General features: G+C 43.3%; 1 protein-coding gene across 2 annotated transcripts; it reads right to left on the reverse strand.

Moving 5' to 3' along the window:
• Positions 1-5,506: 5,506 nt before the first annotated feature.
• On the reverse strand, positions 5,507-118,030 carry LOC143813143 (uncharacterized). Of its 2 annotated transcripts, none has more exons than XM_077293363.1 (7): positions 117,735-117,941; positions 65,355-66,283; positions 31,643-31,697; positions 30,413-30,518; positions 18,325-18,467; positions 9,398-9,631; positions 5,507-7,840 (listed from the first exon to the last, which is right to left on the reverse strand). In XM_077293363.1, exons 1-7 carry the CDS (start codon positions 117,936-117,938, stop codon positions 7,166-7,168), a joined length of 2,346 nt encoding a protein of 781 aa, XP_077149478.1. In that variant the 5' UTR covers positions 117,939-117,941; the 3' UTR covers positions 5,507-7,165. The 2 variants fall into 2 exon arrangements, with proteins under 2 accessions (XP_077149478.1, XP_077149479.1); XM_077293364.1 differs by lacking the exon at positions 117,735-117,941 and adding an exon at positions 117,950-118,030 and having other exon boundaries at positions 6,527-7,840.
• Positions 118,031-144,179: the final 26,149 nt, after the last annotated feature.

The raw sequence follows: 144,179 nt of genomic DNA on the forward strand, positions 1-144,179 counted from the left end.
GAAAAAAAATGTGTTTGCAAGATGACAAATTTCATTTCTCCTGTTCTGTGTTACTTACTTGTTTCACACTGGTAACTCCCCCTTCATGTACAATAATCTCTGGGGGCAGAGTTATCTCCAGGCACCATTCGCCCCGGAGCCTGGAAGAGGTCATTTATATAAAGTGATAAAAGAGGAGTTCGCATCAACAACACATCTGATATGAGACACACAGGTATCATTCTAATCAGAAATCTGTAACTTTTATATGCTCATATTAATAGTTTAGATAGGTCAAATGTGGTGACAGATTCAGTTTTAAGTGCATATGTGTCTACAGTCTTATGTGATAGCTGTTATTTTACACATGGGGATTTCAATTCTGTGTTTAATGAAGAATGACTACTATTAGAAGGTCACTCACTGAATTCAAAGATGTGCAAGATTAGCAGCTATTTTATACATTGCAAGAAAAATTGTCCATCGCCTCAGCTTTTGTATTACTGCATTCCAAGAGCAATAATTTTTTTTCATCAACATAAATGCATAAGAACATTAACTAACTAGTATCAGTGACAAATATATGGCAGATGACTGTAATGGGTATGAGAACTTAAGGTTTGAAATCCTCATGATTTTCATAAGTTCTAAATGCAGTCAATCAGAAATCTTAAATGTTTACCTCCAATGGATGTAAAAACAAAAAAAAACTATTATAGACACAAATGTTTCATAAAATAGATCTCTGCTAACTTTACTAAGCTGAGATTTTGGGTGTCCAGGTCATGACCAAGATATGGGTTTTTTATCCACCGTAGATTTAAAAGAAAAAAAAAAAATTGAATTTAATCATAGTAGGCAGAGATTTTGAAATACTTCAGAAATTACTGTATATAGTATTTTCCAAAACCTCATAACTTGAGCAAGCTTATTAGATTGGAAATGGAATACTGGGCTCTGTAGTTAGAGACATACATGCAGTCAGGCATGCAGAACAGTGAGGCGAAGGCATCAGACAAAATGTAGACCATTCCCTCCCCATTTGTCCTCCTGCACACAGGGTCCCTGTACTAGGTATGTCAAGTCAGCACCCCTTATCCACTGTAATTTATCCAGGGGCAGACATACTATTGGTGCAACTGGTGCACAGAGGCCCGAGAGGTAAAGGGGCCCATTTTATCCTCCAAAGCAGGTGGAATTGGACATTGAAATGAGCTATATTGGACTGCCTCTGAGTTTATCTATAGTTACATTACATAATATACGATCTAAGCAGTCAGCAATAAAACAGAAAAAAAACATGACTGTCTACTTCAATATGCCTTTGATTTCATAGGGAGGGTAAAATACTTCCCCATCAAAATCTACAAAAATTAACTCTTGAGTTGTACAGAACTGAACTACAACACATGTGGCTTGTACAGAACCCAAATAAACACCCCACTCGTGTATGAGACCTTTAGTAAAAATATCAGACACAGGGACACTACTGTGGCTAGTCTTTGGTATTCCACAAATACCTTACAGGACGCTGCACCAGAAAAAAAACAAAACAGACAATTCTTGAAATGTAAACGGCTCCACAATTAGCTGCAAATTTTCCATCTGGATTTTCGGGTGAAATAAAGTAACAGCAAAATGGATAAGATTTGAACAAACCACATCTACATGCTGATGGTATTACCACACCAAAATCAGATTGTTAAATCCGTAAGTATGTACATTTCTGATGTGGACGGAGCACGGATTTTGTTGGGAATTTTCACCACTTAGTTCAATGCAGGAATCATGATTAACAACAATTATTGTGGATTAATCTATAGACAAGCACCAAGTCCTTTAAATTCCCAATGAAAACACCATTCTCGCTTCTTCTGGCATTTTGTTGGTATCCTTGACAGTTGCCCTGCCCATTCACATCATTGCTGGAGGCCTGGTTACACAGCGGTTGTGTGAATTTACTGCAATCATTTTTTTTTCAGCACATTCTTGAAGTATAAGGCTATGTGTACACATTACAGATTTCCTACATAACTGCAGCGTTTTTTTCCGCGCAGAAACGCTGCAGATCTGCAAGTGATTTACAGTACAATGTAAATCAATGGCAAAAAAAAATGCTGTGCTAATGGTGTGGAAAAATCTGCACTGAAAACGCAGCAGATTCAAAAAAGGAGCATGTCACTTTTGTGCAGTACTGCAGAGTTTTTACACCCACTCCATAATAGAAACCTGCAGGGGTAAAAAAAAACGTATGAAATCTTCACAAAATCCGCAGCAAAAATCCACAAAATCTGCAAGAAAAACACATCAAATCTGCACCTGCGTTTTCTGCCAGGAGATGCAGATTTTGTGCAGAAAATTCTGCACCCAAATCTGCAACATGTGCACATATACTAAATGGTTTCCAAATTAGGCTAAGTACATTATGATTTTTGTGGTACTAAACACAAGAACACTCCATGCATTTTTACACGACTATTTGTGGTAACATGTTATGATCAAACACAATCAAATTAGTATGGTAATCTCAGCTAGTCAGTCACCTTGGACCAGGGCCGGCTGCAGGTTATTGTGAGCCCCGGGCAAAATCGTCTCAGTGGGTCCCTTTAACACATACCATGATTCATGATGCACAGATACGGCAGAGAAATATAGGTAAAAGTACAATGCCAAAAATTTCACTCAGTTCTTACATTCCACGAGTGATATCTATTGAACATTCCATAACTGCTCAAAAACTGGCAAATACAGCGTACATTGTATGCGCTGGGGGAATCAAAAGTCTGCAGTCGCACAGAGTGACTGCAGACTTCATTTTAGACAGGACAGTATAGTCCTTGAAACAGTATTATGGGCACCACATGGTTCTCCATACACTATAATAGGCCCCATACAGTATAATCGTTCCCATATAGTGCTCCATACAGTATAATGAGCCCCATATATTGCTCCTTTTATATAAAGAAAGAAAAAATCCAATACTCTCCGCTGCTTCCTTCTCCGGTCTTGGCTGCATCTTCTCTGACTCTCTGCACAGGGGGAGCGTTGTAGTGATGTCACGCCCTCTGCACCGAGACATCAGAGAGAGTCCGAAGACGCTGAGAAGATGGGAGTTAATGGAGACTATTTGAAACAGTTTGAGGTGCGGGTCCCAATGCCAGTGCTGGCATTAGGCCCCTCAATGGGCCCCATAGTGCTCCAGTGTCCTCAAAGACATGTGGCCCCCCATCTGTCCAGGGCCTTGACACTTGATGTGCCGGGTGGTGACACTGGCCCTGACTTCAACCCCTGAACCAAATATATTAATAATCTAGAATATAAGTTTATCTAGGTCACAGGGTTTGCATTTTTTTTTTTACTAGTGCTTTAAAAGCTGGTTAGTAAAATGATATTTGCTTAAAGTTTCATGGGTAAGTAACCATACAATTCCTTTATTCATTAAATGTGTTTATATTGCAAATCATTCTCTGGCTACATAGATATTAAAATCAAAACATACAAGATTCCTACACATACCAATAGCTCGGAAAATCAACATAGTAAATAGATTTACATCACATGGCTACTACCATCTGGTCAAGAGCTGTTCACAATCATGAAGAGATGATCATTCGTGTACAAACTATGATTGCCCACCTAACATACCTCATAATACTATCTTCTGGAGGAACATTTCTCCTCTGGAAACCTAGCTAGGGAGTTGCAGACAGAACAAGGGTTGATTTCTATAATCTTTTTTAGTTTATTTCTAATAAGAACTAATTATCATAGATTAGTTGTTTTTAATTCACCATAAAATATCTGGTATGATTGAATAAGAGTGAAAATGGGTAATCTGGGACTTTAACATTGATAGACTCACTGGCCAACAGTGAAAATGTTTCTGAAATGAAAATAGCTGGTTTGTAATAATTTTAGCATCCTAAAAACGAATATGTTACTTAAAAATCATTATTAGCTCTTGTTGCTGAGATACAGGTCATTTAAGATTATTATGCAGGAAAATAGGGAAATTTTGAATTTTCAACAAATGTGTATTGGTAAACCTGATTACAGACCTGTTGAACCAATGTCAGCCATTTTATAAATTGTGTCTGCATAGTTTGTACTAATTGAAGTCTCTTTCTCTTGTTGCAGTAATTTTGTGGAGAGAATTTACACTTTGAAAATGCCTCGTAAATGTGCAAATATTGTTAACAATTTTTGTTACGTGTGTGGTTATGTGACATTTGCCAACCAAAGAAGACCAATTACTCCACTTGTGAAGACTGCTTACCATCATTACTTTGCTTATACGTGGCACTTAAATACGTGGCACTTATACGTGGCACTTAAATACGTGGCACTTATATACGTGGCATTTTGAGACCTATAATTTTTCCACATTTTGGTCCACAGAGTCATGTGAGGTCTTGTTTTTTGCGGGACGAGTTGACGTTTTTATTGGTAACATTTTCGGACACGTGACCATTTTTTATCACTTTTTATTCCGATTTTTGTGAGGCAGAATAACCAAAAACCAGCTATTCATGAATTTCTTTATACCGTTCTGCGTTTGGTAAAATTGATAAAGCAGTTTTATTCGTCGGGTCAGTACGATTACAGCGATACCTCATTTATATCATTTTTTAATGTTTTGGCGCTTTTATACGATAAAAACTATTTTATAGAAAAAATAATTATTTTGGCATCGCTTTATTCTGAGGACTATAACTTTTTTATTTTTTTGCTGATGATGCTGTATGGCGGCTTGTTTTTTGCGGGACAAGATGACGTTTTCAGCGGTACCATGGTTATTTATATCCATCTTTTTGATCGCGTGTTATTCCACTTTTTGTTCGGCGGTATGGTAATAAAGCGTTGTTTTTTGCCTCGTTTTTTTTTTTTTTTTCTTACGGTGTTTACTGAAGGGGTTAACTAGTGGGACAGTTTTATAGGTTGGGTCGTTACGGACGCGGCGATACTAAATATGTGTACTGTACTGTGCAATTTATACTCTTGTAATGAATTCTTCTCGCTACCTACAGCACATACTTCCATGGCGTGTATCTAAAAAACGAGAGCTAATTAAACAATTCTGTGGGTATATTTGAGTTTCTCGACCCAAAATTAGTAATATTTGCCTATTTTCATCAAAGAAACATAAAAAAAGTTGTTTTTTGTTGGCCTGTGTAAGAGTGAAAATGGGTAATCTGGGACTTTAACATTGATAGACTATTCTTACTACATTGATTGGCATCCGACTCAGTCATCAGCGCTCTTAATTGTTCACCAGATACAACTCGGTACTCTCAGTTATAAGTATTCCTGGTATTACAATTCTCTACACTCTTCTTGACTTGAAGAAGGTGAAGCTGAAGCGTAATATCAAGCATACCACTACTATGTATGGAAGGGTTTTTGGCAGCCCCTTTAAACAGCTGATTGAGGAATGGGGGTTCAGTCGGCATTACCTGGATAGGTTTTTAATATGAATCGCCTAGAACATCAATTTTAAATTTTATGATGACCTCTTAAAACAAATTTTCAATCACCATTAAATGTCCATAGATTATAGAAATATATAAAGAAAGTGAAACTCAGGAAATCAATAAATTTACTGTTAAGTGGTTATAAAGTGTTCACTTTTTGATTGAAGGGTCCTTTCAGGATTAGTAGACTATCACGTCCCATTGTGAGGACCACCATAATATAATCCTTGTCGGAGCCTAACAGCAACTATTTAATTCCCCTGCAGCGCCACCACAGTGAAAATTGATTAATTACACGATTTTCATTGTAATCAAAGGGTTGTCCATGTAATAAATAGATTTGCTGGGTTGTCCATAGACCCTTCCTAGCATCTCTCCACTCCACAGTATAACTGTATAGGTACAAATACCACAGCAGAGGTACTGCAATGTGATTTTTCTTTGTAGCAGTCATGCTTCCTTCAAGAACACATGGTTACCAATTTCTTACACCAGCGCCATCATGTGTATATATAATCCAATGTACCAGCACTGCGAGCTTACAAAACAATGCAAATATACAACAAAGGTCATCAGTCAATGCATCTGCCAGTAAGGCCATGTTTACACATTCAGGCTTGTATAGAGAATTAAGTGCGGCTGCTGTCTGTCTCTTAACCAACTCTGTCATTGTTTATCAGGGAATGCCAGTGAATAAAGTATTTGATACCTTGATAAAATGCTGTTTCTTTATCGTCTGACTTGTGAACTTAGCCAAATGAATGGTGTCATTACTTTTGTCCTGTAAGTCCTCGTGTGTACATCATTACAAAAAATGAATGTGATTAAATGCATAAAAGTTAGGCCTGGACAGCTAAATATCTCAGAGCCTCCACAGCCTGCCCCTAAGATTGTGATTATACATTAAAGATGTCCAAATAGTGTGTAGAAGATGACAATATGCAAGTGAACTGGGAAAGGGACTAGTCCTCTAGGGAAGGTGCCTTGAAAAATGAAGGTTTGATGGCCTCTGTAGTTTGTAAAAAATACTTTCTTTGTGCGTTACAGCTTGTGCGAAAAGAAAACAGTAAAAAGTTGTGCGTAGAGTACACTCTATACTTGGTTGGTTTGTACAAATTGGTCACTCAGATCCCCTGGAAAAAATGAATATAAAGCCATTAAAGTAGTTCCCAAAGTCTGACCTTATGCAAAGATTAGGCCAGTTTCACACTCTCCGTGGTTGTGGTCATGTTTAAGGACCATGCTTGGATCAGAAGACTCAACTTGACCCCTGCATCTTGTCACTTTTACTCACTGCCCTATATATGCCTATGAGGCAGTTAGCTCAAGTCAGGAGACTCGGGAGTAAGTCCACGACGTGTGAAAGCGGCCATAGGGAGGAGAGAACAGGTACATTCTCTATTTCTTGCAGATTTGTTTCTGTCCAGTGACTGATCTGTGTCACACTTAAAGAACACAATCGTGTAAAGTAATACCAGGATCCTAAGATTGTGAAATGCACACTGGAATTATTATACCAATGATGTGTGGCAGACATTACAGAAAATGGTAACTATAATGATGATGTCAATAGTCTTTCATTAAAACGTTTGACAACTTTCTTGGCCAGTTTACAAAAAAAACAACAATTGATAGCTGGATCACCATGAAACTACATCAGATGGAAATATATAAAGGCCACCAGTCTATTACAAGTATAATGTCACCAAGTGCAGTCATTCTGTAACCAAAGCTATTGGTGGGGACTGGAAATCTGTGCTTTCTGTACAGTCAGGCCTACCCACAGTGGTAGTACAGTGAGGCTTGAGACTTGCGTTCTTTTGTATGCATTGATAAATGGAAACATCTGAAGACTTCATCCAAGGACTTAAATGATTGCAAGACCTTTTGGATGAAAGGGAGCAGTTATCTTTACAACTTATATAAGAACTGTGTAATTCGCACTCTGTGGGGGAGCTCAGCTGGTCATCAAATACCAAGGGCTGTTGATCATCTGCTTCTTCACAGATCACAAAAACAGCATTTGGCTTTTCAAAGTCCTTTGAGAGCTCTTTGGCTCGCACGCCATTGGTTGATGGTACTTTGAGTGCCTTTGGATACTCTGTGCCAGGCTTTTGGCACAGATTGTGGTTCTCCTTTGCAAAAGTAGATGTTTGGTCAGAACGGACAGAGTCAGAGGAATCCGTTAGCAATCCAAAACATGGACGTGCCCTCCTGAGGTTTCCTGATGGGAGGTGCCTGTGGAGGTGTGCGGAGTGTGTAAGGGGATAAGATGCATTGCTGTCTGAGGATTCTGAATACAAGCGGATACAATTTTCCCCAATCTGTGCTGCAGATCCCACTCTCCTGGGAATCTTGGGGCTTAGTGTCTTCACAGGTGCAGCGCAACCCTAGAAAGGCAAAACGGGGTCTGTTACTACCATTATATATGTAAAAATTAAAACTGGTAACCAATGTTTATAATGACAGTCTTTGTGCAGCAGTGCAGAAATATTAATTTTTAAAGTCAGTTATTTTCTGCTATTGGTAACACCATTGTTTGCTTTTGTGTACTAGAAAAGTTTCTACTTTTGTTAGAGCTTTTTATAGCTACACAATAAGTGGACTGACACAATACAATAGACAGATTAAATCATACTCACCCAGCCCCATTCCTGTACTGCCTACCTCTTGCTGTCAGTCGTCAACCCCTTTGACCTGCTCACTGCTCAGCCCAATAACCTCTTTGGGTACTTTGATCATTCTGTTCACCTTTCAGTTGTAAGTTTAAGGTCTGTAAAAATAAGGTCTCGTTGACCAGCTAGGAGACCAACAACAGTGCAGTTTTATGTGGCCAACTTCTGTTGCAATATTCTTACTTGGACTGTGAAACATTGATGTGTGAAACATTGATGTGTGAAACGAGCTTGAGTATGAACTGCAACAGGGCTCCTGACCCAAACGTAATAGTTTCATATATGAGGCTTTTTCTGATTCAGGCATGGATCGTTAATTACTACTCTCTTGTCTAACCCTCAGACTGTTAGTTGAACCTGAACGTTAACTGATTAAATCCTACTCCAATTTAGCAATTTTGATTCTGGTTAAGTCCTTCTGGTTTTGACCCTGGCCTTCATTGATGAACCAAATCACAGTGAAACCCGGAAGCAAGCATTCAATTCCTCAGCAGTACCCCCACAGGAGAAATGAAGGAAGTATTACAAGGCACCTATCAAAAGTAAGATGCCAATGTAAAGTATGCCATACTCATGAGAGATATCTGAAAACCATTTGTAGATCGAGTTAAATTATCTGATGTCTGTGGAGGTCATTTTATATGTAAATTGCCTCTTCAGAGAGAAAGCGGGTTTGAACTCTACATAGCGCCACCTGTTGGAAGTAGCGATCCTACAAGTCACAATCAACCAGTCTTGTTGTAATATGACTTTTAGGATAAAAGCCAAATCAGAATCTCAATTTGCAAACATGGTGTTTCGTTCTATTGGCCCTCATCAGTGCAAAGTACAAGATCTGATTTGGCTAGGTGAGAGGCTCTGGACTGAGGTCTAAGGGGTAAGGCTTCTCCTTGTGGAGAGTGACATACCAGCTCTGGCTTGTCAAGGCAAGGAGGCCTATTCACCGGGCAATGCTCCTCTGGGAAATTTTAGATGCAAACTGCCTCTTCAGAGAGAAAGAGGACTTGGAGTCTATATAGTGCAACTTGTTGGAAGTAGCGATCCTACAAGTCACAATCAACCCTTTATCGAGTCATACACCAGAGTACAGCTGATTTCAGTAGCATCTGCACATTATTGAGATGTTTTTCAAAGCAAAAAAAGGCTCTCTATGGATTTTTTCCACCTCATCTATTGAAGCAGTGACCCCTCATTTATGTAAAAATCAACTAATAGACTATTTGGCAAAGGATTTTCTAGATTAGACAACAAGAAGAAAAAAAATGTACTCACGCGGTCCAGTAATTTTGTGAAGGAACCACTAGAGGTACGACTGCGCCATTTCATCTGTAGTTGAGGCAGTAGGCTGTTAAAAGTGCGAACGCTCCATGCTCTTTGCCTGGCGGCACCTATTTCTTCACCTTCATTTCCTTTGTCCTCGACAGTTAGATCCACATTTGTGTAATCCGATGTGAGCCAGTCGGATACGGAGGCAGGGCTGGTTACACTTCTCTTTAGGTTTCCTACCTATCATGAGATGCCATAATAAAATCAAAACATTAATGCAGCAGTGATGTGGCTCCCTGCTCAGCCAAAATCACCATGTGCCTTGGCTGCCCGTCATAGGCTGCAGGAAAAGTACAGCAGCTCTCTACACTTTGGAAGAAAGAAAAAAACAAACAAGCAGCGCACATGGAACAACATAGCTCGATTACGCCTACAGTAATTCTGCTTGAAAGACAGAAAGCACATTTGTGAACCTTCTAGAAGGTATAGTTTAGCATAAAATTGTAATTCCCTAATGTATTGCATAAATAACAATTTCCTAATAGATACAGTTCTATGAAAACGTTTGGGCACCCCTATTAATCTTAAGCTTAATGTTTTATAAAAATTGTTTTTTTTTGCAACAGCTATTTCAGTTTCATATATCTAATAACTGTTGGACACAGTAATGTTTCTGCCTTGAAATGAGGTTTATTGTACTAACAGAAAATGTGCAACCTGCATTCAAACAAAATTTGACAGGTGCATAAGTATGGGCATCTCACCAGAAAAGTGACATTAATATTTAGTAGATCCTCCTTTTGCAAATATAACAGCCTCTAGTCGCTTCCTGTAGCTTTTAATGAGTTCCTGGATCCTGGATGAAGGTATTTTTGACCATTCCTCTTTACAAAACAATTCCAGTTCAGTTAAGTTTGATGGTCGCCGAGCATGGACAGCCCTCTTCAAATGATCCCACAGATGTTCAATGATATTCAGGTCTGGGGACTGGGAAGGCCATTCCAGAACAGTGTAATTGTTCCTCTGCATGAATGCCTGAGTAGATTTGGAGCGGTGTTTTGGATCATTGTCTTGCTGAAAGATCCATCCCCTGCGTAACTTCAACTTTGTCACTGATTCATGAACATTATTGTCAAGAATCTGCTGATACTGAGGAATCCATGCGTCCCTCAACTTTAACAAGATTCCCAGTGCCGGCATTGGCCACACAGCCCCAGAGCATGATGGAACCTCCACCAAATTTTACTGTGGGTAGCAAGTGTTTTTCTTGGAATGCTGTGTTTTTTTGCCGCCATGCATAACGCCTTTTTGAATGACCAAAGAACTGAATCTTGGTTTCATCAGTCCACAGGACCTTCTTCCAAAAAGAAATTGGCTTCACCAAATGTGCTTTTGCATACCTCAGCCGACTCTGTTTGTGGCGTGCTTGCAGAAACGGCTTCTTTCGCATCACTCTCCCATACAGCTTCTCCTTGTGCAAAGTGCGTTGTATAGTTGACCGATGCACAGTGACACCATCTGCAGCAAGTTGATGCTGCAGCTCTCTGGAGGTGGTCTGAGGATTGTCCTTGACTGATCTCACCATTCTTCTTCTCTGCCTTTCTGACGTTTTTCTTGGCCTGCCACTTCTGGCCTTAACAAGAACTGTACCTATGTTCTTCCATTTCCTTACTATGTTCCTCACAGTGGAAATTGACAGGTTAAAACTCTGAGACAGCTTTTTGTATCCTTCCCCTGAACAACTATGTTGAATAATCTTTGTTTTCAGATCATTTGACAGTTGTTTTGAGGAGCCAATGATGCCACTCTTCAGAGGAGATTCAAACAGGAGAACAACTTGCAAGTGGCCACTTTAAGTAGTTTTTCTCATGATTACATACACCTGGCTATGAAGTTCAAAGCTCAATGAGGTTACAAAACCAAAAAAAGTGCTTTAGTAAGTCAGTAATAAGTAGGTAGGAGTATTTAAAACAAGAAAATGATAAGGGTGCCCATACTTATGTACCTGTCAAATTTTGTTTGAATGCAGATTGCACATTTTCTGTTAGTACAATAAACCTCATTTTAAGGCAGAAACATTACTGTGTCCAACAGTTATTAGATATATGAAACTGAAATAGCTGTTGCAAAAAAAAACAATTTTTATACAACATTAAGCTTAAGATTAATAGGGGTGCCCAAACTTTTTCATATAACTGTATTATTGGGACGATTCCCATTAGCCACTGACTGATTACAGGATTCCATAAACAGCAGTCGGCAATCTACTGTCATAGCTACAAGGAACGAGCAGTGAATCTGAAATCACATACAATTTTTCAGGTCAGTTACTGCATCCTTAGAGGACTTGTCATCAGGTCAAAAGTGGCCAGCTTCACCATTTCCTTCCCAAACTATAATTTTTATCTTTTTGTAAATTCCACCATACAGTTCCATATGGGCCTTGCCTTTTTATTTAGTGCAAATATTTACCGTAATGGTCTTTACCAAAGGGCCTGGCTCAAAGTCCCATATCTCAAACTGCATTTCATAAAAAAAGACAAAAAACAAACAATACCTAGGGGGTCTGTGGGAATAAAAAGGGCAAAACTTTGCTACTTTTGACCTGGTGACAAGTCCTCATTAAGTTAAGGGCAGGCCGATAACTCCATATTATAAAATTACTGTTTAAAAGGGAACCTGTCAAGTCCCCTAACGTGGTTAATCTACAGGTCAATAGAGTTACAATGCTGGCAGTCACCTTTCTGAAAGTGTGCCTAGCGGGAGGAAATTATTCTTTACCACTCTTAGGAGCCACCAGCTTATAGTTATAGGGGTATGCATGGAGTGATTATTATAGTCATGGGTCACAGCACATATCTCTGTATCGTGTGAAGCGGTTGTAAGCACGCCCCGGGCCTTTGATCAACGACTTTCTCTGTAGCATATCTGTGCACAGCAAGATGTCAATCAATGTGCTGGGGCTAACTTGCAGTCATTACTCACTATATACAGTCCGGTTCATCATTATTGGCACCCTTTAATTTTTTGCATAGACTGTACAATATCTTCAGAAAGAAATGGAAATATACCAAAGCTATATCCTCAGGATGTTTTAATTAGTGGTCCAAAGTAGTACAACAATAAAACATTGGTTTTTCAACTTACATGTTTCGGACTTGCGGTGGATACCGCGTCACCTCTCCCATCCTCCAGTCTGCTACAGGAGCGATCGGATTGTTCAGCCCTCTACCTTCAAGATCCTCCTTGTGTCATTTACAGCGCTCGATCGGCCAGTGTTAGCCTTCTAATCCAAACAGCTAATTCTGTTTACCTCCAGTACCTGATGCAATTTCTATATAAAGGGTGAATAGCTCACACCCCCTGGCTCTAAACTATAGAGCACACTGATGAAGGTCTTCAGAGACCGAAACGTTTGTAAATATAAATACTGTATGTATTAAACACCCCCCTTTTGCATCAGACTTCCTGGAGTGTGCTGAGTATATATTCTATATCACAGCTTAAGGTCTGGGCACCTATTCTCATGCACCTCCACCCTAGGCTGTGCTGAACATTTACTTTACTGCACCTTTAATCTCTGGGCCTGTGGATCAGGAGACCGTACCCCTTGAAATTTTGTTGGAGCCTAATCATCAGGAGCAACTTTCTTTCTTGCTAATTTCTTCTCCTCATTTTCCTGTGATTTTAGGCATTCCTTGGTTGCGTTCTCAGAACCCAATTATCAACTGGGAGACAAAGAAGATTATCTTCCCAACAAGGAGCAACTCAGCGTTAACAGAAGCTGTCCCTGAGTCCACGACTACGGAACCACATGTACAGGTATTTTCTTTACCTCCAGCTTATAAAGAGTTCTCTGACATCTGTGACAAGAAGAATGCAGATCAGCTTCCTCCACACAGGCATTATGACTGTCCCATTGAGCTGCTTCCCAGGGCAGCCATTCCTTTTGGTAATGTATACCCTTTGGCGGCACCTGAGCTTCAAGCCTTAAAGGAGTATATTGATGAAAATCTGGCCAAAGGCTTCATACGTCCTTCTTCACCAGCAGGGGCACCTATATTTTTTGTAAAGAAGAAGGATGGGTCCCTGAGACCCTGTGTGGACTATCGAGAGCTCAATAAGGTAACCGTACGGAATCGTTACCCTTTGCCTCTGATTCCCGAATTACTGGAAAGAGTCCGCCATGCTAGGGTGTTCTCTAAACTGGATCTTCGTGGGGCTTATAGTTTGGTGCGTATTCGTCCAGAGGATGAGTGGAAGACTGCATTCCGATGCCGGTATGGACACTTTGAATCTCTTGTGATGCCCTTCGGGCTTTGTAACGCCCCTGCAACATTTCAACACCTTGCTAATGACATTTTCAGAGATTTGTTGGACCATTTTGTAGTGATCTATTTGGACGATATACTAATCTTTTCTGACTCTCTACAGGAACATGAAGAACATGTCAAAACTGTTTTAAGACGTCTGAAAGAGAACCATCTATATATCAAGCCGGAGAAATGCGAGTTCCATCGTTCTGAGATACAGTTCTTAGGTTATATCATCTCTCCCCAGGGGCTGAACATGGAATCTGGTAAGATTCAGGCTATCCTTGACTGGCCGGTACCCAAGAACGTTAAGGCGGTCCAATGTTTTATTGGTTTTGCAAATTTCTACAGATGCTTCATTCGAAATTTTTCTGATATTGTCCGTCCCATTACTTCCTTGACAAAGAAGGAAAAGCCCTTTAAGTGGTCATCACAGGCTCAAGAAGCTTTTGATCGGCTTAAGATCTGTTTCACATCAGCACCACTGTTGATACACCCAGATCCAACACAACCTTTCATTGTGGAAGTGGACGCTTCTGATAATGCTTTGGGGGCTATTCTCTCCCAAAGAACTGGAGAGAAGGGTCTGCTACATCCTTGTGCTTTCTTTTCCCGTAGACTAACCTCAGCAGAGAAGAATTACGATGTGGGAGACAAGGAATTGCTGGCTATTATTGCGACTTTCAAAAATGGAGGCATCATCTGCAAGGAGCTGCACAACAGATCATAGTACTAACTGACCATCGCAATTTAGAGTTCCTTAGATCCGCTAGATGTCTTTCTCCTCGTCAGGCTCGTTGGAACTTATTTTTAAATCAATTTTTGTTATCTCGTACCGTCCAGGTTCTCTTAATGGGAAGGCTGATGCTTTATCCCGAATCCATGCTGCGGATTCCGTACCTGGAGCCCCGTCCAAGACCATTCTATCTGATGCCAATTTCATCGGAGTTATCCACGATCAGGACTTGTGGAAGGAGTGCAGGGAGGCCTATGAAGGTGATGTATTTCTGGCCAACCCACCTGTGGATATTAATCTTGTCTTTAAGGGTGGCATGTGGTTCAGAGATCGACGTATCTACGTCCCGGAGGTCGTCCGTCTGCAGATCCTCAAGTTGGTACATGACTCCAAGTTGGCTGGTCACAGGAGGGTACAGAAGACACAAGAGTTCCTGAGCCGATTCTTCTGGTGGCCAACTTGCCTGAAGGATTGAAGGATACCAAGGACTATGTTCTCTCTTGCGAGGTATGTGCCCGTTACAAGACTCCTCATGTGACACCTACGGGTCTTCTACAACCATTACCGGTTCCGTCCCGCCCTTGGGGGTCTATATCAATGGACTTTATTGTGGAGCTGCCTACATCAGGGGGCATGAATACAATCATGGTGGTAGTTGATCGCCTGACTAAAGCTGCTCATTTTGTTCCGTGCACCGGCCTCCCCTCAGCTAAAGATACAGTGAACTTGGTTATACAGAATGTCTTTCGGTTGCACGGGGTTCCGGATGAGATCATCTCTGACCGTGGAGTACAGTTCACTTCAAGATTCTGGAAGGGGTTTTGCTCTGCACTCAATATTAATGTCTGTCTCTCTTCTGCTTACCATCCCCAGACAAATGGTCAGACTGAGCGTACCAACCAGACGATGGAACAATATCTAAGATGCTATGTCAGCCATCTCCAGGATGATTGGTTGGAATTGTTGCCGTTAGCCGAATTTTCATATAATAATTCTCAGAGCGCCTCCACTAAATTTACACCTTTCTTTGCCAATCTGGGTTATCATCCGTGTATTTTACCTAGGTCTCCAATTAATTCTCCGGTTCCGGCAGTTGAGGAAAGGCTGACTGCGATGAGACAAAATCTGGAGGTTCTGAAGGAATCCCTGACCACAGCTCAAGAACGTTATAAGAGATCGGCTGATAGATTCCGTAAACTTGCACCCATGTTCAAGGTAGGAGATTCCGTGTGGTTAGCAACTAAGAATCTGAAGTTAAACGTTCCTTCACAAAAACTTGGACAGAAATTCATTGGCCCTTTCAAGATCAACGGTATTGTGAGCTCTGTGGCCTGCCGGCTGAAGCTGCCTAGGACAATGAAGGTACACCCAGTTTTTCATGTATCTTTACTAAAGCCTGTATTCTCCTAATACCTTCCAGCGACGTGTTGTGCCACCTCCGCAGCCTGTGGTGATTGATGGGCAAGAACAAGTTGTGGTGGAGGAAATTATTGATTCCAGGATTCGCAGGAATCGGCTCCAACATCTGATAAGATGGCAGGGATATCCCCCTGAGGAAGACTCTTGGGAACCTGTGGAAAACATCAATGCCCAACAGAAGATTTCTCGTTTTCATCAGAGATTCCCTGAGAAACCAGGTCCAGGATCGTCCTGAGGCCGCTTCTAAGGAGGGAGTAATGTCAGGACTCTGAACATTTTTTATTACCTTTTGTGCATTACTGCCCTCTTCCAAGATGGCATCTTTGATCTCATGTGCACTGTGTCTTCTTGCTATAAAACTCCACCCCAGCCTTCAGTCTGTGCTTGAGTATTCTGCCTTGCATCCAGCTCCTGACCTCTGATTACTCCCTGGCTATACACCTGCTCCTGTGAACCTGTGTGGTGATCCTGCTACTCTGCTCTGAGTTCCTGCTGCATACACAAGTTTCCAGTAATCCTCCTTCATCTGCTGCTCATGTTTACTTCATCTGCATTTGCTGGACATGTAAGCTCCTGCTGCTTTGCAATAACCTGAGACTATTAACCAGGCCTCCCTGGTTGAGCTAAGATATGATTTGAACTGCCTATAAGCATATCTATCTGTGTCTGGACTAAGACAAGGATTTATTCGTGTCAAGTATCCTCAAGAATAACTGTGCTTCATAGACTTTCTGCTTGATTGCATTTTTCTCTGAAGACTGCTAAGCTGCGTTTATTATTTGCACCAAGTGTTGTGGACTTGAGTTTCTCTCTGCACCTGTTTGAATCACCGTGTGATAATATAGACTTTACCACTTATAAAACTGTGTCCTGTAGTTGTCTTGTTCCACGCAAAGAGTCTCCTGAGTTATCCCCTATAATTATTACACCCCACAGCCTTATGGATCGTCCACCATGCTTAACTGTTGGCAGGGTGTTCTTTTTCTTATAAGCTTTATTGCACCGTCAGTAAACAAACTGTTGCTTTGTATTGCCAAGAAGCCCTATTTTTGTTTAATCTGTCCACAGAACAATTTCCCTCAAAGATTGTCAAGGTGCTCTTCAACAAAGATCAGTTATTCCTTTTTATGTCTTTTCTTAAGCAATGGTTTCTTCCTTGGCCTTCACCCATAAAACTTTACTTGGTTTAGTGTGCGGCATATGGTACTTGTTGAAACCATGAACCCAGACTGTTCCAGGTTGGCCTTCAGGTCTTTGAATGTTTGAGGTGGTGTTTTATCCACAATTCGCACCAACTTTCAAAGACCTCTCGTGTCAAGTTTCTTCTTTCCACCATGTCCAGGGAGGTTCTTGACTGTTCCATGTTTGGCAAACGTCTTAACATTGCGTCCTGTTGAAACTGGGGTACCATTGTCTTTGGATATGGCTTTATACCCTTTGGAAGTCTTGTGTTTGCTAATAATAGCAGTTCTGATGTTCTCAGACAGCTCCTTTGTCTTCACCCTTGTGACAAAGGAATATGGCTTTTTAAAACACTGAAGTCATCATTCATTGGCTAATTCATGTCACATGGCACAGAATTAATCGCAGGTGAATCTCATTTGTGATTTAACACAGGCAAGTCAAAATGTGTTTCCATACTAATTTAAATGTAAAAGGTGTCAAAACCAATCTCAGAGCAAGCTTTAGGTTTTTCTATTTTTCCCCTACCAGTGTTTTTTGTTTTATATTATCATTTGATCTTTTGTATTTAACACGAGTGCTCTATACAACAAAAACGGTTTCACTTGATTCATTTTTTTCAGGGGAATTTCCACATTATGTATTTAAACTTCATGGATGCCAATAACTATGAGCAGGATTGTATTTAGCAGTGACTGTAGCCGGAGTGTGCATGCCTTCATGACAAAGCTGGTGACTCCCAGGTGGAACAAAGTTTATTTTCTTCTAGCAGCTGTGTTTTCAGTCAGGTAGCTATTAATCTATATCAGCAGGTGAATAGCATTTAGTACCATGACAGGTTCCCTTTAAAGTGAAGTCTGGTTAATTGTCGAAACATTATTCACAGGCAGTTAAAGGTATTCAGAGCAGAAAATTAAAGGATTGTCCATTCAGAAGAGTGCAAAATTTATGAACTTCTACAAGAAGAATGGTACGTGCGACCTACTCACAAGCAGCTTATCCTGAATAGTGGTAAGCAGCGTGGGAGCAATTGTACTTTTTCAGGATTTCAGTGAAAGCATCTTATCAGTTTAAATATAGTAATGTTCTCTTTTTTTTTTATTTTACTAAATAAAAAACAAGTTACATGTATTTTAATTAGGATTGTGGGCACATGTCATACCAGCAGATACTTCAGTGAATTCATTCAAAACAGAAGATATACTTTCATGCGCTTTCTTTCATTTTTCCAAGCTTTATGGAGACTATTTCTATATCATCTATATAGAAAAGTATATACTAACCTGTAAATGTGAAGAGTTTAAGGCAAGACCGTTTGTGTGATTTCCTGGTGAGATAATGAAAACCTCATCACTGTTTGTGTCGGTCACTGTGATCATACATAAGGAAGGATCATCCTGTTGTGACTGCTGAGAAACATCTGCAACTGTATCAGAGAACGGGCAAAAAAAAAAATGATTATATGCCTCAGGAGTCCTGCACATTGGTGTTGTTAAATGATGCAATCATGGAAGCAAATAAATAACCAACACACTCCACAAAAAGGTCATTCTTTAATCCTGATTTGCTTGGGCAACCATACTATAGAAATACAATAGATCAGCAGAGAGAAACACTTTCTGGTGTTGCTCTGAATTAAGAAATTGCAGAATCAAGTCAAAGAAAACAGTGGGCTATTCTTTTTAATGTCCTCTATTCTGGGCTGACATTAAAGAGGAAATGTTATCATACCTTGTCTAAGCAGTGGGCAATGGTTGCTCATGCAATTGTCTCCCAGCGAGAAACTTTTTAAAGCCCTGATTGTTTAATACTAAGGGTCCATTTACACAGACTTACCTACAGTACGATAGGACAGCCAATTGGTAAACTTTTACCCATCTATGGTTGTTTGAATGCCTGTTTACACAGGTAGACCACAGTAAACAATGCTATACTAGATCGCTCAGTGCACATGTGCTGCCGAGAACAATGATAGCTTAAATCTGGTTTACACAGGACGATATAATGCCGAGAACGATGATCTTTTAAACTTCACAAAATAGTTCAGCCAATGAAGTGATTTTCTCATTCATTGGGTCATTAGCAGCCTGTTTACAAGGCATGACTATCTTGCAGTGTAAATGTCCCTTAAGGCTCCAATTCATTAAGGTGCCAGACTTAATGAGTGGCGTGCAGGAATAAAAAGCGCCAAATTAATTAAGAGGTGCATACGCCTAAGAGTGGCATGTGCTTTGCCATAAATATTACTCTAGTCATTGACTGGAATAACATTTCTGGTTTAACAAATGCCACCTCTATTGACTGATTTGATGGGCACGTGTCGCTACACCTCATACTCACACCATCACCTCCCATTTTGGCAGAGCTGTCCAAAACTGGAATAAAAAGACCAAGTCACAAAATTGTTGCACAATAATGACTTTTCAAAGTGTTTTATGCCAATTTTCTCACAATTTTTTTTTATTAATCAGAGCCATGGGTATGTGCATACAACATCTTTTTCAGCTGGATTCCACTCCAAGAACTGCCTGAAAAAGTTCTTAAAAAATTAAAAGAACATTTGCATTTCTAATGTAAAAACACATTGCTGTTCATATGTTCATTAGCATCTTTTAATCTCTTCAGGTTTCCAAGACACCAAGTGGTTAAAATAAGCAAGCAGACCATTTTCCAGGCATTTTCTGCTTAGAAGACACTCTACTGTATACTTTATAAAGGAACTCAAAAGGGAAGGCTCGAAAAGCACCTGGAATATGCCCTGGTGTCATCTTGAGCATTTTGCTTAAAGGGAACCTGTCACCCCCAAAATCGAAGGTGAGCTAAGCCCATCGGCATCAGGTGCTTATCTACAGCATTCTGTAATGTATCCTGAAAGATGAGAAAGAGAGGTTAGATTATACTCACCCAGGGGCGTTCCCACAGCGGTCTGGTCCAGCGACTCCCATCTTCTTACGATGACGTCCTCTTGTCCTCACGCTGCGGCTCCGGCGCAGGTGTACTTTGTCTGCCCTGTGGAGGGCAGAGCAAAGTACTGCAGTGCGCAGGCGCCGGGAAAGGTCAGAGAGGCCCAGCACCTGCGCACTGCAGTACTTTGCTCTGCCCTCAACAGGGTAGACAAAGTACCTCTGTGCCGGAGCCGCAGCGTGAAGACAAGAAGAGGACGTCATCGTAAGAAGATGGGAGGCCCCGGACCGGACCGCGACACCCATCGGATCGGACCGCCCACCCAGGTGAGTATAATCTAACCTTTTTTTCTCATCTTTCAGGATACATCGGGGGCTTATCTACAGCATTCCAGAATGCTGTAGATAAGTCCCTGATGCCGGTGGGCTTAGCTCACCTTCGATTTTGGGGGTGACAGGTTCCCTTTAAAAAAAAACAAAAAAAAACCCACACTAACAGTTTCTTCATTATTCAATGAAGTTTAAAAAAAATATAAAAAAAAAATAAAAGGAAAGTATCAATAAACCCCCCACAAAAACGATGGGAGAAAGCTCCAAGAAACCGCCAGTAGCCAAAAATGTTGAAAAGGCGTTACAGAAGAGTCTTCAGGAAAAAAAGATTCTGGCGTCAATCTTGAAAAACTTGGTGAGTAAATGCCTGAAGTAGTAGTGTGTACATACCCAAAGATGAATTATATAATATACAATATGGTGAAAGGTAATTGAATATCCAATGTAATTATGGTTTTCAGGTGTTTCATCTACATCGATTTGAAACAGGTGAATAAAATCCAGAGCACAGCCGTCTAATCTCCACAGTTATACATTGGTAATAGGACAGGTTATAATGAAGAACTCAGCGACTTACAATATGGCACAGTCATAGGATGCCAAAAGTCAGTTTGTAACATTTCTGATTTGCTTGATCTGTCTCGTCAATTGTAAATGCATTTATTGTGAATCAGTGACAATGGATCACAAAGCGGTGGACCACACAAACTCACACAGCAGAGAAACCAAGTGCAGAAGCACATAAAAGTCATCCTCTACTGCATCACTTAGGCTACTTTCACACTAGCGTTGTTTGCTGTCCGTCGCAATGTGCCGTTTTGGAGAAAAAAACGCATCCTGCAAAGTTGCCCGCAGGATGCGTTTTTTCTCCATAGACTTGCATTAGCGACGGATTGCCACACGTCGCATCCGTCGTGCGATGGATGCGTCATGTTTTGGCGGACCGTCGGCACAAAAAAGTTCCATGTAACTTTTTTTGTGCGTCGTGTCCACCACTTCCGAATGCGCGGCCAAAACTCCGCCCCCTCATCCCCGGGACTCACAGTGGGGCAGCAGATGCGTCGTAAGACTGCATCTGCTGCCCCCATTGTGCTACATTAACACACTTTCCGTCGGTACGTCGGGCCGACGGCCCGTACCGACGGACTAGTGTGAAAGTAGCCTTACAATAGGAGTTAAAGACTGTTAGAGTCATTAGCACAAGGACTGTATTAGTAGCTTTTTGAAATGGAATTGGGTTTAGCAGCAGCACACAGACCTGAGATCATCATGTGCAATGTCAAGCATTGGCTGGGTTGATGTAAGGCATGCCACCTCTAGAGCAGTGGAAATGTGCTTTCTTGAGACCGGAATCTTCTAAAAAGAGGCAGATGAAAAAAATCTGAAATTGGAGGATGTCCAGAGAATGTGAACTACTGGAATGCATAGTGTTAATGTTGAATATGGCAATTATTGTATGTGGTTGTATATGATGAGGAGGAAATGTGGGTGAAGGTTCATGAGGACTGGGCTTCAGCGCCAATGAAAAAGTTTAAAATATACCGTAAACTTTACTGTGCAATTCAAAACATAGCGAGAAAAAAAAAAAACGGTTAAGGACCATAAGCTTATGCGTTTCAAGTCAGCAATAGGGATGATCGAATATCTTCGGATAACTCCTTATCCGAAAAGCTATAGCGCTTGCCAAATAGCTGCATCGATAACCTGGATACCTGGCGCGCTCCCGATAATCAGCTGTTCGGCGATACAGCTGCATGTGTCTCGGCTGTGTGACAGTCACAACATACAGGCTCTCCTTACATGTGTTGTGACAGTCACACAGCTGCGACACAGGCAGCTGCTGCACCGAACGGCTGATTATCGGGAGCGCTCCAGGTATGCGGGTTCCCAATGCAGCTATACGGTAAGTGCTATAGCTTTTCGGATAAGGAGTTATCCGAAGCTATTTGATTATCTCTAGTTAGCAACTATTATTTCAAACTTATGTTTTAACATTTTTTTCATTGGTGCTGAAGCCCACTCCGCATGGACCTTCTCTCCCATTTCTACACTCTCCACCACATCCTAACCAAAAAGGTCTACCAGGGTTCCTATGCAAATTCGGATGTTTTCACACTAAATTGTTATCGCTGGAAGGTGAGCTGATTAACATTTTTTTCTACGTCTCTACATAGTGGAGGAAATGTGTTTGGTGTAGTGTCCTAAAAAAATCCCTGACCTAAATCCCAAACTGAAGAATGTGAGCCAGACCTTCTCATCCAACTCATTGCCTGACCTCAGAAATGATCTTTTGGCTGAAAGGTCACAAATTCCAAAAGACATTCTTGAAGGAAAAGCTTCAAATAGTGGAGTCAGTTATATCCACATAACGGTGCAGAACTTCATATTGACCACATGGATTTGGAACAGGATTATTAAATTACACATTTATTAGTTTGCACACTTTTGGCCATATACAGATAGAACTTTTGTATAAGATGAATATGGAAAAGAATAGGATATCTGGGAAGTGAGGCTCATATAGCGTCTGTCATGAGCTGGATTGGTTGGCTGTACATCAGTTGTTGAACAGCTTTACACTAGGGTATATTCACGTGATTTTTTTTTTTATGTGGATTTTGAAGTGGAGCAATATCAAAATCCAAATTAAAAAAATACTTTGGCATTTATTCTGAAGCAGATCCACTTTAAAACCTATGTCAACAAACAACATGCAAACGTATCCTATAATTTATCTACTCCCACAACCAGGAATGGAATTCCGCCTGTCCCTGTGGCGAAGACGGCAGGGAAAGTGAGCACTGCTTATTGGAGTTGAGGATTAAAATGTAATTTTTATTGTCTATGGGGGAAGGGTGGGCTACAGTGTGAAGAGCAGGTTAAGTATGACATTCATTGTAGACTGTGGAAAAAGTGAGGATAGGAGAAAGTTTGGAGGGCAGGGATGGGATTAGGCTGGTTCTCAGCAGTTTCTTTGCTGGATTCAGTTAAATTTAAATCTTTGAGAAACAAATATGGAACATATTACCAGAACTACCAGGTGTAGCAGAGCACCACTTGGCTCCCTGACCCTGCTGCAGCATAATCACTGCCTGCGGCAGTTTCCATGAACTGAGCCATTATTACTGTCTGGGGCACTATGGATGGGTATAGCACTATCTGTTTTGTGTAGAGGTGGGGAAAGTAAGAAGAGCGTCTCGATAAGCAGTGAGTCAAAGATTACATTTTGCAGAGAAGAGTCAAGAATGAAATATGTGATCATAGTGATGTGTGTCGGAGGAATAATAAAAAAATAAGGAAAATCAATGACAACAATCAGAGGACGTCACCAATAAGTCACTGATTTTATATGTACCGTACATTATACACACATATAAGGTGTATAGAATGCCTGTGTATAACTGCTATCTACAGCTATATGGTCAATGTAAAAATATTTTTTAGTATTTATAATAAAGGAGGGTCCCCACCATAACATATACCTTCAGGACATAATAAGAGAATCACCGACATGAGAACAAAGGAATCACCCACCTAAAATACATGTGGAGTCTTATCCCCCCTGAATTAACTTATTGCCCACAAGCTACAATAAGCTACATAAAGGAACATAGTAAAGCACCCATACTGATCAGAATTATCACAGCCAGGCATTCATAGAACAAGGAGCTCCATACTCATGTGTATCAATCAAATGTGCGGCTCCCCAAGTATAATGAAGATGTCTCATTAATACATAGTACATTAATCTGTACTCAAAGGGGTATTACTTACCGGTAGTTTTACATAGCACTGCACATGACATGGTAATGTGCCTTTAATTTTATTTTAGTGAGTGAGGAAGGGGGATGTAAATGGGCGATGTCTTAAGAAAAAGGTGTGGCTGCCTGCACCACATTGTTGGATCTACCTAACCTGAGCTAGGGCGGCAGAAATAGGTCTGCAAAAAAATGGTATGTAAAAAGGGGCATGGTTTCCTTCACAAACTGTGAACCTGTCAAGTTTGCCAACTTAATTTTTTATTTTTTTCTGGACAGGTTATAAAAAAAAAATACAGACAGGCAATATTTTTTATAGACACATTGTAAAAGCATAATTAATCATTATGAATGATTATAACTGACCCATCGCTACAGCCTTCTGATATAAAGACATCAGCTGCATTCACTGTAAACTGGAAAATAATTATCATTACATTCAAAATAATCTGTATTTAAGATTCTTCAGCTTCAAAAAAAAAAAAAAAAAAAAATCACAGACACCCCGAATATTTTTTACCGACAGAGTAAAAGTAAAAGCACCTTATTTTTAGAGATTGCCCAGGAATTTCTGGATGGTTGGCAACCCAGGAACCTGTTAAAAATTGTAGTCCCTGTTCTACCCACAACTATGTGTTATTGGCACTAGTTGAACTTCTGTATAAGCAAAACTACAGAAATGTCATAGGTATTTCCCTCTTAATTAGCTTCCCTCTTAACAAACTCTCCCGTCTCCAATCTGTCCTGAATGCTGCTGCCAGGATTATATTCCTTACCAACCGTTACACCGATGCCTCTACGCTATGCCAGTCATTATACTGGTTACCCATCCACTCAAGAATCCAGTTCAAAACTATTACCCTCATCCACAAAGCACTCCATGGCTCAGCACCACCCTACATCTCCTCCCTGGTCTCAGTCTACCACCCTACCCGTGCTCTCCGTTCTGCTAATGACCTGAGGTTAACATCCTCAATAATCAGAACCTCCCACTCCCGCCTCCAAGACTTTTCACGTGCTTCGCCAATTCTTTGCCACGAGTACTAAGAGAACTAAGTAAAGTAATAGATAAACCATTATTTCTTATTTTTAGGGACTCTATAGCGACGGGGTCTGTTCCGCAGGACTGGCGCATAGCAAATGTGGTGCCAATATTCAAAAAGGTGAACCTGGAAATTATAGGCCAGTAAGTCTAACCTCTACTGTTGGTAATTTGAAGGGTTTCTGAAGGATGTTATTCTGGATTATCTCAATGAGAATAACTGTTTAACTCCATATCAGCATGGGTTTATGAGAAATCGCTCCTGTCAAACCAATCTAATCAGTTTTTATGAAGAGGTAAGCTATAGGCTGGACCACGGTGAGTTATTGGACGTGGTATATCTCGATTTTTCCAAAGCGTTTGATACCGTGCTGCACAAGAGGTTGGTACACAAAATGAGAATGCTTGGTCTGGGGGAAAATGTGTGTAAATGGGTTAGTAACTGGCTTAGTGATAGAAAGCAGAGGGTGGTTATAAATGGTATAGTCTCTAACTGGGTCGCTGTGACCAGTGGGGTACCGCAGGGGTCGGTATTGGGACCTGTTCTCTTCAACATATTCATTAATGATCTGGTAGAAGGTTTACACAGTAAAATATTAATATTTGCAGATGATACAAAACTATGTAAAGCAGTTAATACAAGAGAAGATAGTATTCTGCTACAGATGGATCTGGATAAGTTGGAAACTTGGGCTGAAAGGTGGCAGATGAGGTTTAACAATGATAAATGTAAGGTTATACACATGGGAAGAAGGAATCAATATCACCATTACACACTGAACGGGAAACCACTGGGTAAATCTGACAGGGAGAAGGACTTGGGGATCCTAGTTAATGATAAACTTACCTGGAGCAGCCAGTGCTAGGCAGCAGCTGCCAAGGCAAACAGGATCATGGGGTGCATTAAAAGAGGTCTGGATACACATGATGAGAGCATTATACTGCCTCTGTACAAATCCCTAGTTAGACCGCACATGGAGTACTGTGTCCAGTTTTGGGCACCGGTGCTCAAGAAGGATATAATGGAACTAGAGAGTACAAAGGAGGGCAACAAAATTAATAAAGGGGATGGGAGAACTACAATACCCAGATAGATTAGCGAAATTAGGATTATTTAGTCTAGAAAAAAGACGACTGAAGGGCAATCTAATAACCATGTATAAGTATATAAGGGGACAATACAAATATCTCGCTGAGGATCTGTTTATACCAAGGAAGGTGACGGGCACAAGGGGGCATTCTTTGCATCTGGAGGAGAGAAGGTTTTTCCACCAACATAGAAGAGGATTCTTTACTGTTAGGGCAGTGAGAATCTGGAATTGCTTGCCTGAGGAGGTGGTGATGGTGAACTCAGTCGAGGGGTTCAAGAGAGGCCTGGATGTCTTCCTGGAGCAGAACAATATTGTATCATACAATTATTAGGTTCTGTAGAAGGACGTAGATCTGGGGATTTATTATGATGGAATATAGGCTGAACTGGATGGACAAATGTCTTTTTTCGGCCTTACTAACTATGTTACTATGTTTGGAATGCACTACCCAGGTTAATAAGATTAATCCCCAATCCCCACAGTTTTAAGCGTGCCCTAAAAACATATTTGTTCAGATTGGCCTACCGCCTTAACACATTAACCTAACTATCCTTGTGTGGCCCATTAAAAAAAAAAAAAACAAAAAAAAAAACACAAACCTTAATCAGGTTCTTCACATCATGTTCTCATATATTTCATGCAGTTAATAGCCCTCTGTGTCTGTATTGCTACATACTTAGGCTGTTAACTGGTTCATGCAGCTTTACATGAACACCTGAGCCTTACACTATGGCTGGTCCAAGCAACGAAAGCAATTGTTACCATCCACCTCTCGTGTCTCCCTTTTTCCTATAGATTGTAAGCTTGCGAGCAGGGCCCTCACTCCTACTGGTATCTATTTTGAACTGTGATTTCTGTTATGCTGTAATGTCTATTGTAAAGCGCTGCGGAATATGTTGGCGCTATAGAAATAAAATTATTATTATTTAAATTTTCCCATTTTGGTTTTGATGCTAGTATGGTTTCTTGTTATTCGAACTCAAATATAGTAAAAAAAAAAAAAAAAAAGTAGGCCATCTTATACGCCAAGGGCCAAATACAACAAGACCAGCGTTGTTCAGGCCAGTCTTGATGAAGGGGCGTTCTGGAGACAGAAGCTACTGATTCATGAGGAGGCGCACACCTCATAGATTGTAAGCTTGCGAGCAGGGCCCTCACTCCCCTTGGTAGCTGTTGATTTATGTGATTATTGTTATTCTGTAATGTCTTTTATTGTCTGTACAATTCCCTTTAAAATGTAAAATGCTGTGGAATATGTCGGTGCTATCAAAATAAAAATTATTCTCATTAACACCTTTTAATGAATCAGGCCTTAATTATTCCTTTGCACCATTTTACCAAACGAATATATGTAGCGCCCCCACCGCCGCAGGGCCGAGGGGTACCCGGTACCGGGCCTCTGAGTCTCTGCTCTGGGGTTGTCACGGCGGCTAGGCCCCGGTCCGTGACCCTGCCGTGGGGCGCACAGGGGATTACTAGGAGTGGATGATGGTAGTGGTGGTGCGGTGCAGTAAATAACGAGGACACCAGATTGCAGTCTCTTTACCTCTTTACTGAAGATCTCTGAGTCCACAGTCCAAAATACGGTTCACCAGGCTGCGCAAGTCCGGCCGGTCCGATGGCACCTCCAGAGTTCTCTTCACAGGTGGAAATCTGTGCCTTCCTTCTAGCGCTATGTGTTGCGGTCCTTCCCTGCTGTGCTTACGGAAAGTCCCCACAACCGTTGTGTCTGTTTCTTAAGTTCCCTCACAACTCGATTAAATGATGTTCTTCTAATCCTCCGTCCCTCCCTGTTGTTCTGGTCGGGACGGCACCCGTATGACAGGTAGGCTCGGAGCTCTTCCGGGACCCTAGAGTCGCCCCTCTCCACAAGTTGCCCCCCAAGACTGCATAGGTGATTTAAGTTAGACAGCCCGCCTTAGACTGACTGTCCTGCCGCTGTTTAGAGTATTGCTTGAAGCTGAATGTTATAATACTCCCTCGGCGTTCCGGCCACCGGTAGTGCGCCTCAGTAGGGTGTTGCTCCGGTCTTACAGCACGACCCCTACTGGTATTCTCCTTTTGCTTGATCTCGTTTCTCACTCAGCACAATCTATCTCGCTTCTAGTCCTTCCTTGGGCACCGCCGCTACCCGGAGCAGGCGCGGTCCCGTTACGTTCGTTCAAGTTGCCAAGCCTCTGTCAGGATCCCACCCCTGACAGAGACCCTACTGTATCTTCCCCCACAACACCCTCTGCCACAAGGTGTTGCCTGGTTCCAACCCAGTCAGCTTTCTGATCTAACTTCCTGCCTGACCCCCAGTTTACCCACTATGGTGGGGAGTGGCCTAATGAATAGAACCCTTAGCTCCCCCCGGAGGCCCAGCTGTGAAATGTATTGGTGTCTGTGATACCTGGTCAGATGAACTCCTTCAGTGCCGTCAGACGCACCATAGCTCCCCATAGTGGCGGAGCCACAGTACTGCAACGACCAGGACTCTGGGGCGCTGCATATATAGTAGTTATCTTCTTTTCTAAAAATTTGAGTAACTTTAGAAGTACTATTTTTTTCTTACGTTATACTGATTCTAAATTACAATTCATGCTCCATTCTAATTTATAACTTTATTCACAATTCTGCACATCTAAGATTTCCTGGCTCAGGTTTTCTGGTATGTGTAATGTATCTTGGCACTAATCTGATGCAAGAAAAACTATTAAAATACAGGTATGAGAGATTTTTGCAAGATACAGATGTCTACCATCTAGGAGATGAAAGGTTCCAAAATCAAACAGCAGAATTCTGAATGTTGTTCTGGACTATAATACATGCTTATTGAGCCATGGAAGCGCTAGTAGGTGCGAAACGGCCGTCGTCAAGCTTCTGCTCACTCCCGTACTCACTCCCCTGGCCAACATGCTTTTTTATCACAAAGAGCGGAATTTCTACAAAAGACCAGTGAGTGCTGTCTGTTTTTCTTTGTAGGATTTAATACATGCTTATAATCCAAGATTAGTCAATGTATGTAGTCAATTTTACTGTTTTCAGATGAGGTCTCCAAAGACAGGACCCCCAGGAGCAGGGGAATAACTATAATAGATGCAGGGGTTGCAATCGAACCCAGACCCTGTAGCCTAAGGGGCCCAAAAGGCACCTTTGCCCCATATGAAAAATGACTATTGCTACTAAAGGCCTGCAATAAATGGTGGCCCTGATGGAGATTTTGCATTGGGGCCCTTGAGATTCAAGTTACACCACTGCCCAGAAGCAAAAGGACACTAAAGAAATTAAACACAAAAACACTTTTTTATATTTGTCAACTATAGAGAAAAGCTGACTGTCTTCAGTCTCCTTTTTCCTGTACTCATCTCTATTTCTGTGATCAGTGCAGGAAAAGGAAGCTGAATTGTAATCAGCCTGAGACAATTTGACCTGGATCAGATTCCTAAAACAGCAGGACATCCTTGGAGTGTAAGTAACCCCTTCGCTGCCCTAAAACACCAGGGCAATTTCAATTAACCTCATTATCACCAAGACATTACAGTTTTAACAATTATTGGCAATATTGTGTGTGCACCATTTGAACCTATCATCTGCAGATTATATAGCAATATAATTTGGACACTAAATGACTATTGTGTTGTCACTATATGACAGTACTATTTAAATGTTGTAAGTTGGAATTTTTTTGGCAATGCATAATGGCTTTACAATATATAGTATTATTTGATTTATGATCTAAACACTGGATACTAAGTGCATAAAGATGTTTACATACAATATATATTATCTAAGGTTTAAAGGGGTTGTCCACTACTAGGACAATCCCTTTGCATTCCCCACTCTTGGCCTTGATAAAATAAAAAAGCTCATACTCCAGTCATGTGCTGGCGCCGTTACTGCAGTGTCGGCACTCGCGGTCCCAGGGCTCTCTTGTGGCTGTATGACATGTGGTTCCCGGCGCCAAATCAGCGCTGGCGTCACTGTCTCTGCCTGAAGAAGAAGTCAGGTCACCTGCAGCTCTGACTTCCTCTTCATGTTCAATGCGTCCAAAGGTGGGGTCAGTGACGCCGCTGATTGGGCGCCAGGGTCATGTGTCATACAGCCGCACGAGCCACGGATCCGCAGACACCGCAGGAACGGATCCGGCACGGGAGGGGAAAACAGTTGGGTTTTTTTTCGGAATTAAGAATGGGATATGAGAAGGGGTTGTCCTAGTAGTGCACAACGCCTTTAATATTTAGTAATAGAAAAAAAAAACCTCTTACCTTTATCAATCTGACTGCCATTTTCAAACTCCCTGCTTTGTAAATCTTCATCTGATACCACCAACTGAAGCTCATTGACTTCCAGAGCCGTATTTGGAATTCCATTCTGATTAAAAACAAAGCAGAATATCAGAGTATTTACACGAGCAGAGTTTGAGCAACATGAAGGTACAAACGTATTTTAAGTAGTTTTCCACTAAATCGATACGATGCTATTGTAGAGACTAAAAGAGGTGACAGTCACAACCGGGCATTTTAGTCCTCAAGGGCCCAACGTGACATAAAATATGGTATGTGGACAATGAAGTTGCATAATTAAATATATTGATATTTGCACAGCAAAGTAACCAGGCTATACAGGCTTCTCTTACTAGAACATGTTTCAATGTATCATATATACACAGCATGGTGTAATCATATATGGTGAAATATCCTACATTTACAATCACAAATGCTTTAAAGGGAATCTGTTAGCAGAATGAACCCTCTTAAATACAGGGGAAAACCAACGTCATTTTGATTTAATTAATTTATAGCGCAGGCGGTAGATATTGAATACTCCCATCAGCCGCCGCCTGCTCTCACTTATCAGTTGAATACAAAGATAAATATTCTCCCCTGATCGCAGCACAAGAAGGGGAGAATGAGGAGAGCCATCTTCAGCACCCAGCGCCAGGGAACAGTGCTAACTGTACCGCTGCTTCCCAGGCGCCGATACATGTGATATTGATGCAGCACATGGTTGCCACAAGTATTATACACAAGGACACTAATATCTCCGATACTGGTTTATATCAGAATGTGTGAAAGCACCCTAAAGCCGAGTTGAACCTTGTCACAGTACAAGCACATTGTCAGCTGTCTTCCACAGTGCTGGCGGCTCTGCGGGACTGTCCCTCTGGATCCAGGACAGTTGGGAGCTATGGTAATAAGAGCAAAGTGTCAGTCATTACATATCACACTGGTAACACCACCTTATATGTATAATAAGTACAGGAGGCAGATTGTCAGGAAGATCTGGGCTCATAGCTCACTTGCATATAGGAAAAATATGGATTTCTGTGGAATAAGACAACAGATCGCAGATATTAAGGTATAATTGTATTCAGCTTCCCATGATGGCTTAGGAGGGTTGATCTACTAACAGATTCATTTTAAGACATTATATGAAGTAACACTTATTCTCCTCCTGTAAATTGGTATACATGCATGTTTCAAGATCATACTTACCACAGGTGTGGGTATCTGGTTGTCATGTTGTTCTCTTTTGTGACATATCTTCTGCCTGAATAGCCCAACATAGAAGTGAAATTAGTTTGTCATATGTAAAGAGTTTTATTATTTTAATCTATTTTTCTCCACTATGTAAAATAGGTATCAGTTAAATTGACAGTTGAAAATTCTGTGGCATAATGTATAGAAAAATTTGGACACCCCTTTGACTAAGATTTTTTTTTAAGAAATAAAAATAAACAGAATTTAATACAACCTCAGAGGGTAAAGTGAAAATTACATTTCAGCAAGTTTCAGTGCATTATTACTGTTAATGATTAACAAAAATCATGGGAAAAAAAACTAATTTAGCACAAACAAAAGTTTAGTTATCTTGTAGGTCAGTCCTTAAAGGGGTAATCTAAAGTTTGGAACTTGTCACCTATCCCTTGGATAGGGACTAACTTTCCGATCGTAGAGGTCCAGCGGCTAGGACCCCCACCGATCCTGAAGACTGTGGCTCTAAAGCGCCCCACGTAAATGAGGTGGTGGTCAATCATGCACACTGCTGCTCCCATTCATTTTTATGGAATACCAGACCAGTGCTGTGATCAGCCGTATCTGTCAACACCATTAGGAAAGAATGGATGTGTGCATGATCGACCACCATTCCATTCACACAGGAATCTTTAGTTCTCAGTATGGGTGGTGGGCCCAGTGGTCGGACCTTCAGTAATCTGGAAGTTATTCCCATTGATAGAAATTACTATTACTTCCAAACGTGAGGCAACAAAGCATGACTTATCCCTTGTTGGTGTTAGCGCTGTCACTCTGCTGCTCCCCAATGGTGCCTTGCCATAGTTAAGCTACATTTTAGAATTTGGATAATTGACTTGAATCATCCAACCTTTACTTCAGTTTCTTAACCGACACTGTCAAACTGGTATCTTTGTTTCAGAATTTGTTCCTAATTTGCAGGCCTCATTGCTGTATATCGGGTCTTTTTTTATCAAAAGTGTATAAAAGAAAAGTTATCTTTGCTGCCCATAGCAACCAGAGCACAGCTTTATTCTCTTTAACCCCAGTGGTTTGCACGTTAATGACCGGGCCAATTTTTACAATTCTGACCACTGTCCATCAGGTTATGACTCTGGAATGCTTCAACGGATCCTGGTGATTCTGACATTGTTTTCTCATGACATATTATACTTCATTACAGTGGTAAAATTTCTTTGATATGACTTGCGCTTATTTGTGAAAAAACATGAAATTTGGCGAAAATTTTGAAAATTTAGCAATTTTCCAACTTTGAATTTTCATTCCCTTAAATCACAGAGATATGTCACACAAAATACTTAATAAGTAACATTTCCCACATGTCTACTTTACATCAGCACAATTTTGGAACCAACATTTTTTATTGTTATGGAGTTATAAGGGTTAAAAGTTGACCAGCAATTTCTCATTTTTACAACACCATTTTTTTTTTTTTTTTTTTAGAGACCACATCACATTTGAAGTCACTTTGAGGGGTCTATATGATAGAAAATACCCAAAAGTGACACCATTCTAAAAACTGCACATCTCAAGGTGCTCAAAACCACATGCAAGAAGTTTATTAACCCTTCATGTGCTTCACAGGAATTTTTGGAATGTTTAAAAAAAAAAAAAATGAACATTTTACTTTTTTTCACAAAAAAAATTTAATTCAGATCCAATTTGTCTTATTTTACCAAGGGAATCAAGAAACATTGAACCCCAAACATTGTTGTACAATTTGTCCTGATTACGCCGATACCCCATATGTGAGGGTAAACCACTGTTTGGGTGCATGGCAGAGTTTGGAAGGGAAGGAGTGCCGTTTGACTTTTCAGTGCAAAATTGGCTGGAATAGAGATTGGACGCCATGTCGCGTTTGAAGAGCCCCTGATAATAATAATAATAATCTTTATTTTTATATAGCGCTAACATATTCCGCAGCGCTTTACAGGTTGCACACACATTATCGTCACTGTCTCCGTTGGGGCTCACAATCTAAATTCCCTATCAGTAGGTCTTTGGAATGTGGGAGGAAACTGGAGTACCCGGAGGAACCCCACGCAAACACGGAGAGAACATACAAATTCTTTGCAGATGTTGTCCTTAGTGGGGCTTGAACCCAGGACTCCAGCGCTGCAAGGCTGCTGTGCTATCCACTGCGCCACCGTGCTACCCCATGATGTGCCTGAACAGTGGAAACCCCCCCACAAGTGACACCATTTTGTAACGTAGACCTCCCTAAGGAACTTATCTAGATGTGTGGTGACCACTTTGAACCCCCAGGAGAAATTGGACACCAAAAGTTGTTGTGCAATTTTTCCTGAGTACGCCAATACCCCATATGTGATGGGGGGGAACCACCTTTTGGGTGCATGGCAGAGCTTGGAAGGGAAGAAGCGCAGTTCCGGAATGCAGACTTTGATGGAATGGTCTGCAGTCATCACGTTGCGTTTGCAGAGCCCCTACCTAAACAGTAGAACGCCCCACATGTGACCCCATAATGGAAGCTAGACCCCCACAAGGAACTTATCTAGATGTGTTGTGAGAATTTTGAACCCCCAAGGTGTTTCACTAAAGATTATAACGCAGAGCCATGCAAATAAAAATTCATTTTTTCCTCACAAAAATGATTTTTTAGCCCCCAAATTTTTATTTTCCCAAGGCTAACAGGAGAAATTGGACCGCAAAAGTTGTTTTCCAATTTGTCCTGAATACGCTGATACCCCATATGTGGGGTAAACCACTATTTGGGTGCATGGCGTTTGGAGAGCCCCTAATGTGCTAAACAGTAGAAACTCCCCAATTCTAACTCCAACACACCCCTAAACCTAATCCCAACCCTAACCATAACCACACCCCTAACCCTAATCCCAACCCTAAACCACAACCCTAACCCCAAGACACCCCTAACCCTAATCCCAACCCTAACCATAACCACACCCCTAACCCTAACCCCAACCCTAAACCACAACCCTAAACCACAACCCTAAACCACAACCCTAACCCCAACACACCCCTAACCCTAATCCCAACCATAAACGTAATCCAAACCATAACCCCAACTCTAGCCCTAACCCCAACTCTAGCCCCAACCCTAACCCTAACTTTAGCCCCAACCCTAACCCTAATGGGAAAATGGAAGTAAATACTTTTATTATTTTATTATTTTTCCCTAAAATAGGGGTTGGTAAAGGGGAGGTTTGATTTACTACTTATAGCGGGTTTTTATAGCGGTTTTTATGTTTGGCAGGTGTCACACGCTATAAATCGCTTTTTACTGCAAACCATTTTTTGCAAAACCACATTTTGAGAGCTATAATTTTTCCATATTTTGGCCCACAGAGTCATGTGAGGTCTTGTTTTTTACGGGACGAGTTGACGTTTTTATTGGTACCATTTTTGGGCTCATGACATTTTTTGATCACTTTTCATCATGATTTTTTGGAGGCAGAATGAACAAAAACCAGCAATTCATGAATTTCTTTTGGGTGGGGCGTTTATACCATTTCACGTGTGGTAAAATTGATAAAGCAGTTTTATACGATTACAGCAATACCTCATTTATATCTTTTTAGGTTTTGGTGCTTTTATACAATAAAAACTGTGTTATATAAAAAATAATTGTTTTTGCATCGCTTTATTCTGAGAGCTATAACTTTTTTATTTTTTTGCTGATGATGCTATTTGGTGGCTCGTTTGTTGCAGGACAAGATGATGTTTTCAGCAGTACCATGTTTATTTATATCGTCTTTTCGATTGCGTGTTATTCCACTTTTTGTTTGGCGGTATGATAAAGCCTTGTTTTTTACTTATTTTTTTTTATTTTTTTACGGTGTTCACTGAAGGGGTTAACTAGTGGGATAGCTTTATAGGTCAGGTTGTTACGGACGCGGCTATACTAAATATGTGTCTTAAAGTCAAATCGCTGATCTGACACTTTGCACAGCACTGTGTCAGATCAGCGATCTGACAGGCAGTGTAGAAGGCTTCTCAGCTGGCCGCGCTCCCCCCGTGAGCACGGCTGATTGCGTATGACTTACTAACCAGTCGATGGTCATATGGGTCCAGGTCACCTCGACGGGATAGTATGTCTGATGTCAGAAAGGGCTTAAACTAATAAAAAAAAGCACTGCAATGACTAGTTCCTATGGGCATCAAAGATAAATCTGCCCAATTATTTCCAGAGGCTATGATTGTAACTCAGCACAACAGCATAACAAGACCAGTCCTATCCTGCAACTGAACTAGTCACGCGATTAATGCTGCCGAATCACGGGCATCATGAACTAGCGATAGGCTTGATTATTACAAATATGCATGTTTCACTCAAACAGTGTGTCAGTTCAGATATAACACACTGAGTGAGTAGCTAAGAATGAGATGATGAAGAGGGATAACCACAGGGGGTGCGGGACTAGTGATGGGGGCAGGTTCCTCCCAGGGGGTGGGGAATAGTCACAAGTGGCGGGTCCCTCCCAGATTCTCCCAACTAGCTTAGCTGGACTGATATGCATCTCGCTGTACACATGGTTTGGGCATCTAGCAAGTTCCATTACGTGAAAGCCCATCATCACCCTTGACCTATTTGTTACAGTAAATACTTAAATATGCATAGCCAGAGATTAAAGTGGCCCTGCTCAACCCATAGCTGGCTATTCCCAGAGTCATTGCCTGAGATTGACAGATCTCTCCCTTGCGTGTACAAATGTAGCTCTCAGAATATAGCAAAGCAAAAACAATATTTTTTCTATAAAATGGTTTTCATTGTGTAGAAGCGACAAAAACATAAAACAAATTATATAAATTTGGTATCGCTATAATCATACTGACCCAAATACTAAAACTGCCTTATCACTTTTACCACACAGTGAACGACAAAAAAATTAATTAATAATTTATAATTCTGTGAGTTGCTAATTTTTGTTCGATCTGCCTCCTAAACAATGGAATAGAAAGCAATTCAAAAAATGTCATGTGCCCAAAAATGGTACCAATACAAACATCAACCCCTCCCACAAAAAAACAAGCCCTCATATGATTGTTTGCAGAAATATGGAAAACAAAGGGGTTTTTTAGTGTGTGAAAGTGGCCTAACATAAAAAAAAGATACATCCGGTATCGCTGTAATCACACCAACCCGAAGAGTAAAGTCATATAAAATAAATAAAACCAAAAGGTCGCAGCAAGGCTATGTGCGCACGTTCCGGATTTTTTGCGTTTTTTTCGGCGTTTTTCTGCTGCAAAAACACTTACATTAAGCATCCCATCAATTTAATGCATTCCGCAATTTTTGTGCCCATACTGCATTTTTTTCTGCTAAAAAAACGCATCGCAGAAAAAAACGCAGCATGTTCATTAATTTTGTGGATTTTTCATGGATTTGCTGCTATATAATTGGGATTTGCTGCTATATAATTGCATTCGGAACCTCCGGAAAAATCCACCAAAAAAACGCATTAAAAATTTCCTGCTAAAGTAGTCCAGATTTGCTCAGGAAAATTCTGCAAACTTTCCTGAACGTGTACACATAGCCTAAGGCTTGGCTCACATTTATCCTGCAATCTACGTTGAGCACATTTATCCTGCAATCTACGTTCAGAACTTACACCGGAGTTTCCGTGCTAAATCTCTAAAATACGAGATTCAAATGGAACCTTCAGCAAAAGATTCTTTATAATGAGGCAGATGGAGACATTGTGGACTAGTCTTTTTAGGCATGCATAAAAGCGCCGTCTGCCAGAGTTTTGCACACTTCTTAAAAGCCGGGTAGTGTTGAATCGAAGTCACACAGAACTCAGTAACTCTTCTGCCTCATTAGTGAATGGATCCCTCGGGGTGTTTCATCCCAATCACATATTTTGTAGATTTAAGGATCATACTCACATGCGAAAAACTGGGATGAGTCTCGCACATCAACACCTGGCACTGCACCCGGCACTCAGGAGCGGAGCGTGAGGCTGCATGTATTGCTACGTGCAGTGCAGTGTCGGGTATTGACGTGCGAGACTCATCTGAGTTTCTCACATGTGAGTATGAGCCCTCAGATGGAAACCCCCGATGAGGCAGTTTCCATCTTCGCTTACATATGGCTGTAATCACCAGCGGGGGAGGGGTTTTTTACCTACCAGATTGACTCCTGCCAGAACTTATGATCGCAAGCTGTGAATGTGGTCACTCCCTCTCCCTCCTTCACCTGCATTGTGATTCAGAGAGCTTCCTTTACTTTATCAGCATAATGAATGTTTTATATTGAATGTTCCAAGAATTTGATATACTTCAGCTCAGGAGTCTTTTCATTTTACAAATCCAGAAAATCACATTGTATATGTTAAATTATATAAATTTATTTGCATTTTGCAGTGAGAAATAACATAGTAACAGTTTTTAAGGTTGAAGGAAGACTTTAAGTCCATCTAGTTCAACCCATATCCTAACCTTACATGCCCTAACATGTTGATCCAGAGGAAGGCCAAAAAAAAAACCATGTGGCAAACAGTAAGCTCCACATTGGGGGAAAAAAAATTCCTTCCCGACTCCACACACAGCAATCAGACTAGTTCCCTGGATCAACGCCCTCTCAAGGAATCTAATATGTATAACCTGTAACATTATACTTTTCAAGAAAGGCATCCAGTCCCCTCTTTACAACATCATACGGCAGAGAGTTCCATAGTCTCACTGCTCTTACAGTAAAGAAACCGCATCTGTTATTATGATTAAACCTTCTTTCCTCCTGACGTAGAGGATGCCCCCTTGTCCCTGTCTCAGGCCTACGAGTATAAAGATCATTAGAAAGGTCTTTGTACTGTCCCCTCTTGTATTTATACATTGTAATAAAATCACCCCTTAGCCTTCGTTTTTCCAAACTAAATAAATAACCCCGAGTGTAGTAACCTGTCTTGGTATTGCAGACACCCCAGTCCTCTAATAACCTTGGTCGCTCTTCTCTGCACCCGGTGTAGTTCAGCTATGTCTTTCTTATACCCCGGAGACCAGAACTGTACACAGTATTCTAAGTGTGGTCGCATTAGTGAATTGTATAGAGGTAAAATTATGTTCTCCTCATGAGCATCCATGACTCTTAATGCATCCCATTATTTTATTTGCCTTTGTAGCAGCTGCCTGACACTGGCCACTAAATGTGAGTTTGTCGTCCACCTATACACCCAGGTCTTTTTCAGTGACAGTTTTGCCCAGTGTTTTACAATTAAGCACATAATTATACATCTTATTACTTCTACCCAAGTGCATGACCTTACATTTAACCCCTTTAAAACTCATTGGCCATTTATCAGCCCAAACTACTAGTTTACATAAATCCTCCTGTAATCTAAAATTGTCCACCTCTGTATCGATTACTCTGCAGAGTTTAGTGTCATCTGCAAAAATTGAAATACTACTCTGTATGCCTCCTACAAGGTCATTAATATGTTAAAAACAAGCGGGCCTAATACTGACCCCGTGGTACCCCACTGTTAATTGTGACGCAGTCCAAGTGTGCTCCATTAAAGGGAATCTGGAATTTTTTTTTACCACTTAGATACAACGTAACCTAGTCATGTTTGGTGTCTATGAACTCGTAATGACCTGGAGAATCAAAATGGCCGGTCAGTTTTAGCATTTAGTGAACCTAGCAAACAAGCCAAACAAAAAGTGTGGGATTGCACTTTTTTTGCAATTTCACCGCACTTGGAATTTTTTTCCCGTTTTCTAGTACACGACATGCTAAAACCAATGATGTCGTTGAAAAGTCCAACTTGTCCCGCAAAAAAAAAGCCGTCACACGGCAATATTGATGGTAAAATAAAAAAAGTTATGGCTCTGGGAAGGAGGGGAGCGAAAAACAAGAACGCAAAAACAGAAAAGGGCAAGGTCGTAAAGGGGTTAAGGACCACAGAGAAAGAAAAATTTGGGAATTCAAACTGATAAAGATGTTCAATTCTTTGACACTAGGACTAAATTTAACACCTGGATTTACGAGTCACTACATGGATACAATTCACCGGACTCCAGACAACTTAGGCTACTTTCACACTAGCGTCGTACGACACACGTCGTAATGCGTCGTTTTGGAGAAAAAACGCATCCTGCAAAATTGCTTGCAGGATGCGTTTTTTCTCCATAGACTTGCATTAGCAACGCATTGCGACGCAGTGCCACACGTTGCATCCGTCGTGTTGCGTCGGTCAGTCGGCACAAAAAAAGTTACATGTAACGTTTTTTGGTGCGTCATGTCCGCCTTTTCCGAAAGTGCATGCGCGGCCAGAACTCCGCCCCCTCCTCCCCGGACATCACAATGGGGCAGCAATGCGTTGAAAAACTGCTTCTGCTGCCCCCGTTGGTTTTTTTTTGCACAGTATGCGACGTGCGTCGTACGACGCTAGTGTGAAAGTAGCCTAAGGCCTCTTTCACACTTCAGTCTTTTGGCGCCAGTTTGAATCCGCCATTTTCTTTAAATAGCGGATCCGCCATGTTTATTTTGGCGGATCCACTATTTTCCCATAGACTTGCATTAGCGATGGATTGTGGCGGATGGTCATCCGTTCCATCCGCCATGTGACGGATCCATCGAGATTTGGCGGACGTCGTCTAGACATAGACGGACATTGTAATGTTTTTTGTCTGCGCCGAAATGGCGGTTCGCGGCGGATCCGTCACATCCACCATTTCCTAGAATGGCCGCCTATGGGCGACAGATCCGTCGCGATCCGTCATTTGGCGGATCCGTCGCCCCAATCCGCTTTTTTAATTGAGCATGCTCCAAAAAGTAGATACTTTGCCCAGACAACCCCAAAACTATATAAACAGGACACGTGGGCTTCATTCCTCAATGTGCCATCAAGCAGAGAGAGAACACAGTGCCAGCCAGCAAGACAGACCCTGCCAGCAGCCAGCAAGACAGACCCTGCCAGCAGCCAGCAAGGCAGACCCTGCCAGCAGCCAGCAAGGCAGACCCTGCCAGCAGCCAGCAAGGCAGACCCTGCCAGCAGCCAGCAAGACAGACCCTGCCAGCAGCCAGCAAGACAGACCCTGCCAGCAGCCAGCAAGACAGACCCTGCCAGCAGCCAGCAAGACAGACCCTGCCAGCAGCCAGCAAGACAGACCCTGCCAGCAGCCAGCAAGACAGACCCTGCCAGCAGCCAGCAAGACAGACCCTGCCAGCAGCCAGCAAGACAGACCCTGCCAGCAGCCAAAAAGACCCTGCCAGAGACTGCCATGTGAGTACTGCCATCCAGCATGAGTTCTGCCAGTGTGTGTGTGTGTGTGTGTGTGTGTGTGTGTGTGTGTGTGCCCGCCCTGCATATTTTTATTTTTCATACTGTGCTGGTATTTTGAATGGCCGTGCTGTGACATGTGTGTGGTGTGTGTGTATAAATGCCGTGTGATGTGTGCCCCCGCCCGCCTTGCATATTTTTATTTTTCATACTGTGCTGGTATTTTGAACGGCTGTTTTGTGACATGTGTGAGTGTGTGTGTATAAATGCCGTGTGATGTGTGTGTCCTGCATTTTTGTTATTTTTCATACTGTACTGGTATTTAAAATAAAGAGCAGTGTAGCTCCTACTTTCCAAAAAAAAATAAATAAATAAATAAAAATATAGTAATAAAAATTCCACAAAACTGTCCGTAGTCTGATTTCAAGACAAACTTACCAGCATGCGCATGGCGCATATCAAGTTTGAAGTAGTTTTGGTGTTGCTTTCAAGGAATTTTAGGGGTTATTTTGTGGGGGAAACAGGAGGTGGAGGGTTTGGCAGCTTGCGCATCAAGCATATCAAGTTTGAAGGTCAACACTTTTTTTTTTTTTTTGGTGTGGTAATTTTTTGTAGGGGGGGAATCAAAATGTAAGTTGGCATACCAATACATAATCATTCTAATTAAAACTGTTTTTAAATTGGAAGATTTTAGAGGGACCAAGCAAGGGACCCAAGACAGACGCAGGCAGGCCCCCCAAGTTTGGAAAACAGATGTAAGTATAAAGTCCCGAAAGCTGCATCTATCCTTTTGTATAGTAGCTTAGAACTCTCTTTATACTTGCAGATTCTAGGGACCAAGAGGGACCCAAGACAGACGCAGGCAGGCCCCCCAAGTTTAAAACAGGGACCATAATGTCTTCTTCTGGGAGCCCCCCATCACATCGTCAGCCACCTGAGGTGTTTATTTTTTTCTTCATAAATTTTTTTTGGTACAACTATGGTAACATATGTTTTTGAACCCTATATGTATTTATTCTGTTTTCACAGGAAGCTGAAGCAGAGGGGCTTCCAGAAGGAGACGGGCAGGGTGGAGAAATGCAAGGAGCGGGAGCGCATAGTGTAAGTTTTGCAGACAGATCCTCACATACAACACACTACACCCAACACAAACATTCAGCACAGCACACACAATACATATGCCTCCATCCAAGCACATAATTTATTTTTTTATTAGTCTTCACAATCCGGGGCTCGCCCTAGAGTTCCTTGAAGCACCTCCCATAGTCGTCGGAATGCTAATTGCGGCGGTCACCGAAGAGCAAGTTCCTTTTTGGCTTGGTGTTTAGTAAATTTTAAAATTTATGTGGTATAATCTTTACCTTTTTAATTTTTTTTTTTGTTTAAAGGCTTCACAGCGTGCTCCCGAACAGGCTGAGGAAGAGGAGGGGATAGATGTGGACACCCTCATCCAAGAGGTCCAAAATCTGGAGCCGCTGTGGAACATGGCGGACCACCGCCATGCTGACCAGTTCATCACCCGACGGCTTTGGGAGGAAGTGTGCGGTGCTGTTCTGGAGAACTGGGAGGAACTTGACGCTGGGGCCCAGGATCTAGCGCGTAAGTATTCACAGTTCATTAACTTATGTTAGCATGATTTAATGTGTTGTATAGTAATCAATTTTTGCTGTATCTTTCCAGGTAACAGGGTTATCGTGCGGTGGCGGTCACTCAGGGATCACTTCAAGAGGGAGTTTAACAAGGAGATGCAGGCCCCGAGTGGATCTAGAGGACGCAGGAGCAGGTACAAATATGCCAGAGCCCTGTCTTTCCTCCGGTCGACGCTGCTGAGCAGAAGGTAAATATTCAACACCACATGTTTTCAGTCAAACTGTTAAAATGTTTAACCTTCAATTTTTTTGGGCAGCAAGGGCAATTGTAATATCAAGATACTAATTTTTTTATTTTTTCTTCTTTAACAACACTGTCTGCAGCACTCGGGAGCCTGCATCAGAGTTGCACCCCTCTGGAGCGATCTCACAGGAGTCCCCCACCGGGGACCACGTCGAAAGACCCGACCCCTCTGTATCTGTACCTTCCCTTTTGTGTGATCCCTCGGCCCCATCCACCAGCGCTGGAGCAGCAGGGCGGACTTGGTCACATGAAGCTGCAGGTGATGTAGAGTTCCCTTTACCCCACCCCTCTGACACTGCCGCAACATCTAGAACACCTTTGGGGTCAGGACGGCAGCGCCAGAGAGGTCAGTAAAGGAGCTATACGCCTGAGTTTTTGCATCTGAATGCAGCCTTCCAGAATGCCATCAAGCTTTTGGGTGAGCAAACATCTGCTGGGTACAATATGATTAACAAAAGCATACTTGAACTCAGCAGTCGTCTGGATAGGATACATTCAGATGCAAACCAGTCACCAAGACACTGTTTTTTCAGTTGGTCCTCAGGCACATGGGAAATTTAACTCCTGACCTGCAGATGCATGTGATGCAAGGCTGCCACACTGCTCTAGCGCAGGCGATGTCCCAAGCCCCTCCACCTACCCTTCATGTTTCAACACCTTTCCCCCCTCAAGCTGCCGTCTATCCTCCCGTCCATCCTCCTCCCGTCCATCCTCCTTCTACTTCTTCACCATTCCTTCCTTCCCCCCTCAGTATTTCCCAGTACCTACCTTCCCCTTTCCATTCTTCCCCTTTAAATTCACCATTCCCAATCCCACCAACACCTTCACCATACCTCCCACAGTCCACATCTGTACCTCAACTCCCTGCTCAACCTCATGTTTTCACCACCCATTCCACTTCTGATACTCCCAGTGATGTCCTGTCCCCCACTATCGACGTGGTCCGCCCTGTCAGCCCCTCCGCTGCTACCTTCACCCAAACTTATGAGAACCTGTAATAAACGTGTAATAAATAAAACTTTTTTTGGTTTAAAAACAATTTTATTGGCTTTCCTTTTTTTTTTTTTCTGTATAAAAACCACCAAGCTTATGGTAAAAGTAATAGTAGAAAATGTGTAAAGGGGTACCGGTACAAAACATACAATACTGCGAGGTAAAAGTCCAAAGGTTTTGTTACAAAGCCAAAAACATGGTATATTTACAAGTGTGAAAAAAAAATTTTTTACACTATTTCGTACTGCCAGTCAACTGATCCTTGAGGTGACATGAAGTAGTCTGCAAAATTGTCCCGCATTCTGGAGACTGCAACTGGACTGCGAAAACTTGTGTTGTGGTAATCCCGCAAAGTGGTTTCTGACACATTTTCCTCGGGGAAAACGTGTTCTTTGGATAATACAAAATTGTGAAGTACCACACAAGCCTCCACCACATCATCAACAGTGTCAGTCTGCAGTTTAATTGCAGTTAGCAGGACTCTCCATTTAGCAGTTAATATGCCAAAGGCACATTCAATAACTCTTCGTGCTCTGGTTAACCGATAATTAAAAATTTTCTTCCTCTGGGTCAGTCCACTACTTCCATATGGTTTTATCAAGTGTGGTGAAAGCTTGAAGGCGTAATCTCCAACGCACGCAAATGGCAATGGTGTACCGGTGGTTCCAGGGAGAGGTCTAGGCGGTGGAAAGTCAAATGTCTCTCCATACAAACGACGCCCCATTGGTGAAGTTTTAAAAATCTGGAAGTCATTTGCACGTCCATACGCACCGATATCCACAGCGATAAATTTGCAGTGTGCGTCGGCTATGGCCATCAATACAATGGAAAAATACTTTTTGTAATTGTAAAATTCAGAGCCATAAGGTTTGACAATCCTTATATGCTTCCCATCGACTGCTCCCACACAATTTGGGAACTGGCATATTTCTTCAAAATTGTGGGCAATCTCCAGCCACCTCTCCTGTGATGGCTCTGGAATGTCTTCCGCCTGTAAGCAATCCCACAATGCCCGGCAGGTCTCTCTGATGATCCCTGATATTGTGGATATCCCAAGCCTGTACTGGAAATGTAGGGATGAAAACGATTCTCCAGTTGCAAGGAATCTGTTAACAAAAGGAAAAGACAATTAATAAAAACTTAAAAAAACAACATTATAGTTCTAAGTCTGATGAATGAGAATCATTAAAAAAAAGAATAACTTACCGAATAGTCACCATCAGACGCTCTGCTGGTGATCTGGAGAAGCGCATCTGGGTGTCTCTTCTCCGTATTGATTCTCCAACATGGCCCAACAAAACTTCAAAATTTTCCGCTTTCATGCGCACATAGCTGAAGAATTTTTCAGGATTTTCCCTCAATTCAATATACAGTGTGGAATAAACGCCACGGGTCATGCGTTGGGCTGTGATAGGATGGATCCACAGCCTTCTCTTCCGCCGCTGCCGCAGGATGCGCAGTCTTTCTTCCTCCTTGTCCCGAATGATGACTGCCAACCGATTAGCCTCAAAAGTAAAATCCGCACATATCTTCACAATATTCGCCAGTACTCCTTCCATCTTTCTCTACAAGGCACTTTCTCTACAACCTTTCAAAGATGTGGTGTAAATACACTGTATATATAGTTTCCTAGTAGTTTCCAGTAGCCAGTCATATTTCCCTGTACTTTGTATAGCCAATCACATTGAGATCCTCGGTTTTTAAAAAAACGGATCCGTCAAAAAACGGTTCCAACGGGTGTAAAAAATGGTCGCAACGGTTCTAACGGATCCGTTTTTTTGACGCATCAGTGTAACTGATCCGTCAAAAAAACGGATCCGTTAGAACCGTTTTCTAAACAATTTTGACGGATCCGTCACGATGTCGGAGCTGACTCACGCCAAACAACTGAAGTGTGAAAGAAGCCTAAAGGTACCTTCACACTAAACGATATCGCTAGCGATCCGTGACGTTGCAGCGTCCTGGCTAGCGATATCGTTTAGTTTGACACGCAGCAGCGATCAGGATCCTGCTGTGATATCGCTGGTCGTTGAACAAAGTTCAGAACTTTATTTGGTCGTCAGACCGGCGTGTATCGTCGTGTTTGACACCAAAAGCAACGATACCAGCGATGTTTTACGCTGGTAACCAGGGTAAACATCGGGTTACTAAGCGCAGGGCCGCGCTTAGTAACCCGATATTTACCCTGGTTACCATTGTAAAATGTAAAAAAACAAACCGTACATACTCACCTTCGCGTCCCCCGGCGTCTGCTTCCCACACTGACTGAGCGCCGTAAAGTGAAAGTGAAAGTACAGCACAGCGGTGACGTCACCGCTCTGCTGTTAGGGCCGGCGATCAGTCAGTGCAGGAAGCGGACGCCGGGGGACGCGAATGTAAGTATGTACTGTTTGTTTTTTTTACATTTTACGCTGGTAACCAGGGTAAACATCGGGTTACTAAGCGCGCCCCTGCGCTTAGTAACCCGATGTTTACCCTGGTTACCCGGGGACCTCGGCATCGTTGGTCGCTGGAGAGCCGTCTGTGTGACAGCTCTCCAGCGATCAAACAGCGACGCTGCAGCGATCGGCATCGTTGTCTGTATCGCTGCAGCGTCGCTTAGTGTGAAGGTACCTTAAGAACATAATTCCCACTGCCTCTCCATTTGTAAGAACATGCCTAATTTGATTTCCTTGGCTTATCTTTAGGAGGCATCACCCCTCCCACCTAATGAACAAATGTCCTACTGTAGTATCCCTTAAATGTTGTGCCTTTTTCTTATTAATCTATTTGTAATCTCGCCTAAAGAAGGAGCCTCTGTGCTCTGAAAGATTGCAAACATATATAATTTTCTGGTTAGCCAATAAAGGTATCACTTCGAGAATACTTTTGTCATCATTGTTCAGAAAAGTACTCACTTCGATTTTTCTGGCTAACACGGTACCACAATATAATTATGTTATTGTACATCATGAATATTTGCACCAAAACAAATAACCTCGATGCCAAAGAAAACTGATTAAGATCTCCTTTTATGTGCATTAACGAAACGCTTTGCCCCTCCAGAGTTATTGCTCTTGATATTAGAGATCTGCTCTACTATCCTTTTCTATAGCTGAGGTTACAGTCATGACCATGGATACAATAACTGATGTGACTTGACGCACAATTGATAAAAGAGTTGTTCCCTGTGAAGAATGAAAGGTGTGTTTTTTGTTGTCAGCATAGCAACATATATTACACCTGCTGCTGGCAAACTGAAAAAACTGACAGAAACGATGTAGAGGGCTAAGGGTAAGTTCACACAGGACTTTTTTGCTGCGGATTTTTGCTGCAGTTTTTTATGCTAATGTTCAGCTGCTTATAGGTGCGTTTTTTGTTGCGTATTTGGTGCGGTTTTTTTTCTCTTTTTCCAGGATAATGTCCTTGGATTTTCAGCAGCAAAAACGCAGCAAATGATACCTGCGTTTTTGCGGCGTTTTTTTCAACACCTATTCAAGTTAATGGGTGAAAAAACGCAGCAAAAACGCTGAAAGAAGTGACATGCTCTATGTAAAAAAAAACGCAGCAAAGCACAAAATACTGATCAAACAAAAAACCAATGTGTGTGCATGAGATTTCTGAAATCTCATAGGCTTTGCTGGTACTGTAAAAAGCAGCTGAAAATTAGCATAAAAAAGCGCAGCAAAAATACGCAGCAAAAAAGTCCTGTGTGAACTTACCCTTAAAGTTAACCTGACACCAGGTTTGGCCGATAAGAGATACGGCTATCACCTTTCAGGGCCGATATACAGCATTCTATAATGAGAAATGTAAAGCCATACGCATGCCATACGGATGCATAGATACGAGGAAATCGCTTCATCGCATTGCAAACAGATTACACGTGGATGACCATACGAAGAACACTTGTGCGACTCTCAGCAGGGAGATTGATGATTTTTCATACGTTAAGTGTGACGCCGGCCTTATAAAAGACTTGTGTCCACAGACTCAGTCAGACTAACTTCTACAACATGGGCAAGACCAAAGAGCTTTATAAGGATGCCAGGGACAAGATCATAGACCTGCACAAAGCTAGAATGGGCTACAAAACCATAAGACGCTGAGTGAGAAGGAGACAACTGTTGATGCAATAGTAAGAAAATGAAAGAAATACAAAATTACTGTCATTCAACATCGATCTGGGGCACCATGCACAATTTCACCTCGTGGGGTATCCTTGATCATGAGGAAAGTGAGAAATCAGCCCAAAAAAAAAACAACAACACGAAGGGAACTTGTTAATGATCTCAAGGCAGCTGGGACCACAGTCAAGAAGAAACCATTGGTAACACATTATAACATAAAGGTTTAAAATCCTGCAGTGTTCGCAAGGTCCCCCTGCTCAAGAAGGCACATGTGCAGGCCAGTCTGAAGTTTGCCAATGAACATCTGGATGATTCTGTGAAAGATTGGGAGATGGTGCTGCGGTCAGATGAGACAAAAATTGAAGTCTTTGGCATTAACTCAACTCGCAGTGTTTGGAGGAAAAGAAATGCTGCCTATGACCCAAAAAACACTGTCCCCACTGTGAAGCATGGGTGTGGAAACATTAGGTTTTGGGGTGTTTCTCTGCTAAGGGCACAGGACTACTTCACCACATCAATAGAATGGATGGAGCCATGTACCGTAAAATCCTGGAGTGACAACCTCCTTCCCTCCGCCAGGACATTAAAAATGGGTCATGGCTGGGTCTTCCAGCAAGACAATAACCCAAACCATACAGCCAAGGCAACAAAGGAGTGGCTCAAAAAGAAGCACATTAGAGTCATGGAGTGGCCTCGCCAGTCTCCAGACCTTAATCCCATAGAAAACTTATGGAGAGAGTTGAAGCTCTGAGTTGCCAAGTATTACAGCACAATCGTAGGCTTGGCATCAGAGTTTCAGGCCATCTGATTGCCTGAAACACTGAGAAATGCTGTAATTGGCTGTCCGTAGTTCAGAACTGAACAGCCAATCACAGTGATCATCGTCAAGGAGGTCGGAGCCAGCCCCTGGGATGAAGACTCTGATGTGATCTGCTGTGCTTTGTGGTGCCACAGACTTTTTAAATCCTGTGCCACCACTGTTAGTGTTGCTACTGCTGGTAAACAAAGAAGAAAGCGTTCCTGATCCCTCCTTGATCCGTTCCCGATCTTTCCTAATCTACCCTATTCCCCCTCTCCATCATTTTCCCTCCTTTCTCACCACTCCTCCCCCTTCTGCCACCAAGCGCTGATCAGTACTCGATTGCCTGATTTTTGACAGGTTTTTCGTGTGTCCTGCAGCCACCGAGCAATGACGCAAATCACTAATACGCAATTTGTGTTTGCAGTGCTCCACACTTTTTTCCCACGTATCCCCCCCCCCTTTGCACCACTCCCGTCTGTGCATCCTGCAGCCGCCAACTATTGATCAGTGGCGTAAATCACTGGTCCGCACTCGTGCCAGCTGTTTTTCAGGTCTTTTTGTCCCCAATTCCCCCCCATCAGACGCACACCACTGATTGGCGCCAGCGCTCAGTTTTGGCAAAGACTTTTTCCCTTTTTTGTTTTGTTTTTTTAAAATAATTGAGTAAAAAATAATTTAGATTAGTTGATAGGAATAGATTGGGGACGGTAAAAATATACCGCAGTAATAGTCATCTATTACAATATTTTTTTACTGAAATTAGTTAGGGTCAGTAAAAAAAAAAAAAAAAAATTATATTAGACAATAAAAATATACTGTAGTAATTGTCATCTACTATTCTATTTTTACTGAATTGAGTTAGTGTTCGTGTCAAAGAGGAAAAAATCACATCCATCGAGTGCTGATCACTGACTGTCTGCGAAAAAAAGAATAAAAAAAATAGATGAATTGATGGGATTAAAATGGGGACAGTAAACACATACCGTAGTAATTGTCATCTACTACAGTATTTTTTACTTAATTGGGTTAGTGTGAGCATGGAAAAAGAATCACATCCGTGTGTCTAAGTACAGCCTATGAGCGCTGATCACTGAAGCACATCAGTGATCAACCTCTGGTTGTTTGTCTTATTTAGAATAGGAAAAAAAAAATCAAGTTTAGACCAAAACATGCACACCTGAATAAAATTTGGTACACACCGCATACATGAAAAAAAGTCGTCCTGCTCGTCCCAAACCCGGTATTCAGGAGACATACAGTGCCTTGCGAAAGTATTCGGCACTCTGGAACTTTTCAACCTTTTCCCACATATCATGCTTTAAACAAAGATACCAAATATACATTTTTGGTGAAGAATCAACAACAAGTGGAACACAATTGTGAAGTTGAACGAAGATTTATTGGTTATTTTGTGGAAATTCAAAAACTGAAAAGTGGGGCGTGCAATATTATTCGGCCCCTTTAACTTAATACTTTGTTGCACCACCTTTTGCTGCGATTACAGCTGCAAGTCGCTTGGGGTATGTCTATCAGTTTTGTACATCGAGAGACTGAAATTCTTGCCCATTCTTCCTTGGCAAACAGCTTGAGCTCAGTGAGGTTTGATGGAGATCGTTTGTGAACAGCAGTTTTCAGCTCTTTCCACAGATTCTCGATTGGATTGAGGTCTGGACTTTGACTTGGCCATTCTAACACCTGGATCTGTTTATTTGTGAACCATTCCACGGTAGATTTTGCTTTATGCTTGGGTTCATTGTCTTGTTGGAAGACAAATCTCCGTCCCAGTCTCAGGTCTTTTGCAGACTCCAACAGGTTTTCTACAAGAATGTATTAGGCTCCATCCATCTTCCCATCAATTATAACCAGCTTCCCTGCCCCTGCTGAAGAAAAACAGGCCTAAACCATGATGCTGCCACCAACATGTTTGACAGTGGGGATGGTGTGTTCAGGGTGATGAGCTGTGTTGCCTTTATGTCAAACATATCTTTTGGCATTGTTGCCAAAAAGTTCGATTTTGGTTTCATCTGACCAGAGCACCTTCTTACACATGTTTGGTGTCTCCCAGGTGCCTTGTTGCAAACTTTAAACAACACTTTTTATGGATATCTTTGAGAAATGGCTTTCTTCTTGCCACTCTTCCATAAAGGACAGATTTGTGCAGTGTACGACTGATTGTTGTGCTATGGACAGACTGTCCCACCTCAGGTGTAGATCTCTGCAGTTCGTCCAGAGTGATCATGGGCCTCTTGGCTGCATCTCTGATCAGTCTTCTCCTTGTTTGAGATGAAAGTTTAGAGGGACGGCCAGGTCTTGGTAGACTTGCAGTGGTATGATACTCCTTCCATTTCAATATGATCGCTTAAGTCACGTCGCCGCCACCTCCGCTTCCCGAGCCCTGCCATACTTACCTTTCATCAGAATCCCGGAACGCTCCCGCAGCTGCTGTTCCCCGCCTGGCACCACCTCCTCCTCAGCGCTCGCATCCGGCTTCTGCTTCACTTTGGGTGCGCACACGCACTGGGTTCAGCGCTGCGCGCGCACACTTCTGGGCTTGGTCCTGATCTCTTGCCTGCCCTCTCTATCTCCCTGTAGGACTCCAACCCGGAAGTACTGCACTGCCCTTATTCGGCAGCCTCTTCCTCTTGGCCGTGCCTGATGCTCATTTGTGATCCCCAAGTGAATCTGGCTCCACGTCTCTCCTGCGTTCCTCCCTGCCTTGTTTGCAGCTCACTTCCCATTGCTATATCCTTTATCTAATGCTTGTCCTCTCCTTTGTTCCAGTATCCTTGCCTGCCTGCCGGTGTTCTCCATCCTGTCCGTGTTTTAGTGTCCTTGCCTGCCTGTGTCCTCCGCCTTGTCCATGTCCCTGTCTCCAGCCTGTCTGTCCTTGTACTCCGTCCAGTCCCTGCTCCCGCGTCTTGCCTTCCTGCTCATCTTCTCCGTCCTGTCCGTATTCCCACGCTTTCCCTGTTTCTGTCTCCTCGTCAGTCCTTACTAATCCCTATTAGTTGCCCTTCTTTTCCGTAATTCCTTACCAGCTGCCATGGTGATAGTCTCCCTCAGGTCTGCCCCTAACGCTCCCTGTATAGGGGGTGGTTCACTTGGTCAGCTCGCCCGCAGGAGGTTCGTTGTCACGGTCCAGTGGGTCCACCTTATAGTCTCCACAGTTATAGCCTCACAGCTTGCACAGTGCTCCTTGGGATGTTTAAAGTTTTGGAAATCATTTTGTATCCAAATCCATCTTTAAATTTCTCCACAACAGTATCATGGACCTGCCTGTTGTGTTCCTTGGTCTTCATGATGCTCTCTGTGCTTCAAACAGAACCCTGAGACTATCACAGAGCAGGTGCATTTATCCGAAGACTTGATTACACACAAGTGGATTATATTTATCATCATTAGGCATTTAGGCCAACATTGGATCATTCAGAGATCCACAATGAACTTCTAGATTGAGTTTGCTGCACTGAAAGTAAAGGGGCCGAATAATATTGCACGCCCCACTTTTCAGTTTTTGAATTTACACAAAACTTTAAAATAACCAATAAATTTCGTTCAACTTCACAATTGTGTTCCACTTGTTGATTCTTCACCCAAAATTTACATTTAGTATATTTATGTTTGAAGCATGATATGTGGGAAAAGGTTGAAAAGTTCCAGGGGGCCGAATACTTTCGCAAGGCACTGTACATATGATTGTCTTGCCTTCAACACTGACAATGAGGGAGAGGCTACCACCTGGCGCAATCAGGAAACAAATTTGACACAACCGACCTCACAGAAATTGACTTTTTCAAAGTATTCTTCTTTGAGGATTTTGTAAACCTCATACAACCTCAGACAAATTTGTATTTTTTAGCACAAAACCGCTCTCCATTTTCTACCTGGACTCCTGTAGACATAGTAGAAATAATGACGTTTTTGGGGCCTGCAACTTCACATGGGGTTAGTGAAGAAGCCAGAGCTCTGGTAATATTAAAGTGTTGATGTTTTATACAAAACTCCACTGTTCTAAATGGCCATGACATGTAAAAATTTTGACACCATCTACAAATGTTTGCATTACAGTGATAATGCACTGTGCCCTCCCAGAGATGACCCCAACTTTGACCATCTTTTCAAGTTCAGCCAGTCATTGAGCACTTCAGCATTATGTTTGACCCAAAGGGACATTTGCGTGGATTAGTCCCTAATATATTTCAAGGGGAGGCTCAAATTCTGTCAGTACCTGCCTAATAAGAGGGCCTGGTACATAATTAAGCTGTACAAACTGTGTGAGAGTACCACAGAGTACAGCCACAAGCTTAGGGTTTATGTAGGGAAAGACTCCAGGATTGAATCCCCTGAATGCCCCCCTGCCCTCAGTACGCCATACTTTCAGTTCCAGGAGGTAGTAATCAAGGCCCTAATCTTTGAAGACCAGTAAGGAGCAGGCCCCAGTATTTCCAGAACTGAAGGTGCTCGTAGCGTACCAGGGAAAGGTTGCAAAAGAGGCGCCGAGTGTGTAACAGAAGGAAGATACGCAAGGACACAACTTATCAATGTGACACCTGCCTCTATAAACTTGGTTTGTGCATAAAATAATGCTTTATTACACATCCATTGACTACTAAATTAATTTATGACGTACACAACACAACGGACTTATGCCAACACTACATAACTCACGTATGCCAACCTGATGCACTGCAGACCATTTACGTATGCCACTACATTATACATTTCACACACCAGGACACAATAGATCAATTCTAAGGCTAGGGTCACATTGCATTAGGGCAGTCCGTTTAGCGCATAGCGCTACGGACTGCGCTAACGCAATGTTCCAAAAGGGATCGCGTTAGCCGATCCCGCTAGCACAGATCCCTGATCTGCGCTAGCGAGGAACGGACCGCGAACGCTGCAAGCAGCGTTCGCGGGCCGTCACTCAAATGACGGCACATCGCTAGCGCACGCCCAATGTGGCAATGGCGGCGTTAACGGACTACGTTACACCGCGTTATGCCGCGGTGTAACGTAGTCCGTTAAACGCGGTCACATAACGCAATGTGACCCTAGCCTAATATAGGGCTACTTGTCAGAGGTTCCACTATTTAGGAACATCAGGGTCTCTTCAAACGTGACATGACGCCCGCAGACCATTACATCAAAGTCTGCATTGCAAATCACTTCTTCCCTTCTGAGCCTTGCCGTGAACCGCAACAGTGGTTTTCCTCCACATATGGGGTATCAGCATACTGAGGAGAAATTGCACAACAGATTTTGGGGACAATTTTCTCCAGTCACCCTTGTGAAGAAAAAAAAAAAATGGGGCTTAAAGATCATTTTTGTGGAAAAAAAAAATAGAATTTTTATTTTCACGGCTCTACGTTATAAACTTATGTGCAGCACCTGAGGGTTCAAGGTGCTCACCATACAGTCAGATAAGTTCCATGAGGGGGTCTAGTTTTCAAAATTGGGTCATTTATTGGGGATTTCCACATCAGGGGCTCTCCAAACATGACATGGCATATGCTCCAAATTACAACCAATTCTGAGTTCAAAAAGTCGAAAAGTGCTCCCTCCCTTCTGAGCCCTGCCATGCGCCACAGTGGTTTTCCTCCATATTTGGGGTATGGGCATGTAAAGAAAAAATTGCACTACAAATTTTGAGATGCAATTTTTCCTGTTATCCTTATAAAAATAAAAAGTGGATCTAAAGTAAAATTTTAAAGAAAAAAGTCACTTTTTCCTTCCATATTGCTCCAGTTCCTGTGAAGCACCTGAAGGGGAAAATGGGAAAAGATATTGCAGAAAAAAAAAAAAAAAAAGTGCAACTCTGCTATGGCTATAAAAAAGAAACTTGTGAACATGATTATCCTGTTCAGTAAAATTACAGTAATTCCAAACTTTTATAGTAGGGTTTTTCTTGGTTTTTTTTTCTTTTAGGTACTAAAATAAAAAAATGTGTGTTATTTTCCAAGATCTGTAAAATTTTAATGTTTTGATAAATGAACCCTTTCAATAGTTGCACATACTAACGTCATTAACATAAAATCACCACATTATACAAAACCTTTCATAAAAACACCAACATGTCCAATTTTTCATTGACTCGCAAAGGACCTTGTGCATATTATCCATCTGGCTTCTCTCCAGAAGAAATTCTCACATGATCTGCTGTGAACTCACTGAGCTGAACTGCGGTGACCTAATCACTGACTTTTTCCCACAGTGAGGATGTCACTGAAGTTCAGCCCGGCTGGAACAAAGCCCAGCCCAGCCGTAACCACGATGATGTCACCGTTGGTCAATGATGCTGCGCTCGCAGCAGCTCATTCACCAGTGGCTCTCAACCTGGACAGTCGCATCTTGGCACAGTCCAGGTTGAAAACTATTTATTCCCCAGACATGGATTACGGTGTGGGACAGAATGAGAGACAGGTGAGATATTTTTTTTTATTTTTGCTTTATTACAGGAGACGAGGGATTCAGTGGAATTAGGCATTAGGTGAGTATAACTGTTTGTAATTTTTAACTAAAAAAATGGAAAAGTGTATTTTATTTCAAATAAAGGACGTTATACTTGCTGTGTCTCTATTTACCATGTAACTATAGGATTAGTAAGGCTCTCCATTACTAAGCTGTGGTCTTGATGTCACCAGACAATACAAAAGGTGACATCAACTCCACCAATATGAACCCCAGTTTCCACCACTATAGTGCAAGTGGGAAGAGCTGGGCAAAGTGCCAGAATTAGCATAGATGAATTGATGTGCCTTTTCTGGGTGTCTATGGGCTGCTATTTTTAGGCTGGGGGGGGGCAACATCCATTGCCCCTTACCAGCCTGAGAATAACAGCCCCCAGCTGTCAGCTTTAGCAAGACTGCTTGTCAAAAATGGGGGGGACCCGATGCCTTTTATTAAAAAAAAAAAATTAAAAAAAAAAACACAGCGTGGGGACCCCTCTATTCTTGATAACCAGCCTTGCTAACACTGACAACTGAGGGTTGCAGCCCCCAGCTGTGAGTTTTGCCTGGCTGGTTATCAAAAATACAGGGGAACTCACGCCGGATTTTTTATTTATTTATTGCACAGTTGGCGGGTGAGGAATACTTTCATCAGCCACTGCCTGCACTAACTGTTATTAGCGGCAGCAGGTGTAGTCTGATGGGGGTAATAGTTCACTCAGCCGCCACCTGCTGTCGCTTTTATCAGTTGAGTATAACTCATCATTCTCCCCTGCTCGTGCTCACCGCTGGCAGAGCTGGGGAGAATAATCAGAGTTGTCTTCACCACCCAGCACTGATGAACAGCGCTTACTATGTCGCTGCTTCCCTAGTGCTCGTGCGTGTGGTACTGATGCGGCACACTGGTGGCACATGGTTGCCACACATGTGCCACAAGTATTACACACACGGACACCTCCGGTACAGTTTTTTCCATAATTTGGCTTTTATCCCAAGTCATGTAACCAGGCTCGTTAAAGGGTCGACATTGACTTATAGGATTGCTACTTCCTATAGCTGGCACTAGAGTTCTAGTCCTCTTCCTCTCTGAAGAGACAATTTGCATATTTCCCAGAGGAGCATTGCGGCTTTAAGTCTCCTCATCTCAGCATGTTTAACATGTCACTCTGCGCAAGGAGAAACATTACTTCTTGGATCCTTAAAGTTTGAAATTTATTTTTAAATCTTAAAGTTGGATCCTGCGATGGGGGTAAATAGTTTTTTTTTTTGTTTGTTTGTTTTTTTAAATCAGACAACTGTCTATTGGCCTCTTGGATGTAATAATCCCTTGCTAAAAGAATCATGTTTCCGCCCTTATCCAGCTCTCGTATGACCACATCTTTCCATTATTTTATTTTTTCTAAAGTCTTACATTCCTCTTTATTCAAATTAGCTGACAGTGTTGAATTACGTCTATGAAATTACCCTGGGCAATAGGCGGCATATAGGTGAACTCACCCCTGCTAAAAGGAGTATTGTTAGTCCTACTTGCTTGAGTAATGGTGCTTGCGGAACCTTCATTAGACTAATCAAAAAAGCCGCATTTTCCACAACTGCATTCATCCCCAAATTGTCCCTGTTCCCCACCTGGAAACTCAATGTGCACGGTACATCCGCCTGCGAAGTACTCAACTCTGTACTTAGAGGCCTGAAATGATTTATTTAAATGTAGAAAATTACATCCATGAAGTGAATCATTCAGACCCCGAGATGCTGCGGGTGGCAGAGTGGTTAGAAAAAGTAAATTTTTCCCATACAAGGGGTAATCATCACCAACTCCTATTAAGGAGAGAAGCCAGATGGATAATGCGCACAAGGACATGAGGTCCGTTGGGATTCAATGAAAAATTGGACAGGTCAGTATTTTTATGAAGGGTTTTGTATAATGTAGCGATTTTATGTTAATGATCCGATGTTAGTATGTGCTGCTTTTGAAAGGGTTAACATTATGCAGGTGTCAGGGAAGTATACTTATTTGAGGTGGAGCCCTTGACTTCCTTTCAGCCAGGACCCATTGAAGAGCAGTGAAGCCTGAAACAGCCTTCCTCCACATAGTCATATTTGGAGCCTGCTGCTATGTTTTAACCTCTTCTAATAAGGGAGATCACGGTTGTATGGATGTTTATCCTGGAATGTAGCAGACAAGGCAAACATGGTGATGGAATCTGAGTATTTTTAAATTGATATTTATTTTAACAGGGGTAAAAGGGAGGGCAATTCAAACCTACATGCAAAAGTTGTGTGTATATATCTACAGTAGGTACGGAAAGTATTCAGACCCCTTTAAATTTTTCACTGTTTCATTGCAGCCATTTGGTAAATTCATTTTTTTTCACATTAATGTACACTCTGCACCCCATCTTGACTGAAAAAAAATTAGTAATTTTTGCAAATTAAAGAAAAAACGAAATATCACATGGTCATAAGTTATTCCGACCCTTTGCTCTGACACTCAAATTTAAGTCACATGCTGTCCATTTCCTTGTGATGCTCCTTCAGATGGTTCAATTTCTTCATTGGAGTCCAGCTGGGTTTAATTAAACCGATAGGACTTGATTTGGAAAGGCGCACACCTGTCTATATTAAGACCTCACAGCTCACAGTGAATGTCAGACCAGGTTACAACAGAATTTCTGCAGTACTCAAGGTTCCTAAGAGCACTGTGGCCTCCATAATCCATAAATAGAAGATGTTTGGGACCACCAGAAGTCTTCCTAGACCTGGCCGTCCAGCCAAACTGAGCAATCGTGGGAGAAGAGCCTTGGTAATAGAGGTAAAGAAGAACCCCAAGATCACTGTGGCTGAGCTCCAGAGATGCAGTAGGGAGATGGGAGAAAGTTCCACAAAGTCAACTATCACTGCAACCTTCTACCAGTCGGGCCTTTATGGCAGAGTGGCCCGCCCGACGGAAGCCTCTCCTCAGTGCAAGACATATGAAAGCCCGCATAGAGTTTGCTAAAAAACACATAAAGGACTCCCACCCTATGATAGATAAAGATTATCTGGTCTGATGAGATGAAAATAGACCTTTTTGATAATTCTAAGCGGTATGTCTGGAGAAAACCAAGCACTTCTCATCACCTGCCCAATACAATCCCAACAGTGAAACATGGTGGAGGCAGCATCATGCTATGGGGGGTGTTTTTCAGCTGCAGGGACAGGATGACTGGTTGTCATTGAAGAATGCGGCCAAGTACAGAGATATTCTGGATGAAAACCTCTTCCAGAGTGCTCTGGACCTCAGACTTGGCCGAAGGTTCATCTTCCAACAAGACAATGACCCTAAGCACAGAGCTAAAATAACAAAGGAGTGTCTTCAGAACAACTCTGTGGCCATTTTTGACTGGCCCAGCCAGAGCCCTGACCTAAACCCAATTGAGCATCTCTGGAGAGACCTGAAAATGGCTGTCCACCAACATCCACCATCCAACCTGACGGGACTGGAGAGGATCTCCAAGGAAGAATGGCAGAGGATCCCCAAATCCATGTGTGAAAAAAATGTTGCATCATTACTAAGACGACTCATGGCTGTACTAGCTCAAAAGGGTGCTTCTACTCAATACTGAGCAAAGGGTTTGAATACTTATGACCATATTTTAGTTATTCTTTAATAAATTTGCAAAAATGTTACATTTCTGTTTTTTCTCATCAAGATGGGGTGCAGAGTGTACATTAATGTGAAAAAATTACCTTTTTTTTAATTTACCAAATGGCTGCAATGAAACAAAGTGAAACATGTAAAAGGGGTCTGAATACTTTCCGCACCCACTGTAATTGCTGAAGTGGCAGTAAATATCCACACCTATTTGTGGGGTACTAATACAGAGCACCAGTGTATTTTTCCAACTGTATTACCTGATGAATCTATTGCCATTTACTAGTATGATTTCTGTATGAGCTTCGTTCCATATTATAAATTATCCATATTAACTTTATGCAGTTAATAGCCTCTGTGTCTGTACTGCTACATACTTAGGCAGTTAACTGGTTCATGCAGCTTTACATGGACACCCGAGCCTTACACTATGGCTGGTCTGAATAACTAAAGCAATTGTTACCATCCACCTCTCGTGTCTCCCCTTTTCCTCATAGTTTGTAAGCGTGTGATCAGGGCCCTCATTCCTCCTGGTATCTATTTTGAACTGTGATTTCTGTTATGCTGTAATGTCTATTGTCTGTACAAGTCCCCTCTATAATTTGTAAAGCGCTGCGGAATATGTTGGCGCTATATAAATAAAAATTATTATTATTATAAATGTGTATGCACGTTAATTTTGTTGGTGACAGGCTTTCTTTAAGCAAGCTAAAAATTTCACCCTACGAACAAATGTTTTGCTTCTGCATCTGATAATTGACAGCCTGTTTAGGTAGACCAATAATCAGCTTCAGTGTAAATGCAATAATTGGCTTCAGTGTAAATGCACCTTAAAGAGTAAACGTTTGAGAGATTATTTCATGTGTTTTAGGGTAATTAATTCTGAGCAGATCTGTGGGGGATCATCATTCTGAGTCCCCCACCAGTCGCTCAAAAGACCTTCGTAACGTGCAGCTGATGAGACCGGAGAGCACACAGAGCAGAACTGATGCAGTATAACGTCATAGTCCTTTCTCCTGAGCCGTACACTTCTAAGAGGTTTTTTGAGCAATTGATGGGGTCTTAGCACACATTGCTGCACCAACTGGCTCAGAATTAATGGACATAAAGCACAGAAAATATTTCACAAAAGCTAAAGGGGTGGTCCAAAGGCAAAGTAATTTTCATTCTTATATCCCCATCTATTTAGTGCCATAATATAAACTATATTTTAATATACTTGCATTAAAAATTCACTATCCATCCGTAACTACACTAATTGGTTTTCTATTTTTTTCCCTACTTCCCTTTTAATGATGCTTCATTTTATAATCCCAGTGCATGCAGAGATACTCAAACGAAGAGTTATCAGGGGGCAGAAGCTGCAATCACTGTCGCAGCCCCTACCCCTCCCTGAAACAACGTTGTTATCAGTGACGTTCATTTCAGGGGCTTAAGCTAGTTCTTGCGCGTTGAGACAATGACAGTGCACCTCTGCTGCCAGCTCAGATCAAAGATAATGAGCCGGCAACAGAGCAGTGTCACAATACCTGGCGTGCAGATATCAGTGACTTCACTTGCAGGGGCAGTGCTGGTGTCTGCAGGCTGGGTACTCTGACACCGCACTTTTGCAAGCTCATTATCACTGATCTGAGCCAGCAACAGAGGCACAATGTCATTGTGCACATCACACAGCGCGCAGGGACTAGCTCAGCCCCCGAAATCAGCGTCACTTATGAGACTTCATTTCAGGCAGGGGGACAGGCTGTGGCAGTGACCACAGCCTCTACCCCCTGATGATGCTTTGTTTGAGTATCCGCGCACGCACTGGGATACTCAAATGAAGCATCAGCAAAATGGAAGAATAAAAATGAAAGAAAAGCAGTTAGATAGAATGGATTTTAATACAAGTATATTTGAAAATAGTTTAAATTATACCACTAAATATATAAGGATTTAGAATGAAAATTACTTTGCCTTCAGACGACCCCTGTAGGTTACTCTTTATACGTTTACTAGTGCTTCAGCCTGCAACTAATCAGTACTGTATGATCCATAGTTTGATGATGGTTTGCAAAGACAACTCCAATCAACTCCTTGCCATTGTTAAGGACATATTGGAAGTTTCAGTTTCATTTGATACAAGTGTATAACTGGGGGCTAACCTGACATTGCAAAGGATCGCTGTACTAATCTTGGTGCTGTATTTATCTACTGATGGTAGTTCTGATGCTGTTTTTCTGTGTTGATGATTGTTTTGTTGATGTAGTCACGTACTGACTGTGATTCTGGTGATGTATCCATGTGCTGACAGTGGTTCTGGTGATGTACTGATGTGCTGATAATGCTTCTGGTAATGTAGTTGTGTATTGATGGTGGTTCTGGTGAATTATCAATGTAGAGGTTATACTAGCGGGGCTTACAATACAGCTGTCTAAATTAGACCATATCTGTCAGCTGCACAAGAGTTTATCTAATGCCCCATACATTATAGACAACTGTCTGATCATTCGGCCGGCAGCTATCTCGTCCCAACTCTCTCAAATATGTGTGCTCCCTTTGCCAAGCGCTTCTGTATTCTCTATAAGAGATCCACGCTACCAGACACCTCTGGGAGCTTATAATTCAGAGAACATAAGCATCTTTTAGCCTAAATCAGACATGGATCCTTATCTTTCCAGACATCATCAGTCAGGAGCAACCATACACAGACTGTCAGCGGAACCTGTCCATATTGGAGGATTTGTGCACACAAATGTTATTTAGACTTCCGCAAATTTAATACGTATTTAGGCATTAGACTTGATGACAAGCCAGCGTCTTTTGGGCTAAAGCTACTTTTTTTTGCTTCTTTTTAGTCATCTTTTTTTAAATCTTTTGGGGACCGCTTTTTAATTTAATTGTATTAAATAAACTAGTGAGCAGCTCCAAGTTCAAGTTTAAGCCGCCTGAGGAATAGTTGGGTCACTTTGTTCAACCACTTAACATCTTTGGAAGCCTGAAGCAGTTAAAAGAAGGTCAAATGAATTAACATATGCTTAAGTAATTTTTACACTGCAGCGCATAAATTCAGTCTTTAGAGTTTAGTGCTTTTTTAGGTGGGTCCGCCTGCAAAAGATGTTGTGTGCACATGCTCTTAGCATGACTTACCAGTAGTGGACGTGAAAACTTAAAGTGCCTAGGGCAGCATGAATACAAAATATGGCCCTGGACATGGGTGCCAGGATATTACATAAAAACATCAGTACAGACAGAGCATCACATGAAGCGCCTACTGTGGGCACATTATACAAACTTGCTTTGTAATCACTCTTTGAAATTACCTTACTGCAGGTTGAGCCAAGTGTAAGTTATTATTATTACGTTGGGGGAGGGGGAGGGGGTGTTATTTTTGACACTAGTGTTTCATTGAAACAAGCTTCAAAAAGGCAAGCTGGTGGACGTCTGTTTAAGGAGACCAACCATATTCCCCATTCCTTAAAATGAGGTGAATTAAAAACAAACTACTCAATATTTCAAGTTTTTCCCTGTTTATTAACCACTTGTTCAATATAAAAACCACACAAGTTGCTGTTTTGCTTTTTGTTTTTTTTAAGAAATCTGTTAGGTCTAAGGGTACAATCGGCCACTGATAACAGGCTGATCAACCGATGAATGAGCAAAACACTTAAAAGCCATGGTTCTCAGCATAATCTCGTCCTGTCTAAACAGGGCATGTGCTGCCGAGAAAAATGACGGTGTTCACATTATGGGCTGGGACTGGGGTTCAGCAAAGTACGAATTCATACACCCCTGCAATTAATAGGTTTATATCAGGTTTAGCAGACTTTGTGCTGTACATTTCACTTCACATAGCTTTAACCAAGTGATTTTCCGAATGGTCAATATGATACAAGAGCAATGCAAACTAATGGATAAAACACATTCTATTACGTAATAATAGAAATTCATGCGTGGAATAGTGTTGGTCCTGCATGGTGTTGGCAGCTACTGCCTGGAAAGAATAAAAGGCGGCATTATTTCACACTGACCAAATAGGGAGAGAATTCCTGGCTAACAAACAAATGACCCTTTCAAACCTAGCACACAATAAACAGGGGGTACAGTGCAGGACATCCTAGTGGCAGATACATGAGCCAGTAATGACAGCCATTGGCAACATGCACTGTGCCCGTTTCATGGCCCACATACACCCTGTGGATTGCGAAGAAACGAAGACGGCCAAGTACAATACACACTGTAGATTGAAGGGCATATGGCCTAATGAAAATTCTTTTATCAATGTCATAAAACCATAAGGTGCTACATAATCTCAGTCTTTGAATTTGGCTAATTATTAAAATTGCAATAAGGCAAACATTACAAATAAGAAAAAAGAAATACATGAGTGAAAAGGATCAATAATACACACCATCTAGTTCAGGAGTACTATAAGGCCTCCTTCACATGTCCGTATTTCCAGTACGTGTATCATCCGTTTTTTTTGTTTTTTTTCCCCAAGGATCCTACAAGATTCCATTATAAAAAAAAAAATCCAACAGGATGACCTAGATCAATTACACTACCAGGGGCATACAAAAATAACCACGAAACATGCGTTGGGTGGAGGGAAGCCCTGCCAGACCCCGCAAAAACATGCTGGACCTTACATTTGGATTCCCACCTCAATAGGTAAACATATTATAATTTGCTTTCATACTTGATAAAGAATTCTTGGCAGGATCTTTAGGTTGATATTTACAATACTGTATATATACTTGGGCACTTGTACCCTTTCTTTTTCATGCCAATGTCTTAAAAGGAGACTATTGAGTACAATAAATCAAGTCTGGGATTTTTTACTATATGGTGTATAAGCCTATTAATATCCAAATTTTATATTGTCCAGCATAGTCCACATGGACATTCATGTCAACACAATACATATGCGGTTTTCTCTGGCAGTTCTTCCTTTACATAAGAGGCATCTTGTTAATTTTTCTAATTGCGTTTATGTGTTTTAAGAATGTTTTAATAATATAATTTTTAAACGAGCACATTTTTCGTAAGTGGTTATTTTTGTATGCCCCTGCTAGTGTAATTGATCTAGGTCATACTGTTGGATTTTTTGACGCTTTCATGTAACCACAATTTCTTGGACTTTGATAATCTAAGGTTCTATTATAACCAATGGGGCTGCTTACATGTTTTTGTTTTTTTTAATGGGCAGCATGGATGATACAATACAATACAAGACTATGGTTCTATAAAAACAAGTAAAACACATGGATGGCATCAGTGTGTTGCCCATGTGCAGTCTCTTATTTAACATTGCAACATATAGGAGATGCTTTGTAATGTCTTTCTTTATTTATAAACACTGATGACACACTGATGGTTAAAAAAGGACACACCAATAACGGATGACAATGGTACACGTTTTATACGGACGTGTGAAGAGGCCTAACACAGTTAACTTTAGGCCTTACAAAATAGTCAAACTATTATTGGCAACAAATGTCTTGATTTTTTAAAATGCATTTTTGTGAGCTTATCATCTATTCTCCAAATGTTCTGGAGTATGACATTAGACCTCATCATTTTTCACCGTCATGGAGTGCTCACTGTTGGCCTATAATGTGTAGCCAACTTGGACAAGGTTCATTGTCCAGTGATTGGGTCACGTAGTTGGAATAAATGGGGGAATGTTAATAGGACTGACTATTGACACACAAAAGGGTATAATTTCATCCAGCTTTCTGATTTAACAGACAGGCAGCTGCTCAATTCCTTCAATTACCCAATTAGATGAATGGCCAATTTGTAAATGGACACTGTTGTGTGGGACAATCTAAAAAATAGAGCATCAGCGTGCCAACTTGAGCGCCCGGTGCCAGTGTACAATACTTTTTCGAGTGCTGCATGTACATTTTTGAGGGAGATTACTTGTGTACATGTGACATCTCATCATCTTTTATTTTTCTTTCACAGTATCTGAACAAAAATACTATGAAAAATGAGGTGCACAGTAAAAGACTACACTTGTATGTGTGACATTATGGTTCTGTACAAATTAGATCTTGTAGAGAGCTGAAATACAATTAAATGGGGGTTTCTACTACTGGATAAACTCTTAATAATGGCCACAAGATTCTGCACATAAAAAAAAGAAAAGAAAAGAAGACCATCCTTACTTTCTGACTGGAGCAGCGCCACAAATTTCAGTCCTGTGTCTGAGCAGAACAAGCAATGTTCATCCCCTCAAACATGTGAAAGCAGCTGCTGATTGGCTGCAGCAGTCATGACTCTGAGTTATTGTTTATATCTATAGATTGGTAGAGACCAAGTCTAGAGATGGAGTATAGATTTTATAACTTTATGCAGATCATTGCGGCCATTATTAAGGGCTTATGAAGAGGACTCTTAAGTTAATGAATCCTTAATTAATACAGACTAACATTTATGCCTTACAGTAGTACATTGTTATATCATAAATATTAGTTGTTACACGGTAGTCAGTTAATGGTTAGAGTAAAGGCAATACATGACTTACTAGTATTAATATCTACTCATGGGTTTCATATAAAAAAATATATATACAATTTTAAGTTGTAAGAACAGTATAGAAAGACTCTTACCTATATGTCAAGCAAAGTACCAGCAGAAGGATCAAAGCAAATGTGATGGAAACAGCAATCACAGCCAACAGCACTACACCTTCCCTGCCCCGTCTTTCCTGAACACCCATAGTGGTCATCAAAGACTGGTTATGGTAAGATAAGAGGATTGCAAAGCCACGGCCACGGTTAGTGGTTGTAATAAGCTCCAAAATCACTTCGATCATCTCATCAGGAGACCCAAAGGCAAGACTTTTATTTATGGGAGAAATGGATCCACAAAATCGAGAAGAGTAAGTGACCAGGTCAGTGATATAGAGGACATCAAGCGGACACATTTCCAGCACTGGAGGTGGTGTAGTGAAGGGGTCCATTCCAATGCTTATTGATGGCGCACCTTCACTCACCTGTTCAAAGGGAACTGTTTCTATTCTATTAGTGACTGCTTCTAGAAGATGCATAGATTTGTTGATTTCTTCAGTCCGGCTTTCATAATTTGTGTCTGCAGAAATTGTGCTCGACATTTTACTGATAAGGTTTGGATCTTGTAAGTCTGTCAATGGTTTATATCCTCCATCACTCTTGGACCAGGTTTCTGTGAACACCTGGCTGCTGGACTGACTTTTATAGCCCACCTTTTGTTCCGTTAGCCCAATTTCCAAGTCATTTGATAAATCATTTTCTGTAGAAGAGTTTTTTCTCTCTCTCTTGTGCTCAGCGCTAGATATGAATTTGGGAAATTCAGAACTGGAATAGCTAGTTGCAGATTCCTCATTGACAGAACTATCAAATACATCAAAATCCAGAATTTCCAGCCCAACAGCAGAACCCGCAGGAACAAAGATCTGCCACAGACAGTGAGAGCTAGGGAGGTAGTTGTTGGGAAATCCTGGAGATAAAATAAGATCTCTGTCTGCCGGGTTTAGTACAGCTCCACAATCAAAATACACCTATAAGAAAAATAATGTAAAAATCACAAGTAAAAATATTGAGAAGTCACATAATATGTTTTGTACAATTGATAATGTCTTTAAACCAAGCAAATTATTAAAGATGGACTGTGAAGTAAACAAGTCCTATTTCACCTTGTCACGTTTCTAGGAATGCTCGTTCCCAACTCACATTAGGTCGCCAAACACCTGACAAAGGTTCAGCCCTTTTTAACTGCTGATATAGTGTTTGCCATTACTACCTCTTGTTGTAGGACATCTCTCAATGACTAACTGTATTGAACCATTTCCAATGTAACTTCTGGAATCTACTTTCCGCCACAAGTAACAAAAGTCCATTGGTCCTTCATAAGGTCCTTGGAAGGAATAAATCATGAGCCATTACTTTGTACTGACCACATAAGTATTTATACATATAAATGAGATCACCTCTGAGACATTTTTTTTCTCAGCTATACAAGCCCAATTTTTCTAACCTCTCACTGTAAGAGAGACCTTCCATTTGACGTAATAATCTAGTTACCTGTCTTTGAACTGACTTACTTCACAATATCCTTCTAAAAATATAGAGCCCCAAACTGGATCGACGTTCTAGAAGTGGCCTTAGAAAGTGATTTATAGAGGGGCAATAAATCATTCGAGTCTCTTTTTATACACTCTTAAGTCTTATTCTCTATTGCAGCTGCTGCTTGATATAGAGTACTGCTGCTTAGCTTAGTTGAAACCAAGATAGCCAAGTCCTAGTCCTGTTGTGTAGTCACAAGTATATTTCCATCTAATGTATATGCAATAATATGATCACTCCATCCTAGGTGCATTACATAACATTTAGCAACATTAGGCTTCAATCATCTGCCAAGTGTTTGCTCATTCAGACATCTTATCTATATCATTTCTAAACACAAAATAAAATCTTCAGATATCACATATGCTGTGTAAACCGTACATGTGCAACATGATATTTTATGTACACAGAATGATTATTAAAACGCTTTTTAACGATCGTTCCGTGCGCATTTATTTGTGATCGTACAGTCTAAACAAACCATTAAAAGGAACCTGTCACCAGGTTAGGCAGATACGAGTTACAGCCACCGCCTTTCTGGGCTGATATATAGCATTCAATAATGCTGTATATCTGCCCTGACCTGTAAGAGAAGAAATATAACTTATTATGCTCACCTGCGGGGTCCAGTCCGAGGGGTGTCAGTGTGTTGCTCTCATTAGTCCGGCGCCTCCCATCTTCTTGTGATGCCGTTCTCCTTCTTGGTTCATGTGGATGACGTGTCCCTGCATCATCCATACAGTCTGCATGACATCGTGCTCCTGCGCAGATGTAGTTTTCTGCCCTGCTGAGGGCAGAGCAAAGTACTGCAGTGCACAGGCGCTGGCACCCTCTGACCTTTCCTGATGCCTGCGCACTGCAGTACTTTGCTCTGCCCTCAACAGGGCAGATATGTATGCCTGCTCAAGAGCGTGATGCCGAGCAGACCGTGTGGATTATGCAGGGGCGGTGGCATCACAAGAAGATGGGAAGCGCCGGAACAGAGAAACACCCCTCGGACCAGACTGCCCCCACAGGTGAGTACAATAAAAGTTAGTTTTCAGTTGTTCCCGGTCAGTTCGGGGGCAGATATTCAGCATTATAGAATGCTGCTATCAGCCCTGAGAGGCCGTGGCTGCATGTCATTTCGGCCTAACCTGGTGACAGGTTCCCTTTAAACAACTGGGTCGTTTGGCAGCAGTGTTCAACACATGTAGAACCGTTAATGGAATCTCTTCTAAAACAATTAATTTACTGACACCATTTAAGTTTTTACTCATGTTTAATGATAATTTTAAATTTTTTCTGTGATTTGTGCACAATAACGTTATGGTTTATTACAGAAGCCATGATCCTGTGACCGATCTCCAAGGGATCTAAATGGTACCAGCATCAGATAACATGCTAATATTGTACAGTGATGTACTAAATGCATTGCTAGCTGCATATTTACATTTATGTGAATTAATATTTTTAGTTGTTAAAAAAAACATTTTGTGTTCCAAGAAGCCTAATTATTGGTATGATAAGGAGGTAGGGGAGAGGGGGAAGGCTGGAGCTGTTGAATGAATCTGTTGCTGTAATTAGAAACCAATGGGTGCCATACCTGCTGGTGATGGCCGCTGACAGAGGAAAAAAAAAAATGAGGATAGTTTCTGGCGCAACCAACTGGATAAAAACTAAAACCATAAAAGGTAACAACCTAAAAGGTGTTGAGGTTTTTATCTTTTACGGACTTTTAACCCTTGTTTTTTTTCTCTCTTACTTGCACAATAGCGATTGAAAGTCTGATGTTACTGTTTTCCTACATTACATTTGTTAAGATCTTTTACATGTAACGCTAATGCTTGCATCCCTGCATGTTCCCTCTCCCTCCTCCCGGCAGGGATGCAGACATGCTCACTGCCTGGGCCGCTCAACGGTGTCTGTGTTCCCTGTACAGCTTACTTATACCCTGGCCTGAGCACGTGGTGCAGGTCTCCCGACAGCGCACTCCCCAATTCTTAAAAAGGGCAGCGCGTGCACTGTGAATCTGCATCCAGCCAATATCTGGGAGGCATCTACTATTTAAGGCACACTGCCTTTTAGCGTGGTGCCTGTAAAACGCCCTCTTTAGTGTTAAATTGAGTTTATTCCTGTTAGTTAGTTGTCAGGTCCCTTAACCTATTCTGTTAGTATCTGAACCTATTCTGTTAGTATCTGAACCTGTTGTTGAACCCACTTAGTCCGAACCAGATATCCGTGTTACCTGAATCTGAAGACGCTCCGGTAGAACGGGATCCAGGATCCGCACTGTGAACCTGCATCAGTATCCAATCCGGCCATGGACTGCGAGTCCGTGTCTGCAATTCTGACCCTTGTGGTCAGCTGTCGCAGTATGGGGGACTGCCTTTCGAGTGGTACCAAGCGGTCACCTGCAGCCTAAAGCTATCTCCATCAGGAGCTCTAGCGAAAACCAGGTGGCCGCTTAGCCACGTCCTTCCAAGGGTAAGCCCTGAACGTGGCACAGTGGGTCCACGAACCACAAGCATGACGTTACACATGATCCTTTTTTGAAAAAACTCTAGTTTAAGAGATTTTAAAAAAACAGAGCGGTCAAAATGAACATATACACAAATCACATTGCATTGTAGTTTCCATCCAGCATTAAACTAAAATACTGAATGGAAAACTATGTAGGAACTGATTCCATTATTCGCAATAGAATTGTTCGCATTTGTCCAGCTCATCACTTGTTGTGAAAAGAAAAATGTCCCATGCTTTCTACTTGCTCTCCTGATTTTTTTTGTATGCGTTTTGTGTAAAGAGGTTGGTTGTCCAGCAGCCCAGCCGATTAACTGTTCTCAGTGTTGTCCGTAAGTCCTCAGCTACAGAGTTGCTCCTTCTACTGATCGAGGCAGTGTACTGCACATCCACCCATATTCATTTGACTAGGAGGCGGGTGTGCAGTACCAGGTCGCCACCACTATCAGACAGAGCTGCGCTGTGTTCAGCTGTCCAAATCAGAGAAGTTGACGTTAGCACCTGTTCTAAAATGTACTTTTTTTTTTTTCTTAAAGGATCTTGGAGTGGATGTATTAGCCTTTTCCATTCCACATATAGACAGTATTCGTTCTGTAGTCATATAAATCTTGCTGAAATTTGGACAAAGTTATATGTGTAATGTCACGCAAGGTTAGACTTCAGTTTTTGGTCCATTGTTTGGAATTCTAACAAACATGAAACTTGTAAAGAATCCTGAGGGGGGGTTATTTAGGTCTATTTTGATTTCTGACAGCATTACTTCCTTATGTTTTATTATAAAGCTGCATCAATTTAATTTAACACTGACAAGATGAATTAATGATCCTACAAGATCTTTTCAATGTGACCTAAAAAAATTGCTGAATGATGGCCTGTCATTAGGCATTATCAAAATCAAAAGGATTATTATTATTCATACATTGAGCAACTTGTAGTGCCCATTTTTCATTCCCTACCCAACTTCATAAAAAACAATTTCAGCCACCTACCGTAATCGTGGTAGGAATTGACTCTTTAAATGAGAATCTGTGTGAATAGTTCAATTTCATTTTGCAGCCCCTTATTCCTCCAATTATATACAGCTCATCTGGAAGAAGACTAAGCATGTATTACAGTCTCTTGAACCAATTGATTGGAAGGAACGAAATTCATGGATTTCATGTGACGTGCAATTATTTTAATCTTGTATCCAGCATTATTAGGGGCTACAGGCGAATTTAAAATTTTTGCCCAGATACTTACCATATTCTGTGGATTTACAAAATATCAGAATTTGCATCTAGCAAAATAAATACTGAAAGTATACTTAAAGTATACTTTCGGTGCATACTGCTGCATAAGATAGACATTGCTGTGAATCCACAGGAGTTTACATGCTGAGACACTTCAAGGAGGAACAAGCCACCTGCACAGCTATGCAACGTTTCAGAGGTAAACTTCCCATTTTTAAAACAGAAGTTTACCCCCGAAAAATCGCACAGGTGTGCAAACATCCCATTCCACCTGCAGGGTCTCAGCAAGTAGGAGTTTCTCCTGTGGATTCACAGCAATGTCTATCTAAGGTAGCAGTATGAACAGAGGGTGAACGATTTTTTTTTTTTTACTTTTACATATTTTTTTTTTTTTACATCATATACATCATCAGACAATATATTTCTATTGAAGAAAACATTTCTGCAATCGAATATTGGCTTAAATTATTGTTCGGATCTGATATTGCATTGCTGACTATACCCGTGTGTTTTTCAAGCGTGTGTATTCCTGTATTTTTTGTACTTTATATTTCATAGTCTAACGTTAAACGTGACAGGACAGGGTGTGTCTTCAATGTACAGGAAGGTATAAATTAAACATTTTTTAAATTTCATGGACTACAAATAATGACCGCAGTGTCTGAAACGCGTCTGTCCCTGTCAAGTTTTTCTCTCTATAATGATCCAGTTATTGGTTTCAATGTATTGGTGAAGAAACAAGTGTTCTATTTGCATCAGTTGTTGGGCAAAACAAGAGCAAATAACAGTCCAGGGGTGAATCGCAACGCTTCCTGCAATGTTTTGTTCAACCGCCGAATCAGTACTTGAAAATCAGTACTGAAAACGGAGCCGGATCTATTATATGTGAACCCAGGTTAAGAAAGTATTTAAGATTGATAATATTCTGTATCATTCAAACAAGTATAGCAGCCAAGTACAAGCCTTCACCTTTTGTCGAAGCTTCTACTATTGCATTTGAGTGGACCAACAGGAACCTTGGGAAGGGAGGCAGTAGTAGCCATAATTTACTAGGCACATGGAGGCCTTATGTCCCGAAAACACCATTAGGTAACAGGAACAATCAAAGGGGAGTAGCAGAGTTAAAAATCCCATGACCCCTTTGCTGTTTCATTGTTTTATTCAGATTTGATTATGTTCAGCTTACCAACCCCACAGACCTGAATATACTGCACATTGTGCCACTTGTCTTCATACATATCAGAATAGTCAACCACACGCCTGACAAAGGCTCTGAACAAATGTGATAGTCTAATACAATTTTTTATTTTTTTTTAAAGTTTTCTTGCACAATCATCAACATCAGAGCATTAATGTGGAAGTGAAGATGTGGCCATTTATTTTAAGAAGATTCTTCTTTTATCTAATAATAAAACTTTAGCTGGCAAAAATGTAGAAAAAAAAAATCCAACTGCTTTCAAAAGGCATCTGGTTAATATGTACAATATGAAGAATGCATTTAGAAAGATATACTAGTATCTGCAAATGAACAATTGGCTCTAGTACAAAGAAATTCTGAAAGATCCTAACATGTTACCAGAGATAATTCTGTTCCTACTGAGCTGTAACAAACCTAAACATGCAATGTGCAAAACACAAGCCAATGTGAGCATCTACCTACTACCGTGGCATGTAAATGTTTGAACACCCCTGGTCACCCCCTGTTATTGTGAACAGCTAAGCTGAAGATGAAATGATCTCTAAAAGGCCTAAAAGTTAAAGATAGTAGTAAAGACTGAAAAAGTTCACCTCAAGCTCCTGGGATAAAATTTCCAAACTTCTTTATCCGAAAAAAAATAAAATTCCATTGAGGATTCCAGGACAATGCCAACAAAGAAAGTCACTATAAGGTATGCACACCAGCCGCAGATAGATATAGATATAGAGAATATATATATACTTTATTGGTAACAAAGATTAAGAACAATTAAAAACAATACAAAACAACACTCCACCACATGAGCCCGACTCTGTGTAATGTATAGCAATAAACGAAATACACACCTACACAATCAAATGAATAACAAAACAGAGAAAGATAAACCTAAAATGAAATATAGGCATATAATACTAGAGCACCCACCAGCAGGTAAAGAGTACACAGCACCAGGTGGGGGCTCATGTGGTGGAGTGTTGTTTTGTATTGTTTTTAATCTTTGTTACCAATAAAGTTTCCTATATCTATCTCTCTTAGGCTGGTGTGCATACCTTATGGTGACTCTCTTTGTTTCTTTGTTGGCATGCTCCGTTACATGTTCACTTGGTATGCACCCCCACTGACCTTATAGAGTTATTTGAATTTGCTGTGCGCCAGATTGTTTTACTATTCATTGGATTCCAGGACAAAAAACATCAGACTGATGAAAGAGCGACGCGTTTCGATCAGCACAGTGAGCTTTGACAAAGCTGAAGCTGAGAGGAACACACAGATGGGTCAGTTAAAATCACAGACAACTCTGCAGTGAGATCAGGAGAGCAGAGAGCGTCCATTACACATCACACTAGTAATTACCCTTCATGTAAAATAAGCCATCTTCCAGGCAGCTTCCTCCCCAGAGCCTGGAAGAGGTTATTTATATAAAGTGATAATTGTTGATTTCTCAACAACAAAGCATCTGAGACATACATGCATCACAATGGCCTTCACAGTCCCCTGATCTGATCATCATTGAAAATCTGTGGCTAGACCTCAAAATAGCAGCGCATGCAAGATGACCAAGGAATCTCACAGAACTGGAAGAATTTCCCAAGGAAGAACAGATGAAAATCCTGCAAACAAGAATTTAAATACTCTTGGCTGGCTACAAAAAAAGTTTACAAGCAGTGATACTTTCTAAAGAAGGTGCTACTAGGTATTAACCATGCAGAGTGCTCACACTTTTGCATGGGCCCATTTTCCTTTTTGTACTTTTTAAAATGTAAAAGATGAAAATATATATTTGTTTAACTAAAATACAAAGGAAATGTGTCATCTTTAACTTTAGGCCTTTTAGAGATCATTTCATTTTCAACTTGCTTTACTGTTCACAATGACAGGAATTTTGACCAGGGGTGTACAAAGTTTTACATGCCACTGTAAATAAATAGGGTAATCTTGAATGGCACTCTTCAAAATAAACTATTAAAGGGAACCGGTCATGTAAAAAAAACTCCGCTATTAACCTGCAGATATGGGGTTAATCTTCAGGTTAATAGCGTTCTGAAGCTTTCTGGTGCCTAAACTGAGAGCCCTGTTGCCGGGAGGAAATTATCTTTTTACCTCCTGACAGCCTCAGACTTTCAGTCATATTGGTCGGCCGCTGCAGCTTCACTCGCAGCTCAGTGTATAGTGAGCGCCGGCTTTAACCGTGCCACTGCACTGATGGACCGCCTTCTCTAATGCTGAGGCAGCTATCAAGACAGTGCCAGGGGCATGGTCGCAGCTGCCACTCACTATGCACCGAGTGGCAATTGAAAGCCCAAGGGTGCCGTGAGCAATAAGGTAACCTCACGAGCGGGATTTTTGGGCTAATACATGAACGTGAAAGGTTCCCTTTAAGAAAAAAGAGGGCACAGTTCTTTTTGCAGTGTAAAGTAACCTAAACATTTTTTTTGTGCTCTTTATCTAGAGGCACTGTCAAAGAGGACTATCACATTTTTTATATTAGGCTCTTACCAACCTGATCTCCTCTGTGCATCTAATGAACCCTACCACAGTCATCTGTTATTACTGTAGGACGGCACCAGCACATTTTCTTTCCACTAAAGGGGAATGGTATATTACAAGGTAAAGTACCTGAGGTTTGGTTATCACAATCTCTACTCATCAATTACCGAAAGCAAACCCCCATGAAGCAGCAGCAAGGAGCATGGAGGAACACATAACAGAACAAGGTGGTGAATTGAGAACAAAATAACAGCTCTATCTAAAGAGTTTGAGTCATGCTTGTGACCCACCTTTAGAAACCAGAACAGAAAGACAGATCCCACAGAGGGCTGCCGTCCATGTACCTCATCAGGACCATTGATCTTAATGGCTGCCATGTCATACTACTATAGTTTCCATGCAGTCTGGCTGTTGGCAGCTTCAACTGGTGAGATGGAAGATGCTGGGATTAGAACCTATGATTTCAGGCTAAAAATAGAATTATTCTTACCGATAATTCGGTTTCTAGGAGCCTTCCACGACAGCCCAGGAGGTTGTCTCCATACCCCTAATGGGGGACAGGAAGCACAAGAGGTTAAAAACCCCTCCCACCTCCCATGAACCAGTGACTTACAACTGAACCCATAGCACCGGTTACCTTTTAGGTTCTCAGAAAAAATATATCCAAGAACGTCGGGAGGGAATTAACGCTGTCGTGGAAGGCTCCTAGAAACCGAACGAACGGTAAGAATAATTCTATTTTCTCTAGTTGCCTTCCACGACAGCCCAGGAGGAATGCCAACCAATTCTGTATTTAGGGAGGGAACACAGCCTGAAGAACTTTCCAGCCAAAGACTAGATCCCGGTTGGACCAGAAGTCCAATCTATAATGCTTAGTAAAAGTGTGTAGAGAAGACCATGTCGCAGCCCTGCAAATCTGCTCTGTGGAAGCACCAGCCCTTTCAGCCCAAGAGACGGAAGTAGATCTGGTGGAATGAGCCTTTAGGCCCGCAGGAACTGCGATATTCTGAGCTAGATACGCTTCAGTTATGGCCTTTTTTATCCAGTTGGCAATGGTATTCTTCGCTACTTTTTTGCCTTTGTTTCGGCCAGATAAATGAACAAAGATTTTGGTCAATTCTGAAGGATTTAGTTTGTTCCAAATAGTGTAATACTATACGACGTACATCAAGGTATGGAATTTATGCTCTTCCGGATTTGTAGGATTGTGACAGAACGATGGGAGGACTATGTCCTGTGATCGCTGAAACTCTGACACCACCTTTGGAAGAAAACATGGATCAGGTCGGAACACAATGGAATCGTCCCTTATGCTAAGATAAGGTTCTCTAATTGAGAGGGCTTGTATTTCCCCCCACTCGTCTTGCAGTAGATATGGCAACTAAGAAGGCAGCTTTGCAGGACAGGAGCTGTGAGGAACAAGAAGATAATGGCTCAAAAGGAGGAGCCGTAAGGCCCTTTAGGACTATGTTTAAGTCCCACGATGGTACAAAGATTTGTTGTTTTGGACAATGTCTTGATGCTGAGACCATAAACCTTTTTATCCATCGATGACCTGCAAGGTCTTGGTCAAAGACAGAACTCAAGGCTGATACTTGAACTTTTAATGTACTCGGCTTTAACCCCAACTCCAACCCTTTTTGTAGAAAGTCTAATATTTGTGAGATATTAGGGTGGAAAGGGTCAGGATTATGAGGATGACACCACGAGGAGAACCTTTTCCAAATTTTGTAATATATAGCGTTGGTGACAGGTTTTCTGGACTTTTGTAAAGTAGAAATCACCGATTCTGAAAGACCTTTAGCTCTTAATACCTGGGCTTCAATAGCCAGGCTGCTAGTTTGAATTTCTGGGGATTCGGATGATAAAAGGGACCCTGGAGGAGAAGATCCTCTGATGCTTGTAGAAAAACTGGACCATCCACTTGTAATTCTCTGATGAGGTGGCACCAGCTCCTCTTCGGCCATGCCGGAGGTACCAGGATAGTCGGGACTTGATCGTCTCGGATCTTCCAAAGGGTCTTTGCAAGCAACGGTATTGGAGGAAATACGTATGCTAGCCGAAATCTCCATGTATGAGCAAAGGCGTCTACTCCCTGAGACTTGTCTTTGGGGTCTAGAGAGATGTAGTTTTCAACCTGTGCATTTTGACTTGATGCTAAGAGATCTATGTCGGGAAGGCCCCATCTGTTCGTCAACATCCTGAAAACGTCCGTCTTCAGGCTCCATTCTCCTGGTTGTAAATCGTGATGACTTAGGAGATCTGCTTGAACATTTACTGACCCTTTGAGATGTATTGCTGATAGTGAGAGGAGATGTTTCTCTGCCCAGCAAAAAATTCTGCTTGATACTATCAAGTAGTTGAACTTCAGACTCCCCTGATGTTTGAGATGCGCTACAGTCGTTATATTGTCAGAGTACACTCTGACATGTTGACCTACAATTAGACTGTTGGCGGCTAGAAGGGCCTTCTCCACTGCCATTAATTCTCTGAGGTTGGAAGAACTGGAGCTTTCTTTCAGATTCCAGTGACCCTGGAATGGGACCTGCGACACAACCGCACCCCAGCCTTTTTGACTGGCATCTGTTGGTACTGTCACCAGAGGATTTTGTGTCCAGTCCACACCCCTGAGAAGGTTTGTTTGGATTACCCACCAGGTTAACGAGGCTTTTACCTTCCTCTTCTGTTCAGGAAGTTTGGATTTCCATTCCAGTTTTCCAGGATGTGTGCCTGAAGAACTCTGGAATGGGCCTGAGCCCACTGGACTGATTGTATGCAGGCCGTCATCGACCCCAGAAGAGACATTGCTGTCCGCAGAGTAGGGGACCTTTGTTTTTTGAAGTCTAGGACTTTGGATATCAAGTTCTTCCGGTGCTCTTCTGGTAGAAAGGATTTTTGATTTTCTGAGTCCAATAGGACCCCCAAAAATTATCACTTTTGATGGTAATAGATGAGACTTCTTTAGATTGGGTATCCAACCCAAAAGTCGTAGGATGTTCAGAGTTCTGGCAATCCTCTGATTGAGAATTTCGGCGGAAGGACCGAAGGTCGTCCAAGTAAGGTACTATGGCGACGTCTTGATCTCTGATATGAGATACAGCTTCCGCCATGACTCTGGAGAAAACCCTTGGGGCCGAGGAGATCCCAAAGGGGAGAACATTGTACTGAAAATGTAGAATCTTGTGATTCAACTGAACCGCAAATCTCAGATACCTCCTGTGACAAGGATGTATCGGGATATGAAAATAGGCATCCTTGAGATCTATTGTTGCCATATATGAATGAGGAGCTATCAGAGGGATGGCTGATTTTACTGACTCCATTTTGAATTTGCGGTAAGTGATGTATTGGTTGAGAGCTTTTAAATTTATTATGATCCGGGCTTGTCCGGAAGGCTTTTTTACCATAAATATATGGGAATAATGCCCTTTTCCCTGCTTGTTTACCAGGACCATTGAAATGGCTCTCGAGGTCATCAGATCTTGTAATCCTGACATCATTAATTTTTGAGTCTCCCGAGATGATGGGGAGGTGACTCTTAGGATCCTGGGAGGAGGCGCCTCGAACTCTATAAGAAGACCCTGCTGGATAACATTTATGACCCAAGGGCTGTTGGAGATATTCTGCCAACTGTGTACGAAGTTCGAAAGCCTCCCCCCCACCGGATCGGAGTCATTGCTTTTCTTGCTGTGGTTGCTGGGGAATAAAGATATTTTTGGGTTTCCCCTTGGCATAACTCCTTCTACCGGATTTTCCTTTACCCTTAACCTGGGAGGGCTGGGACTGGGAAGCCTGAAAAAAACGCTTCCTGGGAGGTCTCTGTTCAGGAAGAGTCTTTTTCCTGTCCGTGGCTTTTTCCAGGATGTCATCTAATGAGGTCCCGAACACATAGTCACCCTTAAAGGGAATGGAACACAACTTTATTTTTGAAGTGACATCTCCATTCCACATCTTTAGCCAGAGAGCTCTTCTGGCCAAATTTGTCTGGACTAAAGATCTGGCGGCTACACGGATGGATTCCAGGGAGGCGTCTGCAAGAAATCCAGTTGCTCCATGTAAAATAGGCAAGGAGTCCAACACCTCATCTCTCGGAGTACCCTGAGAGATGTGGTTTTCTAATTCCTCCATCCAGCGGGAGAGAGACCGGGCTACACAGGTGGATGCAATATTGAACCTGAGGGCCGAGGTGGATGTTTCCCAGGATTTTTTGAGTAGGCTTTCAATCTTCCTATCTAAGGGATCCATTAACTGGGAGGAGTCTTCGAACGGCAGGGCAGTCTTTTTTGCCACTCTAGCCACCTGAACATCTATTTTTGGAATGTTCCATTTAATTGAATTCTCATCCAGAGGAAACCCGTGTTAAAAGTCTGACGGGGTGGTTAGCCGTTTCTCAGGAAGTTCCCACTCATTATTGATCATATTAATGATACTTTTGTGTACGGGAAACCCAGGCTGTTTATCAGTATGTATGCCGAATAACTCATCCTGTATAGACTGAGGAACGGGTTCCTCCTTTAGACCCATAGTATTCCTCACCGCAGACACCAATTCCTCAATATATTCAGAGGAAAAAAGGTATTTTCTAATCTCAGCAGTTTTATGCGGTAGGACATCTTCCCATTTAACTGAGGATGACGCATAAGAGCCATCAGATTCGGAGTCAGAATATTCCTGGATCTTTCTTTTCTTGGGAAGCGATGGACCAGGTGAGGGTGGTGGTGGCGGTGGAGGGGGTGCAAGCGTGGCTAAAGAGGCCTGAACCTCCTGTCTAACCATGGAATGTATGTATCTCTTCAATTAGTGAAGGATGTTCAGTCCGGATTATTTTGTCCGTACAGGGTTGGCACAATTTTTTCTCCCATTTTAAGGGCAGTTTTCCATTACAAGTAGCACATTTGCGCTTAGTAGTAGCTTTATGGCCAGGCTTGTCTCCCTGAAATGAGAGAGGAAGCAGTATGAGAAGGTACACTAAAATCTACCTTTAAATGGGACCCGTCCCTGCCACACTTACTGGGGCATGGGCAGCGCTGGGCTCTGCAGCTGCAGGGCAAGACGTATCCATGCTGAGCAGGCTTACCTGAGACGTCTTCTGCAGCTTATATTGAAAATAATGCTGCCTCAGCGCTTGGCAATTAGCCGCCCCTCCCCCTCCGCAGTCCCAGGCAGGCGTGCGAGGATGCAGCGTGCCTCACACGCCGTTCGGAGGTCCAGTAACCTGACCATAGTAACGCTCCTACACAGGAGCACCGACCCGGAAGTGAAGTGCCATGTGACTTCCAGGTCACCGAACAGCGTGCACAGGAGGGGGAGACGCCGGAGAGCTCAGAGAGGCCTCCGGGAGGGGATCACCGGTCCGCTTTACCCCCGCAAGGGGACGCAGGAGGACCGGGAATGCGGTCCCAGAATCCGGAGGAGACGGGAGCACAACGGAGGAGGAAGCCCTAGGGGCCCGACCACCAGTGCCCGGCACAAGAATAAGGTACACTGCCAGAGCTGGCCGCGCAGCGCACCAGGAACCTCTCCATGCCCAATGGGGAACAGGAAAGACACTGGTTAATGGGAGGTGGGAGGGGTTTTTAACCTCTTGTGCTTCCTGTCCCCCATTAGGCTATGGAGACAACCTCCTGGGCTGTCGTGGAAGGCAACTAGAGAAAGTGGTTATGTCTTATGAGATCCCACCTTTATAGAATTTAAGACATACCTGGTCTAGTTTGCCATCAGCCTCTCCACTGAACATTAAGCACACTAGGTCCAGGAGGACCAAACTTTTGGCCATCTTGTAAAGTGTGATACCCCGGAATATGAAATGCTGACAGATCAATAAACATTTTCTTAATTGCAATTAAGGAGTGATCTCTTGTATTTCAGAGTGTGACATAACCCCTATCAATTGTTGGAGGCCCCAAGTGATCAGACTTCCATTTATTAATATACTTTAATTGTGCATGATAGAAAAAATTGTCTTATATAAATGGGGCATTTGTAATAGCCCTCTATATTACCATATAGTTATAGGTTGATAAGTTGGTTCAGTGGTTAGCAAGGTTTTTTTTGCAGCTCTTAGGTCTTGGGTTCATATACTACCAAGGACATCTGCAAGTGAATTTTTAAGTTCACCCTATGTTGGCCGTGAGTTTCCTCTTCTCCTGTTTCCTTGCAAATTCCAAAACCATACTGATAGGGAATTTAGATTGTGAGCACCAATAGGGATAGTGAAGATAATGTCTGTAAAGTTCTGCACAATATGAAGGCACTATGTAAACAAAGCAAAAAAAATAAAAAATAAGCACGTGACCGATAATAGTAAAAAGCCCCCCATTATAGGGTCCAATCACCGATGCCACATTTGAACTCCCAGAAATCATTAGAGGCCGTGTGATAGCCTTTTATAATTTGTAAGCACATGTAAAATCAATAAAAGTGACACAAAAACAATTTTATATAAAATTTCTAAATATTATTATGTGGAATTGTGTTTACTAATGATTTTTAATACAAAACGCAACACGGAAATCATAAAATAGGTTTAAACTAATATTATTTCATGCATTACTTTAAAGATCCACATGATAGCAATATAACAAAGACGTTTGTGTGTGCAAACATCATACACTGTATTATATAATATACTGGATAACTACTGGTAATATTGTTTATCTCAGTACAGCCTATTTATATAGTGAAATAACCTAAATTCAACACAGATGTCCCAGTCTGGACAAAGTATGGACTGTGCATGCCAATTTGTGCAACAGAGCGCTCTTGTATTCTATTACATCAAAAGATATTGGACTCGGGGAGGGTGCAATGAGAGTGAAATCAAGAGAACTGTCTCCCTATTTACTCCTACGGAGGTCTTATTTCACAATTTCTGTGTTTTGCCTCTGAAGGGTTTTGTCAAAAAGCCACTGTTTATCTCTAGAGAAATGTTCTGCAATAGTTATTATAGTTCTTATGCTTCACTCAGGAAGAGTCATCAAGCTTTCTCCAGCAGTTTTCGTTTGGCCACTAGCATTTTCCTGAATGTGCTCCGCTAACCCTAATGTGTAGGATTCCCAGTGGCACAACTTATTGGAACCGGTCTGTATTGCATATTTCACTAATTACTTGCAAGTTGCGTTTGTTTAGTAATTAGACAACATTCTTTACTAATTGCATACTAAATGTACGCATTTTTTAGGCAAAAAAGTTATTTAAAAAAAAGGGTTTATGGAATTCCCTGTCCCAATTCCACAGAGGTGGTAGGAACAGTAAATTAGGACTTGGTGTTTTTCAGAAGCTGTGCATTTTAGGAGGTATACTGCACCAGTTTTTTTTTTTTTTTTTTTTCATTTATTGCATTATCTGTGGCATAAATGCACTTTATTGATATGTACGAATGTCAATACATTATGCACAACACTACATTTCATACAATTTTGCCTAAAAAAACACACACAAAAATACAGTAAAAATCAAGATGCGGCAGATTTATAAGGAAAGCGAGCAAACATTCCGTTCAACCATCTGACAGCAATTGAAAATATTAATCTTTGTGAACCATACACATTTTTTATATTTCTATAGCAACAGCATATTCCACAGAACTTTATAATTCATAGGGAACTTGTTTATTATGCATACTTATAGAGCTCCATTAATTTCAAAGCGCTTTACAGACACCATCGCTATCTCTAAAGGAAGTCCCTATCAGTAGGTCTTTGGAGTGGAGGAAACCCACACAAACACGTAGACAACATACAAACTTATTACAGTTGTTGTCCTTGGTGTGATTTGAACCCAGGACCACAGCACTGCAAGGCTACTGTGCTCGCTGATGTGACAAACCCCAGGACGTTAGGATGTTCCTTTCAGGATCCATGCCGACAGATGAAGTCTCTCTAGGTCATGGTGAAGAACTGGACTGATAAATCAGATCTTTCTCAGGGAAAGTAAGACCGATTCCTCTAAGGCCATGATTTTAAGTAGAGGGAACCAACTTCTTTTTGGCCAAAAGGAAACTATCTTCCAGAATCTTCCAGATAACCATTGGTATTAAGTCCACTGGAGAAAAGGCGTATGACAAAGTCCTGCTCCAAACCTGGTTTAAAACATTGATGCCTTTGGAGTTGTCCATGGGCTTCAGGGAGTCGAACGTTCCAACCTTTGAATTCTTCCTGGTTGTGAACAGGTCTATTTGAGTAAATCCCCAGCGCTGACCCAACTGATGGAATACCTCCCCATTTAACTTCTACTTGGTAGACCAGATCTTCTGCCTGCTTAGGTAGTCCGCCAACCTGTTCAGAGATCCTTCCACATGAATTGCAGAAATTGATTAAACTATTCTTTCTGCCCAGGAAAAGACTCTGGAGGCCATCTCCTGAAAAGTAGGATGTCTTTGGCCTCGCTGGTAGCGTAGAAAAGATTCATCTGTCATGTTGTCTGTCATAATCTTTGTGTGTCCATTTTCCCGCAAAGGTCGGTTCCGTCTTAGAGCTTCCCATATCGCTTAAAGCTCCCTGTAAGTTGAAAACTGGGACTGGATCTCTGGAGGCCAAATCTCCTGGAATATTTTTCCCTCCAGATGGGCTCCACATTTCTCTCTGCTTGTGTCTGTGGTAACAGTCACGCAGGGATAAGAAATCCATGGAATACCCAACCAGAGATTTTTGGGGATTGTTCACCAAACCAGAGATTTCGTTACCGCTAGGGATAATTACATTTCTGTCAAGGGTTATTTGCCGCCTGTCCCAAGAGGACAGAATAGCCCTCTGCAGATCCCTGGAATTAAATTGGCACCATCAGACACAGGTGATGCAAGATGTTGAAATACCTAGGATCTTCATTGACATTCTGACCGAACAGAGGTTTCTTAAAAACAGCTTAATACTGTTTCATATTGTTCTCCGTTTTCTTGCAGGTAAATAGGAAGTTCTTAGGCCGGTTTTAGGCTACGTTCACATTTGCGGTCAGCGCCGCAGCGTCGGGCGCCGCAGCGTCGCCGCATGCGTCATGCGCCCCTATATTTAACATGGGGGCGCATGGACATGCGTTGTGCTGCGTTTTGCGCCGCATGGCCGCAAGCGTTGGACGCAAGAAACGCATCAAGTTGCATTTTTTTTGCGTCCAACTTTCGGCCAAAAAGGACGCATGCGGCGCAAAACGCAGCGTTTTAGCGTGCGTTTTGCCGCGTTTTTGTTTGCGTTGTGCGCTGCGGCGCCGACGCTGCGGCGCACAACGCAAATGTGAACGTAGCCTTAGACTTGCATTTGGCTTGTCTGCGTATGGCTGCATACTTCCTCCCTTAAGCTCCGCTTACTCTCCGCTTACTTCCGCCTGTGTACCTATCTTTAACATTGGCTATTCAGGGACATGCGTTGTATGAGGATGTGTCCGCATGCGGTGTCGACTTACCTGCCGACTGCACGCAAATGCAAAAAGTTGCAAGAAGTCATCCAGGAAGGGAGACCATAACTATGCCCATTTTTCTTAGATAGGCTACTATCTCTGCGATTGATTTCGTAAAGACCCAGGGGACTGAGGCCAAACAAATGGAAAAACACTGAAACTGGAAGTGGTCGTTCCGGTTCTGAAGTTTTACCATAAACCTTAGAAATTTCTGACAGCAGGGGTGTACCGGTACATTGTAAAATGCGCTTTTTAGGTCTAATGTGCACATAACCGCATTGTTTATTAGGGGGATCATTTTTTTCATAGACACCATCCTGAATCTTTTGAATTTTATCCAGTAATTTAAAGCCTTTAGGTATTATAGAGCGTGCTTCGCCTGAGGGTTTGCCGATAGTGAAGAGGCTAGAGCAGCGAATGCGACCTTCCTCTACCTGGAGGACTGGTACTATCACTTCTGATTTTACTAGTTATTTATGCCTGACCACATAAGTGAACTAGCTCTTAGAGGGTGAGGATTTATTACAAATCTTTCAGGCAGTGGCCGTGTAAACTCTATTATATATCTCTACAAAATGGTCTTTAATGTCCATTGGTCCTGGGTTAAGTCCTGCCAGTTCCCTGCAAACTGCCTGATCTGCCCCCTAGATAACTAGCATAAATGTCTCCCAGGGCCTGAACTGGAGCGGAAAAGGGGTGCTCTACCTCTACCCCCTTTGGGGTAGTTCCACCAACCAGAATTCCCTTTCCCCTTACAGTTCTGTCTCTGGGAACGACGGGATCTTTGAATGGGAAATTTCCTGGCTCTATCTTCAGAAAACTCCATCTTTTTATCTGAGGAATTCTCTAAGATCTCGTCTAAGACTGTCCCAAATAATCTCAAGTGGGAAAAGGGAATGGAGCAAAATATGTTTTTGGATGGATTGTCTCCTGACCATGTCTTCTTCCAAATGGCTCGGCAGGCTGGATAAGAAATTATCCTAGCCTTGAATGTGATAGATTCTGTAGATGCATCCGTCATAAACCCTGTTGCTAATTTCATTAACAGGAGGGATGTCAAGATGTCCACAGTAGATGTCTTGTTGCTTAAGTGGTCCTCCTGCTACCCGATCCACAAGAACATGGATCTGGCCACTGAGGTAGCGGCTATGTTTGTTTTCATTATCGCTGCTGATGTCTCCCAAAAGGCTTGAAGAGTCTTCAAACGGAATTGACGTCTTCTTAGCCCCTTTAGCTACCAGTACATCTATTTTCAGGATTTCTTCCCAAATTTGAATGTCCTCAGGCTCGAAGTGTAACCGAACCCTGAAATCACAGGGTATGACCAGCTGTTTATCCACATCCCATTCTTCCAGGATCATTGGACAGATATGATTATTTACTGGAAACACCATATGCTTTTGAGATCTCAGACCCCCAAACATTTCATCTTGGATTGACTATGGCTTCTGAACTTCCTCCACCTGCATAGTATTCCTGATGACACAAAGGAGCCCGTCAGTATCAAAGGAGAAGAGAGATCTTTTACCCTCTTCTGGGAGTTCTGAGATCATCTCTCCCTCTTCCTCCTGATCCGATCTTAGGGATCGTGGCTCCTCTTTTGAGATTAACACCGTCTCCCATCTTGGTCTTTTAGCCCGTGGACCTGGTTGGGAAGTCGGTGGAGGAGCGAAGCTAGAGATCGAGGCCTGAACCTCATTTCTGATAGGAACGTTGGCTGTTTATCCCCAACAATCTTAGTGGCACAGCCTTCCAAAAGCTTTGGCAATTTTATGCTGCAGATGGGGGATCTTTTGGATTTCCCTGTGGCCTTACCAGTCCTTTTGGGACAGGAACTGATGTAGCAGGGGTTCCCCTGTCTTAAAATTTGCAACAAGAAAAAGACACTCTACGGACCCTGCACAGATAGTGAGACAACACATCCCTTACAATTACCATGCGGTCCTAAATGTCTGCTCTGCCTGCTACTTTCATCCTTGTATAGATGTGTCTACTGTGTGGCCCCCCAGACAAAGTCAATGCTTTCATTACCTTCATGATGACCTGCGTTCCACCGTGGAACACACGCTATAGCTGGAAGAGCGTTGTCGGTCCATCTCAGTGACGTCACCGGATGTGCGCCTGTCCATCATGCCATGCGGTCTGCCCGGTAGAGTCAGCACACGCCAGTGAGCGCTGGATTAGAGAGTCGCCCATCAGAGGGAAGCGGCTTGTGAACCAGGAGTTCCTCCTGCTCCACTGGTTTGTGGCTTTGAGTGGTGATGGCCGCAGACCTCTTGACAGGGGGAAGGAGAGGACAAACCACCCGATCACCCCGATCAGGTAATCATTCTCCTGAAGTTTCTTCTTCCGATGTCTCCTTTCATGTCTGTCCTTACAGGGGCAGAAAAAAAAAAATATTGAGGGATGTGGGTAAGAGGGGTCTTTTAACATCGTGTATTTCCTGTACATGAAAGGATGAGGACGACAACCTCCATGTTGCTGTCTGGAGGGACGTCCTGGAAATGGGAGTTTTTCCCCCAAGAGTGGGCGGTGGGACTGTGGAAGGTTCGAGGGGTGGAGGCAGAGCTGGGGTGTAGCTTGGGCAGAGTCTCAAGGAGGCCTGAAAATGTTGCCAGTATGGGGCCCCCGAAATTCCTGGTGGCAACCCTGTATGTGCATATGTATTCACCCTTTTGCTATTAAGCCCCTAAAATGCAATCTAAGTGTCACATGGTCCATCAATATTTACAAAGGCCACAAAGACTGCAACACCATTAACCCTTTAGTGACAGAAAATACCAAAAAGTTACACTATTCTAAAAACCAAACTTCTCAAAACCACATTCAAAAAGGTTATTAACCCTTCATGTGCTTCACTGGAATTAATGGAATGTGGAAAGAAAAAAAAAAAAACATTTTAGCCCCAAATTTATTTACTTTCATAAGGGTAACAGGAGAAAATTAACACCAAAATTTCTTGTGCAATTTATGTAATCTGGAACCTCTTCCAGAATTTATTATACACAGCCGAGGTAACTGGCTTTCTACTTGAATTGTAGTAATAACCTGGTTAGATAGCCCCCGAGCCCTTAGGATTATCCTCTCAGGATCCAAGCCGACAGATGGATTCTTTCCAGGTTGTGGTGAAAGACTGGGCCCTGTTGAATTAAGTCTTTTCTCTGGGAAAGTAGAACAGGATCTTCCAAGGCCATAGCCTTTAGTAGAGGAAACTAACTTCTTTTTGGCCAAAACAGAGCAATTAGAAGCACCTTCGCCCGATCCTCCTGAATCTTCATGAGAACCCTTGGGATAAGTGCTACAGGGGAAAGGCATATGACAGTGTGTCGCTCAATCTCTGGCTCAATGCGTAGACCCCTTCTGGATTGTCTGTGGGACTCAGGGAGTAAAACTCTGGTGTCCTTTGAGTTCTCTCTTGCTGCAAATAGGTCTACCTGATGTATACCCCAAAGCTAGCATAACTGCTGGAATGCTTCCTCATACAGTTCCCACTCTATGTCAGATCTTCTGTCTGCTCAAATAATCCGCCACAATGTTCTGGGATCTTTCCAGATGAAACGCCAAGACCAAAAGGACTGTGCTCTCTGCCCAGGAAAAGCCTTTTGATGACAGATCTTGAAGGGCACGGTGTCTCGGGTCTCCATGGTGGCGCAAGTAGGATACAGTCATCACGATGTCTGACATGATCTTGACGTGTTGTCCCTTTAACAATGATCAATTTCATCTTGGGGCCTCCCATATGGCATAGAGCTCCCTGTAGTTTGACAATTGGGACTGGATCTCCAATGGCCACTTGCCCTGAACCTTCCTCCCTTCCAGATGCGCTTCCCATCCTTCCTTGATGGCGTCCATAGTGAGCACTACAGAAGGGGAACTAATCCACGGAATGCCCAACTGAAGATTTCCTGGAATAGTCCACCAGAGTAGCGACTTCCTTACTGCAAGGGATAAGCACCTTCCGCTGTCGAGCGATATCTGGCGCCGGTCCCAGATGGATAGAATTGCCCTCTGAAATACACCTTAGGTGAAACCGGGCCCACTAGACACAGCGAATGCAAGCTGTTAGCAGACCTAGTATCTTCATCAAAGCCCGACTCCCCAGGAGCAGCTGGACCCTGAGCCTGACCCAAAGAGGGAGAGCCTCTACCTTTCCCCCCTTTTTGGTAATTCCAGTCTATTGGATTTCCCTTGGCCTCTGTAGTCAGACTGCCTTCCGGGATGGCCTAGGCCTCCGAAATAACTTAATTCTCCTAGACCTATCCTCAGGGAACCCCTTCTTTCTATCTGATGCTTTCTCTAAGATTTCATCAAAAGCCAGCCCAAACACTCTCACCCCCAACAAGGTCTTCATCCAGATGTCCCTGCGTGCCACAATAGATAAATTACTGTTTCTGGCCGTGAACCTGACTCTGCCATAAACGCCGTGGTCGACTTCATCAAAGGAAGGGAAGCTATGATGTCTTCCCTAGGAGTCTTTTCACTCAAATGCTCCTCCAAGTTGTCCGATCCACAAAAACATGGACCTAGCAACTAATGGGGCGGCTATATTAATCTTTATTAATGCCACTGATGCTTCCCAGGCCCTCTTCAGCAGATAATCCACCTTTCTGTCCATCGGGTCACCATTTGAGGACACCTCAAGCTTGAATAGACGATTTCTTAGCTACCTTGGCCACAGGTACGTCAATCTTGGGGATCTCTTCCCATATCTTAATGTCCTCAGGCTCAAAGGACAAACGAATCTTGAATTCCCGGGGTATCCCATTTCTCCAGGATCATAGCCCAGATATGGTTATTTACCAGGAACACCCGTTGTTTTTGGTATCTGAGACCTAAACATCTCATCCTGGACTGACTGCGATTTTGAGGCTCCTCCACCTGCATCGTGCTTCTGACCACTCAAATGAGCTGATCGGTGTCATCAGAGGCAAAAAGATATCTCTTGCCCCGTCTGAAATCTCCGTAACTATCTGCCCTTCCTCGTCCTGATCTGATCTCAGGAACTGGAGCTCCTCCTCTATGCTTAACTCCTTCTCCCATCGTGGTCTCTTAGCCCTTGGACCTGGAGCGGTAGACTGTGGAGGGGTGAGGCTAGATATAGAGGCCTGGACCGCCTCTCGGATCATGGACCGCATCTCAGAAAGAAGGGACGGCTGCTCTTCCCTCACAATTTGTGGTGGTGCAGCCTTCACACAGTAATTTTCCATAACTTTGCACTACACACAGGGCATCGCTTGGACTTTATAGAGGACTTGCCAGACACATACCAAAACCGGAAGCCAGTTGCGTCCGTGACATCACCGGATGTGCATCAGTTGCTCATACCGCAAGTCTGCCAGGGAGAGGCTGCTCACTGCCGGCCAGTGCTGGAACAGAGAGCCCTCCATCGGAGGGAAGCGGCTCAACCCAGGAAGTCTCTCCAAGATCTAAATCTCCGAACTCGGCTTCAGGAAAATGGCCACCGCGATCTCCATCTGCGCACGCACGGCCTCCCGCGGCCATTTTCCTGAAGCCCCGGGAAGCAGAGCGCTCCATCTGCGCACGCGAGGCCTCAGGAAGATGGCCGCCACCACCGATAACAGGATTCACCCGGCTCTGCTGCTTACCGGGCTGCTGCATCACCTCACCGGGGAAAGGGACCCCGCTCACTGCGCCTCCTCATCCCCGCACCTCTGCCGCCACACCTCTGCCGCCGCACCTCTGCCGCCACGGTAAGCCTGCATTGCGACTATTAGACGCACGCCACATTTCCCCCCTTTTTTTGGGGGGAAAAAGTGCGTCTTGTAGTCTGAAAAATACGGTACTTATTGTAGTCTATGGAACCAACTCGTCGCCTTAGGAAAGTAGGCCAGATCTGGTTTAAAGATCACCCTATCATCTTTTATCTGAGTAAATGGTATGGAAAGGGTCTGAATATCACCAACTCCTGGCTAAAGTTAATGCCAACAGGGCTGTTTTGAAGGAAAGAATCTTGAGTGTTGCTGACTGTGTGTTCAAACGGTTTGTCAGTTAAGGCTGTCAGGGCCAAATTTAAATCATATGGTACCAAATTTACTTTTGATATGGGTCTAGAGTTTTAAAGAATCTTGATACTTGGAGTAAATATTAAATGCAGATAAGCAGTCTATAGGAAACTTCAGAGGAAAATGCAATCACGCAGATAGTCTATGAAGCACAATTATTCTTGAGGATACTTGACATGAATAAGTCCTTGCTTAGTCCAAAACACAGATAGATATGCTTATAAGGCAGTTCAAATAATATCTTAGCTCAACCAGGGAGGCCTGGGTAATAGTCTCAGGTTCCTGCAGAGCAGAAACAGCTTACATGTCCAGCAAATGCAGATGGAAGTAAACACGAACAGCAGATAAAGGAGGATTACTGGAACTGGTGTATGCAGCAGAGCAGAGTAGAAGGATAACCCCGCAGGTTCACAGGAGCAGGTATATAGCCAGGGAGTCACCAGAGGTCAGGAGCTGGATGCAAGGCAGAATACTCTAGCACAGACTGAAGGCTGGGGTGGAGTTTTATAGCAAGAAGACAGTGCACATGAGACCAAAGACGCCATCTTGGAAAAGGGCAGTAATGCACAAAAGGTAATAAAAAATGTTCAGAGTCCTGACATTACTTCCTCCTTAGAAGCGGCCTTAGGACGATCCTGGACCTGGTTTCTCAGGGAATCTCTGATGAAAACGAGAAATCTTCTGTTGGGCATTGAGGTTTTCCACAGGTTCCCAAGAGTGTTCCTCAGGGGGATATCCCTGCCATCTTATCAGATATTGGAGCCGATTCCTGCGAATCCTGGAATCCACAATTTCCTCCAACACAAATTGTTCTTGCCCATCAATCACCACAGGCTGCGGAGGTGGCACAACACGTCCCTGGAAGGTATTAGGAGATACAGGCTTTAGTAAAGATACATGAAAAACTGGGTGTACCTTCATAGTCCTAGGCAGCTTCAGCCGGCAGGCCACAGAGCTCACAATACCATTGATCTTGAAAGGGCCAATGAATTTCTGTCCAAGTTTTTGTGAAGGAACGTTTAACTTCAGATTCTTAGTTGATAACCACACGGAATCTCCTACCTTGAACATGGGTGCAGGTTTACGGAATCTATCAGCCGATCTCTTATAACGTTCTTGAGCTGTGGTCAGGGATTCCTTCAGAACCTCCAGATTTTGCCTCATTGCAGTCAGCCTTTCCTCCACTGCCGGAACCGGAGAATTAATTGGAGACCTAGGTAAGATACATGGATGATAACCCAGATTGGCAAAGAAAGGTGTAAATTTAGTGGAGGCGCTCTGAGAATTGTTATATGAAAATTCGGCTAACGGCAGCAACTCCAACCAATCATCCTGGAGATGGCTGACATAACATCTTAGATATTGTTCCAGCGTCCGGTTGGTACGCTCAGTCTGACCATTTGTCTGGGGATGGTAAGCGGAAGAGAGACAGACATTAATATTGAGTGCAGAGCAAAACCCCTTCCAGAATCTTGAAGTGAACTGCACTCCACGGTCAGAGATGATCTCATCCGGAACCCCATGCAACTGAAAGACATTCTGTATAACCAAGTTCACTGTATCTGTAGCTGAGGGGAGGCCGGTGCACGGAACAAAATGAGCAGCTTTAGTCAGGCGATCAACTACCACCATGATTGTATTCATGCCCCCTGATGTAGGCAGCTCCACAATAAAGTCCATTGATATAGACCCCCAAGGGCGGGATGGAACAGGTAATGGTTGTAGAAGACCCGTAGGTGCCACATGAGGAGTCTTGTAACGAGCACATACCTCGCAAGAGAGAACATAGTCCTTGGTATCCTTCAGGCAAGTTGGCCACCAGAAGAATCGGCTCAGGAACTCCTGTGTCTTCCTTACCCCCCTGTGACCAGCCAACTTGGAGTCATGTACCAACTTGAGGATCTGCAGACGGACGACCTCAGAGACGTAGATACGTCAATCTCTGAACCACATGCCACCCTTAAAGACAAGATTAATATCCACAGGTGGGTTGGCCAGAAATACATCACCGTCATAGGCCTCCCTGCACTCCTTCCACAAGTCCTGATCGTGGATAACTCTGATAAAATTGGCATCAGATAGAATGGTCTTGGATGGGACTCCAGGTACGGAGTCCGCAGCATGGATTCGGGATAAAGCATCAGCCTTCCCATTACGAGAACCTGGACGGTACGAGATAAAGTTAAATTGATTTAAAAATAAGTTCCAACGAGCCTGACGAGGAGAAAGACATCTAGTGGATCTAAGAAACTCTAAATTGCGATGGTCAGTTAGCACTATGATCTGTTGTGCAGCTCCTTGCAGATGATGCCTCCATTCTTTGAAAGCTGCAATAATAGCCAGCAATTCCTTGTCTCCTACGTCGTAATAATTCTCTACTGAGGTTAGTCTACGGGAAAAGAAAGCACAAGGATGTAGCAAACCCTTCTCTCCAGTTCTTTGGGAGAGAATAGCCCCCAAAGCATTATCAGAAGCGTCCACCTCCACAATGAAAGAAAGTGTTGGATCTGGGTGTATCAACAGCGGTGCTGATGTGAAACAGATCTTAAGCCGATCAAAAGCTTCTTGAGCCTGTGATGACCACTTAAAGGGCTTTTCCTTCTTTGTCAAGGAAGTAATGGGACGGACAATATCAGAAAAATTTCGAATGAAGCGTCTGTAGAAATTTGCAAAACCAATTAAACGTTGGACCTCCTTAACGTTCTTGGGTATAGCTGCCCCAGGAAGCAACTCAATGGGAAAGTCATAATGCCTGTGTGGAGGAAGCTGATCTGCATTCTTCTTGTCACAGATGTCAGTGAACTCTTTATATGCTGGAGGTAAAGAAAATACCTGTACATGTGGTTCCGTAGCCGTGGACTCAGGGACAGCTTCTGTTAAAGCGGAGTTGCTCCTTGTTGGAAAGATAATCTCCTTGGTCTCCCAGTTGATACTTGGGTTCTGAGAACGCAACCAAGGAATGCCTAAAATCACAGGAAGAGGAGAAGAAATTTGCAAGAAAGAAAGTTGCTCCTGATGATTAGGCTCCAACAAAATTTCAAGGGGTACGGTCTCCTGATCCACAGGCCCAGAGGTTAAAGGTGACCCATCCACTGTTTCCATGGTAATTGGAGAGGCTCTTTGCTGAATTTCAATACCATGTTCCTTGGCACATGCGATATCCATGAAATTGCCACCTGCGCCAGAGTCAATCATAGCTGCACTGGAAATCCACTGTCCTGAACACAGGATCTTAATAGGGAGAGAACAGTGAGTTCTTTTCCTTAAGCTCCTTGGGGGGTGAAGTCATAGAAAGTGAATGGAATACAGCATTTAAAAGCAGGCTACATTCAGAGATGTCAGATTCATCATCACAGTTGTCATACTCCACTACCGCTGCTAGCACCTTGTTAGGCCATCTGGGACACTTAGGACAATTGATCAGAAAGTGGTCAGACTGGCCGCAGTAGAAACATAGACTTTCACGAAGGCGATGCTCCCGGCGCTCATTGATCTTGCGCCTCTGAACGGAATCAATTTGCATGGGCACCTCCTCCACCTCCCGAGATGTTTTACCTGCAGGCTCTTTGGAACGAAGGGAAAAGTTAGAAATACGAATATATGCAGCAAACTTCTCCTGCCTACGCTCAGTAAGGCGAATGTCAATGCGCACACAATGCTGTATAAATGTCTCTAGCTCTTGTGGTGACTCAGAGCGAGCTAGTTCATCTTTTACAATAGTAGACAGACCCCTTTTAAAAATAGGCAATTGTGCATAACTGTCCCAATTGGTATGTACTGCTAATCTGCTGAATTCAGTAGCATACTCAATAGCAGAACGTTTTGCCTGGCGTAAAGACAAGAAAGCAGATTCAGCGGTTGCACGGCGATTAGGATCAAACATTAATGCGATAGCGGCCAAGAAATCATCCAAGTTATTTAACCGTGGGTCACGAGACTCAATCATCGGATACGCCCAGGCGAGCGCTCGTGCGGTCAGCAGCATTATTACACACAATACTTTGGATCTATCATTAGGAAAACGGTCAGCATGCACATCAAAATATAGCATACATTGATTCACAAAGCCACGAAATTTGTCGCGATCACCATTAAATCTGAATGGGGGCAACTTAGGTGGGCTAGCTGGTGGCGATTGCCCAGAGGGAAAGGTCGCTTGTGCAGCTATTTGCGTGCTTATTTCCTGAAAAGCCCGTCCATACTGGGACCCTATGGCAGCAAGTTTGTTTTCCTGGGCTGCCATGCGGGTGCTGAAGTCCTGCAAAGTCTGTCCAAACAATTGTTGATTGTGTTCAAAGCTTCCAAACTTCTTTTGCAGACATTCCACATCTTTCTGCAGTGATCTAATTATCGAAAACACCTGCTCTAGTCTGCTTTCTGCAGTCATTGTTCCAGCAGTCTCCTTTTTTTTTAGGCTAGAGTATACTGTAATAATTATAGGGGATAACTCAGGAGACTCTTTGCATGGAACAAGACAACTACAGGACACAGTTTTATAAGTGGTAAAAGTCTATATTATCACACGGTGATTCAAACAGGTGCAGAGAGAAACTCAAGTCCACAACACTTGGAGACTACACTTCGGAGGAAAATGCAATCATGCAGAAAGTCTATGAAGCACAATTAATCTTGAAGAAACTTGACACGAATAAGTCCTTGCTTAGTCCAAAACACAGATAGATATGCTTATAAGGCAGTTCAAATAATATCTTAGCTCAACCAGGGAGGCCTGGGTAATAGTCTCAGGTTCTTGCAGAGCAGAAACAGCTTACATGTCCAGCAAATCCAGATGGAAGTAAACACGAGCAGCAGATGAAGGAGGATCACTGGAACTGGTGTATGCAGCAGGAACTCAGAGCAGAGTAGCAGGCTAACCCCACAGGTTCACAGGAGCAGGTATAAAGCCAGGGAGTCACCAAAGGTCAGGAGCTGGATGCAAGGCAGAATACTCTAGCACAGACTGAAGGCTGGGGTGGAGTTTTATAGCAGGAAGACACAGTGCACATGAGACCAAAGACGCCATCTTGGAAAAGGGCAGTAATGCACAAAAGGTAATAAAAAGTGTTCAGAGTCCTGACAGGTTTAAGGGGAAACATGTTAATGTTTTGGAGTGGCCTAGTCAAAGCCCAGATCTTAATTCAGCTGAGAATCTGTGGTCAGACTTGAAGATTGCTGTTCACCAAAGGAAACCATCTAACTTGAAGGAGATGGAGCAGTTTTGCCTTGAGGAATGGGCAAAAATCTCAGTGGCAAGATGTGGTAAGCTCATACAGACTTATCAAAGCGACTAGCAGCTGCAATTGCTGCAAAAGGAGAATCTACAAAGTACTGAATTTAGGGGGGTGAATAGTTCTGCATACTGAAATTTTCAGTTAATTTGTCCTATTTGTTGTTTGCGTCACAATAAAAAGAAAACCAAATGTTCACAGTTGTAGACACGGTCTTTACAATAACCAATGTAAACCCTCAAAAAAATACATTGAAATTCCAAGTTGTGTAGCAAAACAAGAAAAATGTCAAGGGGGATGAATACTTTTGATAGCCACTGTAATTTCATTTATAATCTCATTATGAGTGACAAGGTCCACTTCATGTAAACGGTTTTGTTAATAAACGAAATATGCAATTTTGGGGAGAGAAAACCCAGAATGAGTTGCAACCCATTAAAGTAACGGTTTGGTGTGGTCTACATAGAGAAATAGTTATTGATCCTTATGTCTTTGAGGAGGAAGAGGCACAAAATGCTTGTAAAACTAATTTGTGGACGGCAGATAATTTTCTGAAACTTGGAATACAATTGGCCTTCACGCTCACCTGACCTTAAAGAAATAATCCGCCCCATGAATGAAACCGGAACGCTACCAAATGGAATAAAGTTCATTTTTTCTTGGCAGTGAGGGTTTAAGTGTCGGCACCAAGCAGATTCAGAACGCTATTAATCTGCAGATAAATCCATATAATCTGAAGCCATGATAATGTCTGTAAAGCGCTGCGGAATATGATAGCGCTATGTAAGTAATGCATTATAAATAAAAGGCAGAGATATGTTTTAAGCATAAAATTATAATGGATTAAAGGGATTTTCTCCACAGACACCAAGCACACCTGGACCACTGCTGGAGAAAACGCATTTGCAGCATGTGCCAGTGTTGCTTTACACATAGTTGTACTGTGTGTAGAGGGTGCAGCTTTATCAAAGGCATTTTCCAGTATTTTGCCATGTTACTTTTGTTATGATGGGTGAATAAAGGCAAGCACTCATTTATTTGTGGAGTGCTACCACTCTCTCAAGGTCTAAAAATGCTATTTACCTAATAATTAGATGTCTTTGCAAAATTGAGAACAAATATTTATTCTTGGCATGCAACTAGGGAATTCACAATTTAGATCTATGAGGGCATCAGTGTAAATAAAGGTAAATGGTCAGCTTGGAAATTCAGTCCAATCTCTGGGCAAATAAAATTTAATTCTTTGTGATCCAAGCCAATTTGACTGATTACAATTATCACGAATCGGGGGTGACCTTTGGCCAGCACACGGCTATCACATGTGCAGGAGGGCTTATCTTCGTTATCCCACCGCTGCCACCAACATGTCATGGTTCACACCGTGCTGCCAACACTACGTCACGGATCCCAGCAGTATGTCAAGGATCCCGGGGAGGATATCTTTATCATCCCCGCTACTCACACCAATTTTTCCCTGGTTTCCTTCTGAAGGGGATTTATCTATATCCCACTTCCAGTTTGGAACGTGCATCTCTCTGGCGCCCCCTTACCCTCAGGTCAGACTAGGTACTGCACCTAGGGTAGTCGCCAGAAAGGCTGCCTGCAATGTACTGGCTATTGGGCACACTGCGAGGGCAATATAACTACTCCCACACAGGCAGGAAAAATAATTATCAACGCTGCCGTCGCTGCTAAGATTCCCAATCGCACAGAACAAAGAACGCTGCCACCAGCTCCGATTAACGGATCCAAAGGCAATCCAAGTCAGTAGCACAATTCACTTCAGAGGATGCACAGTCGCATAGAGCAGAAGATACAAGCTAGCAATTAAATATTTTACTCCATGAAAAATTAGGCAGTGTTTACAAAGTATAAAAAGATATTAGAAAGGAGACAATTCATATATACATTACAGATTACAAAATAAAATAGGATTAACGTTGAAAAGAGGTTACAGGTTATGTCATGGTATCATCTTGGCTGGCCTGTGGCTTAGGAGGATAAATACATCCAGATGCATGGAACAGCTTTGCCAAGCTGGTGTTAGATCGCTTCCCGGGCCAAGACTGCCCCCACCTCAGCAGGGGTAAGAGTTATGCCCTCTCCTTGTGACATCACTAAATGGACTGAGTAATGATATGCACTGATCTGCTATTTACATTTTCCAAAGTCTCAGACAAAGAAATTCCTGAGTGAGAGTAGAGGGACAATGAGTGGCTTTACAGGATTGGTCGTCTGCAGTTTAAAGCTACACCCTGCCCACACATTGGTATCAGGTTGCCCAGTCTCTGCCATAGGCTTTGTCCTTTGATGGTCGAATGCAGAGGGGGAGAAAGGGGGGGGGGTCGCAGCTGCATTGTGTGTGTGTGGAAAGCCATGTCCTTCTGAAACTAAACTCACAATATAATATGTCATTATCGTGACAACAATGTCCAACAATGTGGGTCTCCTAACCCGAATTCAACAGCCCCACATATAGATATGAAGCAGTTAATTTTAGGTAATGAGGCCGGTGGCCAGTCCAGAGATAGCAGTGTTGACTTGTGACCATGAATATCGGAGCAGGCATAAGGCCCATGAGTTTGAGTAACGAGTATATTCGCTCTTCAATAATGACTACATGTATGCGATCTGCATAATTGTAGTCATCTGTTGTCTAAATGCGTTCAGCATCTATCAATAGAAATGAACATGAGGAAATGCCAGGGAATAGAGACAGCGTGCACACTGCATACTATCACAATTCGGGAGTCTGCGGTTTAAAATCTGGACAACCCCTATAAACTCTGCAGGCTACAGCAGAAGTGGGGACTCATGAACAAGAAATACGTATCCTCCAATTTCATTATGTTATGTAATGAAAGTTAAAGCACTTCATGCTATTTTCTGCATTCACAGACGAAGCTTTGTTGTAGGAGATTATTTCCTGTTACTTATATAATGTCAACATGCTTCGCGGTTCAGCATACAGTTGACGTGAGAACATCAAAAAGACATTTATGGATATATGGCTTGTCTGAAGATTTCTCATTCACACCTCAGTTTTTAATTGATCGCAAACTGACATGTAATAGAGTGGACACTGAGTCCTGTCCCCCCCCCCAGAAGACATCGAGGCAAGGTGCTAATGATTATTGTTGTATGAAATATGTATTCTTGTGGTAACAAGTGTTAATTTCTTCATGGGCTAACCAACGGCCACATAATGTTTCAGTCTCCCTCTTTGCTTTTGTGCAGAACTGGGTGAAAGCTGAAGCCTGCACAGCGACAAGAGAACAGGGACAGTTATGTGAGAATCAACTGGAAGTATAAGAACAGCCCATAGTGGGTGGCAGCTTTGGGAATATCTGGGTAGTTAAAGATTTTGTAGGAATTTCAGGCAGTTAGTTGGAGTTTGTTTAAGTTGAGGAGAGCGTGTAGAGTGTTCTGGAGAGAGCAGAACCACTATGGAGCTAAGAGGCAGAAGGCAACATGACTCTTGTAGGAACTTTAGAGGTGACAGATCCAATACAGCAGGTAAGTGGGTAAAACCCATTAGTGGGAGAATTAAAGGAAGAAGCGAATCCAGTGTTGGTCAGATGTGGGGGGCCCTGTGAAGGAAGGGTGCTGCCTATCTCTGAGGACACAGAAGAAAATAGAATTATTCTTACCGTTAATTCGGTTTCTAGGAGCCTTCCACGACAGCCACCAGGAGGTTGTCTCCACACCCTAATGGGGGACAGGAAGCACAAGAGGTTAAAAACCCCTCCCACCTCCCATTAACCAGTGACTTACAACTGAACCCATAGCACCGGTTACCTTTTAGGTTCTCAGAAAAAATATCCAAGAACATCGGGAGGTAATTAATGCTGTCGTGGAAGGCTCCTAGAAACCGAATTAACGGTAAGAATAATTCTATTTTCTCTAGTAGCCTTCCACGACAGCCACCAGGAGGAATGCCAACCAATTCTGTATTTAGGGAGGGACCACAGCCTGAAGAACCTTTCGGCCAAAAGCAAGATCCCGGTTGGACCAGAAGTACAATCTATAATGCTTGGTAAAAGTGTGCAAGGAAGACCATGTTGCTGCCCTGCAAATCTGCTCTGTTGAAGCACCAGCCCTTTCAGCCCAAGAGACGGAAGTAGATCTGGTGGAATGAGCCTTTAGGCCCGCAGGAATAGCAATATTCTGAGTTAGGTATGCTTCAGTAATGGTCTTTTTTATCCAGTTGCAATGGTACTCTTCGCTACCTTCTTGCCCTTGTTTCTGCCAGAAAGATGAACGAAGAGATTTTTGTCAATTCTGAACGATTTAGTATGTTCTAAGTAGTATAACACTATACGTCGTACATCCAAGGTATGAAATCTGTTTTCTTCCGGATTTGAAGGATTGTGACAGAACGATGGGAGGACTATATCCTGTGATCGATGAAATTCTGACACTACCCTCGGAAGAAAACATGGATCTGGTCGGAACACGATGGTATCATCTCTAATGGTAAGATAAGGCTCTCCAACTGAAAGGGCTTGTATTTCCCCTACTCGTCTTGCAGTAGAAATTGCAACCAAGAAGGCCGTCTTGCAGGACAGAAGTTGCGAGGAACAAGATGATAATGGCTCAAATGGAGGAGCCGTAAGGCCCTTTAGAACTATGTTTAAGTCCCATGATGGCACGAAAATTTGTTTTCTTGGACAATGCCTTGATGCTGCGACCATAAGCCTTTTTATCCAACGATGACCTGCAAGGTCTTGATCGAAGACAGAGCTTAAAGCTGACACTTGAACTTTTAAGGTACTTGGCTTCAGCCCCAACTCTAATCCTTTTTGTAAAAAATCTAATATTTGTGAGATGTTAGGATGGAAAGGGTCAGGATTATGAGGATGACACCATGCAGAGAATCTATTCCAAATGTTGCCATATATGGCATTGGTAAAAGGTTTTCTAGACTTCTGTAAGGTAGAGATTACTGACTCTGAAAGACCCTTAGCTCTTAGTACCTGGGCTTCAATAGCCAGGCTGCCAGTTTGAACTTTTGTGGTTCCGGATGATAAAAGGGGCCTTGGCAGAGAAGATCTTCTGATGCTTGAAGAAAAACTGGACCATCCACCTTCAGTTCTCTGATGAGGTGGTACCAGCTTCTCTTCGGCCATGCCGGAGCCACTAGGATAGTCTGGACCTGATCGTCTCGGATCTTCCGGAGGGTCTTCGCAAGCAACGGTATTGGAGGGAACACGTATGCTAGCTGGAACCTCCATGTATGAGCGAAGGCGTCTACTCCCCAAGACCTGTCTCTGGGGTCTAGAGAGAAGTAGTTCTCGACCTGTGCATTCTGGCTTGACGCTAGAAGGTCTATATCGGGAAGTCCCCACCTGTCTTAACATTCTGAAAATGTCCGCCTTCAGGCTCCACTCTCCTGGATGTAGATCGTGACGACTTAGGAGATCCGCATGAATGTTTACTGACCGCCTGAGGTGTATTGCTGATAGTGAGAGGAGATGTTTCTCTGCCCAGCATTAAATTCTGTTTGATATTGCTCTCAATTGGTTGAACTTCGGACTTCCCTGGTGTTTTAGATGCGCAACAGTTGTCATATTGTCTGAATAAATTCTGACATGTTGACCTATAATGAGACTGCTGGCGGCCAAAAGGGCCCTCTCCACTGCCATCAATTCTCTGGAGTTGGAGGAATTGGAGCTCTCTTTCTGATTCCAGTGACCCTGGAATGGGATTTGCGAGACAACTGCTCCCCAACCTTTTTGACTGGCATCTGTTGTCACTGTGATCAGTGGATCTTGTACCCAGTCCACTCCTTTTAGCAGGTTTGATTGGATCGCCCACCAGGTTAACGAGGCTTTTACCTTCCCTGGGGTGTACACTCTTCTGTTTAGGAAATTTGGATTTCCATTCCAGTTCCCTAAGATGTGTGCCTGCAGTACTCTGGAGTGGCTCTGAGCCCACTGGACTGATTGTATACAAGCCGTCATCGACCCCAGAAGAGACATTGCAGTCCGCAGAGTCGGGGATCGTTGTTTCTTGAAGTCTAAGACCTTGGATATCAGGTTCATCTGGTGTTCCTTTGGTAGGAAAGATTTTTGATTTCCTGAGTCCAAAAGGACTCCGAGGAATTTCCTCACCTTTGATGGTGATAGTTGAGACTTCTTTAGATTGGGTATCCAACCCAAAAGCTGTAAGATGTTCAGAGTTTTGGAAATTCTCTGATTGAGAATTTCAGTGGAAGGACCAATTATTAGAAGGTCGTCCAAGTACGGTACTATGGCGACATATTGGTTCCTGATATGAGCTACCGCTTCCGCCATGACTCTGGAGAACACCCTTGGGGCCGAGGAGATCCCGAAGGGGAGAACATTGTATTGAAAATGTAAGATTTTTTTGATTGAATCGGACCGCATATCTTAGGTATTTCCTGTGGCGAGGATGCATTGGAATATGGAAATAGGCATCCTTGAGGTCTATTGTTGCCATATAGGAATGAGGAGCTATCAGAGGGATGGCTGTTTTTACTGACTCCATTTTGAATTTGCGGTAAGTTAAGTATTTGTTGAGAGCTTTTAGATTTATTATGATCCGAGATTGCCCGGACGGCTTTTTTTATCATGAAGATACTGGAATAATGCCCTTTCCCTTGCTCGTTTACCGGGACCATGGAAACAGCTCTTGAGTCTAGTAAGTCCTGTATTCCAGCCAACATCAGTTTTTGAGTCTCCCGAGATGACGGGGAGGTGACTCTAAAGATCCTGGGAGGAGGCGCATCGAACTCTATCAGAAGACCCTGTTAGATAACACTCACCACCCAGGGACTGTTGGAGATATTCTGCCAACTGTGAACGAAGTTCGAAAGCCTCCCCCCCATCGGATCGGAGTCATTGCTTTTCTTGTTGTGTTTGTTGGGGAATAAGGATGTTTTTAGGCTTCCCCTTAGCATAACTCCACCTCCCGGTTTTCCCTTTTCCTTTACCCTGGGAGGGCTGGGACTGGGGGGCTCGAAAAAAACGCTTCCTTTGTTCAGGAAGAGTTTTCTTTCTGTCCGTGGCTTTCTCCAGGATGTCATCCAATGAGGGCCCAAACACGTAGTCACCCTTGAAGGGAATGGAACAGAGTTTTATCTTTGAAGTTACGTCTCTGCTCCACATTTTTAACCAGAGAGCTCTTCTGGCTGAATTTGACTGGACCAAAGATCTGGCGGCCACACGGATAGATTCCAGTGAGGCGTCTGCGAGGAAACCAGTTGCTCTATGCAAAATAGGCAAGGAGTCCAGCACTTCATCTCTCGGGGTACCTTGAGAGATGTGGTTTTCTAGCTCTTCTATCCAGCGGAAGAGAGAGCGGGCCACACAGGTGGATGCAATGTTAAATCTGAGGGCTGAGGTAGAAGTTTCCCAGGATTTTTTGAGAAGGCTCTCAATCTTCCTATCTAAGGGGTCTTTTAGCTGGGAGGAATCCTCGAACAGCAGAGCCGTCTTCTTAGCCACTCTAGCCACCTGAACATCAATTTTTGGGATATTCCATTTGATTGAGTCCTCATCTAGGGGAAACCGATGTTTAAAGTCTGAAGGAGTAGTTAGCCGTTTCTCAGGCAATTCCCATTCATTATTAATCATATCTATTATACTTTTATGTATGGGAAACCCAGGTTGTTTTCAGTATGAATACTGAATAATTCATCTTGTATAGACTGAGGAACTGATTCCTCTTTTAGACCCATGGTATTCCTCACTGCATACACCAATTCCTCAATGTATTCAGAGGAAAAAATATATTTTCTAATTTCTGCAGATTTATGGGGTAACACATCCTCCCATTTGACTGAAGATGATGTATAAGACCCCTCAGACTCTGACCCAGAATACTCCTGGATTTTCCTCTTTTTGGGAAGTGATGGACCAGGTGAAGATGGTGGTGGCGGTGAAGGCGGGGCGAGTGTGGCCAAAGAGGTTTGAACCTCCTGTCTAACCAGGGAGCGAATTTCTTCAATCAATGAAGGGTGTTCCGCCCGGATAATTTTATCTGTACACGGTTGGCACAACTTTTTCTCCCAATCTAATGGCAATTTCAAATTACAGGTGGCACATTTGCGTTTAGTAACGGACTTAGGGCCAGGCTAAAAAGAGAGAGGAAGTGGTGTAAGAAGGTGTATACAACACTACCTTTAATTGGGACCCATCTCTGCCACACTTACTAGGGCTTGAGGAGCGCTGGGCTCTGCAGCTGCAGGGCAAGACGAATCCATGCTTACAGCAGTCTTACCTGAGACGTCTTCGCAGCTTATATAGAAAATAAGACTGCACCAGCGCGTGGCAATTAGCCACCCCTCCCCCTCCGCAGTCCCAGGCAGGCGTGCGAGGATGCAGCGTGCCTCACACGCCGTTCGGTGATCCATAGCGCTGGACTCTGTCGCTCCTCCACAGGAGCGCCGACCCGGAAGTGGAGTATCACCTGACTTCCGGGTCGCCGAACAGCGGGCGCAGGAGGGGGAGACGCCGGAGAGCTCAGGGAGGCCTCCGGCATGGGCTCACCGGCCAGCTTTATCCCCGCAAGAGGACGCAGGAGGACCGGGAACGCGGTCCCAGAATCCTGAGGAGACGGGAGGCACAACGGAGGTGGAAGCCCTGGGGGCCCGACCATCAGTGCCCGGCACAAGAATAGAAACAAGGTACACTGCTAGAGCCGGCCGCTGCAGCGCACCAGTAACCTCTCCATGCCCCATGGGGGACAGGAAAGACACTGGTTAATGGGAGGTGGGAGGGGTTTTTAACCTCTTGTGCTTCCTGTCCCCCATTAGGGTGTGGAGACAACCTCCTGGTGGCTGTCGTGGAAGGCTACTAGAGAAAGCAATGACTCTAGGAGGGGCTCTTGTAAAGATCACAGATTGCTGTTTGAGTGTAGGGTTCACAGCTAAACATATAGATCCAGGTGTCCCTGCACCAGGAAGATGGAGATTTATCTAATTTGCTTTGCTGTTTCACAGTCCCCATGTAAATTGCTTTCGCCCGAAACCGTTAAGAACATACCTCTGTATGAGACAGAAGAAGTTAAGTGTACTGCTTGCAGCCTTGTGTGCTTAAGTGTGTTGACTAGTAAAGAGTGCCTTGTTTTTAAGAACGTGCCTTGTGTCCTTCTCTTGAAGTCTAATGGACTTGGTGAGGAAATTAATGGGACTGGCCTGAATGTGGAAGTACAAGTAGCAACATTGCCAGTATACATGCAGCGCCCCAGAGTCCTGGTCGTTGCAGTACTGTGGCTCCGCCGCTAAGGGGGGCTATGGTACGTCTGATGGCACTGAAGGAGTTCATCTGACCAGGTATCACAGACACCAATACATTTCACAGTCGGGCCTCCAGGGGGAGCTAAGGGTACTATTCATTAGGCCACTCCTCACATACTGGTAAAACTGGGGGTCAGGCAGGAAGTTAGAGAGAAAGCTGACTGGGTTGGAACCAGGCAACACCTTGTGGCAGAGGGTGTTGTGGGGGAAGATTCGGTAGGGTCCCTGTCAGGTTTGGGACCCTGACAGAGGCCTGGCAACGAGAGAGAACGTCACGGGACCGTGCCTGCTCAGCATAGCGGCGGTGCCCTAAGAAAGGATCAGAAGCGAGATATATTGTGCTGAGTGAGAAACGAGATCAAAGCAAGAAGGAGAATACCAGTAGGAGTCGTGCTGTAAGACCGAGGCAACATCCTACTGAGACGCACAACCGGCGGCCGGAACGCCGAGGAAGTATTTCTATATATAGCTTCAGGCAATACTTCAAACCAACGGCAGGACAGTCAGTCACAGGCGGGCTGTCTCACCTAAATCACCTAAGAAGACATAGGGGGCAACCTGTGGAGAGGGGCGACTCTAGGGTCCCGGAAGAGCTCCGAGCCTACCCGTCATACGGGTGCGTCCCAACCATAACACCGGGAGGGACGGATTAGCGGACCATCATCTAATCGAGTTGTGAGGGAACACGAGAAACAGACACAACAGTTGTGGGGACTATCCCGTAAGCACAGCAGGGGAGGACCACAACACATAGCTCTAGCAGGAAGGCACAGATTTCCACCTGCAAAGGGAACTCTGGAGGTGCCATCGGACCGGGCGGACTTGCGCAGCCTGGTGAACCGTATTCCGGACTGAGGACCCAGAGACCTTCAGTAAAGAGGTAAAGAGACTGCAACCTGGTGTCCTCGTTATTTACTGCACCGCACCACCACCACTATCCACATCTATTACTGTACGCCCCTCAGCAGGGTCACGGACCGGGTCTAGCCACCGTGACAACCCCAGAGCAGAGACTCAGAGGCCCGGTACCGGGTACCCCTCGGCCCTGCGGCAGTGGGGGCGCTACATACACACACACACACACACACACACCTTGTTTTCTTCTGTAAGAACCTGCCAGGGTGTTTGACTCATGATACTCGCCCATGGTTACCACCCTAGGCACCGTTTCAGACACATTATGGTACTTAAGAGTATTCACAAGTGTTTTTTTTTTTTTCCTGTCCGACGGTTATTTGTTCCAATTTGCATAGCAAACTCACTAATTTAAGACCATGGCTCTGTATAAAAAAAAACAAAAACAAGAAACAAACAAACAAAAACAAACCAACACAACATGGACACCACACAGATGCTATCAAGGATTCTGTGTGCTGTCTGTTACTAACTGGTCGCTGCTAGGATGAGAAGCTGGATCACCTCTATCACTGTTTTTTTTGCATCCATGAAAAGAGAATGACACATTGATAGTAAAAACAGATACATGGAAGAAAAACAGATCCAGCACAATAATGGAGGGGAAAAAAAAAAAAAAGTTGAACTGTGTGAATTTTATTCCTGATAACTGCAGACAATGAAGGGTTAAATTCACACTGACATGTGGTGCGTAAATTGCCATACAGACCTAAAATCCACAGCGTGTGCACATTTCAAATAATATCATGCACTGCAAAGCACAGCATGCGATTTTGTTATTTTTTTGAAGCAGAAGTTTTGCTCTCTTTTTGGTGTGTCATGTTTGAAGCAGATTTGTTTTTTTTCTGCTTTCTTGTATCTGGCATTGACAAAAATGTATTGATACACTCATGTGTGGTCTACATTCGTTTTAGTGCATTTCCTCAGTTTTTTTTATCTGCTGATTTTCTGCAACTAGTCCAATTCCATGGGGATAACCTAAACATAAATCTCAGACAACCCGCAAGAGAAAGCATTAAGTTACTTACCGGTAATGGCATTTTTCGGTGGCCCATGACAGCACCACGAGAGAGGGGATCTGCCCTTCAGGAACAGGAAACCTACAGATATAAAAGGGCGGCACCTCTTCCACGCATCAGTTGTATTTCAGAGCTTGAGAGGACTACCATTGTTAATGGCACAAATATATAACCAATATATACAAATATATACAAAATATATCGTTTTAACTGTAACTTAATTAACACACGTGAAACCTTATAAAAAGGGGTGCAGCCGCCACATGAAAGGGAGGGAACTAAGGGTGCTGTTATGGGCCTCGGAAAAATGTCGTTACCGGTAAGTAACAATGCTTTATTCGGACTCCCATGACAGCACCACGAGAGAATTATAGAGATGTAAGCTATCTTAGGGAGGGACTATAGCCTGCATTACCCTTAACCCGATGGCGAGTTCTGAAGAGCTCCCCAAGTCCAACCGATAGTGTTTAATAAAGGTGAAAGGAGAGGACCATGTGGTCACCTTACATACCTGGTTGATTGACACTCCAGATCTTTCCACCCAGGACGAAGCCATGGCCCGCGTGGAATGCGCCCTCAGATTTTGCGGAGCCGGACCCCCACCTGCTGTATAAGCTAGAGAGATAGCCTCCCTAATCCATTTGGCTAGTGTGCATTTTGATACTCTAATCCCTTTTCTAGAACCTTGGAAGGACAAAAATAATGCACCATCCTTTTTCCAAGGATTAGTAGCCGAGATATATTGTAGTAGGCATTGTTTAACATTTCTTTAGGATTAGAAGGGTTAGGGAGAAAAGAGGGTAGGATTATCTCTTGTGACCTGTGAAAGTGGGATGCTACTTTGGGTAAGTAAGCTGGGTCTGGCCTTAGGACTACCCTGTCCTGCAAGAACTCTGTATAAAGGGGGAAGTCTGGAAAGTGACTGAATATCCCCTACTCTATGAGCAGATGTTATTGCTATCAAGAAGACTGTTATAAGGGATAGCATCTTAAATCGAGGCTGACTCCAGGGTTCAAATGGTGCCTCTGTCAAAGCTGAAAGGACTAGGTTGAGATCCCACGGCATGCTTCTATTCTTGTGTCTGGGCCTAGCTCTCCCAGTGGTCTTAATAAATCTAGAAATCCAATAGATATTGGCAATATTACAGGAAAATAAGGCCCCCAGGGCTGAGACCTGCACTTTTAGTGTACTCATAGAAAAGGCCTAATTCCAAACCCTTCTGAAGAAATTCTAAGATCTGTCTCACTGGTACCCCGTCTTCAACACTAAACTCAGAAGAGGCTAGGATTCACCTCCAGGTTCTAATGTAGATCTTTGCTGTGATTTGTTTTCTACTCTTCAGAAGGGTGTCCACTAAATTTGGGGAGAAGCCTCTATTTGTCAACAATGGCCTTTCAAACTCCACGCCGTTTAATGAAGTCCCGTCACTTGTGAATGGTTGATCGGCCCCTGGCAGAGCAGATCCGTAAGGTCTGGAAGTACCCAGGGATCGCATACCTACATAGTCATGAGCCATATGAACCAGGTCCTCCTGGGCCAAAATGGGGGGGGGGGATTAGTATGACCCTTGCCCGGTCTTCCCTGATTTTTCACACCACTAGAGGTAACAGGGCTAATGGCAGGAATGCGTAGGCCAGGGAAAAGTCCCATTTTGTTAGGAATGCATCCACTACCAGAGGATTCTCCCTGAGATTCAGGGAACAGAATTTCTTTACTTTTCTGTTTCTCCTGTTGGCAAAGAGGTCTACCTCCGGTTGACCCCATTTGCGACAATCTAGTTTAAGATGTCCCTGTTCAAAGACCACTCTCCATGTCTTAGGGTATTGCAGCTTAGAAAGTCTGCTCTTATTCTTATATTGTCCTTTCCCCTGATATGAAGCGCTGTCAAAGATTGAAAATGTCTTTCGGCTGTTTGAAATAGGCGAACTGTTACTTGCAACAGAGCCTCGGAACGTGTTCCACCTTGGTGGTTGACATAGGCTACCGCCACTTGGTTGTCCAAAAGAATCTTGACATGGTGACCCTTTAGATATATGAGGAGCTTTTTAACTGATCATTTATATTGCCAACAACTCCCTCTGGTTGGACGAGGATCCCACCCGGTAGTCCCATTGTCCTTGGACCACGATCTCACCCATAGGGGCCCCCACCCCAAGGAGCTAGCATCCGTGGTTATTACACGGGTTATGTGGGTTACCCAGGGAACTCCTGCAGATAAGAGACGTGATGGTTAACGGACTTAATGATATTTCGCTCACCCTAAGGCTCTATCATTAACTAAGACATCCTTCTGTAGGGGTCTAGTGTGAAACTGAGCCCACCTGACGGCTGGGATACATGACGTCAGGGACCATAATAGGGACATGGCCTGCCTGATGGTCATTTAACTTGCTGGCGGTAGATGACATTGTTGGGCTTCAGAATCTAACAGTAGGCCTAGAAATTTCTGGACCTTTAAAGGTTGCAATCGGGATTTCTCATAATTTATTATCCAGTCTAAATGCTCTAGCCTGGCCCTAGTTTTTTCTATTTGTGACAGGCAATGATCTACTGAATTACCCACTATCAGGAAATCATCTAAGTAAGGGACAATAAGAACATTCGACTCCCGCAGATGAGCCATGACTTTGGCAACTAATTTCATGAATACCCAAGGGGCAGCCGATAAACTGAAGGGAAGCACTGTAAACTGAAAACGTCGGACTGCCCCCTCATGGACACCGCCACCCTCAGGAATTGCTGTAAATCTGTATGGATAGGTACTTGATAGTACGCGTCTCTCAAATTCATGACCGCCATGAAAGAATTTCCAAACAACATCTTCATTGATGAACTGATTGATTAGAAACTCATTTAGGGAACAAAGATTAATAACGGTTCTAAATGATCTATCAGGTTTCTGAATGAGTAATAGAGGAGAGTAGAATCCTCTACCACTCTCAGATTCCGGAACCTCTACCAGGACACTTTAAAGGTATAAATTCAAAACCTCTGTTTCCAATGCCGTATGTTCTAGAGGGGAAGAGAGCAAGGGAGTTAATTTAAAGCTATTCCCCGGAATAAAACTGAACTCAAGCTTGAGTCCATTAGCTATTATGTTCCGCACCCAGTCACTATTTGTGATCTCTAACCATGCTGGAAGGAATGCCGACAATCTTTCCCCCACTGGAATTGCTCGTCATTTGTCGGGCTTCTTACACTCTCTTGAAGAGCGACTGAACATAAAGCCCATACCTCTCCATCTTCCCATCTGAAAAACGGTCTTTAGTGGGTGATGATGTGTGTCTCCTTCCCCGACCAAACCTCCTATCGAAAGGACGTAGACGAAAAATTTGGAAACTTTTTCTTATCATCCCCTGCCTTATCCAGCAACTCATCCAGGGTTGGATCAAATAGATACTCCCCTTTGCACGGGATAGTAGAGAGCTTTGATCTTGTTTGTATGTACCCCGGCCAGCAGCTAAGCCACAAGGCTCTGCGGGCCGAGTTGGAAAGTCCTGCTGCTCTGGCCGCCATTCTAACAGCGTCAATTGAGGCATCCGATAGGAAAGCTGCAGCTTCCTGAATCACTGGCAGGCCACCTAGAATTGTATCTCTAGCAGCCCCTCCTTTTAGCTGGGACTCTAATTGGTCCAGCCAGACCAACATGGATATGGCCGTGCAAGTTGCTGCTACCGTTGGTCTTAGGGAACCGGCCATCTCCCAGGTTCCCTTAAGAAGGTCTCTGCCTTCCTGTCTAGGGGGATCTTTAAGGGTCCCCATATCTTCAAAAGGTAGAAAGGCCCTTTTTGATGCTTTGGCTACTGCCGCATTTAACTTAGGGGCTTTGTCCCAGTTATTGACTGCCGGGTCCTCGTAAGGGTATCTACACTTAAGAGCCAATGGTAAAGAGCCCCTCTTCTCTGGCTCTTTCCATTACCGGCAAATTAGCTCCTGGATCTTTTCATTTAAAGGGAATGACCTTTGCTTCCTCTGTTCCAGCCCACTAAACATGATCTCCTGCATGGATAGGTGCGGCTTGGGTTCCGCTATGCCCATCGTTCCCCTGACCGTTTTCCAGTTTATCTACTCAGTCTAGGGGAAAGCAAAAACGAGCAGAGTCTTTGTATCTTGAGCTATCTTTAGTTGAGACAGGGACTTCAGGGATTCCCTTACTTCTGACCTATGTCTTTCAGACTTGCAGTAATATTAGGAGACTATTCTGCTCCCTGGGGGAGGATAGTAAAAGCAACACAGTCTATCTAGATGCAATGCCACTCCACCCCTTCCCGAGACCTCACCGTCTGCTGGATACAGGGGGTAGATAATTTTTTCAGGCACGAATCTGTTATGGAGACTCCACAGAGGGCGCATTTCTTGTGTTTAGCCTTACCCGTGCACTCCTTCCCCTATATAAAAAAATATAAGGGGGAACTGTGTCACTGAGTGAACCTTAACGTAGATCACTTACCAGTCCCTGCAGCAAATAGGTACCGGAATATGAGGGGGGGTTCACAGTCGATGCTCCTGACCAGTCTGCAGGAGCTCTTACGACTGGACTGTTCACTCCATCTGTCACTTTTTTCCTTAGGCCTTCCGCACATCTTCCAGCAGCTGAGGCTGCTGCTCATGATCACTCCATTGTGCACAGAAAATGAGACCAGAAGCATGGGTCCTTCCCTGGAGCCTGCTTACATCCCCTCCTCCGGTCAGCAGATCAGCATCGCCCTCCTCTGCTTGGCTCTCCGCCCCTACAGGTGCACCGACTGGCCTGAGGGACGCATACAAATGTCCGGTGTCCTATTCCGGTGGGCGTCGCCATCTTGGATTTACCAAGCATGCGCAGCAACCCCGGTGACCCGGAAGCGCATGCTGGCTCCGCCTCCGACGTCACCGCAGACCATCGACACTTTGCATCCAGAGCAACGCGGGACACCCGGCCTACCAGTGGCGCCCCGGACAGCACCCACCATCACGCCCCGGGCTCTGCATACATCACCTCCGGCACCAGTGCACCACCGGAGCAGAAGGTAGGAGACCCCCCGCTACCTGAAACGGCCGGCCTGGAATCCATTAGACTCTTCATCTATAGGATCCCATCCCATCAGGAATAGGAAACCAACTGATGCGTGGAATAGGTGCCGCCCTTTTATATCTATAGGTTTCCTGTTCCTGAAGGATGGATCCCCTCTCTCGTGGTGCTGTCATGGGAGTCAGAATAAATTTGGGTTTTCGGCTCATGCTACCTAAAAACATGAGATTTCTATTAATACTTTACACTTTTCTGGAACTGTAAGACACTGTACTTAGCGGTGCTGAAACACTCAACATGGAACTTGGCGGCGTGCTCTCCTCTGAGCGACAGCTTTGGTGAAAAGAGCTGTAGTATTAGTAGAATTATAAAGCCCAATACCAAGTTCATGACTGATATTTTATGAAGGGGCACAACATGGGAAATATTTTTTATTTATGGGGATTATATTTAGACATTAATTTTTTTAAAGGTGTTGTGTCAGGAAGTGCTGCATAAGGCTAGCTTCACACTAGCGTTCGGCAGGGCTGCGGGTGAAAGCATTCTTACTCAGTTAAGCCCCGCCCACTGCCGCACCTCTTCCTTCAGCTCCACCTACATCTGCATGCATCCCCTATCATTAACATTGGGTACGCAAGCCATGCGGATGTATGCGGATGCCTGCCCATGCGTCGTTTTGAAGCTGCGCTGACCGCAACAAAATGCAACATGTTGCGTTTGATGCAGGTCAGCGCAGCGTCAAGATAAGCCAATTCTGGCACTTAGCCTCTTTCTTCCCACTGCCCTGTATCGGTGGCATATGGGGTAATAGGGGGGTTAATGTCACCTTTGAATTCTAAGGTGATATCAAGCCAGCTTAGTAATGGAGAGGCGTCAATAAGATATCTATCCATTACTAATCCTATAGTTGTTAATGGGTTAAATAAGCACACAGCCAGAATAAAGATTTTAATGAAGTAAAACACTACACAGTTTTGCAATCTTTATTGTTCTGCCAATCCATGCGACGCCCTCGATAACGTGCAAAAAATAAAAAACCAACACACATACTCCCTGGTCTGACGCAGGCCATTTAATAACGACTGTCCCACGATGTTCTCCCCTATAGAGCTGTCACATCAGGAGATGTGACAGCTCTATAGGCCCCCAGTGACACTCTGAAAGGAGACAATGGCTCCTGCAGTGCATCACTGAAGAGGTTACCGGAGTTCAGGCTCTCACTTTACGGCAACGCTGCATGAGAATTTTCCCTTGCAATTGTTACCATCCACCTCTTGTGTCTCCCCTTTTCCTCATAGATTGTAAGCTTGCGAGCAGCAGGGCCCTCTTTCCTCCTGGTATCTGTTTTGAACTGTGATTTCTGTTATGCTGTAATGTCTGTTGTCTGTATAAGTCCCCTCTATAAGTTGTAAAGCGCTGCGGAATATGTTGGCGCTATATAAATAAAATTATTATTATTATTATTATTATTATTATTAAGCGACAGTATGAACTATACTGAATTCATGGCGGAGGGATACAGTGCGGAGGATTACCTCCTGTCACTATCACCGGAGCCCCTGGAGCACGGTTGCATCTGCCGATGTGACAGCTCTCCACTGAACATAGTCGTGGGACACTCATTATTAAATGGATTACATCAGAACAGGGAGTATACTGTTTTTTTATTTTTACAGGTGATCGAGGGCTTCGGGGACTAGATGTATGGCGAGTAAATACTGTATGTTGTATGTACTTTATGTGTATATATGTGTGTATGAGTTTCACATTGACTAACATTGGTTGTGCACTACACTGAGGATTTGATGCAATTCCGCACGTCCAAAAACGCTGTGGATCCGCATCAATATCCGCAACGTGTGCACATAGCCTCAGCGTTTAATTCGAGTATCATCTTATTATGCTGTGATTCTCTCACGAGAGAATCGCATCACAGGTGAGGAGAAGACAGATAATTTCTCCATCTTGTCCATTGTCTCTGGGTCTCCGATGACAGACTGCACTGGGATGACACCCGAGTGCAGACCGATCTTTCACACGCACCCATAGACTTGAATGGGAGTACATGATCCGATGCACTTGCAACATGCTGAAATTATTTAATAAAACAAAAATGAAAAATGTGAAGATCTGCACTACTCTATAGTATAACGTTGGTCACAGTGCTATGATACGTGTTACACGCTCATTTCAGTGAGCCCTAAACGCGTATGTACGTGCGTGCATGCGTTAAGGAAATTTATCAGAAAATGACTTTTTTTAAATCAAGTAATTAATATGTATTAAATTCATTCTGATTTAATTATATGAATTAAAGAAAAAAAAAAAAAAAGTAAGACATCAGATATAAACAACCTACCAAAAGGCGTGTTTGTCTTTTTAACTGTACAGTATTAGAAACTAGAGTTGAGCAAATTAGCTGCAGAAGGAACCTGGATACATAATCGGCACCACAGCTAAATGTCGCGGCTGTGTCACTATCACAGCACATGTGTGTTGGGCTGCTCATGCATGTGCTGTGACAGTGACACAGCCGCGACCCATACAACTGCGGCCCCAAACAGCTGATCAGCCTGCACGATCCATGTATCCTACACTCTGCTGCCCATCTAATCTACCTATCTCCCCGCTATTCCCCAACCTCTCCCCTATGCCAAGCCCTTCACTGGCTTCCTATCATCCAGAGACTCCAGTTCAAAACCCTTACTATGACATACAAAGCCATCCACAACCTGTCTCCTCCATACATGTTTGACATGGTCTCCCAGGAATTACCTACACACAACCTTTGATCCTCACAAGATCTCCTTCTCTACTCCCCTCTTATCTCTTCTTCCCACAGCCGCATCCAAGACTTCTCCCGTGCTTCCCCCATACTCTGAAACTCTCTACCCCAACACATCAAACTATCGCCTACCATAGAAACCTTAGGAAAAAAACCTTAAGACCCACCTCTTCTGACAAGCCTACAGCCTGCAGTGATCCACAACTTACTGAACCGCTGCGCAACCAGCTCTACCCTCTCCTAATGTATCCTCACCCATTCCCTGTAGACTGAGCCCTTTCGGGCAGTGCCCTCCCTACTTCTGTACCTGTTAGTGCCTTGTTTTTTGCTCATGTTTATTGTATTTGTCTATATTTGCCCCCTTTTTCACATGTAAAGCGCCATGGAATAAATTACACTATAAAAAATGTATAATAATAATAATATATCCGGGTTCCCTCTGCAGCTTATTCGGTAAGCACTATAGCTTGCCGAATAAGCAGGGACCCGAACAAATTCGCTCAACTACTAGAAACCCAACTTTCTCAGCCAGATGGAATAGTGCCACACGTATTTAAAAAAATATTTTTAGCAATACTTTTTTTCATATTATGTTCCTTATTTAAAACAAAAAAAACCATATACTTGTAATTGTAGAAATCCAGCCATTTTTACACTGATCACTTGGGATTTTTAGATTGAAAAGATGCTGGAAGAGTGACGCCATCTGTCAAGCATGGTGGAGGTAATGTTATGGTCTGGGGTTGCTTTTGGTGCTGGTAAAGTGGGAGATTTGTACAAGGTAAAAGGAATTTTGAATAAGGAAGACTATGACTCCGTTTTGCAGCGCCATGCCATACCCTGTGGACAGGGCTTGATTGGAGCCAATTTCATCCTACAACAGGACAATGACCCAGAGCACACCTCCAAATTATGCAAGAACTATGTAGGGAAGAAGCAGGCAGCTGGTATTCCATCTGTAAAGGAGTGTCCAGCGCAGTCACCAGATCTCAACACCACTGAGCTGTTGTGGGAGCAGCTTGACCATATGGTACACAAAAAGTGCTCATCAAGACAAACCAACTTGTGGGAGGGGCTTCTGGAAGCATGGGGTGAAATAATTTCTCCAGATTACCTCAGCAAATTGACTGCTAGAATGCCAAAGGTCCACAATGCTGTAATTGCTGCAAAGGGAGCATTCTTTGACAAAAGCAAAGTTTGAAGGAGAAAATTACTATTTTAAATAAAAAAATTTTTTTTTTTTTTTTTTCCGAAGCTTGTCAATGTCTGGACTAGATTTTTAATTAATTTGGCAACTCATATGATTAATAAAAGTATGAGTTTTCATGGAAAACACAAAATTATCTGGGTGACCCTAAACCTTGGAACCGTAGTATATGCTTGGAATCGGTCGCCAAATCTGAATTTGCCATATTGGTACACTATTCGTGCCAAATCTATGTTTAATGATCAATTAAGAACATATTCGTTCATTTCTACTCCCATTGTCTCCAGTGACGTTCGGCTGTTTGGCAAATATTGCAAAAAAAAATATTTGCCACAGATCATAACCGGGACCGAATTTTTAAAAATTCACTGAACTCTAGTTATGACCACTAATCTAGTGACAGTTACTTAGCTAGTTGCTAGTGGTCGTAACTATGGATGCCGAAGTTCTTGCAAATGCCTGCACATGAGGAAAGAGACAGTGAATCAGAAAAACAATACTATATTTCTAATTGGAGGTATTTGCTTTAATTTTTTATTATTAATTATTATTATTATTCCTACTACATATTGGGATAGGATCTTGGAAATGGCAATACCCCATTGATACTCCATATATCTGTCTATATTTATCATAGATCAGATATTTACTTTCTTGGCCCACCTTTCAATCAGCCTTGACTGCTCATTTAAGGCTGGTTTTTACACACAGCATTTTATAGAAAAAAGCCACTTTTTCGTGACTGTGGTGCTATTTTCAGCTTTAAACAGTGAGTTCAGATGTTACATTAAAGAGCATATAAATATAATAACCACTGGATAACACATTGATATGTTTAGTGGCAGTTGTTTTGTAGTTATTTATTTTTTTTAATCAGTGCCATTACCTTAAAAATAATAGATAAATAAAATCCTCTATGCTCTGGGAATGATGCCATTTTCCCATAAAATGCTCTATAAGACCAGGAAAAATAAACGTACAAGTAAAAAATAAATACATTGTCAGCACATGGTTAGACATTGAACAAGGGATCAGCACTTGGAGCATGGGCTGCTCTTACTTATATAGAGTTATCATATTCCACAGCTGTTTCCAGACATTAGCACTGTCACTATAACGATTCTGGGATTTGCAATATTACATGAGAACTTTGATCAAAGGCATCACCTAATATTGAGCCCAGAATGATGGAAAATATAATGTACCTATACAGCCTTAAAATGTATAACAATCAAAAAGAAGCTCAAATATAACCTGACTCAGAAAGGTTATTTTCACTTAGGAAAATATGTATATTTAATGTTGCCACTTCCACTCTTCTAGCCAAGCAATGCACTTTTAATTAGATTGAGCTCAGAATCAATGCAGCCCTGTGTCCTCAAATAACTGGACTGCATTCCAAAGGGGGGTGCACTTCTCTGGCTAAGGTAGGCGTGAAATTGATTAAGAGCAGCGGTTATAGGCAGCAGGAGGAAGAACAGTGTCAGGTTCCATGTATACAACATAGGCACCAGATCCAAGGGGTCAGTCCTCTATACATGGGAATGGAGAAACAATAGTGCAAAATATGGTAATTACCTCTGAATGTGGGGTGGGGGGAAAATCACTGATATATGATCAACTTCGTATTCTGATGAAATACAGCTATGATTAATCACACAATCTGCAATAAAAGGCTTTTTTTTTTTTTTTTTTTTTTTTTAAAGAATGCATTACTACAGATCAGAGGCTAGAAGATATTTGGTCCAGCTGCAAACATTTTCACTAGGCCCGACAATATGTGATATTGTTTGAACATATATATCCCAATCCCCAAGTATTAGGAATATATTGGCACAATAAAAATAAAAATTATTATCACATAAGGATGAGAGATCAGATGGGGTGACCGAATACACATGGCAAAGCCGTGCCCACCTTCTGTCAAGGCCACGTGGGCATGGTTTGCCATTGCGCAGTCGCACCGTCCGCCAATACTTTCTATAACCCTACTTAGTCATTACTGCAGTCTAAATGAATGTACAGAGTTGTATGCAATGTTGTGCACTGCAGCTGTCACTCCATTGTTAAAAAGATCAATGGAGCTACAAAGTTTCCGTGGCGCTTTACTATAACACATGGAGACATTGTGTAGCATCTATACACAATATGATATTTGTATAATAATGAAGTTCTGTACTCACGTGCCTCCGTATAACACAGGTAGTGCGGCTTTCCTCCATGTACCAAAGTTACGTTCGCTACATCTGCACCCCTGGGGTCACATACATGGAGTTCTGACCCATAGGACCATTTCTAATATCTGGAACATTGGGCTGAATCTGCTCCTCATGTTGGGTGTATGGGCAATTTAACACTCCAGGCTCAGTTAGAAATAGTTTCCTACAGAAGCATTCACTAACACTGATGTGTGAACAGTCAACTAAGCAACTATTTCACAGAGTTTCTTCTGCTAGGAAATAACATTCAGCTCCGCACACGTCATCTAATACATAGATTGTCATATTTGGTTTCACTGCATGGGGTATTAGCAAGTTAAATCAAAGCTTTTATTTTAGAAACAAAGCATTTTAAATAATTCCATCTAAACACTATATGAATGCTATAGTGGTGAAGGAACAAATTTTACCTTGCATTCCCCTGGCTCTGCGATCCTCAGCAATAAGCTTGTCAGGAAGATCCATGCTGCAGGAGGGCTCCCCATATCTGGAGCTGCAGCTGATCCAAGACAGCACAGCAGTAACTGATGTGAGTCTTTAGATCTTGGCTTCCCCACAGTGGACCCCTCTCTCTGACTCAACCTTCCTCTCTGGTTTTCACTCCCTCCCCACATGGGTCAATTACCTGCTGTATTGGGATAACAACTGCTGCGCCCTCTGCTGGTCTCATACAGCATTACTACAAACTACTAATCCTTTGGGACTTACTGGTGTTGAGAACTTTCCTAATTTACAAGGTTCTTGTCCCTGCACTAAATGCACTAAATCAAAAGTGAAGCATGGCATAATTCCCTATAGGCTTGTCAATAGGACCTGAAATATGTAAGAAAAAGGGAAAAATAGTGACATTTGCAATATTTTTCAGGTCTTTAAACCCCTTCATGACCTTGAGTTTTTCGTTTTTTTGCACTTTCGTATTTTCCTTGCCCTTCTTCCCAGAGCCAAAACTTTTTTATTTTTCCATCAATATAGTCGTATTAGGGCTTGTTTTTTTCAGGACGAGTTGTACTTCTGAATTACACCATTGATTTTACCATATAGTGTACTGCAAAACGGGAAAAAAAATTTAAAGTGCGGTGAAATAGAAAAAAAAACAACAAAAAACAGTGCAATTCCACCATTGTTTTCGTTTTTTTTTATTTACCATGTTCATTATATGGTAAAACTGACCTGGCAACATGATTCCCCAGGTCAGTATGAGCACGCAGATACCAAACATGCATAGGTTCTATTTATTTAAGTAGTGGAAAAAAAAATGAAATTTGCATGAATTTTGCGCTTGTCGCCATATTCCAAGGCCCATAATGTTTTCATTTTTCGTGATTTGGGGCTGGGTGAGGGCTTATTTTTTGCAGCTTGAGCTGATGTTTTTATTGATACCTATTTGGGGTAGATACAATGTTTTGCTCACCTCTTATTGCATTTTATTGAAAAATTGCAAAACATAATTCTGGGGTTTTGCGTTTTTTCTCGTTATGTCATTTAACGATCGGATTAATTGTTATTATATTTGGATAGATCGGACGCTTCTGAACATAGTGATACCCAATATGGGTATTTTTTTTTAAATTGTTTTATTTTCAAAGGGGCAAAGTGGGGGGGGGTGATTTGAATTTTTGTGTTTTTTTAATATTTTTAAAAACTTATTTTACTGACTTCATTAGTCCACTTCAGACACCTGAAACTGCATCCGATCGTCTGAGCTATACTTATATACTTATCTGCACTGCTATGTAAAGCAAAAATCGCGATGTCATATGAACGCCAGCCATGAGCAGCAATATTTACAGGTTTTAATGTACATATACATCAGAAATCATGGACGGGTTAAGGCCACATTCACACGTTGAGTATTTGGTGAGTTTTTCACCTTAGTCTTTATAAGCCATAACCAGGAGAGGAAAAGTTGAAGGAAAAAAGAGGAAAAGTATAATGGAAACATATCACCACTTCTGCATTTTTTTTTAACCTTTTTCTGGTTTTGGCTTACAAATAACTGATGTAAAAAACTCACCAAATACTCAACGTGTACAATTGGCCTTAGGCAAATTTCACAGAGGTGTATGAAAAATCAACCATTTTTGATCCAGAAAAAAAAGGTAATTTTTAATCCATATTTTTGCCCATATGCTAATTGTATATCTGTTTTTTTACATCAGTATGACATCCATTTTTATACTTTTATAACTAAAATGTTATACAAGGCCAAATACAGTTTCTTATGTAAGGCAACGTGCACACGTTGAGTATTTAGGGTATGTGCACACGTTGCGGATTTTGCTGCGGATCCGCAGCGGATTGGCCCTTGCGCGGAAACGTAGTGTTGTTTATTCCGCAGCATGTCAATTCTTTGTGTGGATTCCGCTGCGGTTTACACCTGCCCCATAATAGGAATCCGCAGGTGTACAACCGCAGGTGGAATCCACACAAAAACCGCATAAAATCCACGGTAAATCCGGAGGTAAAACGCAGTGCTTTTTACCTGCGGATTTCTCAAAACAGGTGCTGAAAAATCTGCAGGGGTTCCATCTACGTGTGCACATACCCTTAGTGAGTTTTACATCAGTATTTGTAAGCCAAAACCAGGAGTGGGTAAGAAATACAGAAGTGGTTAAGCATTTCTATTATACTTTTCCTCTGAATGTCCCACTCCTGGTTTTGGCTTACAAATACCGTATTTTTCCAACTATAAGACGCACTTTTTCCCAAAAAAAATTGTGAGGAAAATGGGGGGTGCGTCTTATAGTTGGAATGCAGGCTTACCGGCAGTGTGGCGGCGGCAGAGGTGCGGGGATGATGAGGCACAGTGAGCAGTATGGCGTGAGCAGGGTCCCTTCCACAGGTGAGGTGACGCCGCGGCCCGGTATCGAAGGGAAGCAGCAGAGCTGGGTGAGTCACGGCTTTCCCGGTGGCAGCGGCCATCTTCCTGAGGCCGCGCGTGCGCAGATTGAGTTTTCTGCTTCCTGGGGCTTCAGGAAAATGGCCGCAGGAGGCCGCGTGTGCGCAGATTGAGATCGCGGAGGCCATTTTCCTGAAGCCGAGTTCGCAGATTGAGATCTCGGCTTCAATAAAATGGCCCCCGCGATCTCCATCTGCGCACGCGCGGTCTCCCACGGCCATTTTCCTGAAGCCCTGGGAAGCAGAGTACTCTGCGCACGCGTGGCCTCAGGAAGATGGCCGTCGCCACCGAGAAACTGATGATTAACACAGCTCTGCTGCTCTCCTTGGATCCCGGGCTGCGCCGTCCCCTCACCTGCCGCCACCACAGCACTGCCGCAACCTCCCAATGGACACCAGGCCATGGCGTCGCCCACCTAAGCAGGAAGGGACCCTGCTAAGGTGCACACCGTACCGCCCACCGCGCCTCAGTATCACCGCACCTCTGCTGACACCATGCCTCCTGTGACCCTGCTCTGCCACTGCCTGCCCTCAGGTAAGAGATCTTAAATTCGGACAATAAGATGGACCCCCATCTTATAAAAAATCTTTTTTTCTGCAATTTTCACCCCGTATTATGGTACGGTGCGTCTTATAGTCCGAAAAATAAGGTACTGAGGTCAAAACTTAACAAATACTCACCATCTGCACGTGGACTTAAATGGGATTTCCAGGACTATTTTTTTCACTATAAGAACATTGTTGCATAGGTTAAAAAAAGACCTAGGTCCATTGTGACGCAGCAGCATTTAATCTTAATTATCCAGACATCTATTTTCAGTAAGTCAAGAGACAGACTGTTATTTATATGTGGACTTTTGAATTTATGTGTTTTTCTTTGGTTTGTCAAGAAAACACAGACTATTGTTCGTATGAGCCTTGTAAAGCTGTAGTAGCATCGTACGCAGTGAAGAAGCAGTGACCCACAAATTCAAACACAAAAAGTCTCTTTTAATGTGTTTCTTCACAGCATTAAAGTCCAATTCACATAAATGCATATAACTTCAGTGGAAATTATCAGTGACCAGTTTACACCTGGTTCAAAGCAATACATATCACATGGCTTTAGATTTGCGGTCCCTAAACAGGCCAGACTTCCGTTGTCCAGTTTCCCTTGGCGACCGCACGCCATCTCACAGTCTCTATACGTCTCCATACACACAGCCTCATGTTGCAGACACTACACATGCCAGCCCTCCTCTGACTAGTTCTCGTGGGTGTCCTGCATCGCTGTATCACAGTCTCTTACAGACTCTTTACTCACACAGTCGTACACAGTTCAGGATATCCTCCGGATAGCAGCCAGGCACCATATCCACCTGTTTGCAATCGTTGCACATGCTAGTCCTCTTTCGGGCACAGGACATCCATCTCCGGGCACAGGACTGTCCACATCTGACTCCTTCGGGCACAGGACATCCACCTCCGGGCACAGGACTGTCCACATCCGAGACCAGTACCATGGACGACTTGCATCTCTGTGTACGCTGCGGGTGCCAGGCTATTCAGCTGCCCTGGGTGCTTGCTCTGCTGGCCTCCATGCACTCTGCAGACCAGCACACACCAGACTGACACTGACGTACACCTGGCCTGACACGGCCTGACACCCATACCCCTTACTGCAGGGTTTTTAAACACACACAAACCTGTGGCCTTCAGCCTCATGGAAAACCCGGACCGGAAATCCGTGACTCTCATGCACACCTATGGACTTCATCCATCTGCATGCACATTCTGGGAAGAACAAACAGCGCCCCCTAGCTGTATCAGAGGCCACAGCCTCACAGCCTGTAATATTGATTTTTAAGTTGTCGTTTATTGTAACATATTGTGTTGTAATCCTGGATGACAGAGACGCAGGGTTATTGAACAACATATGTTTGTTACTATGTTAATTACACATTATCCAGGCCAGCTAGTTTGTTGACCAACAAAACAGAGGACAAACTATGCAAATTGATTAAAAACTCAAACAATGTGAGTTAACACACCTCCACTTGACCTCTGGATGATGGTTTGAAGGACAAAAGGGTATATGCTTCAGTAACAGGGACATCAAGAGATCCAAAGACCTAGAGACTCTTCACAAAACCACAGCCAGGAACACACTACAGGATAGCTGCCAGAACATCATGGATCCATCTTGAGGGACACAGATTTGATATTCCACAGTATGCCAGCTTAGGGGATCACAGCCGTGGCTGAAAGAATACAGATCTGCTCTGTTGACCATCAGTGAACCATTGGCTACGTTTGAGGAAGACAGGTGTCAGGATTTGAACCCAGCAGCTCTTGTGCACCAGGCGGCAGCTCTTCCTTCTGAGCTATTCAGCTCGCTGGACAGTTCCTTGCTAAATCAGATACTAGTACCTGTGTTTTTCCTGATGTCTCCAACCTGAGTTCCTGATATCTCCACCCCAAGTTCCTGATTGGCCCACCTTGTAATCTCCTGACTCATCACTCTACTGAAACCTGGCACTGCACTTCCTTCATTGCAAGATTTTTGAGCTCCCAGCCTTTAGTCTAGCTTCTTCTCACCTTGTGCTTATCCTCAAGATCCTACTGCTGCTCTGTGTCCCAACCTCTGGCTATATCCTGACTAAATAACATGCTTATCCTCCCAACTATACTGCTGCTCCATGTACCGACCTCTGGCTATATCCTGACTATGTTTCTCACTTATCCTCAAGATTCTACTGCTGCTCTGTGTACTGACCTCTGGATGTATCCTGACTACGATTCCTGCTTATCCTTCCAACTACACTGCTGCTCCATGTACCGACCTCTGGCTATATCCTGAAGATGCTGCCTGCCAGTGCTGCCCCTAATGGATGCAATATCACTACTCCAACTCAGGTCAGTCCTTAAAGGGAACCTGTCACGTGAATTTGGTGGGTCCTTTTTTGGGTCATATGGGCGGTGTTTTCGGGGCTTTTATTAACCCCTTTTTTTCCTGCTGGCCGCACGCTGGTCGCGAAATTGACTTGACGTTGATTCGCTTTCCTCCCTAGTTAACGCGTGCGCAAAGCAATCTTGCCTTGCGCATGCGCAGTATGCTTTGCCCAACTGCGGGCAAAGCCGAAAACCATTAGTGCGCATGCGCCGGCGCACTATTTCCTGGAAGTATTTCGTTGTATTCCGGGACATAGTGCACCGGCGCATGCGCAATAATGGTTTTCGGCTTTGCCCGCAGTTGGGCAAAGCATACTGTGCGTGCGCAAGGCAAGATTGATTTGCGCACGCGTTAACTAGGGAGGAAAGCGAATCAACGTCAAGTCAATTTTGCGACCAGCGTGTGGCCAGCGGGAAAAAAAAGGGTTAATAAAAGACCCGAAAACACCGCCCATATGAGCCAAAAAAGGACCCGCCATATTCAGGTAACAGGTTCCCTTTAACATAATCTCGCGCAGAAAATGGCGTCTGTTGCAGCCCAACTGAAGCAACAAGATGCTAAACTTCAGAATTTTGGTGCCACATACCAGGAAAAATTTTCTAAGTTGCAAACACAGGTGTCGGGTCAGCAAAAGGAAATTATTGAGTTGCAGAGTCTTTCTTCTGGATTTGCGCAACTCAGGCTTGGAATCAAACACACGTATGCCGCTGCCCGCAAAATTCAGTGGGGATCGTTATCATTATCGTGCATTCCTCAATCAATATCGTATCTATTTCCAGATGCAACCTTCTCCGTTTACCAGTGATAGGAAAAAGGTTCTTTTCATCGTTAATCTCCTGACCGATGAGGCTCTTGCTTGGGCCTCACTTTATGTGGAAAAGAACTCTGACGTCCTAACTGACTTAGTTTCCTTCATCACCGCTGTGGATCAAGTGTTTGATAATCCAAATCGTTGTGCTATAGCTGAAACCAAATTGCATAACCCACGTCAAGCGCAGCGCTCTGTAGCTGAATATACAGTACAGACCAAAAGTTTGGACACAACTTCTCATTTAAAGATTTTTCTGTACTTTCATGGCTATGAAAATTGGAAATTCACACTGAAGGCATCAAAACTATGAATTAACCCCTTAATCCCATATGACGTACTATCCCGTCGAGATGACCTGGGACTTAATTGCCAGTGACGGGATAGTAAGTCATATGCGATCGGCCACGCTCATGGGGGGAGCGCGGCCAATCGCCTCCGGGTGTCAGCTGACAATCGCAGGTGACATATGGCACTTTGTGCCAGGAGTGGTCACGGAGTGCTCCTGGCACATTAACCCCCAGCACACTGCGATCAAAGATGATCGCAGTGTTCCGGCGGTACAGGGAAGCATCCCGCAGGGAGAGGGCTCCCTGTGTGCTTCCCTGAGACCCTCGGAGCAAAGCGATGTGATCGCGTTGCTCCGAGGGTCTCCTACCTCCTTCTCCTTGCAGGCCCCGGATCCAAAATGGCCGCGGGGCTGCTTCCGGGTCCTGCAGGGAGGTGGCTTACCAGCGCCTGCTCAGTACTCTGCAAAGTCTCAGATCAGCGATCTGACCCTATAACATGATGCCCCCCTGGGGCAATGTTATAAAGTTTAAAAAAAAATATTCACATGTGTAAAAAAAAAAAAAATCCTAAATAAAGAAAAAAAAAAATATTGTTCCCAGAAATACATTTATCTAAATAAAAAAAAAAAAACAATAAAAGTACACATATTTAGTATCACCGTGTCCTTAACGACCCAACCTATAAAACTGTCCCACTATTTAACCCCTTCAGTGAACACCGTAAAAAAAAAGCGAGGCAAAAATTGCTTTATAATAATACCGCTGAACAAAAAGTGGAATAACACGAGATCAAAAATACGGATATAAATAACCATGGTACAGCTGAAAATGTCATCTTGTCCCGCAAAAAACGACCCGCCATACAGCATCATCATCGAAAAAAATAAAAAAGTTATAGTCCTCAGAATAAAGTGATGCAAAAATAATTATTTTTTCTATAAAATAGTTTTATCATATAAAAGCACCAAAACATAAAAAAATTATATAAATGAGGTATCGCTGTAATAGTACTGACCCGAAGAATAAAACTGCTTTATCAATTTTACCAAACATGGAACGGTATAAACGCCCCCCCAAAAAAAGAAATTAATGAATAGCTGGTTTTTGGTCATTCTGCCTCACAAAAATCGGAATAAAAAGAGATTAAAAAAAAGTCACATGCCCGAAAATGGTACCAATAAAAACGTCAACTCGTCCTGCAAAAAACAAGACCTCACATGACTCTGTGGACTAAAATATGGAAAAATTATAGCTCTCAAAATGTGGAGACGCAAAAACTATTTCTTGCAATAAAAAGCGTCTTTTAGTGTGTGACGGCTGCCAATCACAAAAATCCGCTAAAAAAAAACGCTATAAAAGTAAATCAAACCTCCCTTCATCACCCCCTTAATTAGGGAAAAATAATAAAATATTTTTTTTTATTTATTTCCATTTTTCCATTAGGGCTAGGGCTAGGATTGGGGCTAAGGTTAGGGTTGGGGCTAGGGTTAGGGTTGGGGCTAGGGTTGGGGATAGGGTTAGGGCAAGGGTTGGGGCTAGGGTTAGGGTTGGGGCTAGGGTTAGGGCTGGGGCTAGGGTTGGGGCTAGGATTGGGGCTAGGGCTACAGTTAGGGTTGGAACTAAAGTTAGGGTTAGGGTCGGGGCTAAAGTTAACCCCTTCACCCCCGGAGCTTTTTCCGTTTTTCCGTTTTCATTTTTCGCTCCCCTCCTTCCCAGAGCCATAACTTTTTTATTTTTCCGTCAATTTGGCCATGTGAGGGCTTATTTTTTGCGGGACGAGTTGTACTTTTGAACGACATCATTGGTTTTAGCATGTCGTGTACGAGAAAACGGGAAAAAAATTCCAAGTGCAGTGAAATTGCAAAAAAAGTGCAATCCTACACTTGTTTTTTGCTTGCCTATTTTGCTAGGTTCACTAAATGCTAAAACTGACCGGCCATTATGATTCTCCAGGTCACTACGAGTTCATAGACACCTAACATGACTAGGTTATTTTTCACCTAAGTGGTGAAAAAAAATTCCAAACTTTGCAAAAAACAAAACAAAACAAAATTGCGCCATTTTCCGATACTCGTAGCGTCTCCATTTTTCGTGATCTGGGGTCAGGTGAGGGCTTATTTTTTGCGTGCCGAGCTGGCGTTTTTAATGATAGCATTTTGGTGCAGATACATTCTTTTGATCGCCCGTTATTGCATTTTAATGCAATGTCGTGGCGACCAAAAAAACGTAAATCTGGCGTTTCAAATTTTTTTCTCATTACGCCATTTAGCGATCAGGTTAATGCTTTTTTTTTATTGATAGATCGGGCGATTCTGAACGCGGCGATACCAAATATGTGTAGGTTGGGGTTTTTTTTAATTGATTTATTTTGATTGGGGCGAAAGGGGGGTGATTTAAACTTTTATATTTTTTTTATTTTTTTCACATTTTTAAAAACTTTTTTTTTTTACTTTTGCCATGCTTCTATAGCCTCCATGGGAGGCTAGAAGCAGGCACAGCCCGATCGGCTCTGCTATGCAGCAGTGATCATAAGATCGCTGCTACACAGCAGATTTGCAGGTGTGCTGTGAGCGCCGACCACAGGGGGGCGCTCACAGCCACCGGCAATCAGTAACCATAGAGGTCTCAAGGACCTCTATGGTTACAATGGAGGAGCATCGCCGACCCCCGATCATGTGACGGGGGTCGGCGATGCGCTCATATCCGGCCGCACGGCCGGATGCGGTAGTTAAATGCCGCTGTCTGCGTTTGACAGCGGCATTTAACTAGTTAATAGCGGCGGGTGATCGCGATTTCACCCGCCGCTATTGCGCGCACATGTCAGCTGTAAAAAACAGCTGACATGTCGCGACTTTGATGTGCGCTCACCGCCGGAGCGCACATCAAAGCGGGGGTCCCGACATGTGACGTACTATACCGTCACATGTCGGGAAGGGGTTAAGGTTAGGGTTGAGGCTAAAGTTAGGGTTAGGATTACATTTACACTTGGGATTAGGGTTAGGGGTGTGTCAGGGTTAGAGGTGTGGTTAGGGTTTTGGTTGGGATTAGTGTTAGGGGTGTGGATTTAGGGGTGTGGTTAGAGTTGGGATTAGGGTTAGGGGTGTGTTAGGGTTAGGGGTGTGGTTGGGATTAGGGTTAGGGGCATGTTAGGGTTAGGGGTGTGGTTAGAATTATGGTTAGAGTTGGGATTAGGGTTAGGGGTGTGTTTGGGTTAGGGTTTCAGTTAGAATTGGGCACTCCACTGTTTAGGCACATCAAGAGCTCTCCAAATGCGACATGGCGTCCGATCTCAATTCCAGCCAATTCTGCGTTGAAAAAGTAAAACAGTGCCCCTTCCCTTCTGAGCTCTCCTGTGCGCCCAAACAGGGGTTCACCCCAACATATGGGGTATCACCATACTCAGGACAAATTGGACAACTTTTGGGGTTGAATTTCTCTTGTTACCCTTGGGAAAATAAGAATTTTGGGGGCTTTAAAACCCTTTTTGTGGAAAATGATTTTTTATTTTCACGGCTCTGCGTTATAAACTGTAGTGAAACACTTGGGTGTTGTGAATTAGACTTTTTGGCTCCCTCTTGTGGTTACTAGTGATATGACTCTGGGATTGTCTTTCCTCAGTTTGGCACCCACCTGGGTCGTTAGTCCATATAAACTTCCTGGATCCTTAGTCCAGTGCCTGGCATCGTTGTAATCAGATCCTTTCTGTTTGCTCCTGTCTGCTGTCCTGGTTCGTGCAAAATTAAGCTAAGTCCTGCTTCTTTGTTTTTTGGTTATTTACTTTGCTCTTATTTTTGTCCAGCTTGTACTAAATGTGATTCCTGACTTTGCTGGAAGCTCTAGGGGGGCTGGTGTTCTCCCCCCGGGCCGTTAGACGGTTCGGGGGTTCTTGAATATCCAGCGTGGATATTTTGATAGGGTTTTTGCTGACCATATAAGTCATCTTACTATATTCTGCTATTAGCTAGTGGGCCTCTCTTTGCTAAATACCTAGCTCATTCTTACGTTTGTCTTTTCCTCTTACCTCACCGTTATTATTTGTTGGGGGCTTGTATCCAACTTTTGGAGTCTTTTCTCTGGAGGCAAGAAAGGTCTTTCTTTTCCCTTCTAGGGTTAGTTAGTTCTCCGGCTGGCGCGAGACGTCTAGAACCAACGTAGGCACGTTCCCCGGCTGCTGCTATTTGTGGTGCTAGGATTAGATATATGGTCAGCTCAGTTACCACTGCCCTATGAGCTGGTTTTTTGTGTTTGCAGACTTAGTAATTATTTCTGAGACCCTCTGCCATTGGGGTCATAACAGTATGCCAGGCCAACATTGAATGTTTAATGCATTGCAGAAGTGGGATAATAAGAAAGGAAATTCTGAGATTTTTTTTTTCCCTCTCTTCCTCCCCTTTACCTCTGAGTGGCTTGTGCTTGCTGCAGACATGAATGTTCAGACCTTGATTACAAGTGTAGACCGGCTTGCTGCTCGTGTGCAGGGCATACAAGATTTTGTTACCAGTAGTCCAATGTCTGAACCTAAAATACCTATTCCTGAACTGTTTTCTGGAGACCGATTTAAGTTTAGGAATTTCAGGAATAATTGTAAATTGTTTCTATCTCTGAGACCCCGTTCATCTGGAGATTCAGCTCAGCAAGTTAAAATTGTTATCTCTTTTTTACGGGGCGACCCTCAGGATTGGGCTTTCTCGCTAGCGCCAGGAGATCCGCCATTGGCAAATATTGATGCGTTTTTTCTGGCGCTCGGATTGCTTTACGAGGAACCCAATCTTGAAATTCAGGCAGAAAAAGCCTTGCTGGCTATTTCTCAGGGCCAGGATAAAGCTGAAGTGTATTGCCAAAAATTTTGGAAATGGTCCGTGCTTACTCAGTGGAATGAGTGTGCTCTGGCCGCAAATTTCAGAAATGGCCTTTCTGAAGCCATTAAGAATGTGATGGTGGGTTTCCCCATTCCTACAAGTCTGAATGATTCCATGGCGCTGGCTATTCAAATTGACCGGCGTTTGCGGGAGCGCAAAACCGCTAATCCTCTGGTGGTGTTGTCTGAACAAACACCTGATTTAATGCAATGTGATAGAAGTCAGACTAGAAATGAGCGGAAAAATCATAGACGTCAGAATGGGTTGTGTTTTTACTGTGGTGATTCTACACATGTTATATCAGCATGCTCTAAACGCCTAACAAGGGTTGTTAGTCCTGTCGCCATTGGTAATTTGCAACCTAAATTTATTTTGTCTGTGACTTTAATTTGCTCATTGTCTTCTTACCCTGTTATGGCGTTTGTGGATTCAGGTGCTGCCCTGAGTCTTATGGATCTGTCATTTGCCAAGCGCTGTGGTTTTGTTCTTGAACCGTTGGTAAATCCTATTCCTCTTAGAGGTATTGATGCTACGCCATTGGCGGAAAATAAACCGCAGTTTTGGACGCAGGTAACCATGTGCATGACTCCTGAACATCGGGAGGTGATTCGTTTTCTTGTTCTGCATAAAATGCATGATTTGGTCGTTTTGGGTCTGCCATGGTTACAGACCCACAATCCAGTCTTGGATTGGAAGGCAATGTCTGTGTCAAGTTGGGGCTGTCAGGGAATTCATGCTGATTCCCCGCCGGTGTCTATTGCTTCCTCTACTCCTTCGGAAGTTCCTGAGTATTTGTCTGATTATCAGGATGTATTCAGCGAGTCCAGGTCCAGTGCTCTGCCTCCTCATAGGGACTGTGACTGCGCCATAGATTTGATTCCAGGTACTAAATTTCCTAAGGGAAGACTATTTAATCTGTCTGTACCTGAGCATGCCGCAATGCGTTCGTATATCAAGGAGTCTCTGGAGAAGGGGCATATCCGTCCATCCTCTTCCCCTCTTGGTGCGGGATTCTTTTTTGTGGCCAAGAAGGACGGATCTTTGAGACCTTGTATTGACTATCGGCTTCTGAATAAAATCACTGTGAAATTTCAGTATCCTTTACCTCTGTTGTCGGACTTGTTTGCCCGGATTAAAGGTGCCAAGTGGTTCACCAAGATAGATCTTCGTGGTGCGTACAACCTTGTGCGCATTAAGCAAGGAGATGAATGGAAGACAGCATTTAATACGCCCGAAGGTCATTTTGAGTACTTGGTGATGCCTTTTGGGCTCTCTAATGCTCCCTCAGTGTTTCAGTCCTTTATGCATGATATTTTCCGGAAGTATCTGGATAAATTTATGATTGTTTATCTGGATGATATTCTGGTTTTCTCTGAAGATTGGGACTCACATGTGGAGCAGGTCAGGATGGTGTTTCAGGTTTTGCGTGAGAATGCTTTGTTTGTTAAGGGCTCAAAGTGTCTCTTTGGAGTACAGAAGGTTCCCTTTTTGGGGTTTATTTTTTCCCCTTCTGCTGTGGAGATGTGTTATGACCCCAGTGGACAGGGTCTCAGAGGAACGTGTAAGTCTGCGAGATTCAAAAAATCCAGCTCATAGGGCTGTGGTAACTGGGTTGACCAAATAGCTACTCCTAACGCCAACACTAGAAGTAGCCGGGGATCATGCCTACGGTGATCGCTAGATGACTCGCGCCAGCCGGAGAATCTAACTACCCCTAGGAGAAGAAAACAAAGACCTCTCTTGCCTCCAGAGAAAGGGACCCCAAAGCAAGATACAAGCCCCCCACAAATAATAACGGTGAGGTAAGAGGAAATGACAAACACAGAAATGAACCAGGTTCAGCAAAGAGAGGCCAGCTTACTAATAGCAGAATATAGCAAGATAACTTATCTGGTCAACAAAAACCCTATAAAAATCCACGCTGGAGATTCAAGAACCCCCGAACCGTCTAACGGTCCGGGGGGAGAACACCAGCCCCCTAGAGCTTCCAGCAAAGGTCAGGATACAGATTGGAACAAGCTAGACAAAAATACCAAACAAAACAAAAGCAAAAAGCAAGGAAGCAGACTTAGCTTGAAATACAGGAACCCGGATCATAGGACAAGAGCACAACAGATTAGCTCTGATTTCAACGATGCCAGGCATTGAACTGAAGGTCCAGGGAGCTTATATAGCAACGCCCCTGAACTAACGGCCCAGGTGAGGATATAGGAAAAGACAGAAGCTCCAGAGTCAAATCACTAATGACCACTAGAGGGAGCAAAAAGCAAAATCACAACAGAGATGGACCCAGTCAAGGTCCGAGCTATTCATGATTGGACTCAACCCACGTCAGTTAAGAGTCTTCAGAAGTTCTTGGGTTTTGCTAACTTCTACCGTCGTTTTATCGCTAATTTTTCTAGCGTTGTTAAACCTTTGACGGATATGACCAAGAAAGGTTCTGATGTTGCTAACTGCTCTCCTGCAGCCGTGGAGGCGTTCCAAGAGTTGAAGCGCCGGTTTACTTCGGCGCCTGTTTTGTGCCAGCCTGATGTCTCACTTCCCTTTCAGGTCGAAGTGGATGCTTCTGAGATTGGGGCAGGGGCCGTTTTGTCGCAGAGAGGCCCTGGTTGCTCGGTAATGAGACCATGTGCTTTCTTCTCTAGGAAGTTTTCGCCTGCTGAGCGGAATTATGATGTTGGCAATCGGGAGTTGCTGGCCATGAAGTGGGCATTTGAGGAGTGGCGTCATTGGCTCGAGGGTGCTAAGCATCGTGTGGTGGTCTTGACTGATCACAAAAATTTGATGTATCTCGAGTCTGCTAAACGCCTGACTCCTAGACAGGCCCGCTGGTCATTGTTTTTCTCCCGTTTTGACTTTGTGGTCTCGTATTTACCAGGTTCAAAGAATGTGAAGGCTGATGCTCTTTCAAGGAGCTTTGTGCCTGACTCTCCTGTAGTCGCAGAACCAGTTGGTATTCTTAAAGAGGGAGTTATCTTGTCGGCCATTTCTCCTGATTTGCGACGTGTGTTGCAGAGATTTCAGGCTGGTAGACCTGACTCTTGTCCACCTGACAGACTGTTTGTTCCTGATAAGTGGACCAGCAGAGTCATTTCCGAGGTTCATTCCTCGGTGTTGGCAGGGCATCCGGGAATTTTTGGCACCAGAGATCTGGTGGCTAGGTCCTTTTGGTGGCCTTCCTTGTCACGGGATGTGCGGTCATTTGTGCAGTCCTGTGGGACTTGTGCTCGAGCTAAGCCTTGCTGTTCTCGTGCCAGCGGGTTGCTCTTGCCCTTGCCTGTCCCGAAGAGGCCTTGGACACACATTTCCATGGATTTCATTTCAGATCTCCCGGTGTCTCAGGGCATGTCTGTCATCTGGGTGGTATGTGATCGCTTTTCTAAAATGGTCCATTTGGTGCCTTTGCCTAAGCTGCCTTCCTCTTCCGATTTGGTTCCTGTGTTCTTTCAGAATGTGGTTCGTTTACACGGCATTCCTGAGAATATTGTGTCTGACAGAGGATCCCAGTTTGTTTCCAGGTTCTGGCGATCCTTTTGTGCTAGGATGGGCATTGATTTGTCGTTTTCGTCTGCCTTTCATCCTTAGACTAATGGACAAACGGAGCGAACTAATCAGACTCTGGAGGCTTATTTGAGGTGTTTTGTTTCGGCAGATCAGGATGATTGGGTGACCTTCTTGCCGTTGGCTGAGTTTGCCCTTAATAATCGGGCTAGTTCCGCTACTTTGGTTTCGCCATTTTTCTGCAACTCTGGTTTCCATCCTCGTTTTTCCTCGGGACATGTGGAGCCTTCTGACTGTCCTGGGGTAGATTCTGTGGTGGATAGGTTGCAGCAGATCTGGAATCATGTGGTGGACAACTTAAAGTTGTCACAGGAGAAGGCTCAGCGTTTTGCCAACCGCCGCCGCGGTGTGGGTCCCCGACTTCGTGTTGGGGATTTGGTATGGCTGTCTTCTCGATTTGTTCCTATGAAGGTCTCCTCTCCTAAATTTAAGCCTCGCTTCATCGGTCCTTACAAGATATTGGAAATCCTTAATCCTGTGTCCTTTCGCTTGGATCTTCCGGTGTCGTTTGCCATTCACAACGTGTTCCATAGGTCTTTGTTGCGGCGGTACGTTGTACCTGTGGTTCCTTCTGTTGAGCCTCCTGCTCCGGTATTGGTTGAGGGCGAGTTGGAGTACGTGGTGGAGAAGATCTTGGATTCTCGTCTCTCCAGACGGAGGCTTCAGTATCTGGTCAAGTGGAAGGGCTATGGTCAGGAGGATAATTCCTGGGTGGTTGCTTCTGATGTGCATGCGGCCGATTTAGTTCGTGCCTTTCACGCTGCTCATCCTGATCGCCCTGGTGGTCTTGTTGAGGGTTCGGTGGCCCCTCCTTAAGGGGGGGGTACTGTTGTGAATTAGACTTTTTGGCTCCCTCTTGTGGTTACTAGTGATATGACTCTGGGATTGTCTTTCCTCAGTTTGGCACCCACCTGGGTCGTTAGTCCAGGGGTGTTGCTATATAAACTTCCTGGATCCTTAGTCCAGTGCCTGGCATCGTTGTAATCAGATCCTTTCTGTTTGCTCCTGTCTGCTGTCCTGGTTCGTGCAAAATTAAGCTAAGTCCTGCTTCTTTGTTTTTTGGTTATTTACTTTGCTCTTATTTTTGTCCAGCTTGTACTAAATGTGATTCCTGACTTTGCTGGAAGCTCTAGGGGGGCTGGTGTTCTCCCCCCGGGCCGTTAGACGGTTCGGGGGTTCTTGAATATCCAGCGTGGATATTTTGATAGGGTTTTTGCTGACCATATAAGTCATCTTACTATATTCTGCTATTAGCTAGTGGGCCTCTCTTTGCTAAATACCTAGCTCATTCTTACGTTTGTCTTTTCCTCTTACCTCACCGTTATTATTTGTTGGGGGCTTGTATCCAACTTTTGGGGTCTTTTCTCTGGAGGCAAGAAAGGTCTTTCTTTTCCCTTCTAGGGTTAGTTAGTTCTCCGGCTGGCGCGAGATGTCTAGAACCAACGTAGGCACGTTCCCCGGCTGCTGCTATTTGTGGTGCTAGGATTAGATATATGGTCAGCTCAGTTACCACTGCCCTATGAGCTGGTTTTTTGTGTTTGCAGACTTAGTAATTATTTCTGAGACCCTCTGCCATTGGGGTCATAACACTTGGGGGTTCAAAGTTCTCACAACACATTTAGATAAGTTCCTTGGGGGTCTAGTTTCCAATATGGGGTCACTTGTGGGAGTGTCTACTGTTTAGGTACATCAGGGGCTCTGCAAATGCAATGTGACACCTGCAGACTAATCCATCTAAGTCTGCATTCCAAACGGCGCTCCTTCCCTTCGGAGCTCTGCCATAAAAAATAATTTTTGTGAAATTTTTTTTTTTATTTTCACGGCTCTGGTTATAAACTGTAGTGAAACACTTGGGGGTTCGAAGCTCTAACATTACATCTAGATAAGTTCCTTAGGGGGTCTACTTTCCAAAATGGTGTCACTTGTGGGGGGTTTCAATGTTTAGACACATCAGGGGCTCTCCAAACGCAACATAGTGTCCCATCTCAATTCCAGTCACTTTTGCATTGAAAAGTCAAACGGCGCTTATTCCCTTCTGAGCTTTGCCATGCGCCCAAACAGTTGTTTACCCCAACATATGGAGTATCGGCGTACTCAGGACAAATTGGACAACAACTTTTGGGGTCCAATTTCTTTTGGATCGCCCCTAGGCGCAGGGCAGTGGGGTACTGTCACGGGGAGACTAGGTGAGCGAGAGCTAATAACCCGGGCCCCTGCAATTTCCCTCAGACTAGGGAAATCCTGACTGACCCTCTATCTGAAGTTGACAGTGATGGTGTGCATGTCCAGGCCTCGAACCTCACCCTGTCTCCTGTTTCAACCCTAGGCTGAAACCTGAAGAGGTAATACACCAATACCCACAGTAAGCACAGACAAGGATAAAGGAAAATATACACCACGCCGCAGTCACTCAGGAATACACTATAAATGTGCAGGGCAAAATAAACACAAATATAGGAAGGAGTAAATAAGACAAAGGAAAATACACCACTAGCAACGAATCTCCAACAACCAGCTCTCCACTCCAGACCGAGATAACAACGCACAAGACAGAAGCTATAATCGGCGACGCCCAATGATCAGAAGAACTATTTAAAGGCAATGGGCATGGCCCAGCTTCCAATCCGAGGATCAGGTAAATTAACCCCGTAACAGCTAGATAAAACCTAGCCGTCGCCAATGAGCACATAGTGGTCAAAAGCGGAATTACCGCTGTCTGTCGAACGACCTGGTCTGAACAGCCTCCGACATGACAGTACCCCGCCTTCTACGAGGGCCCCCAGGGCCCTCACGGCTTATAGGACCCGGCTTGTCTGGATGGCGACGATGAAAAAACCCGATCCGCATGAATGTCTGAGGCTGGTACCCAGGACCTCTCCTCAGGCCCATAACCACGCCAGTGTACCAAGTACTGTAAAGTGCGGCGCACTACACGAGAGTCAACCACCTTGGAGACTTCAAATTCCAAATTACCATCCACCAAGACTGGAGGTGGCATAGGCGCCGCGTCCACAGAACCCACCACCTTCTTTAAAAGAGACCTGTGGAACACGTTGTGTATCTTATACAACGTAGGAAGCTCCAATCGGTACGCTACTGGGTTAATGACGGCGGTGACCCTAAATGGACCAATAAACCGTGGACCCAATTTAAGGGATGGTATTTTGAGTCTTATGTTTTTTGTGGATAACCACACCCAGTCATCCACACTCAGGTCCGGACCTGGCACACGCCTACTGTCAGCCACACGTTTGTACCTAGCACCCACACTCAACAGGCGCTGTTTAACTCTCCTCCAGACTGATGACAATTGGGTCTCCTAACTGGTCCTCCTCCGGAACGCCGGAAGAGCCCCTCTGACTCAAAGTACAAAATTCTGCGTGGCGGTGCTGAGTGCGGGCGGCTGTGCATGGCAGTGCTGAGTGCGGGCGGCTGTGCATGGCGGTGCTGAGTGCGGGCGGATGTGCGTGGCGGTGCTGAGTGCGGGCGGCTGTGCGTGGCGGTGCTGAGTGCGGGCGGCTGTGCGTGGCGGTGCTGAGAGCGGGCGGCTGTGCGTGGCGGTGCTGAGTGCGGGTGGCTGTGCGTGGCGGTGCTGAGTGCAGGCGGCTGTGCGTGGCGGTGCTGAGTGTGGGCGGCTGTGCAGAGGGACATTCATGGCCCCGGAATCAGGTGGCGAAAGTTTGAATTGCTGCGTCTTGAGTGCGGGATCTGTCCACACACCCCCTGTTTCCGGCTGATAAATGTCCCCGTGCTCCCGGAATCGGCGCCTGCGCAGTCCGCGCTTTCTGGCGCCATTTTCTTGAAGACACACTGCAGTATGCAAGAAAATGGCGGCGGAAAGCGCGGACTGCGCAGGCACTGATTCCGGGAGCAGGGGGACATAAATGGCCTGGAATCAGGTGGCGTAAGTAAGAAATTGCTGTGGCATGAAGTGCCACAGCATCATCAGTGCGGGATCGTGTCCACACGCCCCCTGTTTCCGGCCCATAAATGTTCTCCTGCTCCCGCAATCGGCGCCTGCGCAGTCCGAGCTTTCCGGCGCCATTTTCTTGAAGACACACTGCAGTCTTCAAGAAAATGGCACCGGAAAGCGTGGACTGCGCAGGCGCCGATTCCGGGAGCAGAGGGACATTCGTGGGCCGGAATCAGGTGGCGTAAGTAAGAAATTGCTGTGGCATGAACTGCCACAGCATCATCAGTGCAGGACCGTGTCCACACGCCCCCTGTTTCCGGCTCATAAATGTTCCCCTGCTCCCGGAATCGGCGCCTGCGCAGTCCGCGCTTTCCGGCGCCATTTTTTTTTTCTAGAATACGGACACTGGCTATAATCTAACGCTAGGAGCGTCGTGCTTGCGCAGTCAATAAAGGCTTCGGACAGAGTGATGCTCCTACCGTTATATTATAGATATGTCAGTGACACACACGTATATACAGAATATATATACATAGTATATTACATAGATACATAGAAGAAAAGCCGGCAATTCATCTGACGCGTACAGTATAATCACAGCGTGACAGGTTAGAATAGAATAGATAGAATAGATATACCCATGTGGTCAAAATTGTTGGTAACCCTCGTTTAATGACAAAAAAAACCTACAATGGTCACAGAAATAACTTGAATCTGACAAAACTAATAATAGATAAAAGATCTATGAAAATGAACAAATGTTCCGATTACATGAATGTGCATGTATTGTTATATTTTGATTACTGCTTACTAGCTGTTGTTTATATTAAACTCAATAAAAAGATGTTTAAAACAAAACGAAAATGAACAAATGAAAGTCAGACATTGATTTTCAACCATGCTTCCAAAGAATTTAAAAAAATAAATAAAACTCATGAAATAGGTGAGTGAGCCTGTATATAGGGCTACAGATACTCACTTTGCTGCTTGTGGACATGGTGTGTATCACACTCAACATGGACCAGAGGCAGCGAAAGAAAGAGTTGTCTCAGGAGATTAGAAAGAAAATTATAGACAAACATGTTAAAGGTAAAAGTTATAACTAAGCCAATCTCCAAGCAGCTTGATGTCCCTGTGACTACAGTTGCACATATTATTCAGAAATTTAAGATCCATGGGACTGTAGCCAACCTCTCTAGACGTGGCCGCAGGAGGAAAATTGATGACAAATAAAAGAGACGGATAATATGAATGGTAACAAAAAAGCATAGAAAAACTTCTAAGCAGAATAAAGGTGAACTTCAAGCTCAAGGAACATCAGTGTCAGATCACACCATCCGTCGTTGTATGAGAAAAAGTGGACTTCATGGGAAACGACCAAGGAGGACACCATTGTTGAAAAAAATCATAAAAAAGCCAGACTGGAATTTGCCAAACTACATGATGACAAGCCACAAAGCTTCTGGGAGAATGTCCTATGGACAGATGAGACAAAAATGGACATTTTTGACAAGGCACATCAGCTCTATGTTCACAGATGGTAAAATGAAGCATATCAAGAAAAGAACACTGTCCCTACTGTGAAACATGGAGGAGGCTCTTTTATGTTCTGGGGCTGCTTTGCTGCATCTGGCAAAGGGTGTCTAGGATCTGTGCAGGAGACAATGAAATCTCAAGACTATCAAGGGATTCTAGAGAGAATTGTGCTGCCCAGTGTCAGAAAGCTTGGTCTCAGTCGCAGGTCATGCATCTAGCAACAGGATAATGACCCAAAACACACAGCTAAAAACACACAAGAATGGCTAAAAGTAAAACATTGGACTATTCTGAAGTGGCCTTCTATGAGCCCTGACCTAAATCCTATTGAGCATTTTTGGAAAGAGCTGAAACATGCCGTCTGGAAAAGGCAACCTTCAGACAACTGGAGCAATTTGCTCTTGAGGAGTGGGCAAAAATACCTGTCAAGAGGTGCAGAAGTCTCATTGACAGTTATAGGAATCATTTGACTGCAGTGATTGCCTCAAAAGGTTGTGCAACAAAATATTAAGTTAAGGGTACCATCATTTCTGTCCAGGCCTATTTCATGAGTTTTATTTTTTTTTTAAATTCTGTGGAAGCATGGGTGAAAAGCAATGTCTGACTTTCATTTGTTCATTTTCATATATTTTTTATTTATTATTACTTTTGTCAGATTCAAGTTATTTCTGTGACCATTGTGGGTTTTTCTGTCATTAAACGAGGGGTACCAACAATTTTGACCACGAGTGTATACACATATAATAAATATATACAGTGGGTACGGAGAGTATTCAGACCACTTTAAATTTTACCCTTTTTTCATTGCAGCCATTTGGTAAATTAAAAAAAGGTAATTTTTTTTCTCGTTAATGTACACTCTGCACCCCATCTTGACTGAAAACCCCTCCCCAGAAATGTAGAATTTTTTGCATATTTATTAAAAAAGAAAAACTGAAATATCACATGGTCATAAGTATTCAAACCCTTTGCTCAGACACTCATATTTAAGTCACATGCTGTCTATTTCCTTGTGATCCTCCTTGAGATGGTTCTACTCCTTCATTGGAGTCCTGCTGTGTTTAATTAAACTGATAGGACTTGATTTGGAAAGGCACACACCTGTCTATATAAGACCTCACAGCTCACAGTGAATGTCAGACCAAATGAGAATCATGAGGTCAAAGAAACTGGCCAAAGAACTCAGAGACAGAATTGTGGCAAGGCACAGATCTGGCCAAGGTTACAAAAGAATTTCTGCAGTACTCAAGGTTCCTAAGAGCATAGTGGCCTCTATAATCCTTAAATGGGAGACGTTTGGGACCACCATAAGTCTTCCTAGACCTGGCTGTCCTGCCAAACTGAGCAATCGTGGGAGAAGAGCCTTGGTGAGAGAGGTAAAGAAGAACCCCAAGATCACTTTGGCTGAGCTCCAGAGATGCAGCAGGAAGATGGGAGAAAGTTCCACAAAGTCAGCTATCAATGCAGCCCTCCACCAGTCTGGCCTTTATGGCAGAGTGGCCTGACGGAAGCCTCTCCTCAGTGCAAGACATATGAAATAATGCATAGAGTTTGCTAAAAAAAAACACATGAAGGACTCCCAGGCTATGAGAGATAAGATTCTCTGGTCTAATGAGACAAAGATAGACCTTTTTGGTGATAATTCTAAGCGGTATGTCTGGAGAAAACCAGGCACTGCTCATCACCTGCCCAATACAATCCCAACAGTGAAACATGGAGGTGGTAGCATCATGCTATGGGAGTGTTTTTCAGCTGCAGGGACAGGACGCCTGGTTGCCATTGAAGGAAATATGAATGCGGCCAAGTACAGAGATATCCTGGATGAAAACCTCTTCCAGAGTGCTCTGGACCTCAGACTTGACCGAAGGTTCAACTTCCAACAAGACAATGACCCTAAGCACACAGCTAAAATAACAAAGGAGTGGCTTCAGAACAACTCTGTGACCATTCTTGACTGGCCCAGCCAGAGCCCTGACCTAAACCCAATTGAGCATCTCTGGAGAGATCTGAAAATGGCTGTCCACTACCGTTCACCATCCCACCTAATGGAACTGGAGAGGATCTGCAAGGAAGAATGGCAAAGGATCCCCAAATCCAGGTTTGAAAAACTTGTTGCATCATTCCCAAGAAGATTCATGGCTGTACTAGCTCAAAAGGGTGCTTCTACTCAATACTAAGCAAAAGATCTGAATACTATACAGATGTCTGTGACAAATACAATTAGTAAAGTGTGTGTGCAGCTTACTGTACATGTATTTAATAAAAGATTATTTTTCAGAAAAAAATGGCATGGGCTCCCGCACAATTTTCATAAACAGCAAAGGGAAAGCCGACGCCTGGGAGCCAATGTTATAGCCTGGGAGGGAGGTAATACCCATGGAGCTTCCCAGGTTATTAATATCAGCTCACAGCTGTATAATAAGCCTTTACTGGCTATTAAAATTGAGGACCCAAAAAAAATGATGTAAAGTCCCCCTATAATTAATAACCAGCAAAGACTATGTAGACAGCTGCGGGCTGATATTAGTAGCCTAGGAAGGGGCCATGGATACTGGCCCCCACCAGGCTGAAAACATCAGCTCTCAACCGCCCCAGAAAAGGCGCATCTCTAAGAGGTGCCAATTCTGCACTTAGCCTCGCTCTTCCCACTTGGCCTTTAGCAGTGGCAAGTGGGGTGCTAGCTAAGAGGGTTGATGTCACCTTTCTACTGTCAGGTGACATCAATCCCAGAGGTTAGTAATGGAGAGGCGTCACCATTATTAACCCCATAGTCACATTGTAAGAAAACACAGACACCCAGAAAAAAGTCCTTTAACTGAAATAATCTCAATTCCAATATCAATTAAACCATACTTATGACCTCGCCCAATTCCACCAAAGCCCTCGTTATCCTGTAATAAACAAAAAAAACCAAAACATTTTGCCTCCATATAGTATAATGCACTTCCCATAGTCCTCCATTTAGTTTAATACAATCTTCACAGTCCACCATACAGTATAATGCACTACCCACAGTACTCCATACAGTATTATGCACTCCCCGTAGTCCTCCATAGTCAATACAGTATAATGCACTCCCCATGTTCGCCCAAGTTCATAAAGTATAATGCACCCCATACTCATCCATACAGTATAATTGACTACCCATAGTTCTCCATAGTACATACAGTATAATGCACCCCATAGTCCTCCATACAGTATAATACACTCCCGAAAGTCCCCTATACCGTATTAAGGCCACCACAATGTTCTCACTGATTAAAAAAAACATACAATACTCATCTCTCTTCCTTGTTCCCCCACTGCTCCAGTCTCTGAAGCGAGCATTCTGAAGTGCCTGCACATCTCGATGAAGCGGGTGCCTCAGGTGACATCATCACACCCAGCGTCGGACTGGAGCACTTTGGGCCCACCAAAGAAAATCATTCTTGGGGCCCACTATGTAGCTATATAGACATAAATACAAGACCACCAATTGTGTGGTAAAACATGCTAGTATCAGGTTATAATATAACGTAGTACACATCTTAAATACGTAGCAGGGGTTGGGGTAGCCCCTCTCATAGTATATAAAGTAGCCCCCTCACAGAATATAATGCAGCCCTCATATAGAATATAATGTAGCCCACTCATAGCAAATAATGCAGTCCCCCATAGAATATAATGTAGGCCCCCATAGAATATAATGCAACCAGCCTCAGAGTATAATGCAGCCCCCCACAGGGTATAATATAGCCCCCCTTAGAGTATAGTGCTACCCCTCATAAGGTATAATGCAGCTCCCCCATAGAATATAATGTAGCCCCCTCATAGGGTATAATGCAGCCCCCTTCAAATAATATAATACAGCCCTCCCACAGAATAGAATGTAGCCCCCACAGAGTATAATGCAGCCACCACATAAGGTATAATGCAGCCCCTTCATGGAATATAATGCAGCCCCTCACAGAATATAACGTAGCCCCCTCATAGGGTATCATGCTGCCACCTCCCCCATAGGGTGTCATTCTGCCCCCTCTCATAGGGTATCACGCTGCCCCCCCTCATAGGGTATCACGCTGCCCCCCTCTCATAGGGTATCATGCAGCTCTCCCCATAGGATATCATGCAACTTCCCCCATAGAGTATCATGCAGCTCACCCTCCCATAGGGTATCATGCAGTTCACCCCCTATAGGGTATCAGGCAGCTCACTCCCCCCATAGGGTATCATGCAGCTAACCCCCCAGATAGGGTATCAGGCAGCTCACTCCCCCATAGGGTATCATGCAGCTCACCCCCCCATAGGGTATCAGGCAGCTCACTCCCCCCATAGGGTATCATGCAGCTCACCCTCCCCATAGGGTATCATGCAGCTCACCCTTCCCTCATAGGGCATCATGCAGCTCACCCCCCATACAACCAGGACTCACTGATAATAAAAAAAACCAAAAACACAATACTCACCTCTGCTCCTCGCTCCCACGACGGTGGCTCTGCTCCAATGTCAGGAGCTGCGCTGCCGTCGGCCTCGCACACAGCAAGTACGCGATGAAGTGACGTCATCGCACACCCGCTGTGTGTCAGCGGCGAGGGGAATGATGGGAGCGGGAGCGTCATGTGATGCTCTCTCCCCATTAACGAGCGCTGGGGGGCGGCGCTGTTGCCGGGACCCCTGGCTTATGGCCCCATAGCGTCTGTGTGAGCTGGGGGCCCCTGAGGGAGTGGGGGCCCTGGTCGTGGGCTCTGATAGCAGGCAGTGTTTAGCCACAGCTAGCGGCAAACACTGCCCGCAATTAAAGTGAAATTAATTCACTCTTCTCCAGGCCCATAGGGGTGTGGGGAAGCATGAATATCCATTTCACTTTAGCAGCAGGGACAGGCTTAGGCTTCCCATCACCCGCTACTGCTCCGCTGGCATCGGGGGCCCGATAGCAGCTGCGTAGTGTGCCGCTATTAGCGACACCCCACTGGCTGGGGACCCCTTGAGCAGCGGGGGCCCTAGCCAGTTGCGGGCACTGTATGCCAGCAGGTGTCAGGGCCTGGGCCCACTGGAGAATCCTCTGATTCTGTGTGTCATCTGCTCCTGTATATAGTATATACCTGTATGTCATCTCCTCCTGTATATAGTATGTACCTGTATGTCATCTCCTCCTGTATTAGACTTCGTTCACACGTTATTTGGTCAGTATTTTTACCTCAGTATTTGTAAGCTAAATTGGCAGCCTGATAAATCCCCAGCCAACAGGAAGCCTTCCCCCTGGCAGTATATATTAGCTCACACATACACATAATAGACAGGTCATGTGACTGAGAGCTGCCGTATTTCCTATATGGTACATTTGTTGCTCTTGTAGTTTGTCTGCTTATTAATCAGATTTTTATTTTTGAAGGATAATACCAGACTTGTGTTTTAGGGCGAGTTTCATGTGTCAAGTTGTGTGTATTGAGTTGCGTGTGGCGACATGCATGAAGCGACTTTTGTGAGATGAGTTTTGTGTGGCGACATGCGTGGAGCAACTTTTTGTGTGTCGAGTTGCATGTGACAGGTTAGTGTAGCAAGTTGTGTGCAGCAAATTTTGCGTGTGATGAGTTTTATGTGTGGTGCGTTTTGAGTAGGTGCAAGTTTTGTGTGAGGCAACTTTTGCATGTGTTGCAACTTTTGTGCATGTGGCAATTTTTCCACGTGTGCAAGTTTTGCGTGTGGTGAGTTTTCCATGAGGTGAGTTTTGCACGTGTGGCGAGTTTTGCGTGAGCCTAGTTTTGCATGTGGCAAATTTTGCGAACGGCGAGTTTTGAGAGGCGACTTTTGTGTTTCGACTTTTATGTGGTGAGGTTGGTGTATGAGTGGTGAAATGTGTGCTGAGGGTGATATATGTGTTCAAGCACGTGGTAGTGTGTGGTGCATTTTGTGTGTGTGTTCATATCCCCGTGGGTGGTGAGTATCCCATGTCGGGGCCCACCTTAGCAACTGTACGGTATATACTCTTTTGAGCCATCACTCTCATTCTTTAAGTCCCCCTTGTTCACATCTGGCAGCTGTCAATTTGCCTCCAACACTTTTCCTTTCACTTTTTCCC

The sequence above is a fragment of the Ranitomeya variabilis genome, chromosome 1 (assembly GCF_051348905.1).
Source record: "Ranitomeya variabilis isolate aRanVar5 chromosome 1, aRanVar5.hap1, whole genome shotgun sequence".
NCBI classification, from domain to species: Eukaryota; Metazoa; Chordata; class Amphibia; order Anura; family Dendrobatidae; genus Ranitomeya; species Ranitomeya variabilis.

Bases quoted from the DNA above. Each gene is read 5' to 3' on its own strand.
- LOC143813143 (XM_077293363.1), bottom strand. From the start codon at position 117,938: ATGTGGGGAGGGAGTGAAAACCAGAGAGGAAGGTTGAGTCAGAGAGAG. The intron at 30,519-31,642 runs GTAAGTATGATC...GTTTTTAATCAG, and splicing joins ACCAGATACCCACACCTGTG to AATGGAATTCCAAATACGGC. The intron at 7,841-9,397 runs GTGAGTACATTT...TTGCCTTTCTAG, and splicing joins TCACAAAATTACTGGACCGC to GGTTGCGCTGCACCTGTGAA.